Genomic DNA, 132,423 nt, shown 5'->3' on the forward strand with positions numbered 1-132,423 from the left:
TGAATAATGCTGCTATGAACATGGATGTGGAAGTGTCTGCTTAAGACTTTGCTTTCAATTCTTTTGGGTATATACAATATAGTGGAATTGTGGATTCATATGGTAATTCTATGTTTAACTTTTTGAGGAACCATCAAACTGCTTTCCACAATGGCTGTACCATTTTACCTTCTTACCAGCAAAGCACAAGGGTTCCAGTTTTTACATTCTCACCAACATTTGTTATTTTCTGTTTTCTTTTTCACTGTAGCCATCCTAGTGGGTGTGAAGGGTATTTCATTGTGGTTTGGATTTGCATTTATCTAATGACTAATGATGTTGAATGTCTTTTCATGTGCTTATTGGTCATTTGTGTATCTTCTTTGGAGAGATATCTGTTCAAGTCCTTTGCCCATTTTCCAGTTGGGTTTTATTATTGTTGTTGAATTGTATGATACTAGTTTCTAATCACTATGGTAGGTGCTGAAAATATAGCAATGGATAGGACACAGACTCTGTCCTCAAGAAAGTCACAGGATAGTGAGAGAAGCAAAAAACAAATTTAATACTGTGTGTTAAGTCCAGTGACAATTATATGCCAGGGTATTATGAGAGTTTCAAAGAGGTGTATACTGGTGGAGTCAGGAATAGATGTGGAGGTTTTCCTGGAGCATATGGTACTTAATCAGATTCTCAAAGGGTGCTAGCCAGGTAAAAAGGAGGAGGATGGGCATTCCAGGCAGAATGAAAACCAGGAGCAATGGTTTGCAGACATGAAACATCAGGGTGTGTGCTGGAAACTACAAACAGTTACCTGCTGTTGAAGCAAGTCCAAGGCAGGTCATGGCAAGACATGAAGCTGGAGAGGTCGACAGGGACAGGATCATGCCAGATGTTATAGGCTATTGTAAGTTGTGTTTAGGCTTTATCCTGAGACCCATGGGGTGTCATTGAAAGGTTTTAAGCAGAGGAGTTGCATAGTCAAACTTGTGTTTTAGATCTAAGCTCGTTTTTTTCACATCACATCTTACTTAGCCTACTAATTTTTGTATGGCACTTTAGGGCAGGGTAGACTTGCAGCTGCATGCTGCTGGAGAGGACAGGCACAAGCTTCAGCTGCCACAGGCCTGACACAGCTGTCCCAAGAGCTAAGGTTGAGAAGCTGTTTTAGATCGATCACTGTGACAGTCATGTGAAGAACAGATTGGAGGAAAACAGCACTGGAGACAGCGTGTCAAGTTAAGCTAACCAGGTATAGTAGTGATAAAGAAAATAATTAGGAGATAGAGTTGGCAGGATGTGATAGATTAGATATAAGGAGTAAAAGAGGAGGAGTTCAAGGAGTTTCTGGCTTGGACAGCTGGATGCAAGAGCAGCATATTTTACAGGGAAGATTATCAGTTTAAGGCTGAACATAAAGTTGTGATTCACTTTGAGATTATTGGCTGGAGATGCCCAAATAGATGGTTATAATGCTCTTACAGGCTCTAGCCACATGGACCAAGGATCTAAATCAGTGTGGAATTTCTAAAGACTTTAAAAACAGGCACAACAGTGACTGTAGTAAAGATCTACTTTCCTTGAAAAGTTTCCAAACACACAGACTCTATAAGGCAACCTGTCATATGTACCATGTGACTCCAACCTCTTGGCCACAACTAGGATAACATCTGACTAAAACTGAGCCTGTCAGATTCTTTCTCATGAGATTCGGGCATTGGGGCCCACTGAGTTAGTCAATTCTTTGCAGAGAATCAAGCTTGAAGATCACATAGATCGATGGTTCTCAAAGTGCGGTCTCCAGATCATCAGAATCAATCATCTGAGAACTAGAAGTGCAAATTCTAGTACCTCATCTCATAGCTAGTGATTCAAAGACTTTAGGCTGGGTCCCAGCAATCATTGTTTTGTGAGCCTTCCAGGTGCTTCTGGTTTAGGCTATCATTGATGTAGACTCTGTGATAAGGCTTCCATTCTGGGAGTAGCCCTGATCAATCACTGATAATCAATTATCAGTGCTGATAAGTAAACACAAAAAGCTGGTTTGCAAGGAGAAGCAGGAAACTGGAACAGAGAGAAACAGATAGACACAGACACAGAGAGACTGAGGCAGAGACTGAAAGAGGAGAAAAAAGCTGCCTGATAACTTTCTAATTCCATGAAGCCCAGTTGTTCTTCTTGCAATTAGAATTTGTGAAATTTTCCTTTATCATTATATAAGTTTTATTTATTTGAATGAGATTTTTTTTTTCTTCTTTACAGTAAAAGTTCCTTGACTTCCTTGAACAGTTATTTCTCCAAACATTTTTATTGTGGATTTACTGTGTGGCTACTACTCTAGGCATCATAAAGGATACCAAGATCAACTAGACTTGGTTCCTGCTCTTGAGAAGGCCAGTTGAATGGAGGAGGCATGGAGACAATGTTAGAAGCACCATAGGACAGGTGGATACTGAACTTTAAGATCACCTTCTAAACACTGAAAAATGTTAGCTGCATTTCAATGGTATCAGGTAAGGCCAGAGAAGATCTCCTCCAGTAAGTATCACTAGTTGGTATATGCCTCAAACAATGAGTTTGCAAAGAAGAGAAAGAAGAGGAGAAGGTGTTCCAAGTGGAGAGAAAAATGCAGAGATATGGGACACTCTGGTGTATGTCTGGGAAATAATGAATGCTGTTAAGGGCAGATACAAATTAAAAATGAGAAACTTAATTTTCTCTGTTGAACATAAGGAAATAGGCTTCTCTCCATACCACTCTCCTCCCTTTTCTTTCAAAATTTGTTTCTCTGTCCCTCTCATATGTACGCAAATCTTTTTTTTTTCCTTTTATTTCATCATATTATGGAGGTACAAATATTGTTAGGGTTACAAATATTGCTCCTGCCCCCTCCCTCCCCCCGAAATGTCCAATCCCCTGGTGGTGTGCATCGCATATGGAAACATACATCCCTTTCCTCCTCCCCACTCCTGTATGCAAATCTTTATAAGGGCTACATAAGTAAGCCTCTCTCCTAGTCTCACAACTCCTGGGAGCCATCCTTTTGAAATGCAAACATCAAGGGAGATAGCACCTCTATCCCCCAGTTTCTGTAAGAGGGTAAGAGCCTAACTTCCATGGGCCTTGCTCCAGTTTACATAACTACCTATACAAAATTTGAAAAATTTGTTTCTCTTCCAGATAAAGCCAACACAGGTGGCCCTCCCAATTATCACCATGAAATTAGCACAAACTGTGTGTGACAAATGGTGCTGTCAAGTCCTCTTGCCTGAGGACTTGTCATCATTTATCTAGAGAACATGTATATAATGGGTTGCATCTGCTTGGCTATATTAGGGGGAGAGATTGCTTTCTGTCTTTGAAATCTCTTAGCAGGTCACTTGTGATGTACATCAAATTCTGGTTTAATGTTTGTTTAATAATAAGAGTGTTTTCTTTCTTTGTTACCTTTGTGGAGAGGGTTTATGGATTTGGGGAAGATCTCTTGTTGAATCATATTTCCCAAATATAATTATTCTTTGGTTTGCTTGGAGTATACAGCCATTAAGTTTCTCCTTGACCAAACTTTAGTCAGGCTCCTCTGAAGCTGCTTCCCAACTAGGCCTTGATGTTTGTGATTCCATGTCTGTCTTTGCATTGCCCAATTTTGGCAAGAATCTTGCTAAGTTGGTTTAGCCAGAATCTCCTACCTTCAATATCTGATCCGGTTCTTCATACTTCACCCCCCTCCCCTGTGATGTCTGATTTCTTGGCCTGTCTGCAGCAAAAATCCCATTAGGTTTAGCCAGAATCCCCCTTACCCCTGATGTTTCCTCTTAGTAATTTTCCATCTACGGTCCTTCATCCTGCTACTTACCTATAAATTCCCACTTTTCTTTATTGTATTTAGAATTGAACCCAGTTCAATACTGAGGTCTCTTTTCCCCTATGGCAATGGTCCTGAGTACAATCTGTTTTTACTGCTTTAAAGGCTATCCAGCTCTGGTTTTCTTTGACAATAGGTTACAGAAGGCAGAGTAGAAAGGTAAAGCTAGAGGGCAAGCCTAGGGCCAGAGCCTGAAAGAGTGCTGTGTTAGAGTGTAGACTTTATTCCATAGGCATTGAGGGGCTATGGAAGATATTTAGGCAGAGAAGTAAAATAATCAGCTTTTAACTTTAGAAAAATGACTCTGGCAATAATGTGGAGGACGGACTGGAAAGGAGAAGGCACAGCAGTGAGTGCATACACAATCATAATTTTTAAATATTATGATTTTTAGTCTTACTCAAAGGGATTATTCTTAGACTGACTTTTCCTAAGCCACCCTAACGATATCTGAAGTTGTGTTTTTTTAAACCATGAGAACATTTCTCCAGGATGTGGAAAATAGAAGAAAATGTGTCGGCACGTCTTACACTCCTTGGCTATTTTTCCTCTGGTCCTAGTATCTCATCCCAGTGACTCTTGGGATTCCAAGAATCTTCAGGATCTAGAGTATTTCTGATGGTGTCCATCAGGAGAAAGGAGTTGTTTATTACAGCATTGGCTGGTGGCGCAGTTTATGGTAAACACTTGCTGATCAGTGAGGTCCTGCAACCAGTTGTGAAATTGGGGTGTGACTGTTAGCACAAATTCCTCATTTATTGGCATCCCCTACTGAGAGCCCCAAATTGTGACTATTGATTGCCTGAATTCAGGTGGGTTCAGGTTTCCCTAGTGTTACCACCTATAAATGGATTTATTTAACTTGGGATTTTTCAAGTAGAAATTAGGAAGAACCAAAACACTTTGAATGAACTACACACACATTTATTAAATAGTTAAATAGTTAACAAAGGCACATCAATAACCACTTACAATATATATAAATATATATAATTAACACAGATACAATTCTCTCTTAACTGCCAATTTTTTCCAACAAAGAATTATTCAGTTGTTCAAGCCATGAAGGCTAAAGGCAAAGTTTCAGTTCCGATCTTACTCTTTCCCACCCTCTTCTTGAGAACTATACTGAACCTCGATGGGTTGATCATCATCTTCTGGAGCCATAAGGTCTCTAGAAGCATGCTGAATGCAGTACTCCTCAGATACTTTATGCATTCCCTCAAGTCCAGTTTTTAAAGAACAGGCTGTCTGCTTTAGTAGGTGCCATTGCTGCTATTCATCCACTCTTATTCTATGATTTTTTTATCAACCTTTATTTGCACCTGTCCATGCATGTGGCAGCCCCCTCTCTCTCATCAGGAAAACTTATGATTTGTGTGTGTGTGTCTGTTGCACTTTCCACCAAGTGCCCTGCCTGCCTATGCATTGTGCTGTTTTCATGCACAACACAAAAATGCTGGGCTACACTGACCAGAACTTCCTTCTTACACTGATTTCTGCATACACTTTAGAAGGCTGTGCTTCTGCATTGGGCATCTGTTTGTATGGATGGGAATCGACAGTCACTACCTTTCACAAACCTCACTCTATATCCTGATGGCTGCCCTTTCTATCCAAAGTATTCTGCTTGGAGTTCTTGCTTTTTATTCCCCAGATACCCACTGTCCTCCTGCCTTAGGGAGAAGTGTAAGTTAGGCACTGAAAGGAAAATCTTGGAGGGTTCAATTAAATGGGCATTTCTAATCCAGGAAAGATCCAAGTAAAACATCAGTGTGTGTGTCCATCTGTTGAATCTTAGCAAGTACAGGCACAGGATTACCCCAGAAATGTAACCACGGATCAGGCCTGTCACTATGTCATGGTCTCTGCAGATGCTGACCATGTGAATGGATTCTGGTCCATACAATTTTTGAATGTTCACTATTTAGCTAGTATTTTAGGTTAATGATTCTATCAGAACTTTCCTGACAAGAACAAAATTACAAGAGTCTTCATTTTTTGACCTTTTTGAGGTGGTGAATGACTACACCACTCAACCATAGGAATTCCATCATTGTGCCTAACTATTGAGATTCAATTCCTGGAAGCTTGCTTTAGTAAAACTCATTTCTCTTATGTATGCATGTGGCTGTCTGATATTTGACCGTTGGAGAGTCAAACCTTTTAAAATACAAACACTCCCTGGAGGGGCAGCACATTAAGCACTGCCACTCTTGAACACTGTAGTGTGATTTGTCTCTCCCATCTCAACAGTGAGTTGCTCTCAATAGCCAGAGATGACCAACGGGAAAGTTCTGAAGGGGAAAAATCCAGATCTACCTGAGGAAGCAGGCCTGATAAGTTGCTATCACAGGGCTTCTACAGGGCACCGGCCACCATGAGGGATGAGAAAAGGGGGGGGCCTTAGAAAGATGCTGTAGAAAGAAATTGAAAAGTACCCAAGACAAACTTGGTTTATATCTGGTGTTGCCTATGGTTTAGCTTTCTTCCAGCCAGCAGAAACTCTAAGTCTCATTTTGATGATGGTCAGGAATGCCTGCCCTGAACTTGTACCTTTCAGCAGCTTCAAGGAGAAAGACATCAATTGAATTCTGAAGAGGCCAAAGACCTCTTATAAATGTCTGTATACTGAACTGGTTTTAGTGCTGGTATCATCAGACTCACATAAACATGTGCAACGCATCAAAAGGCTCAAAGTTGGCTTAACAAGAAAAGCCATGGTGGGAACCACCTTGGAAATAGTAAAACAGGGCACAAGGGGTAAGTTTGGCTGTATCAGACAGCTGACACTGAATAAGGACCAGCCTCTTCCCTGGCCCCCTTAACGTTAGAGACATGTCAGTAATACTTTATTCTGCCACAGCCTCTGATCCAAACTTTCTTCACCTCAGTTTTCTATCAGCCCAACTCCAGAATGGTGGTTAATGCAGAGAAGTTCCAGATTAATATTTTTGAAGGATTTTGAAATCTGACAGAATAAAGTATTACCAAGTTACATTTGCTTTCTTGAATAAAAATGGTTATCCTTTTTATTTCTGTGCCATTTGTTGAAAATAACCAATTTTTAAGAAAAAGAAAACATTTTAATGGAAAAATTCATGCATCTCATTGTTAGGAAACCATTAATGCCCATCTTGAAAAGGGTGAAATGAACACTGGTTTTCATATGTTACACTGAGGATGCAGGATAGAAACAAATAACTGGGAAATATAAACTTCTAATAATGTATCTTAGAATATGCCTTAGGGTTTCTGAAGCACAGTAGAAACCAGTAAGCATTATTTAAAAATTCTTAGTTTTCTTTTACAAAAATACAAGTGTCTTTCTTATGTTAGTAACTTCAATGTTATAGGAGTAATACATCTAACACAATGGATGTATTATCTACAAAATTCAAAATACTGAAGGTATATTTGGAAATAAATTTACTCTATGTATGAAATATATTAAGCCAAATCACAAATTTAAATTTTATATTAGAATTACTAAATGTTAGGATTAATATACTAGAACATGAATAGCTTTTAAGTGAACTCCTAATGTGTGAATTTGGATTCATAAAAAAAGACATAACCAAGAAATTTAATGCATTTTATTAAAAGAACAAAAAATAAACATGGATATAGCATGCTAAAATGAGTTGCATAATGCATACTTTTAAATACAAACAAGCACTACAGCACTATAACTTGAAAAAAACAAAAAAAAATCAAAACATCTGCAGTTGAGGGAATGAGCTATTGAATTTTGGAGGGACAATATTATGGGGAAGAGTTTATATTCATGAAATATTCTGGTCATTATTTAAAGCTATAATTGCTACACAAGGACAATAATTTTCTTAACTATAAAGTAATTTAAATTGCCATGTTTCCACCCAAAATATGTGCTTCTATATTTCACATTATTCCAAATTGTTGTTATATGAATGCATAAAATTAGCCCTTAAAAAAGAGTATATTTAGGAGAATCTTTTTCTCAAAAAAATTTTAATTTAAATGATTATAATTTGGGAGCATGGGAACAATGGCTCATCTTGTAATTAAACAGAAATAATAATAATAAACTAAAACAGAAAACTTATTTTGAAACAGGCATTCCCAGAATCCAATGATATGATGGTCATATCATTCTCTCAACTGCTAGACAGAAAAGACATAGCAACAAAATAATTTGTTTCCATCACTAACAAATAGCATCTATATACAGAAATAAAGCTTTGGAACCATGCCATGACAGATAAATCTTTAGAATGTATGTTTGGGAGGAAAAAAGGACTGCTTAATGGTTAGGTTACTTTTAGGTCTTATTACAGAGGTATTTTTAAAAAAGTAATATGATGTAGAAAATGACTAGCGAGGATTTTTATAATATCTGCAAAGAGCTGTGACTTATTTAATAGTGATGCATAATTTTTCTTTTAGGTATACCATAATCGAGGATGGGTTCTATTTAAAGACAAAATTTCTCTGGAATAATCTAGTTTTTGAGTATTAATGAGTGATTCTCTTATAGATAAGAACAAGTGGAGGGGCTAAAAACTATATGAATCAGTCACAAACTAAACCCTTTCTTGGGCTTAATAATAGAGGTTATTTTTTGGCCTCAGCTATACACATCTGTTAAACTTCATTCCCTAATTTGTTTTACTCATTTAAACACAGCCACTGTGTTTAAGCTCCAAAGAGTGTGATCCAGTGACTGTCAGCATGCACACCAGGCCATGAATTCATTGAATTCTTTTGTGATGTAGCTAGGGTCATTCCCACTATTTTACAGACGATTTTTTCCTGACTTAAAATTTCTTATCTCTGTTGACTTTATGAAAATATATTCCTGGTGACTTATAGATTCACAAGGAAATGTCAAAACAAGAACATGGGTTAAATTGGGAAATTACATTGGTGGTAAGGCTGAAGTTGGAGTTCCTAACTACAGAATGAATGAATTCTTACATTCGGTATCAATGGAAATGTTGGTCAGATTGTCAGGCTGTTTGTTGTATGGCTGACTCTAAGCAATTATGGGCTGAGGCGAAAAAAAAATCTAGCCAAATGGCCCTGAGCTATTGGACAACTGTAAGGCTTAGATTGCTTTCTGGCTTTGGCTTATTTTTCTTTCTCCGTAAGTGAGAGCTATCAAAATGGGTAGCAATGCCAGTACCAGCTTTCCCAACCCCAGGTTGGGCTCCTTCTCTAAGGCAAGAACTACATGCCCCAAAATGTGAAGGACTCAAAGTACCTGCTGGTGATCAGATACTTAACCTTTCTAAGCCACCTTTTCTAGGCCTATTGCCTGGGGCAACAAGAAAGTTAAATGGCTATCTGTAGGTGGTAAGGGAGCTAAAATTGGCAGAGATGGTCCATTGAAACATTCTCTTCCAGCTCCTATGTTATGTAAAATTTTGGCTGGTTCTCTTCTGTTTAGTTAAAACAAAACAGTGGGAGGCTGAAGTGGCACAGTGAAGTACTTTGTAATCTGGTAAAGGTAGGTCAAAAAACAGCTTCCACTGAACAGGTATAATGTAAATAAAGCCATTCATAAAGTTGTGCCAGGAGCATTTTTTTCCTTTGTTAAAGGGAAGGAATTGACTTATGCTGGCCACACTTAACTGTTAAATGAAATCTTTCAATGGTTGCTAATTTGGCTTTGGTTACTGGATCTTGAAGGATGAATAGTGATCAATGTTAACAATTTGGTTGTCACTTAAATACATATTAATTGATATACATGTCAACTAATGTATATAGCAGTTGATAATTTTTTGGGAAACATGAAATCTGATTCAATCATACTGAGAGTATTTATCTTGTAATTTACAGGATATTTCACTGCTTGCAACCATTGAGAAAAGAAAACATCTGCCAGAAACCTGCCTGGTGTTTGTTTGTGTGTGTGTGTGTGTGTGTGTGTGTGTGTGTGTGTATGCATGCACACACACATGTTTAGGGTTGATTTAAAAAGCAAACAATCTTTGCTAGTGGTCTTGCTAAAAGACTAAGTACTTCACACTCTTGTTCAGTGCTGTTAGCTGAAGTTGACCTGTTACCTGTTACTAGTCTTCTTGTTTGGTGAGCTGTAGCAAACTAGAAAGCCTCCACAACAGCAAAGCAACATCATGCTTTAGGTAAGCCTTATAGCAAAAACACCCTCCTTCTCAAAGTCTTAGAAATAACTCTCTCTTACTAACTTTTCCACTATTATCACAGACTTCTTACATTTAAAAAAAAGCTCCAAGGATTGCTCTCATGGACTATGTACATAAGTGCAAAAAAGGTGTGTCTCACACATTCGCACCCTAACTGAGGCGATCAGTTAACTGCAGCATATGTCTCTTAAACACTGTTAAGGGGTCATTCCACAGTACTTTTACTATGGTTTTACAAATATGAATTAATTTCAAACTATGCTTTAGCCATGCTTTAATCCTCATGTAGATATATTTATGTATGTAATTCCAGAAACAGAATTTTTGTAGCTACAGCTAAGCCGCTTGAATAGGGTAATTTTGAATAAAGTTATGAAAAAAGATCAGGTAATATAAATGGAATGACTGTGTTTTGAAGTCTAAATACTGTGGAATAACCCTATCCACACGACAAATTCTATAAACAAATAAAGCCTGATTCTGGAATCCATGTGTTGTAAACTTTTAGACCAAAAAGTCACAAAAGGATACAAATTCAGCTTTCATATATGGGACTTTCATATTAAAAAAAATTCAACCATATATGTTTTGAGTTTTGAGCTGTATCTTCTATATGATCATACTGTCACAAACCAAGTAAAGTTTACAAGTAAAATTTTCACATTAAGAAAGTCTAAAGGTAGCCATGTTGTAGTTTTGTTGCCAAAGCAACGACTAAATATCATTAGTTAACAATTATTATTTGTATATAAACGTAAATTTGTTCTTAAACTGTGAACTGTAAAGAATAGTTTTGGACTATAATCTTTATCTTGCCATGCTTCAGTGTCAGTTTAGAACCTATCTAGAGGTGTGCTGAATACATGTAGTAAAAACTTAAACTTTCTCTAACTCTCCTTCAAAATTAAATCCATTAGTTACTTAGAGATATAAAAGTAATAAAATAAAAATCTTAAAAACTAACAATAAGTAAAATGAAAATGTGCACCAATTAGCGAGTTGGTGCTCAGAACCTATATTTGTAACTATATTTACAGTTTAATTAGGCTACCAACTAAATTTGCAAAAAAGTTGTTATACTCTCTTTACATGTTGTTTATTATATTGCCTTTGACAGGCACTGGTACAATTAGGCCACTATCTTACTAAATCTATTCATCAGAATTGGGAAATTAGATTTCCCTCATAAATTTTATCTATTTCTATTTAAATGTGTGTGAAATGTATGAGGGAGAAAAAGAACGAGGACTCCAGTTTCTAATCATTTAGTGTGTCACAGCCTTCCCTAGAGGCTAAAAGAACCCAGAAAACTTGTCACTGTATTTTACCTAAGAACATCCTCATCTACACTCTCCAAAGAGGGGGGAAAAGAGCCAACTAACATCTCAAGTAGCACATGAGCCTTCTCTCTTATTTAATAAAATGGAATGTAAATGTTGGTCCTTATCCAGATACCACTATGCCATTTAAAATGAATTCAAGTTGTAAAGATTAATTTCATTTGGTTCCTGCTTATGGCAGGGAGGAGCTACTTGCTTTCCTTTTTCCCAAATTGGAGAGCAGGTGAGCTGAGGCCTTCCATTAGTGAACACAGCTTAGTGGTATAGGACAACACTTCTGGCAAGATCAAAGTGCTTTAGCATGTTCAAAAACGGATGGAGAAGATTGATGGAGTAGGGAGAAGATGGTTTTCCACATCACAATTAACTACAAATTAAAGACTCTAATCTCGAAAAGTGAAATGAAATGCAACAGCTGGTTGTGGAATCATGCTCCAATTGCAAAAGTAAATACTGCATTTAAATAGCAATTTTATGAATCCATTTATATTAATTTAATGTTACTCCCTCTTTAAAATATACTTATGTTATGGTCACATAGTTCTTTTGTTGAAAAATTGACACTACTAAAACCCTCTTAAGAGATAGCTTTTAGATTATTTTCTCTGTATACATGACCCGTTTTATCTAAGTTTCAGCACTCTTGCATATTTTTGCAAAAGGCTGAGAGAAATGGACAAAAGTAATGATTTTGGATAAATGAAAATAGAGGCCCTTGTAAAATACAAAGCTTATAAAATGTTAACTAAGAATCACAAGTGGTTAGAATTTTATATATACAGTTCATCCAGTAAATTTTTGTTTAGAGTCACTGATTAGTTTTGTGACTTGTCTTTTTAAACTGAAATTTATAGTCTCATGACTTATCTTCTTTTCTTTTCTCCAATAAAGAGAATTTCAATAAGTCATTGCACAACTATGTTAATGAGTGCTATCTTAAACTTGCATTTTTCTCAAAACTGTTGAATTTGATCAAAACTTTAGGGCTTTCAGCTTTCTTTCTTTAAATTCACTTACAAAGCAACTTTTAAAATGCCAACAATATAGAAAATTGTGGCACCAAAAATACAACTACCCTGAATATCCCTCACTGAACCACTTTCTAAAAAATAAGTCATTATTAATGTCTTCCAGTGCTTAAAGCAACATGAAAACAGCTGTACTCCAGGTTTATTTTCTAAGTACATCTTTGCCAAAAGTTACACAAGATAGTACGTTGCATCAAAATGTCAAACTACACAAAAGTTCATTTTGCACAAAAAAACACATTCCTGTCTCCTCTCCTTTAATGAATACATCCAGAGTAGCTCAAGTGCATCCTTCCTGGATTTAAGTAATCAGATCTGCCCTTCTGGAGAGGCTCTGGCACAGATAATACAAAACTGAGTTCCATACACAAGGAATTTCAAAAAGGCATAGTCTACTTTCTTCTATGGCAATAAGATTTCAGGAAACAGAAATTAAGTGGTTCAAAGAGTCCACAGGTAAAAGGACAATTCTTGATCTCTAACTCTAGGCAACACTATTAACAGACAACAGTGACCCAATATAAGCAAGACTGTTTCGATATCACTGTTGATCAGGATTTAGATTGATAATTAAGATCAATAGTATATCAACTACCGGAGAGCTAAATTTGCTCTCTTATATGCTGAGCCAAACCTGTTTTGGGATAGTGTCTCAAATGTTCTTAAGCACAAACAATGTGAAAAGGAAGAACAATGGGAGTCAGTAGATATTTCGGGTCCCACAATGGCTAGGTGGCCTTGGGCAAGTGACATACCCTAGGTCTCAGTTTCATCAAGTGAGAAAAGGTTTTTGCCAACTCCATTGTTCTGTGATTCAAACACTAATAGCCGGCTTAAGGTATCCTAAGTCGGATTTTCTCTTTGCTTGTCATTTTCACAAAGGAGCAAAACAACCCTTTAATATATATATATATATATCAAATTTGATGGTTTTATACTTTCCAGTAGGGGAAGGTGTATTTACTAGAAAATATTAAATCTATCTAAGTTGATGTAAAATATATGTTTCCATCATTGTATAATAGCAATGTTAATACCTGACTGACTAGGGTGGAGGAGGTCAATTAATTACTATTTTACTTGGTTGTAAAATTATTTCATAAGTATTAGTAATGCGAATTCAGCTCAACTCCGTGGAGTATAGCCACTCTGTTTCATCCAAAGGGTGCAAAAACAAACCCCTCTTTATTATAATTTTCAAACACATATAAAGGCAAATGAATCCAAATAAAAAGAGAGGCTTGGTTATCATGTGAGAGACTCTGATGTTAAAGTTTGAGCAGGAAACATTTGCCATATATCATGGGAGCTTGTTTCTCCTCTGAAGTGTTCAACAAAACTGGAAACTCAGTTGAACTGAAACTAAAGATAACTGCAGTTATCTTTCCTAGTTCTTTTGAATAAATCAAAGAATAATTTTAAGCCCCTTCCTGTCCCCTGTCCCTGCCATTTCTCCAAACCTGTACTCAGACTCCCTCTATGATTAACAGAGAAGATTGTCCATTTGGGGAGGAAATGCCTCATTTGGAACCAATTCTCTTTAACCCTGACTGACTTTTGCTAGATTGCATCTTATTTATTATTCAAAAATAGTCTAGAGAGCATGAGCCGTTTGCATTTGGAAAATGGCATTTGTGTAAAAGGTTACATTGCAATGGTTTTACACACTTTCCTCCAGTATGTATGAACTATCTCCACACCCCCATCTCTCTGTTTGATTTATAATGTGTAATTAGCATACCTTTAAGCCCCCAATACCAGTTTCTCAGCTGAAGATGACAAATGGCTCAGTTTTAGACACTCAACATAGGAGATAGGATTCTTGAGCCACAAAAAAATGTAATGGGCACTTTACATAATTTGAAATTAAATGCCAAGGAATTCAATCAAAAGTAAGTTCTTGTTTTCCAAACTATTTAAGAGGACTGAATTAGGGGGTAATGTTTTAAGAAGTTCCTTCCTTTGTGCAGGCAATTATTTCTCTCTCACAAAAAAATCTAGTAATTTGATTGTATTATGCAACATCAGATCTGCAGGTACAAATTATACACATGCATGTTTATGAACAGGTTTTCTGCATACTCAAAAGTGAGGCCTTTTAAGTGTCTACCCCAAGAAACCTACAGAAATATTCTAAAGAGAAAGAGAGAGAGCATATTAACATGAAACTGTCATGTTTCTCAAGCACATATACTTTTGTTCCCCACTAATAATGTTTTAGTTGAAATCAAACACCATACATATACAGTAAAACACTACAGTATGTGAAAACCTAACACAACACAACACAATACGATAACAGGAAAAATAGTACTGAATATATGTGTTACATTCTAAATGAACCCAATAGACTATTATGTAAACAAAATAGTAAGGTAACACTTCAAAAACAGATAAATATTTAACCACCAAGAATGTATAGAAAGCCAACAGTTCACTGTGGAAATTCACTTAGCATGGTTACTGGAAAATCACAAAGAGTAATGTAACAAGTTACACAATTTTATGGTCATGTTCTACTTGATAATTCAAATAAGATGAATGGTAGTTATTAGTTTTCTATTTGTGTTTTCTTTTAACATCTCCATTGATTTTTAATGCTTTATTTTTTATCTGAATCTGTTGGCTAGTATCTTTGCTTTGCTTAATATATGGACTGCACCACACTTATTGTTGTGTTGGTAGAAGAGGACATACGAGAATATATATAGAAAGGCCATACAGAGGTTCTCACGGAGAGATTCCGATACTCCATAATTCTGCTGTTCAGAACTTCAACTGAAATGGAAAACAAAAGAAAGAGTGAGAAATATTAAAGGGTTATTTAACTAGGAATCAGGAGACGGTGGTTCTTGTTCCAGTTCTGTGGGTGAACTATGCCAAGACATCTCCCACTCTGAGTTGCAGATTGTACCTCTGTGAAAATAGGGCTGTTTGAATGATCACTAAAGAGTTGTATAGCTATGATAGTCTATAGGTCCCATTGAGTGCTAATGTAGAGAACTGCCCTAAATTAACAGAGATGCACTCCATTGTTGACGGCATCGTCTATTCAATGCCAAAACTTTTTGCTGAACATCCACCCATTTGTCCACCTCCTCCAACTGGCATGTATTGAGAAAATGTGTTTGATACCAAACATTTTAACATATGCAAATATTAAATAAACTTTAAACTTTTCATCTGAATGTTTTATAGCCATGCAGAAGTAGCACTAAGTGTAAAACCTAGGTATACAGTATTGCACAAAATTACATTTTTGAGCTTTGGAGAAATTTTCAACACCTATTACATATGGAAGTGATTATGTTCTGCCAAATACGCATTTTCTAATGGAACCAAGCAAAAATGAATCAGTCTTCCCAAAAATGTTCTGTTGGAAAGTTAATTATATTTGAAGACTTTTGTTTACCTTGATGTGAAGCAGCCCATTAGAACTAGGCAAGTGTTGGTAAAACCTACATTCTCATGTTTGGTGCTATTCCCAAGTTGCCACTATTCCAAATGACACCCCTGAAAATTACTTCAATTTATAGCCTCTTCAGCTTTCCCATGTACTCAAAGGTGTCTTTTTAAAACATTCCTTATGACTAAAGGGACCTATTTATTTAATGTACAGTCCTATCAGCTTTGTCTACAACAGTTAGTGCTCTGGGCCTGTGTGTCCTTCGCAGGAAAGAAGGGCTAGCTGGGATCTTGACAACTAGTCCACCAGGGGACAGAACTGCTACCTCCTTCAACCAAATGATACACTCCAGGTGTGAGAACTTCAAACTTTCAATGACTAAGGTATACTTATTCAGTGTTGGTACACTATTTTAATAAGTCCCTAGAATTAATTAAGATACCTAGGAGTCTTAAGTGGCTTCAAAAGTCATACATTGCAAGTGAACAACTGAGCAAATTAAATGTGTGTCACTATGAACTCTGGACCAGGCAAAGAGGAGATCAAGGGTGGGTGGGTGGGGGGAATCCAACAACAACAACAACAAATTTTTTTTAAAAAAAGAAAACATGATTCAAATGAAAATAATGAGTACTAAATTATGTCACTCAGACAGCTGGAGCAACCTTGATTTACATGGGAAGCAACACAATGCAGCAGACTATAAAAGCACTACTTTCTACCATGTCATAGGAGAAGCATATTGCTTACTGTCTTTAAGATGATGATTTCAGTCAAAATCCTGACAAAATTATTGTTTTAACTTCAATAAAATAATGAAGCTATAAAAATGTTAAAGAATTAAAATTGAGAAGTGATCTGTGCCTTTGGCTAACAAATCATACTCCTTTAATGATAGGAAAACATTTCAGAATTTGTAAGCTCATTGGGAAAATACAGTACCAGCTGTCATTTCCATACTAAAAATTTGCATATGTGCTCTCACATTTCAATTTGGAAAATTTAGAATGTGTAAATCAAGCTCTAAGTTACAAGCAATATCTATTAATGAAAAATGAAAATATTTACTGAAGCTTTTAGCAAATGTAATTGTGTAAATAAAAATATATAGCCTATAAATATTATTTATATTAATACTTAAAGAAACTTACTGTTCTACTGGTAACTTCTACATCTGTGAAACAAACATGCTGCTATTCAGTTCATCTACTGATAATTGGGGTATCTATAGTAGTAAAAAAGATTTGATTAAAATCGTTTCTTGAGAGAAGTCTGTTTATTTCGTTCACTGCTTGGACATGGTAATCAATAACCATAATCAATTTCACAGAAAATTTTAGACATATTAACTATTTTCACTAATAGTTAATTTTGGAAAGCAAAGCTGAGAAAGTGGTTTGTTCCTTCAGTGAATTAATTTCTCTGTATGCTTCATGGGTATCATACTTGTAATTTAGACAGCAGTAGAACTTACAGTCTGTAAGCATGGTTACTGCTTTAATAAGGCAAAATGGCCATAACATTATACAATAATTATTATATGTATCTGCTCCCCCCAAATTTATAATTTGCTTTGGAAATTCTGCCTGGAAAATCAAAATAATACAAGCATACCTAGGGTCCATATGAGAAGGAATTTCTAATGTAATCACTGAGAAATTGATAAGTATATCTGTGCCTTGGAAAGAAATGAAATGTAATATCTTGCAGTGGATCTGAAAGTAAAGGTGATGATTGCACTGCTAAAGCTTAAATACAGTAACCAAAAATGGCAGTAAAATAAAATAAATTCTTCTCTTGACCAATGAAGAAGCATTTAAGAAATATTAAGTATATATTTGAGGATTGGTGCAATAGCAATTATCAGATATAGAATATCTAGATCAACATCTAGTAACTAATTAAAAATGAGTAAAAGTCTGCTGATTACTCTCAGGAGGAATAGCAAAGCTCTATTGCTATCTCATCACTCTAGAATATACACAAAAATAAAACTTCTAAGGCTGAGCACAGTGGCTCATGTCTGTGATCCTAGCACTTTGAGAGGACCGCTTGAGGCCAGGAGTTTGAGACCAGCCTGAGCAAGAGGGAAACCCTGTCTCTACAAAAACTAGAAAAATTAGCCAAGTGTGGTAGGACATGCCTATATCCCTGGCTACTGGGGAGGCTGAGGCAGGGGGATCGCTTGAGCCCAGGAGTTTGAGGTTGCCATGAGCTATGATGATGTCACTGCACTGTGGCCCAGCCCACAGAGCAAGACCCTGTCTCAATAAAAAATAAAAAAATGAAAATAATTATAAACAGTAAAAAACTTCTAAATATGACACTTGCTTAAGAAACATGTAAGAATATGAAGTAATGTCTCTTGCCAATCCAAAAAGCATATACTGTGCCTTACCAACACATTATAGTTATCTAGGTCTAAACAGGTAAAATAAATGGCCAAACCTGATTGCCTGTAGCTGTTGCAGCGAAGGGAACGTTGGTGGCAGGTGTTGTTGCTGCAGACACAGTGGTAGGTGTAGCACCGTGCATCATGGGCACTTTCAGTAGGAAACCATGGAAGCAACACACAGGACAGTGGAGCATTTATGCAACCATGACATATACGATGGAATGGGGCGTGGTAGGTATCACAGCAACAAGCCATGTGACATCATCATGATGGAAACATCAGGGTGCGGCATGCAATCACAATCAGTGCAAAGCAACACAGCATGGAAGGGGGAAAAATTAAAAAAAGAGAAAGGGGAAAGCCAATTATAGTTACCATTAAGGAAAACAGAACATTCTCAACATTTAGTAAGTTTTTGAGCAGAATCACATTGTAGTTGAGTCAAAAGGCCAAATTTTTGGAAGGGGTTATAATTTTAATGAATACATAAGAAAAAAAAATCTGATATTACCAGGGCTTTCTATATGAAGCTATTTAAGCAGACAAGTAACTGGACTGCACATTCATAAGGGGATTAGGGGATTATAAATTGGTGTTTGGCTTCACTGATTTACAGCCATGAGTGCTGTCAGTAGACTTGCAGGTGCAAAGGGACAGTAATATGTATACTTACCTGCTCTGCATGCCAAAAGTGATAGTTTGATTGTGAGTATGTGGTAGGGGAGCAGATATGAAGAATACAGTGAACTATGTGTGCAGGTTTTTAAGTACAACTCTGGCAAGCTCTTCGAAACTTTGGCTATGTATCAAACAAAGACATGGAGTACTTCATAGTAAATCTTGTCTTCAAAGCAAATATTATAGCTACAATGGCGAGCAGCTGCAAAATCTCTTTCAGGATGTTTTCTCTTTGCCTTTTCTAGTTTCTATCTCATTTTGAAAGCTTTTTGGATGCTTTTCTAATTTCTAGCTCATTTTGGAAAGCAAACCGGGGAATTAATGTGTAAATGGCAATGTGTGAATGGAAAGCATGCATATATAATAATTTATCATGTCTACATTGATTGAATTCAGATTTTCTGAAAGTCTACAGAGAAAGTGAATGGCTGGAGAGAGAAAAATTGACATACGCAATGTCATAGAAACTGAAAATGTACCCCAAATGGTGATTAACAGCAACTCTGTAGTAATCTCTTCCATTCATCTCTAGTTACACATTACCTATAGCCATCCCTTCTTGTCTTACATGCCAATTCTAAAGCATTCTTGTTTTCCCTTTGGGATTGTGGCAACTGTACAGGAAGCAGCACCACTAAAGCATGCAGTCTGTATTCCTAAGCAGAGCTCTGAAGGTGAAATGACAAAGGAACATCCCTGAGAAAACAATCACAAAATGTGAAGACAGAGACACATTTTTCAAACTTGCAGAAGTCTGTTCTTCTAATCATATGCATATAATGCTCCTGTTAGTATCAATGAAACTGTTGTTAGTTCCTACACGGGACAACCAACCCCTCAATGACAGAGGCCTCACCTCCACTGCCAGGGTTCGAATATTGATACGTTAGTGAATGCTGCTACTATGTGGTTGTCATTTTGATCTTTTGTTTTATTTCAAGAAGCCTGTTACTAGTGCCTTTTGGGCTCTGCATCTACTCTGGTCCACTAATGGGATGGAGATCAAGCTGTTGCAAACTCTCAAAAAGGATGGGAAGAACTGGATTGATATGAGATAATGGGGTGGGATCATTCCTCACTGCGTTGAACAGAGTTATTTTCTCCTGGTCTGTTCCTGATTCCCATGAGGACTATAGGAACTGTGAACTTCCATTTCCTTTCTCATCCTCTTCAGTGTTAGTGATTGTGTTGATAGTTAACTAAAAGATCTGCATGCAACTGGTTGTTAAAAATCACATAACGCCCAAAGAAATGATTCTGTTGTGCCTAGTTTCTGTGTAGTTGGTGCTTCAGCCTAGAACACTACAGAATTCGTAATGGAGCACTACAGAATGCTCTAGCTTTGTGTAACTTATCCTTTGTTAACATGTGAGTATTGAGTGGTTTACACTGTATGGATAACTTTTGGGGGGAGGCATTGTTTCATTTTACTTTCCAAATTATACATTTGAGGTATTTTATTAATTTTTAAATAATTGATGTAAAGCTAAGAACAAAACTGCCCAGTCTGGCCAGGTAAAGAAACATTTTTAAATATTCCAGTTGCTATTTTTAGGGTAGAAACAGAGAAATGACAGGGTCAGTATTTGGCCACAGTGGCAACCAACTAGGACTTGAAAAAGTAGGACTATTTTGATTCCACAAAGACATGAAAAAGAAAGCACCATATTAGACCTTAATTAAGTACTCAGAAAATGTCTAGCCACATCTTTCAGTTACTCATCTATTTCATAGTCACAACAGAAAAACACATTTTTCAGATTAGAAAAAGTTGAGAATTTTTATACAAAACCTACCAATACTTGAAGCGGGTGCCATGCACAGTATTGGCCCTGTACACCATGCAGAAAAAGCGTGGAAAGTAAAGAAAAGAGATATTTCATTATTAAAGCTTTACTGATAGAAATAAATTTTAACTAGAAAGATATTCTTTTATCAATTAATCAGCACATGCAAATCCAGTAATCTCCCATGCTTACAATTACAGATTAGCTTGAAGATCACAAACCCAAGTAATCAAAATAATTCTTGGATTCTTAGGTACAAAAGAGATCTTTAATTTTTCTTTAAAGGAATTATATCACTTAAATTACATATTTTGGACAGATATAGCCTAAATACTTTTTATCATAAAAAGGAGGATTTTAATTACATTTTTTTTCAAAATACGCTCCAGGATCTGTTATCTGTGCCCATATTTCTATTGAAAGCATTAATCTATGAACACTGCTGCCTCTACCTCATTGTAACCAAGGACTTGACTATGAACAAACAAATAAGCTTTCCATTAAGAGGGGGCTCATAGCTGGATAGCTTTTTATTTTGCTATTAATTAAGGGGGAGAGGATTTTTCTGGCATTCTTGCTTACAAATCTAGATTTTATATTAGCCAAATCTGGAAAAGAAAGTTCTAACTTCTAAACTAAGAATAACTGTAGTATTAAGAAAACCTAGAATGAACAACATAACTTTTATTACCTTCAACCACCTCGGCTAGATTTCTTGGGCTACCAAATTCATTCCATAGATACAAGATAAATTGGAAGCAACTGAGGTGGAATGATCTAATATTTGGGTAAATTTACCACAATTTTTAAAGAAAAAAATGCCAGAAATAAAGTCACCACAACTCACCTCATACTGGTTTTCTCTTTTACTCTGTGGACATTAGTTTTTTCTTAGGTTTAGGGAAAAATTCTAAATTATTAGATATCAATAATCACTTATTATAAGTGACATAAAAAGTGCTAAAGAATTCCATTTTCCTTTCAGAAACTATTATGTAAGTGCATAAAAACCATGTTATTTAAATGATTGTCATGAAGAACTATTGTGGTTAGTAACCAAAGACTGGTTTTTGCATGGCTTCATTCAAAATTAATTAACTGATTAATTTACTAATTAACCAATGGGCTTTTTCAAGTCCAAGTATACAACACTATGTGTTTAGCATGTTTATATAAATAACATGGCTTTCTAAATTAATTTCTAAAACATATGCTAGTTTCATTTAATAATAGTTTCCAAACAAGGGCATTAGGATTCTGGCAAAAATAAAAAATATAGCATACTTCCAGTGTATTTTCAATTTATTCCTAAGAGACTATATGCTCATTCTTAAAGTACCAAACCACTGGAAGAAAATTATTTCTCCCCATATATGATATTTATTTGAATAAAATTCTGGCTTAAATTTTTCTATTCAATTTGGTACAAAACTATTATGCTATTCAATATGGTTGAATGCAGGAGGTAATATAAAATATGGGGTAAAATGTCAGAAAAATATAATAAGCTTTTTTAATATTACCTGGTTCAAGAGTTAGAGGCTAAAACTACTTGTTTTATATATACTATACTATACTATAACTTTAAGGGCAGTTTTATTATAACTACCTTTGGCATATCAACAATATATAGACCACAGATTTTCATATACTGAAGCTGGGATTGTTTTTTCTTTTCTTTTTTTTTTTTGACAGCAGACTGCTGTCTGTGAATGTGATACCTAAGAGTCAAAGAATTAGTTTGAGACTGAACCAAGTGACTCAATCATAAGAAGCAAAAAACAAGAAATACTAAAACGAATAATGTTGATACCTTTTCCTTGTTTAATTTCAAACCATTAGTTTTCAGGAATCATAGAAAAACAGGTTATTCTAGATACCAGCAGGTCAAGCATAACTGACCAGTTTTATTTCTAATCAAAATATATGTCAACAGTCCCCTCGTAAAAGCTCTTTTGAAGCTGCTTTGGATTATATACATTCACAACATTACTAAACTCACCGCAGTGCCCAGAGCTGTGTACTCACCTGCAGGGATAAATGCCGGCTGTGGGAGCTGTAGGTTAGCCAGAGCCTGTTGGCAGTGGAAAACACTGGGATTAAAGACTGGGGTGGCACCATTGGTCTTTTCAAGTGCCGATCTCTTTGGTATCAGTTGCAGTGCACCAGGCTGTAGAGCCTGTGGAGGGGGGGGTGGATTAATCATTACTAGCAGAGAAAGTAAAACACATACACAAACCAAGCAAGCAGATATGGCCCAGGAATCTTCTGTCAGGGTATATCTATTGAGCAAGACTTTGAATAAACAGTGGCAAGGTAACCAACTATGATTAACCAGTGAAACTATAAGAGTAGATAGTCCAACAGAAAAAAAAAAACAAACAAACTTAAAGCTTTTAAACTTCACTAATTTAGACCTCATCGAGGCAGGATGCAACAGAAAGCTATTACAGCAAATAATCATTTAAAATGAACGTCTCAGTGATGCTCATCTATTAATCTACAAAGATGAGATTAGCAAAGGCAACAGATTTAGGAACAAAGAGATTTCTGCCACTTAAAATTCCAATATGGATCTAGGAGACAAATGGTAGATATGTGATAAAACAGATGTTGGTAGATCAATGTCTGACACGTAGCCCCATAAAATAACATCCAATTAATACAAAGACTTTAGGTTCAAATCCTACAACTGTATATTTCTTAACTAACATGTAAGGACAAAGCAAATGAATCATTCCTCCCCCACTGCCTACCTTAGCCAGGTAGTTAGCAAAATGTTTACAGTTCTCATTTATAGTGGCTTACTGTGCATTTTAGTATGTACCATATGGTTTGTTAAGTCCTTGTAAGGTTTAATTCCAAAACTTATTAGCATTTTTAAACCTTCCTTTCATGTTTACAATCCTTTCAAAAATCCCACTGTGCTATGATACTTAGTCAAACTTGCCCCTGGATCAGATTCATTGGAGAAGTTTAACATTACTTTATATTTTTTTTTTCTCAGCAAATTGCACAGTAGTTAAAAAACATGTCCCAGCAACAATTCAGTATGCTCCAAATTCTTAGGGAGACACAAACACTTCTGATAAGTAGCCTTCCAGGTGCCAAAAATGGTCATGCCATGATCTCCTTGCTATGGATAACCAAGGCCTCAAGGTATCTCTATTTTCTTCTGGGAACTGTACTATCAGAAAACTACTGTGAGGTCTGTTATTTATTTCAGACAATTTTGACTGGTTTCTGCTGGTGTAGAAAAGCTTACACCATTTTGAACCAGATTTTACTGGTTTTAACCAGACAAAGCTTAGACCAGTTTCCACTGGACTAAACTGGTCTAGACCAGTTTCAGTGGGTTTAAATCAGATTCAGCCAGTTCAGAATGGTTTCAGCTGGTTAGACCAGTTTAAGACAGCCTGGTCTGGTTACAGCTGGTATAGACTGGCTTCTTTTGGCTTAGACTAGTTTAGACCAGCTGAAACCAGTTTCTCCCAATTTGGTCTGGTTTTAGCCAGTTTAGACTGGTCTAGAATAGTTACATCTGGTTTCAGCCAGTTCGGGCTGGGTTTCTCTGGTTTGGACTAGTTTCAACCAGTGTAGACCAATTTCAGCCATGTTGGTCTGGTTTCAGGTTTAAACCAGTTTCAGCTGTTTTAAACTAGTTTCAACTGCTTAAACTGGTTCTCACTGGCTCAGTCCTGTATAGAATGGTTTGGGCTGGTTTATACTGGTTCCAGGCAGTTTAGAGTGGTCCCAGCCAGCTTAGACCAGTTTCGGCCAGCTTATTCTGGTCTAGACTGGTTTCGACTGATTTCAGCCAGTTCAGACCAGTTGCAGCCAGATAAGTTGGGTTTAGAATGGTTTCAAATGGTTCAGACCAGTTTCACTTGGTTTAGACCAGATTCAGCTGGTTCAAAACAGTTTCAGTCAGCTAAATCTGGTTGAGGCTGGTTTCCACTGATTTCAGCTGGGTCAGACTGGTTTTAGCCTGCTTAGTCTGGTTTAGACCAGCTCCAGCCAGTTTACACCAGTCTGGACTGGTTTAGACCAGGTACAGCCATTTTATTCTGCTTTCAGCAGGCTCAGAGTAGTTTATTCCAGTCTAGGCTGTTTTAAACTGGTTTAGATTAGTTTCAGCTGGTTTAGACCTGTTAAGTCTGGGTTACACCCATTACAGCCAGTTTAGACCAGTGCAGACTGGTTTAAGTTATTTTCAACTGTACAGGTTTCATGTGGCTTAGATGTCGTTTGACTAGTTTAGACCCTGTTTTACTGGTTTCTATTAGTTTTGACTGGCTTTAGCCAGTTAAGACTGGTTTCATCTATTATGGACCACTTTCAGCTGGTTTCAGCCACTGTCCATAGGTTGGAGAAATTAAGCATATTTGGCTTAGAGAGGAAATGTGAAAGTCACTCTCATATGGGCTAGAGATTAACTTATATTGTGAAGTTCAAGTTGCAGCAAAATAAATTTCAACTCCATATGACGTTAACCTTCTTAATAAGGATGTTTGAAAATAAATGTATCTCTTTTGTGAAAAAGTAAAGTCTCTGTCATGGAACTCTGAACTATAAATACACATGAGGAGAGTTAGCTCACAGTGCATCTCCTCAGCTTCAGGGCCATGTAAGTGGTTTTTCCATACATAGCCAGGGGACATGAGGTTTCCTCAAGGATTTATCCCCTATTGTGGCTGTTATACTCTATTGCATGTGGAACTATCCAGGTAGAAAAAGAAATAAATATCAATCAGCACATCAAAATAATTGACAGTTGTGACAAAGTAATCATAGTTTTTTGTTCTCAACCTGTCATACTGTACTATAACACAAATTTTTCCCCACTTCCTACCTTTCAGTATAATTAAACAGAACTAACTTTCCCCCACAACTGACTTGCTAGGGCAACTCAAAAGGCAGGCCTCTTCTCTTAACCATGTAGAAATTTCCCCCCAGACTTAGCAGACTGCTGCCTTTGTCTTCAATACCATTCCTCCAAAAAGGAGAAATAACCGCAAATTAACCTTTGGGAAATTATAAACTACTTAATATCCCATCTTTCAAGTGCTCTGTTTTGGAAAAGAATTAAGAATATTAGTAGCAAAGTGCCCATGAAGGTGGCTCATAGAGCAGAGAGGCAACTTTCTGCCTTTCTAGGATATTACAAGTACTTAGACTATAAAAGCACTCAAAAATAATTTACTGTTTAAATCATATAATTTAGCCTTTCTCTGAAAATGGGAGAAAGAACACAGTAAGTTAAGACCATTAGTAAAGCTTTTAAATAATTATCTTTAGAAAATTGTAGCAAATAAAGTAAAAGAAATAGGTTCCCTCTTTTCTAGTGTATAACCTTGACTATCCATATTAAGGTCCACTCATGACTATCCAAGATTATGGTTACAGGATATTAAACAAATTGGGGACTATTTGAGTCATTTACCCTAAAGAGGCCACGAGTCCAGGCCTGTTCTTACCATCGCAGGGGCAGCTGAATGGTTCATCTGGTGATGAGCTGCCTTGAGTTTGGCTTGCAAGTGTGCAGGAGGATGAAAGTACTTGCATTTCTCCCGGGAGCATCGACCTTTGATGTAATCCATGCAGATTGTCACAGTATTATCACTTGCTTCAATCATGGAAACATCTGTAGGGTGAGCATAGCGGCAATCGTTCTCCCCACGGGTACAATTTCCACGCTGAAATTCTCGGCAAACCTTAAAGAGAAAAACACACACACACACACACATACATACATTGATGACTGGAAGGTGACTGGATTTCTTTTTTTTTTTTTGCCAGTGAATGTAAGAGTAATTGCATATCTTTTGTGTATATTATTTAGGAAAAAAATCTAAAAAGATGAAGGATGATGTATAGCCATATTCAGTATGAGATGTAAACACAGACAGAATTTCTACTCCTAGGAAAAAAATTCCATTCTCTCCAAAGAAAAACTGTCTATTTTCCCTACATTGAAATAAAAGTACTTAAAAGTATTATCAAAAACCAATTTTAATCCCCCAGTTAATACACAGCCTAAGTGTGATTCATTTTTTAAAGTTCCAAGATGAGTCTTTATCACCCAGCAATGCACGGGTGGTTTTCCACAACCAACTTGTGAACCATGACTGGGTTATATGTACAATCAGAGTCTATTACAATACATTAACCAGGCATTTAAGGGGCTGCCAAAAAGAGCTGACTTTGTAAGAAATCAACTAATTATTTATTTCAATGTTCAAAGAATGACAATTAAGGGAAGACTGAAAGATTTCAATAAATCAAAAAGCTGTTTGAAATTTCTTTTAAATTTTCTTTTCTTAGGCATCAGGGGGTATTTATTATCTAGTACATCATTCTTAAAATGGAGAAAAAGGTTTACATACTATGAGATTCATTTACAGTCTGCATTCCTATAACTTTACATTCTGCAATCATAGAGATTGCAGTGTACTTTTTTATATGAGTCGACTTTTTTTCCAGTTTCACTGTTCTAGCAAGTAAAGACTCATTAACAAACATAGTAATCCCATTCTGTAAAGCTGGCATCTGAGTGCAAGGAGCATTTCCACTGAGACTTCTTGTGCCACAGCACCCAGGGGTGGGGAACCTGCAGCCTCAAGGCTACATGTGGCCCTCTAAATCCCCAAGTACGGTCCCTAGACTGGATCCAAACTTCACAGAACAAATCCTTTTAATCACAGAAGAAGTCCTTTTAATAAATTTGTTCTCTAAAATTTGGATTTGGTCAAAAGGCTGCCAAAGTATACTATGGCTGGGTATATTTAAAACATTGTTTCACCTACTATATAACTGAATTAATGTACTTCATAACAGAGTATGATTACAGTAGTAAAATATTTAACATTTTTCTGAGGTTATATTTCATAAGCACTCCATAAGCTAAAAAACTTGGGTACATTTATTTAAAACATTCAACACACTGGGGTCTGAGAATGTTACTTAATGCATAAGGTTAATATCTATCTTACAGATATTTATATATTTCTTTATAAATACCTCCAGTTTATCTGAACGCATCACTTTTGGAACAGGAGCTCCTGGCAATGCGAGAGGTGGGTTTCCAGAAATCAGAAAAGGCGTGTTTGGTAGAAGTTCGGCAGGAACCAGGCCCATCCCAGGATGAGGTAAGTAAGGGTTGAAAGCCATGGCAGGATTAGCTGCAAGTGATGGTGTCATAGGAAAAGAAGTCTGTATGTTTAAAAGAGAAAAAATAAATAAAGGTGTTAGATGCAAACAGATTCTTCCTATTATTACACAAGGAGGCATTCTTTCAGAAATATCAGAATCCTAAGCCACATCAACATCTACCATTGTTTCTGCTGATTTATCTTTAGTCTCATACTAATTCCCATATAGAAGTTGCTTTTAAACCAACAAATCTCTTTAACAAATTTATTGATAAGTTGTTAAAACAAGCCACATGGTTGTTTTTTTTTTTTTTGAGACAGAGTCTCGCTTTGTTGCCCAGGCTAGAGTGAGTGCCGTGGCGTCAGCCTAGCTCACAGCAACCTCAAACTCCTGGGCTCAAGCAATCCTCCTGCCTCAGCCTCCCAAGTAGCTGGGACTACAGGCATTCGCCACCATGCCCGGCTAATTTTTGTATATATATTAGCTGGCCAATTAATTTCTTTCTATTTATAGTAGAGACGGGGTCTGGCTCTTGCTCAGGCTGGTTTCGAACTTCTGACCTCGAGCAATCCGCCCGCCTCGGCCTCCCAGAGAGCTAGGATTACAGGCGTGAGCCACCGCGCCCGGCCCACATGGTTTTTTAACAGTCGTGAATTAGCCAAATTAAATCTCATTTTTAGAGCCTGTTCCACATATATTTCCTTTTTTTACCTAAAATCCCTGTCACCAATGATATCACATATATTATGATCTTGTCTCCTTATGCAGGCATGGCCTTTGCAGGCAGACTTCAGATACTCCTGAATGCCCCCTTCCTTCCACCCTCTTCCCTTCTCTTCCCCATCAGTACTGCTGGCTCAAAAAGGCTGCCTGTCTTACCACAGGTCCCATCTGTACTACCAAGCATTGGCCTTGCTTCTCTCTTCTTGGCCCACTGACAATAAAGAGAACAAAAAGTCAAGGAAGAAAGGGATAGATTAGAAAAAGTGAGTGCTTTAACAATTTCTTGCCATTTTCCTATAAGATTCATATGGTCATTATATGTCATTATTTTTTTGATTAGATGTCCTGTTTCACAAACTAATCTGACTTTTCTAGACTTATCTTTATCTAGGGGGGCAGATGATACAGTTCAAAACAAGGCCCTGGAAATGCTAGAAGGATCCCTGCCAGGCAGGAAGAGATAAGATAACAGGATTATATGGTACATAAACTACAGTATAACATGTAATGAAAAGCCTGAGAAATGCAAAGGGACATTACTGGTTTTCCCATTTTTAAAAGTCCTGGACTCAAAGAGTTTAATATATATATTGCCTTTATTATCTGAAACTACATAATGTATCCCTTTACTGTGCTGTTTTCCAGTTTGTTCCACATGTGAGCATCTTTTCTTCTCAATGTGGTTATACTTTCTTTGATCTCTCCCCTATATACCCAATATTTAGTGAATGACTAACAGATATAATCAACAATAAATTTTTAAAATAAATTTTAACAATTTAATGAATGAATAATAAATCATGACTAAATGTATTACATTTCTAATAGTGACTCTATAAGGTAGTTATTGTGTAACTGATGATGTTTGTGTATTACATGTATGCTTTTTTTATTTCCTTTTACTAAAAACATAATGAATCTGTTGCATTGTCAAGCTGAGCCCATACCTGCTAAATCACATTAATAGGAACAGCTCTAAAGACAAGTATAATAGGAGACTGTGGACTACAAAGTGAGGGGCAATATATACTCATTGCTCCAGCCCCACACAGACTTGAAATTGTCACCAGCACAGCACTGCAACAAGCCCCTGTTATAAACCACATTCAGCTTGGAATGAAGTCCTCCCACATTAACACTCTATGTTACAGGAGTTTATCAAATTATCTGATTGGTACATTAGTAAGGGTTAAAAAAATCCAGCCCCATGAACTGGCAAGACTAACTAGGATGAGTACAGAAGGCATGGTGGCCAAGAGTCTGATGAGGAAAGGGACACCACCATGTGCCAGAAAAGATGATGAGTAGTCAGAGGAGGGGCTATAAGGTTTGGGGCACAAATAGCCAAGGGATGACCCAGCCCAACTAGATATTGTGATTTGAGAGGCTCCAAGGATATAGGATACTTCTTATCCAATGAGAAGTGAAGCTCAGGAATTCGTTGATGTGACATTATTTTATATGAAAAGGAAATCTCCTGGAAACAGCCACCCAGGCATACTTCAGCAATAAGGCAGACTTTTTCAATTCAATAAGTCATAGTTGTCTCAAAATCAGCAAGAATGTCTGATGGTAAAAACTCCATTTTTGAACCACACAATAGTACTCTTCATTTCACTTTCTGTTTTCTCTGTTTGTCCCAGTCAATTTCTTACTGAAGTCACCATCCAATTCTCCTGGACACTTTTTGCTTTTGCCTTTTACAAAACTGAGGACTATTATTACATCTATCAATTATTGAACTGAAAGAAAGACCTGGAGGTGGGTGAATTTTCCAGATTAAAAAAATCATTAATCAGTAATAAATACTGACCAATTAATAATATTTAAGCTTAATGTACATGTAAGCAATGCTTTCTGTTTATGGTAGCTCTGAACTTCTATAATTTTTTTCTTTCCTTTTTTTGAGGTGACTCACCAGGGACATTTTCTTGGTTCAATTCTGCTTTCTTTGGAATGCATTTTAACCTTCCTAGGTTTGTTATATGTTCCAAGTGTATGGAAAAAAAGCTGTAAGTTAATTAATAGTCTATATAGAAAATGTAAGAGTCTTGCTGAAAATATTTAGATTTTTCTAAGGTTTCATCACAAACTATACTGTGCTATCTTTAGGTTTTAAGACTAGTATCCTATCTTTTATAACCATTTCCTCCTTGAGTATTTTCATTCTATTAACTGTTTATTGAGAAAAAGCAAGTTCTTCCATTCCCAACCCTGGGGCAGAGGGTGGAAGTCCTAAACTGTTTATTTTCAAATGGACATTTCTGTTTTCTCACCAACCACCTCTGCCCCAGGGTAGCTACTCTATTTCATGATTTGAACATTTCAGGGTTTAGCTTTGACTAACAGCCACAGGTTAAATCAAGCAGCCTGCAAGCTCATAAGCTCAGCTTTAATGAGCAACTTTAATCCTGACTCTACCCATATCACAGCCCTTGATGTCAGTTGAGCTAACATGAACCTCTCTGTGGGTTAATGTTTAAAGAAAAGAGTTCTTAATACATTGAATCTGATTTCTCTTCATAGCCTGAAATGGTCTAGACATTAAAATATGTCTCAGAGATTCAAATCTGAGCCTAAATTATTTACTATATACTTGAAAATATGAGAAGGCTTTTTCTCCCATAACCAGAGGTGTGAATTTTCATCTTTCTGAGTACTGTAAAACCAACAAGAATGGTGGAGACTCCAGGCTAATTTATGAATAAGAAGATCACCTGACAATTATTTACCCTCAGCGTCTCTGTTAGCAGTATTAGCTCCTACAGCAGAAATTCCCATGAGTTCCCAGTGACTTGCAGAGTGCCTAGGAACTCTCAGGCACTCAGAAAATGTCTCCTAAAAATTAATGAAGTGTCTCAAGAATAGTGGCTCCTAATCTTTTTTGAGTCTGGGATTTCTCTGACAGTCAGATGAAGGCTGCGGATTCTGTCCACAAAAAAATTCATGTATGCACGAAATGCTGCTTGTGATCTCAGGAAGTTCAAGGACCTTATGACACTCATCCCTTGTGTGGGATTGTGGACTACTTACTGGTTAAGGAACCCGTGTTCTAGAGTAAATGTTCGCAAACTAAAGCCCCTTGGTCAAATTCAGCCTGCCCGTTTGTGTATGGCCAGTGACCTAAGAATGGTTTTTACAGTTTTAAATGGTTGAAAAAAATTTAAAGAATAATATTTAGTAACACACAAAAATTATACAAAATTCTCATTTCAGTGTCCATCCACAAATTCAAATGTGCTCATTAATAGGTCTGTCTTACAAAAAATTAGAGATATTTGTTTTCTTTCTTGTTATATAAGTACCTATATAATATCCTCAACTTTGCCTCTTGATTCACACAGCCAAAAATACTAACTAGCTAGTTACAAGAAAGTTCACTGAACATGGTTCTAGAGGATTCCAAAACATAAAATACCCTATCAACTTCTGGAGTAAGGCACCAATTATATATAAATTTATTCATCTGAATTTAATATTAGTGACAAGATTCCACAACACTAAGGTATAGGTATTTGCTAAAATGCTCTTTTCAATAATTACTAAAATTAGGATTCTTAACTATTTGTTTATAGAACAATCACTACTTAGCAATTAAGAATGAGGAGAGTAGTTGAAATCTTATAAAGTGAAATTTTGGGAGTCACCACATATTGATATTAAAGGATTCTGAAGCACCTTTGAATAATAATGCGACTCAATATAAAACTATGCCTCAAATATGTTTGCACACATTTTAGGAACATCGACTTATTACTTAAAACGGTTTATTCCTTAAGCTAGTATAAAGAAATGGAAATTGGCTGGGCGTGGTAGCTCATGCCTGTAATCCTAGCACCCTGGGAGGCCGAGGCAGGCGGATTGCTCAGGGTCAGGAGTTCAAAACCAGCCTGAGCAAGACCCCGTCTCTACTAAAAATATAAACAAATTACTTGACCAACTAAAAATATATATACAAAAAATTAGCCGGGCATGGAGGTGCATGCCTGTAGTCCCAGATACTCGGGAGGTTGAGGCAGTAGGATCTCTTGAGCCCAGGAGATTGAGGTTGCTGTGAGCTAGGTTGATGCCACGGCACTCACTCTAGCCTGGGAAACAAAGTGAGACTCTGTCTCAAAAAAAAAAAAAAAAAAAAAAAGAAAAGAAATGGAAATTAAATGTTATGCCAAATCAATCTTTGTGCCTCCCCAACAGCCTAGATCTGTTTGTATTAATAGTTACTTCAATAATATGCAAGGTCAGTTACAATTATTGTTAGATGAATGAAAAATATTTTGCCACTTAAGCTAAATTCTTAAGTCGACAGAATAGTTGGGGCCATCTATCTCTGAGCTCCTGTCTAGAGGTGGATGACTAAATGTTTTCTTTTATAGAAGGGTAAACATTTGGTAACAATTTATTGACTCAATTTTAATACCAGGAAAAGAGTACTCTTAAATTTTACTAGTACTCATAATACCTTCATTTTACTGCTCATTTGCAAGAATTTATACAGTATAAAAGGAAGCCCTTTTTACCATCACCATGCATAGTTTCATCTTTAGATAATCCTAAAGTGCACTGAAATGCATAATTTTAGTTTCCAACAGTTTTTTAACTTCACACAGAGCAGAACCGAATAATCTTTGTTTCACAGTTTTTGCTTGGTCATTTCTACACTCCTTGAGTGATGTTCTGTAGGGACTGAAGTGGCCAAAAGGCAGGCTGCAGGAGGCCCACATAACCTCCAGACTAGTTAATTGGTCCCTCAATAATTGAGAGTTAACTTTATAAACAGACACAAGCTGATAGTGGTGTTTATGTACTAATCATACTTGTTAATGAATAAGTCACTGTGGCCCTAGAGAGAGCTAAGGAAAAAAAGTTCAATGGTCAAAAGTGAATAACTATCCTCACTTAGACCTGGCTTTTCTGACCTTATTAATCAGAGATATCTCCAGGCGAGAAGTATTGAAGATAGGCAGGTAGGCGAATGACCAATAGATTATTTGTGGGTAAAAAAAAGGTATAAAAAATATCATGAAACAGAGCAAAAATCATGGTTCAGATCTGCCCATATCTGGCGGGGTGGAGAAACTGCAACAGCAGGCCAGGAATTACAAAGGAGTACCTAAACACAGATCAGCATTAACATCCAGGAAGAGAGCAAATGACTTCTTCCTTAGGCAGTTTAAGACCTCATAAGCAAGGCAATTTTGACTTTGTTCCCGAGGAGTGAAACGGAACTGACCTAAAAATCATTTGTTGATGACCATCATGTAATACTAATAACAATCCAATTAGCTTTAGAATTCTAGTAGGAAACAAAAACTATTTTAAAAATCAAGTTTGTGGCATGGATTATAGTGATGATACAAGGTGTATGCTTGTCTCCAACCTCATCAAGTTGTATACATGAAATATGTACAGTTTTTTGTCAATCATACTTAAATAAAGTGTTTTTTTTTAAAAAATCAAGTGGTTACTCAGCTTTAACAAAGAGTATAAACAAAATGTGTGTGTTTTTAGGGGGGAAATGGGAAGAGCTGCATGAAGCAAGGAACCCATAATAAATCTGGAGACTATTTATAAACATATCAATGTAAGTCCAGGATAAATGAGTGTTAATAGTAAAATTATCAGAGGTTTGAGAAACAACCGCCACAACTACCAAAACAACAACACAACCAAACAAAACTGTTGTATGGCTAATAGGAAGATAATCCTATAAAAATAGTCCAAAGCTATAGAAACATGGAGGATCAGGTACAAATCAGAAATTAAGGGGATCAGAAAAATATTCATTCAACATCTTACTATCGTTAGATCATAAAGTCCTAGAGGGAAAGGACTGGGTTTTTTTGTTCATTTTTTTTTTTTTTATCTATCCCTTACCCATTCAAATCCCTGGCATAGAGTATATGCTCAATAAATATTTTCTGAATTGAATGAAAAGGGATTCCTAAACCATCATTTAATTTTTGGTTTACCAAATAGAACAATCTAATTAAAAAATCACAGTGCAAAAGAAATAAAAGTAGTTTCAAAATCAGTGGCAGAGAGATTGAATAAATCCATCAGTCTTGCTCTCTACTGAGGTAGATGGTTACTGCCGAACTGTCTTTTGATAAAGATGTGAAATACTAAATCAAACAGTATGAAAAGCACAGGGTATTTTATGCATACATATACACATGAATCATATATGTTTGTATGTTTTTTTAAATTGGAGTGCCTAAATCAATACTAGAAGGTACCCAATGAAGAGTTCTGTAAAAAAAGGTTTAGTGATACTATAGATCAAAATATATAACTTCTTATTACAAAGTGTGTGGTTGCAGGGGACTAGTAAATTGTTAATGTGGTTGGTATCCAGAGAAGGGTTCAAAACAGGAGACTACATAAAGAGGGGTTTAAATTAATATTTAACAGGTCCTTAAAGGCTAGTAAGGCAAATTAGGAATGTTTAGGGGACCACTATAAGATTATCATGCTGTGGAGCAACCACAGGGTTTTACATGAGATCTCCCGCTGGCCTTCTTGTTGACAAACTACTGAACCACATCGACCTGCACAAGGGGATGGTTTTGATAAGAAAAAAATCACCCTTTATAGATGAGATTGTTAAGCATTGGATTTTTAATTGTTGTTTTGTTTATCCGTCAGGGAAAAAGATTTTCACAGAGCCCTCCAAACTCCCAGTCTTCATCCCACTTGTGATCAACAGCAAGCAATTTTGAGGTAGCTGGCTGCAGCTTAGACTGTGACCATGAACAGTGAAGCTAACAGCCCCACATGGTCTCATTAGCACCAGGCTCTAATCAACTGAGCTAACCAGCCCCGGAGGAGAAGGACACAAAATGGGCCGAGAGGAGATTACGTTTAATTTATCCCTCGGGAATTTTTAAGGGAGGATAAAGGGAGAATGTGGAGAGTCGTTACTATCACAGAAACGAGGCACTGATAGAGATATCATGTACAAACGCCCTCTGTTTGGCTGCAAAAGTGTAGCATTTTCATTTATCTTTTGAAAAAACAGATGTCATATTTTGTATTAAGAGAGTTGGGCCAAGTCAGCAAACCTACTGCTAGTGGATTTATTTTGTTTTAATAAAAAGGAGCTTTAAGCTGTGTGACACACACAGTCTCAGGAAAGGGCCAGAATAACTATCTCTTTTGGAGCAGGAATTGCAATGAGGAGCAAATCCAGGATCTGGGGGGTCTGAAGCTTAGACCATTGGGTGGGGTAGAGGAGCGTCGAAAACAAAGTACACACAAATATCTTTTGCAAAAACATTTAAAAGACATTGCTAGGGTCCCTCTCAGGGTCTTAGAGGGAGACCACCCAAATGAGGATCTCTGAACCCCTCAAGTTAGTCTCAGGGTAAGTGTACTTCAGGAACAATGTTTGTTGAACAAATAAATACCATTAGGCTTCAGTTGCTATATCTAAAAGTAAAATTTTGTCTAACGTTTCAGAAAATATAGTAAAATCCAGATGAAATTTTGAGCTCATTAGCATGGTGGTACTGGAGACACTCTTGTGATGTGATTTGGTCAACCTCAGTCAATGTGGAGTTTTATATGATAAGGATAGTTGTAATTATATTAAGAGCATATTAACCTTATAATTACATAATGCCTGCCTTCTACTGAGTTAAACATTTTGCAAAAATCACTTTACAAAACATTTAATGTTACCACATCAAGATGAAAGAACCAAACGCTATCATTTACTATGCCATGAGTAGGTAAACTGACAAACTTGCTGCAGAACTTTCATTAAAATATATTGTAATTTCTGTACTGACCACAAGACTAGTAATGTGAAATATGGACATAGTTTCCTTTCCCATTAAAACTACAAAATGTCTAGCCCACCTTTTTCACAATAATTTTTAATATAGGAGCCATTACCATATTACTCTTTTGTAGCATAAAGACTTCACAGTCAATAAAGTGAGTTTATGTGAACTACAAAAATCATAACCCTAACATGAGTTTGCAAAATTTAGAATATTTCTTGATAAGGGAAGGATATTATCCTCTTGTTTTCAACCACTAAATCATTTAACTACTTATTTTTGAAAAATAAAAAGTAAATAAATATTTTCCAATTTTATTTCTAGTCATTTAAAACTGTTCTAGTCCTAAGTTTCATAAAGTAATGTAATACCTTAAAGCCCTTATTTAAGTAAACAAGAAAAACATTAAAAACACTGGAGTTTAAAAATAATGATATTCATTAATTTAGTATATTCTGTCTTTCTCCTGTCTACTTGGACTATTTTTTTGGTTCTAAAGTGTCACATCACCTTGATTCATTACTGTATTGATGTTAGATAAACATAGAAACCTGTTTGTGAGAAATATATTTGGCAAATAGAATCACAAAAAATGATGTTAAAATGTTAGAGAAGTCCAGACAGATATCAGATGATTAAATTTGAGATAAAGGAAAACTTAGAGTGGAACTCTTGCTTATGGCCCTCGTGGTTTGGAACTCCATAACTTGGCCACAGGAGTGCAAGCCATGAAAAGCACACAGCAGAACCAGAGGACCTGGCACACCCCAATGGAACCTCAAATGTGCTGAATCAACAATTTCTATATAAATCATCAAGTAAGTACACTCAACTGGGTCAAGTTCACCTGGGTGCCAAGATCTACTTCCATGTGAATCACCACATTCAAAGAGAGAAACTAAGGGAATTTCCCAGATATAGACTGGTATAGATACGTAAAATGTCTGAATAAAAATATTTTAATAGCCTATAACATCATATCCACCTTAAACATACATACCTCACATCCAGTAGTAAGAATTTTTCTTCTTCATAATTAAAATTCCTAGTTGTCAAACTGAAATTTTAAAACTTTAGCTTTGCTTGAGAGTAAGCCAGTGTGTCTACTTTTCCTAACATTCTTCTTTAGTGCTCATATTTGCCTCCTGATTATGCCAAGGGGAGTTCTTAAACTTATAATTTTTTGGTGGGAACATTAGAAACAATATCTCTTAAACTGCACTGACAAATACTGGGGAGTCACACCCTTTGATTCACTCGCTAAACTTCCTTAAGAAAGCCAACAAAAAGCGTTCAGAGGTGGAGTTTTATGCTAGCAAATGTCAATTCAGACCTGTTAAAGACAGTGAGCAAACTTGCCTGCTACAGCAAGCATTCCACCCAAATTGACTAGGTGTGGCTTTTATTCATTGTTCATTCATACTCAATAGAATCTGTTCTCTAGCTACCATCCCATTTAGATTGACATTCCCTTTATCTGGGGGCTTATAATAAGCAAATCATATTCAATTTTGCCAAGGCAAATGTGCTCTTCTGGTATCCTAAAAGCAGATCAAAGTATGCTTTGTGGAAAGACCTGAAGTCCAAGCCAGTGATACAAATGGGTTTTAATATGCAACCATACAAATACCAGGACTAGAAAATTTTAAAACAAAAGCTTGACTATTTAAGGAACAAGAATCAGATTATTTGGCAAGGGGTGGTTAAAAGGGATAGAGAGTTGTTTAGGGGAGAGTAGGTACCAGAGAAATTGAGTAAAATTATATGTGACTCCTTTAATAATATCAGGATTCATAATAATTTTTTTCCCAAATCAGACTTGTAAATGCCACTTAGAATTACTCACACTAGCTCAATTATACCACATCTGCAAAGGTAGCTTCCTAGACCACAGAAGAGGAGCATACCAACCATCTTGGGTTAGATTTTTTTACACATAACAACTGCAGAAATTAATCTTTTATCAGTTTATCACATCACAACAGCTATCATTAAATAATCTACAAGGTAGAGAAGCAATTTCCAATCGTTCCCTGGGGTCATCTAAGTAATGCCTTGTATCTTGTGATATGCTATAAAATAAATTGTACTCCAGTGAGTCATATCAGTCATCTTTTGCAGTCTGAAATCTGAAATTACCCTCATTGAAGAAAAGAAAGGGAAATGTATTCTCTTACAGAAGGCATGGAGAATCAAATTGGATAGTATAAGTCAAGAGGCTGGAAAACTTAATGGATTTCTTATTGGATTCTTACAAAGCTACGTTCTGTTCTCCACTGTGAGCCAGCATGACCAATAATGCATGAAGGGTTAAGACTTGGAATGGAGAGACTCTAGCAGAGGCTAAATAGAAGGTGTATAGTCTGATCCCTCTGTACCCCTGCTATACCTCACACCTTGCTCTCTGATTCCCTGAAACAGGGCATTTGAATGGTGCCCTGAAGCTGTCACTTGACCTTTGAAAAGACATATGCTCCAGCTCCATGGGAAATGCAGGGCTCAGGTGTCTGATAATAAAATCTGGCTCCTATTCTTTGCTCAGTTTGATATTGGGACATCCCATGAGAGGCTGAAAGTCGTAATGGTGAATTAAAAGCTCCTGTGCTCTAGTCACTTTTGACAAACATCCTCCCATCCCTCTCACCTCCAGCCTCTGGCAACCACCCTTCTACTCTGTTTCTATGAATTCAACTTTTTAAAGATTCCACATATAAGTGAGAGCATATAGTATTTGTCTTTGTCTGGCTTATTTCACTTGGCATAATGCCTTCCAGGTTCATCCATGTTGTCTCATTTCACAATGTATACATATATCACCACATCTTACACCTTAAATATATACAACTTTGTCAATTATACTTCAATAAAGCTGGGAAAAATAACAGCTCCCTTGCTTTATTCTCCATCTACTCACATTTTCTGGACTCACCAAGTATGTTCACTTCTCTGTAGTTTTGCTTATACTATCCTCAGTATCTATAATGCCTTCTTTCCCCTAGTCCCTTATAAGTAGGGAGCAACTAAGAAACGTCAGCATGTGAAAGCCCAGGAAAGAGTTTTAACAAGGAGTTCCAACCATGTAAAGTATTACTGAGAGTCAAAAGAGCTTTCAGGAGCTCACTGGCAACCTTCTGGGAACTAATTTATCAACATAAGTAATCAGGATTGAGTTCCAAGGCAAATATTTTTGGCAAACTAAATAGTACAAGACATGAAATCTATTTATTTTACTTAAATCTGTCTAGACATTCTGGAAATACAGTATCATGGTGCAAAACTTTAGTGACTCATCAATGCTGTCCCCCCACCTGGTTTTGCATTTATCTGTAAAGACGTACTAGTTAAAAGGTGTCATATCAACACAGATCTCTTTGAATCCTGAGAATCAATTGTAAAATCAGATAGGCTTTGCTGAAAGCAGATCCTCCTACTCCCACATTTTTATTGCATCTACATACTACATACATATTTCAGTTTTCAGTGTGTTTATTATATAGTCACTGATGAAATGGGTAACAAATAAAGGTAACATATAGACTTTTCAAATTCATCTTGTTAATGGTTTAAAGGAAGTAGACCCGCTGAAATTAGAATGCGGCACCACTGAGTTAAATTTTAGACCTGAATAACTGCAGCACCAAAAGTTTTCAATCCCTCCTAAGAAGTATAACGGCAAAATGCAACGTTATATTTTAAGGTAGCAGGACAAGATGAATTCCCAAAAGAACAATATGAACAGATATAGCTTACTTACTTTTTATAGGATCCATTTAAACTCACTAATTGACAAAAATCAGACACTTGTCTAGAATGACACCATAATGGTATTAATTTCTGCAAAGGGAAACTGTAGCTATGTTAACATAAAACCACCATCAAACACCTGGCTTTCCTCAAGACTGTTAAGGTCTTGAGAAATAGGGAAAGACTGAGAAATGTCACAGACCAGAGGAGAGAGGGGAGACAAAATTGAAATAAAAGCAGCATGGTACCTTGGATTAGACACTGGAATAGAAAGATTACATTAATGGAAAACCTGGTGAAGTCTGAGTAAAGCCTGCAATTCAGTTAATAGTGATGCATGAATGCCAGTTTCCTGGTTTGGACAAATCTACCATGGAAATATAAGATATTAACAGTGGGGAAAACTGGGTTGAGGGATAATACGGGAACTTTCTGTACTACTTTTGCAACTTTTCTGTAAATTTAAACTTATTTCAAAATAAAAAGTTTATTAAAAAGCAACAACAACAAAATCCCCATCAAAGAACATTAGGAAATTTGTTGGAATTGCTGTCTTCCATGTAATAAAAATCAAACCTCCAATCCAATACACCTGATTGGTCCCTCCACATGCATGGCTGTGTAGTATCAATTAACATATTAACTCTTGTCCTAAATCTTGCTGCAGCTAACTTCCCCAAGTCCCTGCAAGGTTATTCCAATGTAGATAGATATTCTTTTTTAAAAAAGACATAGATTGGCCATTTTCAAGACATAGCTGTGACTTACAAGTGATGACATTTGAGCGTTTTGGAGCATAAGCTGCATCTGCTGGGCGAACATGGCTGCGGCAGTCTTCTGTTGAATTAGATTGTTCCGTCCATTAATCTCCAGCTGCGTTTTTAAGTGTGGAGGAGGGTGAAGGTACTTGCAGTTCTCTCGAGTACAACGACCCTAACAATGAAGAATGTGACAAATTTGCATTTAGTATTTCTAAAAATCGGATATGGTTAAGAAAATAGTAAGAGTTTATTAAGCTCTTAGCACGTGCCAAGAACTGTAATAAGCTCTTTACGTGAATTAACTCAGTTAATCATCATACCAACTCTGTAAATTGGATACTCTTATAATCTTCATCTTCCAGGCGAGAAAACTGAGACTAAGAGGGGTAAGTGGACGCACGGCTAAAAAGTAAAAAGAACAGAACTAAAACCCAGTGAGTCTGATTCCAGAATTCATTCTTTTTGCCCCTCTGCTCTATTCTACTTTGATATGCATCAAATTATATTTTAAAACATGAAATATCAGAAATAGAATATCATCATACCATTACAGATTTAAATAAAAATTTTCCAACGTGAGATGTGAAATCATGCACATTTAAATTAAATAAGCCTCGGGATTTGGATCTACATCTATAAATAATCAAAAAATTTCAGAGAAAATATTTAATTACACACAGATAAATGTATAAAGCTTGAACTTTATAATTTGGGACAACGTAGGCTCCAAAGCTCTTTATCTTGAATCCATACAAGGTGAGAAACATCCTGAAATCCACTCACATTCTGTTAAAGAATAAATCCCTATACCTGGCAGCCATGTTGTTCTTTAGGTACCGGAGGCAGTGACCCTAGATCACTTGCATAATGAAGAACAAAGTGTATTTTGGATCCTCAGCTATTTGAATGTTTTATTGATGGCTTAAGCACTTTTAAGACAGGAGAATATGTCAGTTCTGTGGGATCACAGATGTCTTTGGTGTCACCTACATGCTGACATGGCTGCTGATTATGATGTTTACATAGTAGGAAAGGATGTCACTGAACTGGTTGTTTATCACATTGTCATAATGTGACCTATTATTGTGTTTAACTCATAAATGCTACACAAAGCAGCTAATGATTCTCTCATTTGGATTAATAGGTCCACCAAGATCTTTTTAAGACAAGCACAACTGCACACAATTCTATTTCCCACAGATGCTAAGACTCTTTACGGTACATGAAGTTACGGGGGGGGGGGGAGGAAAAAGGGAGATTTTTTTTATTGGACCCAAGAGTGTAAGTTGCTGGGCCACCTGAATTCTCAGGAGAAAAATGAGTTTTTTTCACCAAGTGTTTTCATTCAACAGATGCTATGTATTTTCCTTATTTACAATGTCTTAAACGGTTTATATAATTACTTTTCCGTATTTAGTTATCTTGTTATTAAAGCATTCCTATAATTTCACTAAGAATCAAGGCATATCCTTCAAAAATTTTATAGAGCTACATATAATGCAAACTCAGATGCATTGCAACTGCTCTTTTAAATATTAGATCACTGGGACAAGGTGGCTCTATTGTTTTCCCTCCCCTGGCAAGAAACTGAGTATAAATTAACACCTAGTCTGAGAAATTAAAAGATACGCTATTATTTTCTGTTGAGTTTGTCCTTTGGTTTCTCCCATTGCTCAATTTACTTTTAATCAAATTAAAATGACTTACAAAATCAAATAATATCTTAGTTTCAATGTACTTTTATATTTCCATGCAAATCCTAGAAAAAGAAGAATTTATTGGTAGTATGAGTTGAAAATGGTATTAACCTAATTCTCCCAAGTTCATAAAAGTAGCCTAGGAATAGCTACATAATTTCAGCACATTTAAGGACTGTAAGGAGATCCTAGTATGTGCTAAAATCATAATAATAGGAGTCTTTTCCCCATTAATGTACCCCTAAGAGAAACCATAAGCTTCTTTTTACACCTACCACAGCCTGCACCAAGGTAAAGACAGTCACGAGGATTTTTCCCCTTAGATTCTCCACCCACGTAACTGAAGTTATCTGGCTCAGAATTAACAGCCCAGAGAAGGCAGCAGCACTTGGTGACTTCTACAGCCAAGCACACTAGTTTACCCATCTACTTTGGGGTTTCTCTTCCCCCTCCCATACTCTAACATTAAAGATTTCCCCAAGGCCCAGTTCTAAATCCTCTGCTCTCCTCTCTAATCTCTTTTCCCTGGAGAACTGAAGTTGTTCCAAAGTTTCATCTATCATCACAACTGCTTAGATCTTAAATCTCTATCTCTATCCCTGACCTCTCTTCTGAGTATCCGTCCTTTTTATGGCCATTTGCAGCTGCATTTGGAGATCCTGCCCCCTAACTAGGTATAAATAACTTACTCCTGACCTTCCTTCTCCTTTGACTATTTTTCATCTTGCTGCATACTCACATTTAGGGCCATCACTTTGATTCCTGTGCTTTGGGGTGGTTACATAGCAGCAGTGAGAAAAGAAATTAGGCAGCTGCTGAGCAAGATGGCTTTAGGATTGCAAAGCCACCCAGATAGCTTGCCCAGACAATTAGCATATATAGCCATAGAATCCAATTTGTAACCCCCTTCAAGAAAAGCTATATGATGAGGACTATCTTTCATATTCAAGAATTCCAAACAGATGGGTTAAAAAAAAAAAAAGAGAGAAAAGCGTAATTGGAATTTTATAGTTTGTTACAATTTAGAGTTTTAATATCATGTATGTTGAATGCAATCAGAGAGAGAGAGAGAAAGGGAGGAAGAGAACACGGTGTATTTGGCACATTTCCTGTCAATCTACCGATAAAGAATTAAACATGCCTTTGTGCTTTTATATCATTGTTTTTTACATACAGTAACTTTTCTTAAGCTTTTTTTTTTGGGAAAACTAATGACATGTTTACAAAGCAAAAACAGTACACAGAAATAGGAAAAAAAGAAAATTACACTTTAAAAATTACATCAAGTTGGGCTATAAAACTAAAGTATGGAATATGAGCCAGCATGAGATTTAAAGGAATTTATTCATCTTAGTTATGAGATTTTGCTTGATTTATAAAGCATTCTTTTTTGAATGACAGAATCCATAATTTAATTCTATAACAATGCAAATGCATAGCAATACCACCTTACCAGAGACTGCTGCTTATGTTAAAGAAAGCTTATAAAATAAAAAAATCTGCATTTTCTATCCAAATAATAGATAAGGAGACCAAGTAATTTAATATTTATGTTATCTGTGGAATACAATGTTTCAGAAGAAAACCATACCTCTCATGTTTTTTCAAATGACTTTAGAATTCAGGATAATGTATTTATATGCACAAAACATGGTGATAATAAATCTCCTTTACATAGCATTCATTCTTCAAGAGGTCCAAACTTAATTATAGGCCGAAATACTTTAATTGGCATTTGGAAGGGAACACACTTTGTTTTAGACATTTGTTAACACTTGTTTCTAATCCTTGTAGAAGATCAAGGCTTCGGTAAAGCATGTTAAGATGACATACAGAAGGAGTAATGGGGGGATTGTGTCAGCAGAGTAGGTAATCACCTATTATTTCTGTCCTTTGGAAAACCAATGAGTATGGACTAGAAAGCCCGCTGAGCACCGTGAATGGGCCACAAGATGCCCATCACACTGGGTCTCTAACGGCCCAGTGTGATAGCCCAACTGCCATTTGGGGCCTGAAAAAAATCATCCCTCAGGTTTCCCTAGACAAGCCAATGATGTCCCAAGCCCCCTTTCTTCCACTCTAGACCCACAGGCCAGTCTGAGATGCCCCATACTAGTTCAATCTTAGACTATATCATAAATGACTCTATAAATGTTGTACCTGTGATAGTCACCATCCTCTGATAGAGCAGGCTATATCCTAAAACCAGCAGCTAAGGCTAGTCAAGACATGTAAATCGATCTCTCCCCCCACCCCCATATACACACAAAATTAAAGGAACATTGAAGAGATTAGAGCACAAGGTCATTTATGCTCATCTCAATTTCCCTCCTTTTTCATTTCCTTTTGGCCTTAAAACACATATTATTCTCATCTGGTTTTTCACTGTGTTACTAAGTTAAGAAAATAGCAAAGTGATTCAATAGGAAAGTGATTCTCTGCTGAAATAAATGCTACTACACCTATGAATCTTTCAGCTCCCCCTTTCCCATCTACTGTCTTTGAAAATGCACCCAAAAAGCAGCAGGGGGAGAAAATGGCCAATGACATTTCTGAACTAGATCTGCATCAAAAAGTTGATGACAGACAAAGGAATAAGTTGCAGAGCATTTAGAAAACCTCCCAAATTCAATCTATTGCTTTTTTCCTACCTCAGGCTTTTCACAAATGAGTACAAAGCCTTTGACTAAGAGAGAAAAGTAGCATTGTAGAGATTCAAATCCTACCTAAATCTAGGGAGTTATGAGAGTCAGAGTCTGTCAGATACAAGACTTCCCATGCACTTGGTGGGAGAAAAATCCTGTGAAATGTACCTTTTTATGTTCCCGAGAGAAAGCCCTACCATCCATCAGAATAAGAAAAGCAACCTAGGAAGCTGAAAATTACTCTTTGTCAGTCACAGTATCTTAACGGCAACAGCTGTTTGCAGAATGACTTGCTTCCTCAAATACACTTGGAGTTATAGGGGAAAACTACCCTTATATATCTTCTCTTAAATACAATTATAACTGGATTACTTTTTCAGAGATATAATCTCACTGATCTATTAGACCACCAAGAGTTAAAAGTTAAATTATTAAATAAAGGGACCAAAGAAATGATTTGTTCTATGAAGAAAAATGTTGTTATTCTATTTTAATGATCATGTGTTAAATGAAAAATCCTAGTGATAATACTGTCCCATGGTAACATACTTAGGTGCATAGACATGGCTTCTCAGAAGAAAAAACATGTGATTTTAGAATTACAAGTCATATGTTCTAGGTTGCCTGGTTCCTGCTAGGAAAAACCTGAAAGAGTTAAAATTGAATCAGCATCAACATAAATTGAGTATTAGCCAGGTATCAGTATCCTAATGGCAAATATCCTCTTTCTTCCTCTTAAAATTGTCTTTACAAAAATGGATACAATCTGCACCATTTTCTCCTCCAAATACTGTACCATCTATAAGTATTGATATATATGCACAAAGAGCATCCTTAAAATTCAACATACAACTTTTAATTTAAATTTGAGATTCAGGCATGAAATGTAGAGGGAAAAATCTTTAATAAACCAATTCCTAAATATATTGCAGGCAAAATTAATGAGACTGAACGTAGACCCCCATGGAGAGGGCTAGCCAAGAACCTCACCATAGTGGTCAGCACTGCACCCCCTTCTCATAGTATCCCAACTCTGTTTTCTTGACATATCCCATACGCACATATGCAGGGCAATGACTTCCATGCAAACCAGATATCGAATTTGAATAGGGGAGAAGCTAGGAGGACAGTAGAGGAATTTTCTTGCCTATCTGCCTTAAGAAAGCTTTTACATTGTGACCTCCAAAAGACGAAGGGAAGACTGGGCTCAACGATAATACTGTTGTTCTGAAGTAGCCCACTAAGATAATTTGATTCCCCAAATCGAAACACTTTAGGGCTGAACTGGATTTTAGGGAACAGCTTACTCACCTTTATCTTACGGAGAAAGAAAGTGAAGCCCAAAGGGGTGAGGTGACTCGTCCTAATGCACAAGCAGCGCAGTAAGCACATACGCCGAGTTTCCACACTCTCACTACCCAGTGTGGGTTCTCAGTTCAAATGACTTTTCCTCTGGAAAGATTTTCCTGAAACTATCTCCCCACTCCAACGCCCATTTTTCTCCCTTCCTTGTGCCTCCAACTGCACCTTGCACTTGGTTTTATCTTAGCACTTATCTCTGTGTACATCGATAAACTATTTACATGCCTGTCTCCCTTATTAGACTTTGAGCCTCTATAAAGGCAAAACTACATCTTCCTCATCTTTGAATGTCTAGGGATGTGCCTGTGCCCGGCATAGCCACTCAATGCAAATTTGTTGAACTTTGTGAGGATAATTTTATAGGGCATAACACTTAGCATCTAATTGCTTCTCTTGCTACTTCCTTTCATAAGTTCTTTCTTCTCCCTCCAAGAAGAGAACAATAGTCAACACATGACTGAGGCTGTTCCTGGTTGTCTGTTCCAAATGAACCGTTATTCTATTCATGTTCAGAAAATAGCTAATTCGTAACCTTTTTTTTTTTTTTTTTTTTGCTATGAATATAAACCCTGAGGAATATGTGACCATCATGGCTAAAAAAATCTTGGTAATTTAGTATAATTTAACCAGAAGTGACATGAATCCATGAGGCACACAGACACAAACTCTGGTCTAATTCCAGGGGTCTCTGGCCACAAGGGCCCCCAGGATACAGGGCCTCACTGGCTGAATAAAGGAGCCAGCGGCAGATCCATATCTAATCAGCACTTGGGCCTGTCCAAAGAGAGCCCTGCATTTCCAGGGTCAGCTTAGAAGAAACTGCATTCTCCAACTCTCCCACCCCTACCCTAAATTTCTCTGAACAAGCTGCAAGTCGAATTCCCTGAAGCTACTTAGACAAAGGTGGAATACATGGCTTTAGGAAAATCGCAGCGGGTGGGGCCTTCTTGTGGCTCTCCACTGCATATGCTGATTCACAAGAAAAAAAAAACAACGTTCCTGGCTTTACTTCGTGACCCACGTTCAGCTTCATTTACATAAAACATTTATTTTCAAATAATCACCCACTTGAAATTTTTCTTTGAAATTCTTGAAGAGCAAATAACGCTGCAAATCCTAGTTGCTGTTCACAGTGGAAAATCTGCTTTCTTCCCCCCTCCTCGCACCCCCCACACTTTTTACTCCTGCTCTAATCGAATACCATCAATCCCTTTAGAAAAATATTAACTGAATGGCTGGTCAATAATAAGCTGATCAAGAATGCATCATCTCTGTTTACAAATAGGCCAACCAGAATCAAATTAAAAGATAATGAAGCACCCCAAAGATAATGAAGCACATTGGTACCAAGTTATCAAAAGTCAGAAGGCATTCCTGATGCTAAGTATTCACACAAGCTATCCTTAGAGCAGCTGACAGCTGCCAACATAAAATGTCATTAAATACAGAAAAACAGAAAGAAAAAGTTACAATTTGTTACTTCAAGAAATAAAACACATAAAATCATACAACTTCAAAAAGCTACTTATTACATGGACTTCATTATGAAACAACTTAAGGGGATGTCTCTCACTGGCCCATTAGTCAAATCTCCTGCTCTTAGGGTTCCCTCACCTCCTTTTTCTGGACACCCCATGCAGGCACCTACCACAGCGATTTAGAAGCCAGGACAATGAGGATACCAGCTGCTTATACTCTTTCTTCCCAGCTAGGGCTTCTGCTTAGGATACTATCTAGAGATGCCAGATTGATCAAATAAAAATTACAAGACTCCCATTTAAATTTGAATTTCAGATAAACAACGAATAGTTTTTTTTTGTTTTTTTTTTTAGTATAAGTATGCCCCATACCATATTTTATCTGGCAAACCTCTCCCTCTCTGTTCTTCTACCCTGGTGAGTTGAGTTAAATAAAGGCAAATCCTTAAAACTCATTTTACCCCTTTACCTTAAGGCTCTAAGGAGCCCCCTCCAGGAAACCGGCTCAGGCTCTCCTAGGCCCTCAGTTGCCCAGAGTAAAGCAGAGTGTACTCTCGGACCCAGCTTACCTGACCAGCTGCAAGGAATTTAAGGAAGTTGACTGTTGGAGAAAGCAATTTTTGATCCCATAGCTCCTCCCACCACGAGCTTCACACGGCTCACTACCCTGTCAGCCACTCCACCTTCCCACCCACAGTGGTGCAACTGTATATTCCAATGTCCTTGCTGTCTGCGGGGGCTCCCCCTTTAGGCTAGTGTGAAGAGGGGCATGGTATGTGAGCAAGATCTGCCTACCCCTGACTCCAAATTAATAAAGGTTTTTGAGCATATGAAGCAGCACACAAAGATGAGTCTTTTATGCTTTTTTTTTCAGGTTTTTATTTATTTGTGTGTGCTGGAGTGAGGGGTGGTTTAACATTTTTCCCCTTCAGCCCTGTCTCTAGAATACTCAAACACAAGCAAAAGTCATCTATTAAAGCTCAGGAAAATGACTGCTTAATGTCATGTTTCTATATGCACAAATAAGCTCTATGAAAGTACAGATTCAAAACACACAAAAATGGCCATTATTTTCATAGATATCTTTTTCAGTCAATCCTTGATTACTCATATTAAATGAGAGTGAGAAATAGAGAGACATGGCTAATTCTAATGAACCAAATAATATATCTGGGGAAAATGGCAATCCATAATAGCCCTACATTAAAATTGTGAACATTTAGGAGTTAATTGCCAGACACAGTCCTGAATTTATTTTTTATTCATTAAGAATGCAGACTTTCATTGGAATCATCAAAGATTCAGAATTAGTAAGATCAGAAAGAATGAAACTGTACTATGCTGGGGAAGTTTATTTATATGTTTATAGACATATCATAGAAACATCAAATGGTATAGCTCTTAGATATCACTTATTTCAGCCTTTGCCAGAGTGTGTATCACAGAGCACTAGTCCCAAGAGATTAGGCTCAAACATTGGGTTTCCTGGTCAGTTGTAAGAAATGGCACACTGTATTCCTCTCTTTGAGACCGACAGTACACGAGAGCATAATAAAGGTTCTCACATGTCTTACAGTAAAGAATTTGCTCATTTTTGTTAACCCAGCATTGTTTAACACAGAAATCACCCCTCCTTTTTTAAAAAATCAAGTGCTTGTAAATATTTCTCCTCAGTGTACCCTTATGAAAATACTGATCTAATCCAACTTCCTTATCCTACAGGAAGAAACGTAAACACAAACCAAGGTGCATGGTGTTTTATAGGTCAAGTTAGTTTTCCTTCATATTTTTATTTTGATTTCTCTCTTAAATAGAGAAATACAGTGAACTCCAAAGAATTGGATCTTCCATTAAAGTGACATTTTTGCCCATACTTGACTTCCCCAAAGCTAACAATTAGATGCATATTTTTCCTGTAATTTCTATGAAGTAACACCCCACAATCATCCTCCCAACACCACTATCTGAACCTGTAAGTTTCATCAGATCTTTCAAAATGACTGCTGTAGCTTTCTTTTGTTTGAAGGCTCCAGTCAAGCAACCCCTCTGAAATAAGAACTTCGAGCCTTCTAACTGGCTTACTTACACTGTGACTTCTGTTCCTTGAAACCATGCCAGTACTTTATGTTTTCCATGACTTAAGGGTCTCAAGTGAGTTTTAACTGTACTAAAACTTGGTAAGCCAGAAGATATTGGGCAATCCCCTCAATTCCTAAGGGTTTTAGTTTTGCACTAGGTTTAAACCTTGGGGTTTCCACTTTGCAAAATTAAATTTCCTATCTCTAAGTAACAAGAAAGTTTCAAAGAAGAATTTAATTTAGAAAAGTATCTTACAAACATATAAGAAGAGTATAAGGTGAGAAAGGCACTGATTATTGCTCAAATTTAAACAATGTATCTTTCAGGGTGATGTTAAGAATAAATTATGTCTCTATAGCTAGCCACATATGCATCCACTCAAAGGTTATATAAAAGGCAGACATAGTTGTTAATTTACCTCTGTCCATTTTGAAATGAGCAATACAAAGATGAAAATCAGTCCCTCTTTAGGTAAACATGAGTCTTTTTTTCAGATAATGAAATGTAAAAGCATGATATCAAAATGGTTATTTACAAGGGTTTTGTTAAACTCATAATTGTGAAACCATGTTTCAAATCCCCAACAGAGCCAAGTGCATCCACTTTAAAATAAGCATTTTCCTCTCACTCCTATCCTACTACCAAATACGAAACATATATAGAATTTCCAAGCAGAAAGTTTTTACTTGGTGACATGGATTGCCATTAAAATACTTTTGAGGTATGGATTAAATCTCTTGTTTTAGTGATAATATACATTTTATCACCAAAAGTCTTATTGAAATCTTTATACTAACTTGTCATTAAAATCGTAGGGAGTTTAGATTATCAGGCAAATCCCCAAAGAATACCAAACTACAAGTGTATTGTGCATTTAAGGCAAGCAATTCTTAGCATTTTTAGCCAAGCAATTCTTCAAAAAAAATTGTCTAAAAATTATATCAACTTACTATGTGTTTTCATTCTGCAGATATGAAAACAAACAATTTATTGATACAAATTCTTTCTCCTTTAAAAATAAAGATCTAGGATGCCTGGCCTGAATATCTACCAAGTATATTAAGTTTTCCCCAAAATGTGTTTCAAAGATGTGAACAGAATCTATCAGGTTCTAAATGAAACTGCTGAGATTACTTAAAAAAAAAAAAAAAATATATATATATATATGTGTGTGTGTGTGTTATAAAATGGTCCTCGTCCGATCTAGTTTAGTAAATACAGCAGCCTTGTTAAGCTTACCTTCTGTTTTTCAGCGAGCAGTTAATATTTGACGATGATGAAACTGTTCCTAGTATTTAAAGAAACAAACAAGTCCACCCACAAGCAATGTAACCAGAAATGGGGTTAAAGAAAGTAAAGTGATAAAGGGAGGCTTTTTGTTTCAAAGCAAATCGATTCCCCAACCATAAATGTCTCATGGCCTTGCAGAGAAGAAGTTGAAATATGACCACTGCCAAAGGATGCCTATCTCTAAATCCCAAAGAAGGAAAAGATAAAGCAAAGAACAGAGAGATTTCATTAATTAGCTTTGAAATCTATCAACTGTACTCCCTAAGTCAGTTTAAACAGCTGGAAAATAAGACTTATTGGACGAGCAGTATGTATGTAAGGATGTGGTGTTCATTAAAAACGTGCATCCTCTATACTCAGCACAAAAAGATTTCTAGGGTCATTTGGCCATGGTGATAGTCTAATCAGTGCATTTTAATTGGTGGAATCCTTATTTTGGCGAGGAAAACATAAAATAAGATAAAACAAATCTACTCCAACTCCATTGTGCCTTCCCTGAAAACGAGGGTAAATTAGAAAACTTCAGAAAACATGTCTTTCTGAAAAAATAAAATGAGTGTTTATTAAGGTAAATCTAATTCCATTCTAGAAAATATTTGATAAAGTGGACACAGTGAAATAAACTAGGTAGGGTAAAACATTAGTGTGCCAATCTTTTACACTTATTTTTCTACCAAAGATAACTGGAGCACTTATTTGGTTTTACATTGTTTCATGTTTTGCATTGCCTTTGTATGCTAGACTCTGGTTTATATGGTCAAATGACCCTTCATATGTGAATTAATTTAAATCATTTGTGAGTGTGCGGGAGAATTTGTATATACAGCTGTAGTCCATGTTAATTGGCATAGAGCAACTGTGGACACATATTTAAAGACCAGGCTGAGGCCCCTGTAAAATTATATTTTCCATTAATATGAAAGTAGTCATAAAAACAAAACTCATTTGAGAGATTTGTAAAATGTTGTGATCTGGTTTGCACTTTTTCCATACCATGTCTGTCTGAATATTAATAGCTAACTTTATTGCATATTTACCACGTGCCAGAAACTGTTCAAAGTACTTTATATGCATTATATCATTTAATCTTCGCAATTGAGGAAACTGAGGCACAGAGAAGTGAAGCATGCCCAAGAACTAACAAGTAGCAGAGCTGTTATCCCAGAACCTAGGTGCTCTGAGTCCAGAGCTCACACTCAACCAGGACACTTTGCCACACAATACTCTGACAGTGCTAAAATAAGGAAATATTTCTACTCTCCGGGCCACCATTTTCCCTCAAAGATTACAATACAGATTGCACATCAATTGGCTGTTAGGTACGTCCAGACACAGTTTAATAGCCCAAATTTATGGTAAATTCATTTTGTTAAGTACCTAGGGATCTTGGATGACTTGATTATGAATAAGACAAGGTAGCTGAATGTTAAAAATACAGTATTCCATCCTTTCTGAAGCAGAAACAATTAGTATAAACGTATCTTCTCTTAATACAGCTTTTTAGTAAATGTTTGCACGATAGCAATTTGCCAGTTGGTTTGGGAGAAGCAGTGTTAAATTATCAGGAGTTAGGTCATGTGAGCTGAAGCGGCCATGACCTGACAAAAGTAACCATCCAGTAATATCCCATGGAGATTGAGAATGGATGGAAATAGGACTTCAATGAAAGAGTTGGTTTATGCCCGTTGTGACTATTATTACTACCATGAGACAAGAATCTTTTAAAAACACATTAGTGCCATTCAGAAGCAGGTTTACTGAGTCCATAAAAGTCTGAGTGCTATAGGCTCGACACTATCATGAAGCAGAGAAAATCTCCAAATGATGACTGACGAAATATCAACCTTATTAAATTGTACAAAGTGTTCTTCTGAAGCATTTCATTGCCCTAAGAACGGAGGCAAATGGGAACTTACATACACTTTACACACCGCCTCACAAAAAGTTACGCCACCTAGAATTCAGTTTCAGTGGGGGTTTTATTTAAATGATCGTGGAGTAGATATACTTCGAGATAGTGCAAAGTAGAGGGTGATGATCTGTGGACCTAGGAGCTAGGATTTGACTTTTTTAATGCTTCAAATATACAAGAATTATGTTTGTTTACTTTCTTTTCTATATTGCCAATTTCTTTTTGGTTAGTAAACATTATTCACAAAATAAAACTAAACATTGTCAAATACAAATGAGTATGTGGCTGCATCATGTAAACATGTCAATAATATAAACATATGGATTCTATTCTATAATTTATCATTCATGTTTTTCCACAGCTTTTAAAAGATGAATTGTTATAGACATTTGCTGTGACAGTAGGGAATTTGGTTCTTTTAATAAGTGACTAGACAACTGAGCATGCAGAATCCAAAAGTGTACTTATATACACCTAATGTTAGAAAACTGAGGACACTTCTCTTTATTAAAACTGGATATTATTGTTAAATAGTTGGTGTTCCCATAGCTTAGTGGTATAGTAGGTGAAAGGGCAGAAGATAAAGAAGCAGATCCAGGCTTTAATCTCATCCTTGCAAACAACAAAAAAGAGAAAATAATCATTGCTCGTTTTTCTTTTCAGCTGGCAATAAGCCAGTGCCTACTTTGAAGACTAGTTTATCTAGTCAAGAGACTCTTTTACCATCCATCATGAGCTTCTTACTTTAAGATTTAGCATAACAAGCATCCACTTTACAATCATGAGGAATAACACATTCAAAATCATTTCTAGTATATGAAAAAGCATGGAACATGCTTTAGCTGGCACTGTTTTTATTCTAACTTTGCCATGATTACAATATTTTACTCATATATTAAAATGATACAGAGAAATCAAGCAAGTCATTTTTCCCAGTGAGAAGGATAAAGCAAAACAATAGACTGTAAGAGAAGATATTAATGGTGTTTAAAATACTAAAAAATAATTATGGATAAGGGATTTTTTATCATTAATATCATTCATTTTAATTGGTAAAATAATAAAATTGAATCTTATTAGAAAACTTTATAAATTTTTGAGCTACTTTTCCTTTTTCTTATTTTTCATGTCAGTATGCTAACCTCTTAGAAACTAAAATTGATTTATAAACGTGAACATGTTTGAATATGCTTTATATATACATATATACATATACACACACATCCTTTTGTCCTCATACTTGCTGCACATGAAATTTTAAAGATCTACTTGTGGCAGCTAGCAATACCTATCAAAGATCTTTAGGGGTACAAAAAAATCACAAGTCTTTCCAAGGGGTTACAATAGATAAATAACTAAAATAATTTTATTTCTTTTTTATTTTTCACATTTAGACACCAACACGATTCTTGTCTAATAACTTATGTAATATTACATGAGAAGTTTCTATATGTTCCACAAAAAGGATTCTGTGATCAAAGAATTTTGAGAATATCTTGGGTCAAACAGATCTAAACTGCTGTCTTTCGTGCAGGACCTCTCAGAGCCTTATCTTAGCTAATAAGTATTTTGATGCTACTTTGGAGGAAAAATATAATAGGCCTCCCAAGGATATGTAAGTCTTCCAGAACAGATGCCATTTTCCTTCCACCAGATCTGAATATAAGCAATAACCTAAGAAAGGGGCCATTTGAACAAGTGGTGAGGAAGGAAGAGGCATTGGGGAACAACACACAGTTCTGCGAATTCTGAAGCTTTAAAACATCATCCTTAACTGACACCCACCTGAACCAATATGGTTTTCTCTAAACCAGCGGTTCTCAAACGTTGGTGTTCATCAGAATCAGGCTTTGTTGAAACACAGACTGCCAGGCCTACCCCCAGAGTTTCTGATTCAGCATGTGTTGGGTGGAGCCCAAGAATTTACTTTTCTAATAAGTACCCAGGTGAAGCTGCAGCTGCTAGTCTGCCCTGCGCACTTCTGAGAGTCCCTGCTCTAAGGGAATAATGTCCTATCCAACAATAGATTTAGCTATTTACTAAGCATTTTCTTATGTTACAAACAGTTCAATTTCTAAAAGGTCATATTGAAGGGATTTGGACAGCTTGATTTCACATCTCTGACATCAGTGATGATGTGAGCAGTCATGTAAAACTGTGGTCCCCAACCCTCAGCCATGGACAGGTACCAGTCAGTGGCCTGTTAGGAACCAGGCCACATAGCAGGAGGTGAGCGGCAGGGGAGACAGTGAAGCTTCACCTGTATTTACAGCTGCTCCCCATCATTAACATCAACGCATAAGCTCCGCCTCCTGTCAGATCAAGGTTGGCATTAGATTCTCATAGCTCGAACTCTACTGTAAACTGCACATGTGAGGAATCTAGGCTGTGCGCTCCTTATGAGAATCTAATGCCTGCTGATCTGAGGTGGAGCTGAGGCGGTGATGCTAGTGCCGGGGAGCAGCTGTAAATACAGATTATCTTTAGCAGAGATGTTTGACTGCACAATAAATGTAATGCGCTTTAATTATCCTGAAACCATCCCTCCTCTCCCTCTGCCCTGGTCGGTGGAAAAATTGTCTTCCGTGAAACCAGTTCCTGATGCCAAAACGGTTGGGGACAGCGGATGCAAAAGAAGTCCAGTCCAGGTCATTAAAAAGAAGGAATGGGCTTCTCAAAACCTATTCTACTACTCTTTGGAAATACATTCATTTTCTGTTTACAAAGCAGAGCTACTTGTTATAACAGTAAGTAAGTATATATATGAGAGCTCTGTATTACATGTTGCTTGCATTTGCTCTACAAACTTCTCTAGAGTATTTTTCTAAATATTTGCTATGCACTCAAATTTAAGTGAATAAAGAATTTTCTAATAAATTCCCTTCAGCTCTCCAATAAATTCATACCTTTACTCACCACAGAAACCCAATCATTTGAAAGCATTACCCCTTCTCCTCGTCCCCTCAAAAAACATATCTGGAAAAAGATGAGCTAAAAGAAGGAAATTACTTTTCACATCAAATAAGTAAACAACGCAAAATTGACCACATCATTTCAGCCTGGATAATCAAAAGCTGAATTATCAATACATTCCTAAACCTCAAAGCAAGCACTGAATACAAAGTTCATCAGTTACACCCTGCAGTGAGGCAGTAAGAAAAAAAAAAATAGATCTCAAAGAACATTTTCTCCTTTTCATAGTGAAGAAAATAAACACCTAAGGAGTTCCAAGTATTTGTTACTATTTCCTTTCTATATTAAGAATAGTCTCAGTTGCACTTAGTTTACTTCTGAGTATCACTGGAAGCCTATTTTAAACTGAGGCCCCCAGTGTACGACACTGGAATGCCCAGAATACATTAATATGTCAAAATGAAAAAGACTTAGATAGCTTTATAAGCTTCAAATAAGAAATTCAGAAATAGAATTAGCCCCTTGTCTGGTTGACTTGCTCTCTTACTACTTATACAATTACATTCTTCCAAAAGTCTTGGAAATGACATTCAAGAAAGATACTTTTCCAATAACATCATTATACTAAGCCTAAAGAACAAGATTGATATAATGGGGAAGGTGGAATGATGGGAATAATTATATCAAAAACTTTTTATTCTAGACTAAGGTTAATTGCTGCAACGGGGCCCAAAATGTAACTGTGAACTTTCTGGCAACCATAGTAAATAGGAAAATGTGTTGACTTGCATTGTTCTTGCTGCCTGCTAAAAGAAAGCATACTGTTTAAGAAGCACCTCTCATGTAAAAAAAAAAAAAATACTGTGCTAGATACTGTGGAAGAAACAAAGAAAACTATGACATGGAGCCTGCCCACAAGGAGTTTTCAAATTTCTTTCCTGCAACTGCAGAGGCTTGAGGAGTGGTGCTGAGGGGTGCTTAAGACTTGACACTTGTTTGGAGATTATTGAAAAACAGGGAAAAAGTCAAAGGTGACTAGCGGTGCGTGTTTAGTAGTGCTGTTGAGCAGGAGGAACAAGTCTGATGGGGAGAATGAGATTTCTCTGGACCATAATTAATCACTGCTAGCTCTTCACTTTTGCTTCAAGGAAGGAAGAGGAGTTTATAATGGAAAATGTGTGATAAAAATAGCTCAAATAATTCTCGCTTGGGGGTGGGAGGGGTCTTACTCCTATATTACCCTCCTTTCATTGGTATGTTATTTATTCATTACACCTTCCTTCTGGTTTTGTTTCAAATGCATTATTATTGGAGCTCAAGTATTTCAGAATGAAAAGGCATTCTCAACAGGTGTCTCCTAATTTCTTTGTTTCCTTTTTCCTCCTTCTGTCATTACTTTCTTTTTTTTTTTTTTTTTTTTTTTGAGACAGAGTCTCACTCTGTTACCCAGGCTAGACTTCCATGGTGTCACCCTAGCTTACAGCGCAACCTCAAACTTCTGGGCTCAAGCAATCCCTCTACTTCAGCCTTCTGAGTAGCTGGGACTACAGGCATGTGCCACAATGCCTGGATAATTTTTTTCTATATATTTTTAGTTTTCCAGCTAATTTCTTTCTATTTTTATTTCTTTTTTCTTTCTTTCTTTCTTTTCTTTTATTTTCTTTTATTTTTTTTTTGTAGAGACAGAGTCTCGCTCTTGCTCAGGCTGGTCTCAAACTCCTGAGCTCAAACGATCCTCCCACCTCGGCCTTCCAGAATGCTAGGATTACAGGTGTGAGCCACCTTGCCCAGCCTTTCCCTTTCTTTCTTTCCTTTTTTTTTTTAACAATCTCTGACTTAGAAACAATGTCATTTTTTCTTATGTGTTTCTGTAGTGAAAGAATAGGAAAATTTGAAGAGATAATAAATATATGTTTAAATATGTTTTACTATTTCAAAGATGGAGTCAATGTCACATGCTGCCAGAGTGAGGGCCTCAAGAATTTGGAAAAGGAAAGAGATAGTCTTAGTTCTGTTTTACCCATCAGTTGCGTATTAACATATAAAAGTCATGATTATGGAAATCATTGCCAAATGTTGACATCAGAGGAATGCAGCTAAATACTAAAAATCATTTTATGTTTCCTTCTTTGTTAAAACACTTTTCTAAAATGTTCCAGGCACCTTCCTTCTTTTTGAAAGCAGAGTCAGTTGTCCCTACCTGAATCATATCTTGGGTCACTGAGGATTGTACCAAGGCCCCAGGATAGCCCATTCTGAAAACCAGCATTCACTATCCAGGGATGGATATGAAGATGTAGAAGGAAGAGATTGGGCTTACTGCACAAATCCCAATATATAGTTCCTAAGCCTAAAGATGCGTCAACTTCCATCTTGAAATTACTTTCTTATTTTCCTATTTCTTTTAAAAGCAGATTGCTTCGACTAAATTCTAGTTATTGAGTTTTTTTTAAGTGTCAAGGCATGGGCTCTATTGGAATTTTTCTTTGCCTTTCTGTGTTCAAAGTCTTTGGACTTGCAAAACATCACTGTGTATTTAGAGCAAGAGCTATTGATTAAACTTTAAATATATACCTTTATCGGACTAGGCAGTCACTTTTTCCACAAAACCCCTTTCTGCAGGTTATGACCTTGTACTTAACTCAGAATGACCTTATTAGAACTAATGCTTCCACAAATACCTTTATTTGCAAGCTATCCATCTGCTATAAAATTTAATTTCAAACTTTTTAAGACAAAAATAAAGCTAGAATATTACTAGATTATCACACTAATTATTTTAAAATAATATTTAACAATGACATTCAGTAATTTTTTTAAATCCACATATATAGGGTAAAAGCACTCAAAATGCAATATTTGGAGAGTATCCAACAGCATTTGGCCAAAGAACATTTATATAATGATGAGGGACAGAATTAAATTTGCAAATATCAGCAATCTGTAGGCCATCAAATCTAGATTAAAATGTGATTGAGTGAGGAAAGTTGGCACATGGGTATATACAATTTTCATCCATATTTAAATAAAAATCGAACTTGGGGTAGAAGTACAGATGTAGATGGAGAGGTCACTGTGCACCTCTCAGTTGAGCTCATATTTGTTCTCCCTCTCTCAAAGTGATTCAACAAGTTCATGTTTCATTCAACAAATATGTTTTACGGTCCCAATATATACTAGGCACAAAAGATATGGTGGTGAACAAGACAGTATCTAACACAAAACAAACAAAAAGCATGGCAGACCTTCACTTCAGTGAAATCTGATGTTAAAATAAGCATAAGAACAGTAGGTTGAAGTGGAATGTCCACCCCCCAATACTTTATCCTGTTGGCTTCATCTGCATCTCAACTCCATCACTAACCTTCCCTTCCCACTGCCACCACCTAATTCAAACGCCTATCATTTCACACCTTCAATAATTCAACAGCTTTCTAAGAGGTCCTTCCTCTTGCTAGTCTTTTTTTTTCTCTCTAGCAATTTTCTTGCATAGGCAGATGGTGTCATTTCTCTGCTTAAAAATGGTCAGGCTCCTCAGAGCTACAAAATAAAGTCCAATCTCCTCACTGGATTTTAAGACCACTCCTCTGCACCTCAACCTCTATGCTCCAGACATTCTTACTTAGCACTCAACTCAACACATCACCATTTTTTCCTCTCTGCTTTTGCTCAGGTTATCCCCTCTGCCTGGAATACCTTCCTGTCCCTTGTTAAAAGAATACCTCAAAGAGTACCTATCCTGTGACTGCATCTTTAAGCACCACAGCTGGATGTAATCCCAGTCCCCACCTCTCCCCTTGGATTCTTTTAGCTGTTAGTTTGTACCTGGCTTATGGTACATAACACAAGCAACCTCATACTAAGAGGTCAGGCAAGAACCACGTATTCTGCACCGTACTGAGCCCAATGCCTAACAAGTAATAGATTTCAATAAATGTTTGTTGAATGAATCATTTCTTTGGGGAATTGAATGTATATAGAACTCTTAATGGATTTAACAGGAGCTTTCAGCATTAAACAACCCCTGACATTCATAAAAATCCTTGTAGTAAACCACAACCAATAGTCCTACAAACTGAGTGCTGCTGCTTGCTCTCGTATGAAGAGAAACAGAGGTAGTAGGATTCCCATGACTTGCTCAAGGCCACACAAGGAGCCCTTGTTAAAGCTGTTATTATAAGGCGGCATTCTACATTTTTGCCACTTGCTGATACTATGTTTCATTCCATATATTTCAGTGGCTACATCTGTGGTTCATCTAAGAAAGAGGCATTTTTCAAGCCTACTTCTCAGGCTCCTTTGAAAAAGAAGACAATATACCAAAGTGAAATTCTTCCTCCCATGGGGCACTGGCAGAATAAAGAGAGACATGATTTTAAAATTTTTCAGTTACACTGAAGTTAAGATTGAATTTGTTTCTATACAGAATGCTTTCCTGGCTAATAAAAAAAGTGAAATAACCAGAAAATTGCAGACATTCAAGAAATTATAATTTTTATAAAAGCAGGAAAAAATTTAAGTTTAAGTGGAGCATGTTAGATAAGCATAAATCTTAAAAACAGAAAAACAACTCTTGGGATAGGTATTTGTCAGATGTTTAAAACAAGAACACAGAGTTCCTGGAGATATTATAAATTCTCAAATTGTTACTTCAGTGTCACTACCTTTCACAAATTGGAGGAACAAGTTTCAAGACAATGTGACAGTGTGTTCTTAAAACAATGTGATTTTGAAAAACATAGTGTCAAAAAAAGTATTTGGACCTGAGTAAGACATCATTGACACTACAATGCTATCTACTCACTGTATTTAAGAAGCATATAGAAGATCATTAAAGAGTTTCAAGTCACAGGGGAAAAGGTTTTATGTTTGCATTTCTGCATGTTAAACACAGAAATCAGGACATTACTACCATAAAGCTGGCTGGCAAATCATGGCTGACACAAACGATGGGTCTTGGTTTAGAACTTGTCATATTTAATACAGTTATATTACTGTGGACCCCACATTTTCATATTTATGGATAGTTTTTCACAGTGTGGAAACTGCCTTCACTGTCCACTGTCTACCCATAAGAATATTGCTAGAAACAAAGGCTAATTTCTTTTCTACCAATTTCCAGTGGGTAAATAAAAATTGGAGCTTCAACAGAGAAAAAAGCCTATTTATGATAGAAAAAAAAAATCTCACCCAAGGCATACATTTAAATGCCGATGACCAAGTTATTGTGCAAAAATGTTTTTAACAGATGGATCCTATAACCATATCTACTTAACTACATAACAGATTAGGCATGACACTGAGCAATATTACACAAACTCATCATAAACAAGATGCTGAAAAATTATTTACTCTATCTTTAGAGATAACATGGTTAAGTCCAAATAGTGGGCATCATTTCGAAAATAAAATGTTGAAAAACAAATGGAATCCTTTGCAGACTTTTAAGAAAACAATATCAAGAAAGATGGCAAAAAGTATGAGTTAAACTTCTAATTACATCTAGTGGTAAAACTTGACCCTAGGGTGAGAATTGAAGGCACAGAAGTAAAAACATTGAAAACCCAATCAGGACTATAAATCTGCATTAGACAGAAACAAAAAAAAAAAACCCAAAAACTTACAAAACTGAGCTGAACACTGATTATATGGTGGAAGAAACACAGAAGAAAGTGAAAAGATTATTTGGAGATAATGAGAAAAGAGCAGACAGCTAAGATTCCTCTGGAATGTATAACCCCATAAGTCAAAGATCAAGCGACACACTGAGATAGAGGAAAACAGGGTCACTTAGGGATAGTACATGCAGAAAGCTAACTGGTAAGGGCAAAAAGAGCTGCTAGAAAGTAAACGATGTTGTATGCACAGTATCATGTTCCCAGAAGAACTAATTGCTACTTCCAGATGCACAGAAGTACCTTGTATCCACATTTCACAAAAATCTGATATAGAGAAAAAAAGACAGTGTTTGTAATGCTTTCATAAAACTATGCCTGAAATAATTCAGGTAAAGAATAATTTACTGACCAAGTGGGATCAGATATATATTTCCCTAACATGTAAGACTTTCTTCCAAACAAAAGAGTTGACATATAATAGGCAGTTCTCAAATTTCAGATTTTCAAATTTCTCCTACTTAATGGAGTTCCTGTGGCAAACGATCAGTCTTAATTGTATCATCGAATTGTGGTTGAGGAATACATCCCTGGCCCTATCCTGAGTCCTTTCTAACCAGGTGCCCAACTGCAACTTGGCTGGGAAATGGGGAGAGAAATGATCTTGAACTATGATCCCATAAAACAACATTTTAAATAAGTCAGGTTAGATTCCAAGTTATTTCTCAAAAAATATATATGACCCATGATAAGATTGAATTGCTACTGCAATATTTTCAGCTGATCTATGACAGGTACCTCCCTAGCTGGCCAGGGCAGAATCAAACATCAAAGAGTTTTATGCAGTGAAGATGTATGTGATCCATAGTCCCACAGTCACAGTTGTAACCCCACAATTCTGGCTAGCTAACTCAATAGTACAGTGTTTGGGGAGAAGGGTGGGCAAGGGAGCACAGACAGCTCAGCATTCTGGCATTCAGCAATTAAACAAAGCTTACTATCACAAAGTTAGATAACTTTGTCCAAAAATTGAAAACACCCTCCCTTTCTTCCTCATCTTCTTTTTTTTTTTTTCCATTCTTTTTTTTTTTTTATTTCGGCATATTATGGGGGTTCCTCCTCCTTTTCAAAACGAATTGTCCAAATGACTTTCAATGAACTAAATATGAACCTTAATTTAAACTCTTAATCTAAATAAAGTATCATGAAACAATAAAAGAGGGAAGGATTAGGAAAGGAAAAGTTGGCTTCTCCATGCCCCGCTTTTATGTACAAAAAGTAAAGGAGTACCACAGAACTTCATAGGCAATTCATCCCAATGTCATATGGGACAGCACGGCCATGATAAGAGCTGGATATTTTTAGTTTAGTAAAACAACAGCTCAATTGATGTCTTCTCCATTTCCTTCTTCTCCACAAGAATAAAGAATGAAATGATTGGGAGAACACTGGAGGCTCTTTTGATAACTGCATATGTGACCTTGGGCAAGTAACTCTCCCTCATTGGCTCTCCAGTTTACAATCTGTAAATGGTAACATTTTGAACTGATCAGTCTACCTTCTACAGCCAACATTTTTATTTCCTAGGTTTGTGAAATGCTGTTATAGACATGAGTGCTTTCGTAACTATTTATTAATAGTTATCTGAGTTATCCAGCTTTTCGAGGTCAGCCCGGGGATCAGCCACTGCATGGATTTCAGAATTTTACCATTATCATAACCCAAGGTTATTTGAAAAAAAAGAAAAGAAGGAAAAATGAAAAGAAACAATACCCCACTGTATTTCTGAGCCTCAAAGGACAGGATAGAAATGTAAGATTTAAAAAGCCAACTTTAAAAAAATAAATAAAAATATTTTATTTGGAAATAATTTTGAACTTAACAGAAAAATGGCAAAAATAATACCTGGAGTCGCAGTATACCTTTCACTCAGATTCCCCTACTATTAAAAACTTAAGTAGTATAACCATAACACAATTACAAAAATCAGGAAATTAACACTGGCATAGGACCCATAACTAGAGAGATCTTATTTGAATGCCACCAATTTTCTCTCTGATGTCCTTTTTTTCTGTTCTAGGATCCACTCCAGGATCCCACATTACATTTACGTGTCATGTCTCTGTAGTCCCCTCTAATGTGTGACAGTTTCTCACTCTTTCCTTGTCTTCAATGACCATGACACTCTGGATAAGTACTGGTCAGTTATTCTGTAAACACGTCCCACTTTGGATTTGTCAAATGTTTTCTCACGATTAGACTGAGACTATGTATTTTGGCAAGAAAACCACAGAAATGATATGCATCATATCTGAGGGTATGCAATGTCAATTTATCTTATCACTCATTATGGGAGCCTTAATCACCTGGTTAAAGTGGTGCCTGCTGGGTTTCTCTACTGTAAAGTGATTATTTTTCTTTTTTAACTGATAGATATCCTGGGAGAGATACTTTCAGGCTATGCAAATATCATGTTTCCCCTCCAACTTCTCCCCACTGATTTCAGCATCCATCAGTGGATCTTGCCTACAACCATTGCTACCACAGTGTACCTAATGGTGATATTGTGTTTACTTCATTTGTTCTACACTTATTAATTAGAATTCTCCTGTAAGGAGGAATTGTCCCTTCTTCCCAACTTATTCATTTATTCAACTTTTTGTATAAGTATGGACTCATGAACATCTGTTTTATTCTATGGGTTATAATTCAATATTATTATTATTTAGTTTGTTGCTCAAGTTGTTCTACTTTCAGCCATTGGGAGCACCTTCGTACAGGTTCCTGTGTTCTTTTGTCATGCCTCCACCCTTTTTCTAGTACTTTCTTACTTTGGGGCACCAAAAGACATTACAGCCTCATCTTGAATTTTCCCTGCCCTGGTTCCTTTATTGGAGAAAGGAATTGCATGCAAAGATGTGGGTGCTAGCTGTGCTCATTGCTATTGGGGTGTCATTGCTTCTAGGTCCTCTTGAGACAGAGCTAGGAAATAAAAGCATACATACTAACCCATGCGTACACACACATCAATATTAATTTCTGTATGTCTATCTGTAGACATAATTATGACTCCTTTCTAATTCCCACCACAAGATTCATCCTAACCTTCCCTTTTTCCTTATTTTTAACTTTTTTCTTAGATGGTAAGAAAACAGCCTCTCATTTTCTACTTTCTATTTATGTATTTGTTCAACCCTAGCATCCACATAAGTACTTGCATATGCCTGTGAGGAACAGATTTACTAACTAAAGACAGTATTTGTGTGCAATTCTTTTTATCTTTACATAAATATAGCACCTCCAGATTTTTTTTGAATAGTGTCAGCATGATACAGCTTTTCCCATACTTTTACTTCTAATATGTTTAACTAAAAAATGTCAAGAAGAACAGTATGCCACTATTTGTGTAAAAATGAAAGAATAGGTATAGACATATTTGCTTGTATATATTAATAAATACATAAAATATCTATGGGAGAGGGAAAACTGATAGATAAAAGTATCAGTTGGGCCGGGCGCGGTGGCTCACGCCTGTAATCCTAGCTCTCTGGGAGGCCGAGGCGGGCGGATTGCTCGAGGTCGGGAGTTCGAAACCAGCCTGAGCAAGAGCGAGACCCCGTCTCTACTATAAATAGAAAGAAACCAATTGGCCAACTAATATATATAGAAAAAAAAAAATTAGCCGGGCATGGTGGCTCATGCCTGTAGTCCCAGCTTCTTGGGAGGCTGAGGCAGAAGGATCACTTGAGCCCAGGAGTCTGAGGTTGCTGTGAGCTAGGCTGACGCCACGGCACTCACTCTAGCCTAGGCAACAAAGCGAGACTCTGTCTCAAAAAAAAAAAAAAAAAATCAGTTGGGAGGTCAACTGGGAAAAAGAGATGTGGGGGAAACTTCACTGCATACTCTTTTATACTTAATTTTTTTTACTTTTTTATAGAGATATAATTCACATTTCAGAAAGTTTACCCCTTTAAAGTATACACATCAGTGGGTTTTAGTATATATATACAAAGTTGTGCAACTATTGCCACTAATTCCAGAATATTTTTATCACCCCCAAATGAAATCTTGTACCCATTAGCAGTAACTCTCCACTATCCCCTCATCCACCTACTCCCACCAGCCCTCACAAGCCTCTGGCAACCATTAATCTGCTGTCTGTCTCTATAGATTTGCCAACTTTAGATGTTTCATATAAATGGAATCACACAGTATGTGACCTTTTGTGTCTGGCTTCTTTCACTTAGCATAATGTTTTCAATGTTCATCCATAACAACATGTTATCAGTATTTGTTCTTTTTAATAGATGAGTAATATCCCAGTGTATGTATGTACCACATTTTGTTATCAATTGATGACTGCTTTTTTAAAATTTGTGAATTATGAAAATATATTCCCCATTCAAAAATTAAACTTAAAAACAGCAGAAAAGAAAGGAACAACTCTATCATAAAAAGCAGGAAAAAAGTTTAAAAAATCGTCAAGTAAATAATGCATGAAAAATAATAATGTATGGAAAAGCTTGGCTTGGTAATTGACCAGAAGAACTCAAAGACTCAATAGCAACTTATGTTCACAGTTAAAGGACAGCAAACTTATTACAGCAAAGGACACAGAGCAAAAGCAGCCGGAAAAAGATTTATATCAGTGGAGTCAAGAGAAGCCTAGTGCAGACTTCCAATGTTCTTCCTTATCTGAGGCCACACAAGACACAAGCAGGTCTCTCTCTGGGAGCAAACCACAGAGGCATGTATAGAATGTCTCCACCCTGGGAAACCCAGTTCTAGTCTCAAGATCAGAGGTTCACCATGTACGCCTTGCTACTAACTGGCTGTGGCCATGGAAACAAAGGAATCCAATAATGAAACTGGGTTCACATTATCAATCTTAATCTTGAGCAAAGCAATCCTCCAGGACTTCATTTCCCACTGCCCTTCCTCCTCATCCTCTCCTCTATCTGTGCTGTTGACCTTGAAGTTCCTCACACACCTCCGCCCTGTCCTGCTTCAGGGCCTTTGCTGTGGCTGTTCTTTTTGCCTGGAGTGTTCTGGGAGGTTTTCAGCATGCACCTCCTCACCTCCTGCATGCCTGTCCTCAAGATCAAGTCCTGGGAGGCTCCCTGGGCACTGCATCTAAAACAGCAGCTCCCCCGCTGTTCTCCACGCCCTTTCTCGGCCTCAGCTGTCCTCACACCTGGAAATATATCCTTAACCTGGATATTTACCTGCCCCTTCCTATCCCCCAAGGAGAATGTCTGCACCGTGGGGGCTGGGACTGCTTCTAGTTCCCTGCTGGGGTCTGAGGCCTGACGCACAACTGGGGCTCAGTAAGTACCTGTCAAATGAATGAATGAATTGGATATAGACAGACACTGGGTGGAAGAAGGAAAACATCTGGAGCACAATAAGAGTCCTTACTTTTACCTCCAGAGTATAGAGGAAATGCTCAACTAAATTAGCTTTTCTCTCAGGCTTTGAATGTGCAAATATTATATTGAATATAATAAAATTTCTTTTAGAAAGATGATTTTAGTTTCTCTTTAAGAAGCTAAACTTGGCTGGGCACGGTGGCTCATTTCGGAGGCCAGAGGTGAGAGAATCGCTTGAGGCCAAGAGTTTGAGACCAGCCTGGGCAATATAGTGATATTGCCACCTCTCTAATTAAAAAGAGTCTAACCCTAACAGTTTCCTTCTTTTTTTCTCATTATAAGTAACATATGGTTTTTTCTTGTTTTTTTTTTCTTCTGTTGGTTGTTTTCTTGTTTTTACAAGTAACATATCTGCAAAAGAAAATTAAACAATGCAGGAAGGAATAAAGTAGAAAGTGAAAGTCCTCTAGACTGGAGGTTAGGAGGGCCAGGGATCACACCTTTTCACTGGGGCAGCTGTGACACAGCTGCGATGGGCTACATCACAGCAGCTGTGTCAGCAGGGCTCATCAACCTCCCAGGGATGAATTGGCCACACCATACTGTCTTGCTTTGCTGTTTATGTCCTTTGCCTGTTTTTCTAGGAAAATACCTTCAAGTTTTGTATTTTTTATTTGTTCAGTTCTTTATATATTAAAATAATAGTCTTTTGTCTGTGAAATATATCACACATTTTTTCTTCAAATTATTACTTGTCTTCTAACTTTGTGATGTCTTCTGCCATTTACAAGTGAGTTTTATTGTGTGATCACTTCTAATAATCTTTGCCTTTATTGTTTCTGCTTTTGAAAGCATGCTTAGAAGGGTCTTCGTTACCCCAGGATTATTACAAAAGTGTTCATATGAATTTTCTTCTATTATTGTCATAGTTTGATTTTATTCTTCACATTTAAATTTTCAGGGTATCCAGGATTTATTTGGTGGTAACAGATTTATTGAGTGCTTATGATGTGCCAGGCTCAGTTCCAAGAGCCTTACATCGATCGTTTCATTTGAAAGTTCAGTTACTCCAGAGATAGGTGTTGGCAGGACCCTTTTTCTCACAGGTGAGGAAACCTAGGGACAGGGAGGTTGGGCACTTACCCAAGACCACACAGCTGGTGAAACCTGGTCCATCTAATGCTAAGGCCTATACAAGGTTGTCTTAAGGATTAGAGTTGGTATACATAAAATTTCCAGAATATAGTAGGCACTCAAAAGATGATAGAGTTTTCAAAATTACTTTTGCATAGTCTTCATAAACATAATTTCTGATAGCTGCATATTATTTGAAAAATTGTATCTTTTTAAGTATGTTTCTAAAATATTCCATCATAAGGATGAAAAGCATTTAGACTTCCATGGGAACAAACAAAACCTTTATTTTAAAAACAGCTGTAAGTAAAAGAAATTTTGAAAGGATAGACACTAACATGTGAAGAGTTTCTATGGGTAATGGAATTACTAGTTTGATTTGTAAAAACATCTTTGTCTGTACACTCCAGTTTTCTAGAAAGAATAGTTTTTTTACTGTTTGGTCAGAAAAATAGCCATAATGACTACTGTGTTTTCTAAAAGGCTATGAATGGGAAGATATCAGGCAGTATCTAGATTTTTGTGTGTGTGTGACCTAGAAAGAACAGGAAGTTGATAAAAAGCATAATGAAGCGGAGGGTGGCTCACCAGGTGCAGCAAAGGGGAGTAGGGAGTGAGTGAGGGGGAGAGGGAGGTCTGTGAGAAGGCAGTAAGATGAGGTTTGTTTTGGGGGGTATTAATCACGTTTTATTTTTAGTAGTTTATGAATCAAATAACTAATTTATCTTTAGTGGGAAGTCACTATATGTTAATCTCTAGGTGTTAATCCTATGAACAATAATTTTTATGAAGTGTAGAATATGTTTTCATAAACTTTGTATGTTTTTTAAAACTTCTTTTGCATTTTCCTTTCCCTTCATAAAGATGCATAACTTTCAAATCAGACATAACTGTTATTTATTGTAGAAACAAAAGCAGAAAATTTGTTTCCCAATGTAGGAGGCTTGTACATGAGAGGTGGCCAAGGGCACCAACTCTAGCACAGAGGCCACCCTACAGGAGCATGTGACAGGAACACACATGTCATTGATCTTCCAGGGCTTCCCACTCTGCAGTGTTTTGTCTTTCCAGTGGCCTGTTGCTGCTATTTTCTCTGTCATGCTCTTGGTCCATTACACCTCACTCCCCTTCTTGATTGACCATAATCATAAAAGTGCAATACACATCACGTCTAAGATGGAAACTTGTTCATCTTGTGACATCTAGGATATTGGGATTTCCCTTATGATCAATGGCATATTTTAGGGGATGATGATTAAGTATGGAAGATATTTATCAATTTTTACAAAAGAAAAACTGGTCATTTTACAGCAGAGAAACCCAGCAGACACCACCTTAACCAGGTGAGTGTCTTAACATAACAAGTTAACATAATAAATGATAAGATATATCCACATCACAGACCTTCAGATATCATGCACATCATTTCTGTGGTTTTCTTGCCCCAAACACATGATCCCAGTCTAATCGTGAGAAAACATTTTACAAACCCAAAGTGAGAGGCATTTACAGAATAACTGACCAGTATTTTCCAGAGTGTCATGGTCATTGACGTCAAGGTAAGACTGAGAAACTGTCACAGATTGGAAGGGACTAAGGAGACGTGAGGAATAAATGTCACATGGGATCCTGGATTGGATCCTGGGACAGAAAAAGGACATTAGGGAGAAAACTGGTGCCCTTTCAATAAGGTCTCTAGTTAAGAGTCTTGTACCAGTGATAATTTCCTGGTTTTGATAACTGTGCTATGTATGGTATGTAAGTTGTTGACATTAGGAGAATCCGGGTAAAGAGTATACAGGAACTCCCTGTACTATCTTTGTAACTTTTCTGTAAGTCTGCAATTACTTCAAAATAAAAAGTTTAAAAGCCTCATTAAAAGGTGAGGCTGACCTATCAATATATAGTTGTGTGAATACTAATTGTAATTCCATTTTTCTTTCAACAAAGGTTTTTGTAATGTTCAAAATAGCATTAACTTTTACCAGTCAAGGATACTTCCCTTTTAAGGTCAATATCAAGGAAGACAGAGATCCTCAAATAAAATGTTATTTTCCTTGATGCTCAGGATGACAGGGGCTGCTTAGGTGTCTTTATAGTGCAGGCAGACCTCTCTGATGGAGCTTACAAATGGTGCTAAATCTTGCATAATCCTGTTACCCTTGGGATTATGTTGCTAGGAGTCTGCCTTCCGGTAAACTTTCCCTTAGCAAACAGGGATGAGTAAATATTCTGTCCAAAATTGGGCAAATTTTAAACTAGTGAAAATTGCTGTGACTTGTGCTAGCACAGAACATACTGGTAACTCGGGCCAATTTGACCTACAAGGATCAATTCATACCCATATGCTTATACAACAGGTTTCCCTTGTCAAAATATTATTATTATTGTAATGATATGTGATGTCTGAAGATATAGTCTGTGACTGTTTTATGTTCATTCCTCACCCAGTCCCATTTTTTAAGAATGTGTATGGGTTGGCATGACTATTCTCTGTGCCTACTGCTATGGCCTTTACCAGGAAATTGTTGCTACAAAAGTACCCAAAGTGGTGAGTGAGGTGGGCAGACGTGATGGGTGTTGATCTGTCAATGAAATAATGACAACATTTATATCCTTCCTGGATAACAGGTGGCTGATATCTTCTTACTTCAAGTATGTAACAGAAAGTTCAAGGCATCATGATATTGCTAAAGTATAATGATTTGTTTATGAAAACAATCACAAACATTGATTTAGTTTTTAAAATGATGACCCTTTGTTAAATCCAAGGAGCATTCACTAAAAATACCAACCTAATGGCAAACTGTAATATCAAGAAATTAACATAGAATGGATTAAGCAGTATTTTGAAAAGAACTTTTGAAACAAATTATGCCAAGCAGACAAGGCAATTGAGTCAAAAACATCTGTATGCCAACATAACAGAAGACACTTCTATATAGCTGGAAATTAATCTATGGGCTGCACGCTCTAGATTCCTCTCTGAATACAACCTTCATCACGGAAGTCAACATTCATGGACTGATAGGCACAGTACTTCAGCACAATATATAATCAGCCATCCAGCTTGTCCTTATTTTCATAACATTCCCCTATTATGAGGTTAGTATAGGACATTGTATCTATTATACCTATTAGGAAGGCAAAGAATCATCATCTGATAGAGTATCTAGTACTAAAAGAATCCTTACAAAAATTTTAAAAAAACCCAAAAAACAAAAGCTGCATCCCCAAACTCATCAGGTGATTGCTTCAGTTTTCTTTAACCACTCATGAAAGAAGAAACATTACAAAGAGGAATTTCAATGGTGTTTCAATTATACAAACTCAAGAGGGGTAGCAAATGCTGTAGTAACCACTGAGGTATGTTATTTGTGTATTATAAGTATGATAGTAGTACAATCCACTTAGGTCAATTACCCTCAACTTAATGTAGCTTTCATGCATATCATGAATAAGAAATAATATAAAAGAGAACTACAAAGCCTTCATGCAGACATGGAACTCTGAAGAATGTGCCATCTAAATGGCAAGTTAAATAATTGTTTAAAGGGCTTTGTATATTTGAAATATTAAGGTTTTCATTAAAATTTGAGAATGTAAGTATTATGTAAATCATTTTTATCCTGTGTGACTGGTCATCAATATATTAACATACTGCAAAAATATTTTTAAAACATTGGATATAGAGAGTAAATAGCTTGTTTGAATAATTAAGTGGTTTATTAATATTCATTGGCCATTATCTAGTTTCTCTCTGAATTAAATATTTCCCAAGCTTTAAAGTGGTAGTGCAGTATGCATTTTGTAAACAAGCACCTTTCATATTATCTTCTTTGAAAGGTTTAGTTTATGGCACTCGTTTACCTTTAAATGGGAGCACTGACCTGAAGTGTATCAATGATTAAAAAGGTCACACATCTCCTTCCACATTCTATGATGCCTGGAAAGATAGAATTTACAAAGCCTGCAAGGAACTCCATATCACGGAGTAAACCATAAAAATAGTGATACTTAGCTTTAAGAACTAATATCACACTCATGGCAACTGGATTTGGGCATGTCCATTCGGAACATGAGTTTGTAGTTTTAAATATTAAACCCTAACTAAATAGAACCTTTTTAAAGAACTCCTACAACAAACATTTAGTTAATAGGATAAAGATAACCTTTCACTTAAGTCACCTGTTTTTTTCTGGGGAGGGGGGAGACAGGGTCTCACTCTGTCCTTCAGACTAGAGTGCAGTGGCATCATTATAGCTCGCTGCAACCTCAAACTCCTGGGTTTAGGTGATCCTCCTGCCTCAGCCTCCCAAGTAGCTGGGACTTTGGGTGCATGCCACCAGGCCAGCTAATTTTTAAAAGTTTTTTTAGAGATAAGGATCTTGCTATGTTGCTCAGGCTAGTCTCAAACTACTGGCCTCAAACAATCCTCCCACCTCAACCCTGCCAAGTGTTAGGATTACAGGTGTGAGCCACTGTGCCCAGCCTCTGTTCACTTTTATAGTGACACATGGTTTTTCATTTGTGTCATCTCATTGGAATCTCCAAAGTAATCATGGAAGTTAAGTAGAGAAGTTCCACCTTAAGTTCTGAGAGATTATTAGAGATGAAGTAACTCAAGGTTTGTGGCATGCCATCTGAGGTCAGATACAGTAGTGAGGCTGGGACTGTACCCCAGATCTCCTGAAACAACATATGCAAAGTACCTAGTGCAGTTCCTGGCCCTCTTTGTGGACTAGATGAAAGATACTTCCTTTTTTCCCCTGACTAGCTCAGTGTTCTTTTCCATTTCAAGGCACTGCCCAGTTCTGTAGCAGCAGATTTAAAATAATACACACACAAAAAAAATTGTTGATGAAACTTGAATGATACCAAAATAAAGAAAACAAAATAAGCCTGTTAGTCATAATATCTGTTGCAAATAAAAGCAATTTAGAGATTTTCAATGGCAGGAATTACCTTTATTTTTATAATAATAAGTTTCCATTCTTGAACTGGAATGGTCTGCAACAAAAACTAGTAACCACGAAATAAACAACAGTAACTCCTTAAGCGGTACAAATTGAGCATCCCTAATCTGAACATCCGAAATCTGAAATACTTCAAAATTCAAAACTTTCTGAGTGCCAACATGATGTTACATGGGTGTTTGAGACAGTGACAACTTGCTTTCTGATGGTTCAATGTACACAACTTTGTCTCATGCACAAAATTATTAAAAATATTGTATAAAATTACCTTTAGGCTATGTGTAAAAGGTGTATATAAAACAAATGAATGTCATGTTTAAACTGGGGTCCCATCCATTATATAAATACAAATATTCCCAAATCCTAAAGAATCCAAAATACAAAACACCTTCAGTCCCAAGCATTTCAGATAAGGGATACTCAACCTGTATATCACTCAAGAAAATGTTTCCTGAAGAAACTATCACATCAAGGAATACATCTCCATTAGCCAATGCAGCCATAAATAAAAATGTTAATGAAGTTAAATTGGTCATGAGGAGGGTAAAACAATTATCAATAAATTGAAAAGCTTAATTCATTTTGACACATTTTGAAAAAGAATCTCAAATGCATCATAGCAAATCTTACTAATTAAATCAGAAATCCATTATCATTTTTTGCTTTTCTGATTTAATTTGTACATCTTTATTTTTAATTTAGGGATAACTATGAATAAAACATAAAAATCACTGCATTTTCTTGTTCTGCAATCATATATGTCTTATTCTACATAATATTCAGGTTTGATGACCTTGACAACAGGACTTTCCTTACAAAATGTACTCATAAATCTGAAATTGGTCAACCAGCTATTTAGGAAGAAAATTAAGTGAACCTAGTTTTGTAGCAATATGTTTAAGTTAAAGGTTCAAGATATACTCTAAGATGGTTCAAAAGGCCATCATCTTCCCCCTGGATGGTGAAATTTTCACCTTATACTCTCTCAATCTGACTTGATTTATCCTCTAAAGCTGACTCATCCCTTCCAGTGCCTTTTGATAGTGTGGATAATAAGCTATAATTCAGTACGGGGCTCCTCTGGGTTATATGAGGATTATGATCACTGTAGTTAAAATCTAAATCATATACAAAAAAAAGTAAACTATAGCAAAGCCTGCAAAATCCCCCACTCCTAGAAAAATTCCTGAACTTTTATTTTTTAAGTGTTATCTGTGTTGATAAGTGGGCTTTGGTTGAGTGAGCTTTAGACTTCACTTAGTTCTACAAACACAAAGTCTTAAGAGATTCTGTCTTTAAGACATCCTGTTTTGAGGACATTCTGTCTTAAGAAAAACAAGCAAAATTTATCGCTTTCATGCTATCATTAATTTTACTCATTTCAAAGTACATCATATTTCTAAAAACACAGAAATCAACAAATTTAAATTATGTGCATTTGGATAGCACTCACCTTTAGAGAATCAAAACAGGCCACCACACGACCATTTTCCACATGGCAAACTCTTGGTGGATGGGCAAACTTGCAATCTGCATCAGCTCGAGAGCAAGTTCCTCTCTGAAATTCTCTACAGACTTCTAAAGTGAGCCACTTGGTATCACGAATCAGGGCAACATTGACAGCCGTCATATTGAAAGCAAAATTAAAATCAAAGTACACCCTCTTTAGGACAATATTACTGCCGATTGCTAAAGGCTTAAAAATGAATTCAAGCTAAATGTGAAGAGATAACAGCTTGCTTTGGTGAAATGTCTATTTGTTAGTACTTAGGTCTTCATTTAAGTCAAATCTGGTCTAGTCGAGCAAAAAGCCGATCATAAAATAAAAATTGTATCGGAATAACTAAAAATCAGATTAGAGACCAACTCCTAAGAAGGCAACTGTAAAGGTTAAAATATTGGATGTTTTATTGTGTTCCTTTGCCGAATTTACTTCCAATAACTGGCAGGCTTTCAAAAGAACTCTGTGCTCTCCAGTTGATGTTTTCAATTATTCTTGCAAAAAGCATATGCTGCTGGCTGCCCTTCAATTTGTGGAATGGTCTCAGATCGGTGGGGGGAGAAAGGCTTTTCTCCCTATTTCTTAGCTTTAAAAAATAAGATTGGGAAGGATAGTAGAACCCAAAAAAAAGTTTTGATGCAAAATCAGGGGGAGGCAAAATGACTAAGAAAACTGAGAATCACAGAAAAAAAAGAAATGGACAAGTTGCTGACAGCGAACTACAAGCACACCAGGTCTGGCGGGGAGAGGGTGGGGAACGGTATGGCAGGGAGAGAGGTTTATAAAGAGACAGCTCTAGAGTAGAATCCAAGCAGCAGAGTTTTCAGAAAAGGCACTTTTCAGAACCTGCAAGAAAAAAATAAATAACATTAGCTAAAATAATACAATGCTTCCGTTTCAAACTCTAGATTTGGAAAAGAAATAACCATATCCTATTTAAAACAGGAAGCATCTAGATACTGACAGTGCAACATAGTACAGTCAGCTATTGTCAATAAGACGGGCATTTCCCAGTGTAAAACTGTGCACAGTTAAAGGAAGCAACTGCTTAGATTTACTGTTGTAGTACAAGACTGGGCAACAACCTCTTATGAGGCAGGATGGAGGATGGAAATGTAAAATGTGCTTCAGATAAAGAAAAAATCCTTTGAAAAAAATATTGTATTTTTTCTGTGTAGGCTTCTCTTAGTCTCTATGAAGGGAAATTGGAACAACTCAGAAGAAGGTTTCAGCATATACAAATAAATGAGACAGAAAGCACTGTTTAGTGGTACATTAAATACCATACAGATTTAAGGTTTGCAGTTTAACTCAGTGTCAACCAGCAACGATTTTGAGCAACTCAGTTCAAAAGATACATGAAAGGTTAATGTACTGGCATTATGCAATGAACACACACAAAACAAACAAAAAAAAAATACACTAAAGGAAAAGTAAGCTCCGAGAATTAGAAAAGTCAGCTAATTGGTAACTTCAACAAAGGTAGAATTAGAGTTCTTGAAAAAAATCTCACTTAAATTTCTGAACAATATTCTCAATAACTTTACAAAATCTGAATTTTCTATTTGTCTTTTCCATATTCAAGACGAAATTCAATATCATCTGATTTTTCAGATACAATTGAAAAATTAAGTACCTAGAAAATTCAGGCAAGCTTATATATTCAATAACAAAACATGTTGTTCTCTGAGTCATTCTTCGTGAAAGTCTTTCTAACATGTATTATGTGTAGCTTTGCCTTCTTAAAAATTATTGAACAAAACTTGGCCTGATTAAAGACGTGGGGTCATTAATGTATTGGGAAGTATTATAGCTGTCTTCCTTCAGTTGCAGACTGTTCATTGTCACTTCCATCACTTCTCTTACTGCTACAATATCTGCCACATGAATTTTCCAGTTTGCTTCTGGAAAACCTAACAGCCAATCATGAATGCTGAATAAAAGTTAGTTACTGAGTGAGGAGCCCTAGGGACAAGATGCAGGGCTTTCCTGCAGAAGTTCTCTAACTGCTCTTACTGCTTTTGGGTCCTTTTGCATTAAGATATATGCAGGATCAAGTTCTAGAGGGTTAAGTTTGTCAGGCAAATGATCTCTAGGAAAAAAAAATTTTAAATAGCCTGACCTGATGGGGGAAATGCAAATCAAAACCACAATCTGATGACCACTAATCCACCAGGAAAACTATAATAAAACAGATAAAAAACTGGAGAAATTGAGAGCCTCATATATTGTGGGTAGGAATGTAAAATAGTGCAACTGTGGCAAAGGGTCCTATAGTTCCTCAAAATCTTAGAGTTACCATATAACGTGATACCCCCATGTCTCAGTATGTACCCAAATAATTGAAAACAGGTGTTTAAACAAATCCTTGTACAGGAAGGTTCATAGAAGCACTATTCACAATAGCCAAAAGGTGGAAACAATCCAAGTGTCCATCAGCAAATGAATGGAAAAAGAAAATGTGGTATATCCACACAATGGAATATTGCTTCACCATTAAAAGGAATGGAGTACTGATCCATGCTACAGCATGATGGATCTTGAAAATATTATGCTAAGTGAAAGAAGCCAGACACAAAATGCCATATAGTGTGTGATTTCATTTATATGAAATATCCAGAATAGCCATATCCACAGAGACAAAAAGTAGATTGATTAGTGGTTGCCAGGAACTAGGAGGAGGGGAAAATTGAGAGGGACCGCTTAATGGGTATGGGATCTCCTTTGGGGGTGATTAAAATGTTCTGGAATTTGGTTGAACCATTTTTTGATACACCATAGCCCATTCACTGAATTGTACACTTTAAATGGATGAATTAGATAGTATGTGAATTACATCTCAGTAAAGCTGTTAGAATTTTTAAAAAAGTATAAAGAGACATGACAACCAAAAAAAAAAAAAAGCCTTATGAGTAATGAGATTAGCTATCCCAAGCCTTCTGAAATTCTCCTTAAGCACAGATTCTTCTCAGTAGTGTTACTAAGTCGAATGTCAAGAGTAAATTAGTTCCCATACTGTAACTGACTTATTGTATTATGGAAATACTCTGAAAGAGTATGTTCTGGGAGTTTGTAAATTTATATTCAAAGATATATTCCAATTTACCTACAACTAAATTATATAGGCTGCCTGAACACATTTGAAAGAAAAATAACAAAAAAATGAATACACACACACATATATATGTTGAAAATCTGCTCAAAACATAAACAGTGAGGGTCTGCAGAAAGATTTTTCTACAGAGACCCAATAAGTATAGAAACAGATAATAAATAATAAATTTGAATTTTAAGCTTCTACAAATGAAAAATACAAACAGTAATTGGTCTCTGGCCATGCATTTTATGTAAGATCAGGGATGGGGAAAATGGAATTTTTGTTGTTCTTTTTTTTTTTCCTGGCCTGTAACCTCTGATGGAACCCTGGCCAACTGCTCAAAGCAGTTCTAGCCAGCACATGCCTTCCTTCATACTGGAACTATTTTAGGGGCTGGCTCAGAAGAAATAGGTGTGACAACTCAAGGATGCTGGTGTGAGGCTGGGGAGAAATTCTCTTGTACAGCTCTGCTCATCTATGTATAAAAGACAGGGAGAGGTGCCAGTTTTCCCTGTATTCTGAAGATCAAGTTTGAAGGATAATATAGCTTTGTCTTTACTACCTTAGACTTGAGTAAGAGGAATCTAGTTTTGCCCTTTATGATTTATAGTCCTCTAAAGTAGAACATGAAAAGTTACCATTTCTTAGTGCATTTGTACTTTATTGTACTTGCCATTTACAAGTGCTTGTATTTCATTGATCTTTGGATCTCTCAAAAATACTCTAAAGCATGAGCAATAACCCCAAAATGCTGATGATTGAAATGAAGCTCATAGAGGTTAAATTACTTATTTGAAGTTACAGGTTTAAAGTGGAGAGCCACAACTCCAGGCAAGATCTTCTGACTCCAAATTGCATGCATAGATCCCAGCAGAGAAATGTCATAGACATCATTTCTTATCTCCCTTGGGAATCTTAAGTGAGGAAAACCAGTCATTTTGGTAGAGTACTTATGATTCTTTCTCAAAATTACATTCATGCCTGATGTATCACCATTTTCGTAATCTCCCTGAGTTGCTGGGCCAACATTGATCCAGCATCTACTATGTGCCAGCCACTGTTCTGGATACTGAACAAGACTGATAAGGTCCCTGCTCTCGTGGAACTTTCTATGCTCATTTAGAGAAGTAACCTAAGGCACAGAGAATTGAAATGATTATCAGAGTTTATGAAGAGCTGGAAGTAGACACTAGCTATCTAACTTCAACACAAGCCTCTAATTCACCATGAATAGTACACCAAATACGATGGCTTAAGAATACTCTTAAACAAACATTATTGCATAGAAATAAGTCATCGAGGGGAATACCTGGGAATTACTCACACTAGGTCTTATTGCTCTCCAGATTCCTCTTGGAGAGGGTACTACTGTTCTCATTTTACAGATGGGGAAATGGAGGTGGAGAAAGGCTAAGTAATTTAACTTGCGTAACTTCATGCAAGCTAGTAGATGATCAAACCATGGTTCAAACTCAGGCAGTCTAATTCCAGAGCTCCCCCCCACCATGGGACAATACTGTGTTACTCTTACGGTACATATCACATTCTTCCTCATTCTTGATGATTGGGCCCCTTTATTTCTTCTCCCTTACTGAACTGTAAAGACCTTGAGAGTAGAGATCCTGTCTTACTCAGCTTTGCTGGCTCTATCTTGTCATCAGAGGTTAGAGTGTTACAGCATTTCCCAGGATTTTTATTTGGAAAGCTATAAAGATTAGATGGTGATTTAACATTAACCCTTACGTTGTATGATGCTAGAAAGGAGTTTGGTCAGCTAAATACCCTCTATGCTGGCTGAGCTTTGGCAACCTCTATCAGTTTTGAATCAATTGGACCTATAAATTCAAATATTTTCTCACAATTCTAGCCTTCAAATTGAGTGGGTAATACCTGGGATTCTTGATATATACTATATTTCATTTCCATAAAGAATGATCTATTCCTGCTAATTTGATAACAGCAAGATCTTATAGAAATATGGAATACCCAAGTGACTACTGTCTATATCTTTGGACAGTCGGTTAATCATTGGAATGTTTTTGCCCAACAATGAGTGTGATGAAACTGCACTGGTGGTGGGAGTGGGGGTGGGGGAGATTTCATTCTGAGCCATAGGAAGAAACCTTCCCTAAGTATTCTTCCTTGAAAATGAAAAGATTTTCATTTTCAAGATTTCTTTTTTATTGTTGTTGTTGTTGTTTTTTATTTTGGTTTCTAACTGATGCTTGTTTATAAGAATTCTAGATAAGACACAATGTAAGGAAAATACAAACACTTGTGTTTTAAAATTATATACACACTAGATTCACTATTAAATGTATTCTTTGAAAAAAAAGTACTGTAGATTCTATGTTTTTTAAGGATTCACATATTTTATGGTGAAAGTTATCTTGAAGGTAAAACAAAAGAAGAAAGAAATATTTTCTACTGATCTAATGGAAATAGTAACTTATTCCAGAGCAGATAGCAAGGCCACTGCCAGCAGCTACTTTTGCCCCACTTTCCCTATCCTTTCCTTGTCTCCTCCTTTCTTTTGCCTTCCCTCCACAAGCCAGCACATAATATAGAAACACTGCCAATGCCTGGTCCAGAAGATCACAAAGATATTATTTGACATCTAAACCAATTACTGAAGAGGGCTTCCTTTAAATGCATTTATCAACTTTCTGAATAAAAAATGAAAACAATGTTTTCTTTCTTTCCATTCTGAGTTTTCCTTACATCTGCATTACCTCTGGATTTCTCGTGGCCATTTATTTTGGCTCTACAAATATATGACACACCTGCTATACACTGCTTGAATTGGCAGGACTTCAAGTTTTCAAATTTGCTTCAAGTCCTATTTCCCTCATGTGTTTTGGTTAGTGGTTCACCACCACACATTCTTAATGCACATGAGAGGCACTTAGCACTACGGATGGAAATCATGATTTCATAGGCATCCTATAGAAAACCGAGTCTTCTGTCCAGAAAAAAAAAATGGTCATAAAAATAAGGATATTTTGCCTATGTGCAGAACTTTTGCATTATGTTTTTTTTAAGGTTCATTGTATTTTCTCACAATACTCCTGGGATAACAAATTTCATATACCTTTTTCAAAACTTTGGTAAGTTATTCTGTTTCATAAAGCTAAAAAATGCCATTTCTATATTTAAAATTAACCCAATTTAATATGAAACAACTAAAATCCTGGATTCGAAACATAATTGTTATTAAATAACACTAGTTAAGAGCTTGTTTATGTACATGGGACAGAAATCTCAGTGCCATTAAAAGGACTTCTTTCACCAAAAACTAGATTTAAACTTAAAGACAACAAGAACACTCAGCAATTCCAGTCCTATAGCACTCAAGCGTTTGAGATGAGTGAAATACAAAATGAGTTCCAAGACTTATTGAATTTAATATATGCAGAGTAATTTTGCTGATGAGTCATTCAACAAGTATTTATTGGGCATTTAATATGATCCAGGTCCTGATCTAGGTTCTGAGGAAACAAAGGTGAACAAGCCAAAATTCCTGTCCTTAGACTCATACATTCAAGTGGGTGGCAGCAGGTGAGGATGGGAAGGAGAGGCAGAAAATAAACAAAGAAACATATACACTGTTCATTTTATCCATTCAACAAATATTTATTATCAAGCCAAGTGAGGCCGTTAAAAAGGCTCATGTGGGAAAATACCAATCAATCAACAAACATGTATTGTACAACAACTATTAGCACAGACCTGAGTCACGTACTTCTTGGAAATCAGAAGAACTTTGAGCCACTGCCTCTGCACTCAAAAAGCCCTTGATTTAGTTGGGGAGGTATGAACAACATATATGAAATAAAAGCAAACAATGCAGACAGTTAAGAGCAAAAGTCAGTAGTGTTAATAACAAATGTGATGAAAGTTCTAAGAAGAGAATATCACTAAGGCCCGGAGTTGTCAATGAAGTTTTCAAGGAGGAAAAAGGGGAACTAGCTGGGCCTGAAAGAATGAGGACCTAGGTAAGGGTGGAGAGGTAGAGAGCATTCCTGGAAGGAAGAATGGCATGAATGAGGACTGGAAGACAAGACTGGTTGCCAGGCAGGTGTAGGACAGTGGGCATATGTAGGATGGCAGGTTTATACTGGGGAAGAGAAATAAAGTGTGGGTGGTTTCTGAAGAACCTGGAAAGTGACCCAAGGAGTGTGTATTTGTTGTAGAAATAAGAGCCTCTTTCAAAGACTTTAATCAGAGTAGAAACTTAGTGGCCGTGGATGTAGAATGTTAACAATGATCTTCTCTTGGAAAATTGTTTTATTTAAGGAGCCCACAGCACACAATCAGAGTAAAGTTCATGCATTCAACATACTCTGGAAGAACAAAAGATGAATGGGAAGTGGGTAAAGGTCAGACTGTTTCTCTCCACTTCACAGGCTCTGTGAGGCCTGGCAGGCTAGGCAGTGATTCAAATCCAGCCAGCATAAAAAGTAGGTTGGGAAACAAACTGAAAAGTGCAGCTTCTTGTTTGCATTTTGCTAACTACCCATTTATCAATGACCCTAGTTATTAAGGACATACGACTGCATTCCTATTTTCTGAACTGACTCAAATGCCTTTCAATCCTAATCTCTCTAATAGAAATTCCTTTTTAAAATGTAGTCTAAATTTCAACTAGGATTTTTTTTTTTCAGTTAGATTTTGCTAGAGAATAAATAAGCTCATATCATGAGCTAAATTTGGACAGTAACTTTTTGGCTATAATGGAATCCTATAAATTCCTGCTATAGGGCTTTAAACCAGCACTGCAGTGGTTCAAAGTGTTCAATGAATTTGATCGAATTTTAGGGGCCAATGTTCTCACTGATAAGATGTGGTTGACTATTCACTGTTTACCATCACCAGTCAAACCAACACACACACACTGTAAAATAATGATCAAAGGCTATCACTAAATGTTTATTGTTCCTTTAAATACTTAAAAACAACCCAAGTCGCTCTCTAGTCAAACATGTGAGTCACGTAAGGATGACTCTTTGTCAGAGAGGTGAATAAAGGTAGCATCTATGTGATTTAATGATGCCTCACTGTACCTTGCAGGCACCCAGTGAAGGCTTCCTTACCTGAATTCATCATCGGCATTATAGCCAATAAATTCAGATCTTCAATCTCAATACTAAACAACCATTCCTTATTAGGAGCACTTATAGAACTAGTGAAAGGACAGAGAAAAAAAGCTTTGTGGTTGAAAATGTTGGGAGAGTCCCAAATGTACTCTGATTTCAAAGACTAATGACAAATCTTCTAGTAGACTTGAAGGGAGTTTTTTGGGAAAGGGGATTTTTGAGGAAAGTGTATGGAAGAGCTCTAACCATTTATGTTTGAAGTTATCGTTTCTAGAGGCATTATTTCACATTCATATCGCACACAACTGAAATATATACCTACAAACCAATTGCCTAGAGTTCATTGGAAAGCTGGCTGCTGTAGTAAAAAGTTAAGAATGAAGTGAGAGCATAGACAGGACAGAATCTTAAGTTCTACATTTCCCAATCTTTACACTGGCCTGAAAATGTCCTTCTTTACAAGTTTCTAAAATAAGAATTCCATTTTTCTCTTGATATTCCAGAGTGATTTATGCTGAACTGGAAATTACAAGTCTTTATAGAAAAATTTAGAGGAACTGTAAAATAGGCTGGATTTTAAACATCTTTAATTGAATTTTGGACAAGTGGTCAATACCCTTGTTAACATTAAAGAAGAGTATGTAGCTATGATACATTCATTACAAAGTCATCTTCCTGGCCCAGATAGAATAGTTCTCTCCTATCTTCCAAGGTCAATCTGAATAAATCTCAAGGGAAAGATTACAACGCTCTCAAAGCAAAGGGGAGCTGGAAAGAAGATTGGTTTAATTATACCATGAGATTGGAAAGCACCACCTTAACCTTGTAATTTAATATTCATCTTTGGTAGGAACAATTCTATGAAATATAGTAAATGAGGAAATAATTTCTATGCTTACTTTTGTAAGGCACACAATTTAAATCCAGATTTGGGGTATTAAAAAAAGGGATATGGACAATCAAGTATAGTATCAAATATAAGAATACTCCAGATAATTCTAAATGAGCTCACAACAGAGTTATTAAAGCCAGTAGGAGACAAAGTAACCTATTGATTACTTCAACCTTGAACAGAGGCCCAGAAAAGTTCATCTACTTGGCTAAAATGCCTGAAACTTTTAGTGTACACAGAAGAGTTCATGCTCTAATTTCATCATATCTGTTATCTTTGTAATTTGTGATCAGAATGAGTAGGCAGATTCCAAAAAGTTTAACCCAGTTGCCCTGGTTCATTTATTTTCTTTCATTGACAGTTCATACCCATGTTGGGGCTTAATGCCTGGTTAGGGAGGCATTTTCATGCTACTGAAAACCAGAAGGGTTTTAAAGTTTTCAGCTTTAAATCCCTGGGGAAAGACAATCCCTTCCTTCTGAGGTTATAAGGACTTATTGACCTCTATGCATCTGCGGCTTCCATTAATTTCAATGCAACTGCCTTAAAACCCTTTTTCAGTTTCAGAGACCAACATCCTCTTTGCACACATGGTTTTGTCCCAACTGCCTCTCTACTATAGGTTGTACAAACTTTGGACTCTGCTTTTCTGTTGTGCTCTTCCTAACCCTCTCTACTTTCTAAAACTTGTTATAACCAGACTCAGTTTACCCATTTATAACCATCTGACCCTCCTGGCCACAGTCTATTGCCAGCCAAAACTTGTACGATTTGGCACATATCTTCTATTAAACAAATGTTTGGTTTTGTCCTCTCATTTTTTCTGTTTCTACCTCCAAGAGTCCATTTTTCCTGCTATCCTCTGGTCGGGATAAACAGGCTCCATATAAAATATTCTCTATATTAATTTCTAATCAACTGGGATACTGGGAATTTTATTGAGTAAGAATTTCAAGAGAGGGTTTAGGGTTCACAAAATGATCGCCAGAACAGAATAAGGGGGATAAATTTGCTTTGCTGGGTACACTGTATGATGCATTCTAAAACCACTATCTTGGCTATTAACTAAGGTGTTTCTAGGTGTTAATAATAGTTAACATTTATGGAGCTCTTATTCTGTGCCAGACACTGTGCTAGGTATGTTATATTCACCATCTCATTCAATCATCCCCAATACCCTATGAAGTAGATACTATTAAGGGGCAATGTTAAAGTCTAATTTAAAACAAAACCTACCTCTTGTAAATTTCAGTTCTAGACTTGTCACCAAATAGTAGTGAGTTTTTCAATGCTTAACGTTCTCGGAAATCGTAATAGAGCCATGGACATTAATAAATAATTTCCAACTTCCCAATTTTCTGCCCAGCTTCCTACAATTACAATACAAAAGTTTACTGCTTCCTATCTATGGAAGCCAGAGGATACTGAATTGCTTAAGATTAATATTTGGAGTTGTACATCTTCTCATGGATATCTGGCAAGTAAGTCAGAAAATGCTTCACACATTGGGTTTAAAATTACTATTCAAAAGAACATGTGGTCCAGAAATCTGGCATGCAGCTGGCAGAAGGGAAGCTTAAAAGCCTTTGGGCATAGTAAATCTCTCCTCCAATAACACAATTTTTTACCAAAAAAAAATGGCTATCCAAATCAAAGTGAAAATTTTGAACCAAGACTTAAAAATTATGAAAAAAACTATGAAGATATAATACTATAACAAGGATGCCAGTACCTTCAAAAATTCAACTCTCTCTGTTGTTCATTTATTAGCTTACTATATCAAAATCTGGAGTATACAAGTCCTAAAGAGAAGGCAAAATAAAAGAGATTTCACTATAAGAGAGTTTCAAGACAAGGTCTGAGTAAGAGCCTGTGAAGAAAGCAGGGATTTGAAAATAAAACTCAAGGGAAATGCTGAAGTCAAACCAGCAAGGAAGTCTGTACTCTAAGGTAAGTAATAACAATATAGAAAGTAAGAAGATATCTACAGATTAAGAATCATCTTAAAAAATCAACTCAGCTTAATTGGTCAGGCAAAAAAGGAGATGGAAGAGAGGGAGGAGTCGTGGCTTAAACAGTAAGTTAAAGAGAACATTTGCATTTATACTGTAGTGAAGGGAATGTCCATCAAAGCTGATGAAATCCTATACTGTAGTTACCATGTTGCATTAATCAATTTAAAACTATGTGCATACACATTTTAGAAGTGGTGAGAAAATTAAGGTTAATATTATATCATCTATATCACCAAGTACTGAATGATTAAATTTGACAGGCATATAATTCATTACATACACAAAGGGGACCAAAATGCCTTGATTCTATTTAAAATAACAGTATAATCTCACAAAAGATCATAAAAGGTCTCAGCAAATACAAACTTCTTCAACTTGCACTTACATAAAACTAAGTTTAAATTCCCACGGTCCTAATATGGTTGGTATTATCAATTACATGTACTACTAAACATTTGTTCCACTGCACATACTCAAGCCTCAAGCAATAAAGCAGCTTTAACTTTAGTAATCACTGAAATGACACAATTCAGGTTTTAAGGTTTGTCAAAAGTCAAATAAGACTCTTTCAGCAAGGAATAAGAATTTTGAGAATTCTAGAGTTGGAAGTAATCCCGAAAGATGAAGTCTAGCTCATTACCTTCACGCAGGTAAATGAAGGCCTCTAAACTATTCAGGGTTGATGGCTTATATACACTTATTGAATACATATCAATAGTAGTTATCTATAACTAATCTTTCATAAATTTATTCACTAAACAAATACTTATTAAGGACTAACTCAGGGCAATATAACTAGATAATGAAGGAACAAATATGGGAAAGCCACAGCCCCTCACTCATGTTTATATTTTAATTCCAAATTTCAGATTTCCAAAAAAAAAATAAACAAATCTTAGTGGATAAATGACATGATTTTAGGAATCCTGATGTTATATACCCTTCATGTTTAAAAAACTTATGTTTAGGCTCACAAGGTTACTAAAAAATCAGCCAAACCATAATATCATTAGAAACCTGGCTCAGTCCATTTTCTGTTGCTATAACAGACTACCTGAGACCAGGTGATTTATAAGGAACAGAGGTTTAATTTGGCTAATGGTTCTGGAAGTTGGAAAGTCAAAAATTTGGTGGCCCTTCTGGTAAGGGCCTTATGCTGCAGCTCATGTGCTTCAGCTCATGGCGGGAAGCTGAAGGGTGAGTGGGTACATGCAAAAGAGAGGGCACATGTTATACCTGCTTTATAACAACTGTCTTTTATGAGAACTAACCCAGTCTCACAGGAATTGTATTAATCCATTCATGACAATGAAGCCCCATGACCTAAATAACTCTTAAAGTCCCCGTGGCCTCTCAATACCATTACAATGACAATTAAATTTCAGCATGAATTTTAGTGGGGATAAACTGCATCCAAACCACTAACAGAACCCATCTATTCCTTGACCGTATTCCTCGGGCATCTCCCATTACCTCTTGAGCTGCAATGCTGTCTCTCCAACAAATATCCATGTGTCTTTCCTATACATCAACTCTGCCTCTCTCTAAAGGAAAGCTTCCAAAGCCTTCATTGCTGGAATATTTTCCACTTGATACATCCTCTTCCTCACCCCCTCCTCCATGTACTACAATATGGCTACCATCTCCATCATTTAATTAAAACTGCCCTAGATTCAATGACTGCATTCAAGAACAACACTAATTTGAATTAAATATTACCTACCCCAGCACAGTACTTGGCACAACTAGATTCTCAATAAATACTAGCTGAGTTGAATATTATTTAAATAATAAAGGTGGTATGCATTGCATAGTAGTTATTCATTAAACAAAACTTCAAATTGTCAGTTACGTACAGGTAAGAGTCTATATATTTACACAAACTAATTTTCCTTCATTTCTTTTCCAAATATGTATTAAGCACAGTATACAAGGTATCAGACATGGTTCCTGTTCTCATGAACTTTAATAGTCTGACAAACTATAATTTCCATGCCACACACCTAATAAACTTGATTACAGCAAGAAGAGGATAACATTTAAATTAGTTTATTTTTATTTTTTAATTTTTTTATTATTAATTTATTTTTTTCAGCTTATTATGGGGGTACAAATGTTAAGGTTATGTATACTGCCCTTGCCCCCCCCCCGAGTCAGAGCTTCAATAAATTTGTTTTTAAAAATATATTTTAAGGTCTTAGAGAATTATGGAATGTGCTTCCTTAGAAAGGGAGAAATCCTACTTGTTCCTCTACAGCCAACTTCTCAATTTCACTAAGTAAAAGGGATCAATGGGTGCTCAAAACTCCGTTCAAACAGACTTCTCCACCATGAGCCCATTGTATGATAGTTCTGCATCTATTTCTGTGACACCCTTCATTGCAAGACCTACCTAGCCTGGTGCCTGACACTTAATAGGCTCTCAGTATACTTTTTGTTTTTTTCATTTTGCAGATGAGGAAACAAACTTAAAGCCCAGAAAAGTGAAGAAAGTTTGTTGTTGTATAGCATATAGAATAAGCTTTAGAATCACAAAGACCTGGATTTGAACCTTAGTCACAATGTTTAATCTCGGTATCTGGGTTTCCTAGCAGGAATAAATCATATGTCAGATGTGCAAACACCTGGGGTGAGGTAGGCACTTAATAAACCCAAGATCGCAGTTAATGATATCTAACTGGTATTAGACATAGTAGGTGGGTTGCTGGAAATTTAAAGAAAATGAAAAACGGGGCAAGTTAAGATATTTATTTGGTGTTTTAGGTTCGATTTTAGCCAAAGTAAACATTTAAATCAATTCTGTGTGGGAGAGTGCAAAGGACCTAGATGGAAAAAAGTAAACAGCTGCCCTAGGGACAGAAAACAGAGCTGATGTAACAGCATCCTTAGAGACTAGAGTAAAACTTACCTAGATATTAGCAACATCAGTTAATTAAATAGGCTAAAGTTTTATATAATCAAAAGAAAGGTATAATGCTTCGAAGTGGCACAAATACAATAAACAAAATAGTACCTTTCCAGATCTTTTGGCAGTATCTTTTCCAGATCTTTTAAAAGGAAGATTAATTTAAAAATAAGTAAATAAAGTCTCAGGAAAAAATGGAAACTTTGAACAACTGAGTACTTACTTATGAGAACAAAAGAGTGAAAAAATTAAATGTCCTTGATTTTTTTAAACCCATGAAAGATATCCCACCATAGTGTAGTGGTTAATAACAGGATTATGGAGCCAGAAGGCCTTGTTCTTAATTCTGCCTCATACTTACTAATTGAAGGACCTTAGGCAAATTAGCTAAACAATCTGTACTTTCAGTTTCCTCATCTATAAAATGGTGTCAATAATAGTATTTATCTTTTAGGACTATTTTGTAGATTCGAATGAGTTAATATTTATGAAGCACTTAGAACAGTGTCTGGCACAAGGTAAACACTAACTAAGTGCATCTGAAATAAATCACCTGAACTCATCTTGTTCAATATGGAAATAGAAATCTGACAAACCTCACCTATTACTTGACAACGAATACATTTTTTTAAAAAATGATCTCCTATGTGTTTATTCTGAAGCCATCAAGTTCCTTATATAAATACTTACAGAATGAGAAACTCTGGAGCTGAACGAAGATGAACAAACAAGAAAAAATAAAGGCACGTGATTCACTTGTTTTCTGTTTTTCTAGAAAGATCTATATAGGCAAACTCTATAGAGAAACACATTTTAGCTCAACACAGTGAAGGGCCTTCTCACAGCTCAAGCTCTCCAACAGTACACTGAACTGCCCAATTAGGTGGTACACTCCTCTTCACTGGGTTTCTGTCACACTGAATGGGAATTTGGACTAGAAAGCTCAAAATCATCACACAAGGCTAACATACTGTGAGTCAATAAGTTATTATTATAGTATCAGAGAGGAAGTGCATTGCTAACTTGTATGCTATGTACATAGCACTGCATTTGTTTTTTGGGTGACACAAAACACATACAAGGCAATCTCTTCTCTTAATGAGTTTATAATCTAGTTGTGGAGATAATCTCATATACCCAAACTATTGGAGGCAGCATATGATTAAGTTCTGAATCACACCTGCTTTATAACAACAAGCTTCTAGAAATATAAAATGATAAGCTGTGCCCTTTTAGAATATGCCCTCTTATCCCAAGGCAATATTTCTTATAAATCAAAATAATGGTACCTATGTGAACAAAAGAAATAACCATTGCAGGGTTCCTGTTATGTTTTTTTTTTAACATAAATGGGAAGATGTTATATCTACCAAGATCTCCCAAATGCAAATCACTATATTGATAGCAGCAGATTCAGAAAATGCAGGAAATAAAAATAACAAACCTACATATTTCTATTACACATAAGAATCTGTGCATTTTTTTTGGTAGTGGAGTTGTTTAGTCAGAAATACAAGCAGATCTGAAGCTAAGATGGATTCCACCACATTTTTGCTTTAATACAAAAGCCTGAGTTGCCGACGCACAATGTGTGCAGTGATGATTTACAGGCCAACTCCCTAATTTTTCAGAGAAGACAAGAAGACTGCAGAGAGTAAATGATGTGGTCACAGTTACAAAGTAAGTTAGGGACAGAGCCAGCAAAATAACTCAGTTCTGATAACCAGAGTTGAATACTTTGTTCCATACTTTGGAGAAAGTTTTAATCTCAATCAACCTCTTTCTCAATCTCAATCTCTGTCTGTCCTTCTTCCTCTTCCTCCCCTCTCTCCTCTTTCTCTTCACAGTTAAACTCTTAATTTTCATGGCATGAAAATACATGTGATCATAAGAACTGAAGCCACTGTTTCTTTTCTTAAAAATCATTCTATTTATTTGAATGGAAAGTTAAAATAAATGCTTTCAAAAGTTCAGAAGAAATAGAGTAATGGTCTCCTTTTGCAAAGAAGACTATAAACTGCTGGGAACCTGCTGGGAAAGTTAATAGATAATCTTGACTACTTAATACAAACTAGTTTTTATACCAATCCAAGCAACAAAGTCCAAAAGAAAGCAGAAGTTAGAATGAGTGACAGAAGCTGGCAGCTAGCCAGTGAGAGAGAGAACACTAGGATTTTTCAGAGACCAGGGAAAGACACAGCTACATGTCTTTGCGTGTATATTATATTGCCATAAACCAGTGTTTGTGTGGGATAGTGACTACACTTGTGGTGTCTGAGTGTGTTGTCGCTGGATGAGGGGGTGGGATCTTATATCTGCTGGCTAAAATGAAGCTAAACCTACTGAGACATTGTACTGAATACATGACACAGTTCTTCCCTAAATAAAAAGTGCCAGGGACTAACACTTCACCTGAAACCTAAAGAAATCAGACTTTAGTCACAAGGGCAATTAGAACTAGTGTGATAGCAAAAGAATTAACTAGGGCAGTAGAAGAGAAAGCTATAAGCGAACTCAGAGCTCCTTAATACACAAAGAATTTGAGTAAAAGTAAGAGAAAAGTTCTCCTTATAAGAAAAACCAAAGAAAGCACATGAGGTGACTTATAACATTTAAAGTTTGGTGGGAGAAAGGTATTCATAAATGTGTACTATCATTTCTTTACATATTATTAAAAATTGGGAATCACTGTCTATAATTGGTAACTGACTGAATATTTATATTGACTATTTTAATAATTAATTTCCATAGAAAAAACTAAATTCATAAAAATTCCATAAAAAAAAACTAAATTGTGTACTAGAAACCTAGTCTTACTGTTATCCAAACATGGTAAACCCATATGGTTACAATTTACATTTAGGCACCATCTTGTGGCAGATTACAGAATTGTAAGCATAGTGGCTAGCTGAAAATAAACAGCTCACATAAAGCCAGCTTTGCAAACACAATTTAAGAAGAAATATGTATCCCATAAAATGTTAAAAAAAATAACTAAAGCCATGCATTTACAATGACTGCTTTTTCTCATTTTGTGGTATTTAAAGTATATACAGATTATTAAAATTGAATGAATTGCACAGCAATTCCTATCAATCAATAGGTTTGGAAATGAGTGGATTTCTCATTCATAATCAATCAAACAAATCTGATCTTTTTATGTGCTAAAGTTAACAAAGGTTAAGGCATCACTGTACCTAAAAAAGAAATGGCAGCAATTATTTTAAGGGGTAAGAGGAGAACAACGTGGCATGATATTATGAACATAGAAAATGGATGGATGAGAAGACAGTTTTTTCAACAGTTTTATGAAAAGATAAAGCACATTATTTTCCGAAATCAGTATGCAAATAAAATAGATTCAATTAATGAAAATACTGGATTTTTAAAAGCATGTTACTAGAAACCACTTTTGATAGAAATCCTTTCAAAATACCAGTCTCCATTTTTTTGTCTTAGTAAACAGCATATAATAAACCTAATTAAATCTTTCTCTCATTACTAAAAAACTTGGGTATTTTTTTCTTATACTAAACTTCTGGCAAATTCATATTTTATTTTTCCTAATGATCAAATACAGATAAAATTCTTATTGACTGTTGGTTTCAGACAATTGGGCTCTACTTCATTAATATTGCACTGTATTTGAGAAAAATGTATCAGTAGCCCCCACTGAGAACTAAAAATATGATGCTACAATGTAAGTGAATATATCTTATGGTGTTAAAATAAAATCAAGACTATCTGCTCTTCATAATTACAAAGGTTGATAAAATAAAAGTAAAGAATGACAGGACTTTTGATTTTCACATCTAAGTGGGAACTCAGAAATGGGACTTCAAAATCCCCCAAAAACATTAATTCCATATGTCATTTCTTTACTAAGTTATTCATGTCAATAGAAAAATCAGGAAGACCATTAGTGATAAGTAGAATGGTTCCATAACAACTAAAGATAGAGTCACAAAAAATGACCTATTGTATTAGCTATGCAAATATACTTGTTATGCTAATCAGAGGTAAGAAGTGTATGTTTTAAGAACCGTCAATGCAGCAGAAATGTTATTTTCTAAAAGCAGATGTAAGTTGAAGTGATAAATCATGATTAAAGAGGAAAGAGAGTGATGGGTGAAAATTGGAATTAAAACAGACGTTTTAGTGCTGAGCACATAGTGGGTTTTCAAAAATATATGGTAGCATAAATATAGGATTCTAATATGGAGCCTATCTTTTGGATGAGGGGGTAGGATCTTATGTCCGCTGGCTAAAAGAGAGCTAAACCTACTGAGACATTGTACTGAATACACGACACAGTTCTTCCCTAAATAAAAAGTGCCAGGGACTAACACTTCACCTGAAACCTAAAGAAATCAGACTTTAGTCATAAGGGCAATTAGAACTAGTATAATAGCAAAAGAATTAACTAGGGCAGTAGAAGAGAAAGCTATAAGCGAAAAGCCTACAAGAAGCTTACAGGCATATGACCCAGAGCTTCTTAATACACAAAGAATTTGCCTTCCTTTGGTAAATCACATATATATATTTGCACTTAGAAAACTCTACATAGGGTGCATCTTGTAAGCTACTATATATTCGTTTTGTTATGGTAGTGGTAATACTTTTAAATAAATTAGAATATTTGTTGCTCATTACACCTTGAATGGTACAAAGCTGAGCTAAACTTTAAAAGCTATGATTCTGAAAAAAATGCATGTGATTATTCCCTAAGCACACACAAGCAACATTTACACCTGTAAAGTATTCTTTCCCCTATCTGTAACACAGGGTACTGTGAGCATTCATATCCACATAGCACTTGATAAGCCTCATATAGTAAGCAAAGTGTTACTGATATTTGTAAAAAACTTCCACTGATAAACTGAATGTCAAAAAATTTCAGTGTGCTTCATCATTATTTTTCTTTTAGTCTACATTTCTATTTTTAAATAATTCACAAATATTTTGGAGCATATATGATATTGATGAGGGAAAATAATTTTCCCTCCAAATACAAATGCATATTTAAAAAAATAAAAGGTGCACATGTAATAATTAATGGTGACACCAGTTCATTTTAAACATTTCTTCAACAGGCTCCCTTATACTATTATTAGTGAGATATCTAATAATTCTCCAATCACATTTCATTTAAAAAGGGACAAAGAAGGTTAATATTCTATATTTTTTCACCTCTTTATAATGCTGGCTCTAGTCCTAAAATAATTTTCTGAATGCCATAATTTCTATGACAAATAACTTTTTTTATTAATATTGAAGACCAATTGGATACTACAAATGTCTACAAATTCATATTAAGGTTTCATTATAATAACAATTATTTATTGGAAAAGTGTCAGGCAAGGAGGGCATCGATAAAAATGAAATTTCAAAAAATGAAACACTTATAAATTATATCTGTCTCTTTTAATAAATCTACATAGAAATCTTTCTAAAATGCTTCATAAAACTTTGTTTCCCCTTTATACATAGGATAGTGGGAAAAAGTTATGCTTTTTCTGATAATTCTAGGTCATGATTAACGTAATGATAAAAGTACATGATAAAAAGTAATGCCTTGAAAGATGTATAGGGCATTTGGTTAAATGGCCCCAAATGTCTGTGCGTTTGGTGACTTCATGTCTACTTTTCACAGATTGTCTGTCTTCTTTCTCACTGGCAACTGTTTATTGGCTGTGACTTCAGTGTGAGTCTACCTATGTTGAGTCTCCCACAAACACGCTGACTAAATTTTCTATGGTTTGCAAAACCAGATACAATCAAATAAAATGTGGCTACCAATTGCTCTGTATAAGGTGTTAATCAAGTGTGTTAGAATTGTGTTTTTAAATACAAATGACATGGGCTCTGGAGTGCTCTTGGAAAGGGACTTGGGGGCCTCCCTATGAGTACAATTTAAAAGCTTTAGGAATTGGCTTCCATGAGATCTTCAGTGTCTGTTAGAAACTGAGGTCTGGAAGTAGTATCCCATTTCTTTATGGAATATTACTCTTCTATCAGAATCCTAGCTGACACTTAGGAAGCAATCGGGAGAAAACAGTCCAGGAAAAGACTGAAGGTCGCAGAGCTCCAGTGGTATGGGTGGTGGGACAGGTGGTTGACCTCACTGTAGGCTATCAGCCAGGAATAATATTCAAAATATTAAACAACCTTTACAGCATGGCCACACATCAATCAGGACTGATGCTGTACTGCCAGGCATTGTCATTTTTGTTGCTGAATCATGGGGAGATATCTGGGAGGTGAGCATTAGAAAGGATACTCTTGGTAGTGTACACCTACCAACCAACAAGGAAGTAATTTCAATGCTCTATGGCCATGCTCATGCATACTACCAGACCATCACCCTGTTATTTTCTGCTGGCTGCTTGCTAACGCACATCACACATTCAAATCCCTTGGCATTACATGTATAATGTGAAGGGATACACAAGAGATTAGTTGGACTTAAGTCATTGAGGAAGAGGGAGGATTAGATTTTTCGGGAAGCCAACTAGGAAAAAACAGTTTGGATTCCTAGGGACAGATAGAGCCTTCCTTCAGTCTAAAATACGATTAAAAGACATGCTAATAATTAGGAAATACAGGAAAACTGGCTATGGCTGCTTCTGTTTATTTATCTTAATAAAAGCTCTGGAGAGTTAGTCACTGAACACATGAAGATTTCTAGAGATAATTACAGTAGTTTATAAAGACTGTTGGTAAATTTCTGAATCTAACAACTGCTTACATATTTTATTTAATGGGACTTCTGATTAAAAATTAGTAATGATCATACATATAAGAACTATTAACTCATTTACTTATCGGTACTGAGGAAGCTTCCTTGGTAGGCACAAGATTAATATGTTTATATTTAATGACAAAAATAAAATTGTGATCTAAATACAATAATGAGACATTATTAACAATTTGGTCCATAAAGGTTAAAAGAGCAAAGTGAATCTCCCCTGGACCCACTAGGACTGAGCTGCACTTAGTATAGTGTCTTGTCCTAACAGACTTGCACTTGCTGTGCCAAACTGGCTTCATCACTTCTTAGTGCCATTTGAAACGTTTTTACCTGTGCTTAATCCTGAAAATGACTATATCCTAGCTGTACTGAAAATAATAAATATGAAACAATATCAAAAAAATGAAAAGTTATCAATAACATGCACTATGGCAAAAACAGTAATCTCAATGTTAATTTATTATTATTCTAAATGACTCTGTATGTGTCCATTTGTTGGCCAAGTAGAAGCTGTAAATATTGCCAAAAACATTTTCCAGCAAGAGAAGACTGAAAGTCATCACTAAATTTTGGCCTCTAGACAGTATACTGGCCAATGATGCTACTGGGTGACTAAAAATAATACCTGTGTAAATCACAAGGCTGGCAAACGGAATGGCATAGATGCAGTTAAGAAGTATAAATCCAACCCTGTTGTATGCTTTATTTCTTGTGGATTTGTAACTATGCATCAACCATTCTAAAACCACCAATCCTTTGGCATGGAATAATGTGTGAGCTACAGAGATTTTTATCAAGCTGATAGGAGACAGGCATGTGATTTAATGTAAAACTCCGTGTCCATGTACAAGGAGCAGAAAGGAATGTCAAGCCTGGCCTCTCCTTTCCAAGTACAGATGCCAGAGAATCTAGTTGGCTTTTGGTGTGAAAACACTGAAAGACTACAGCTTGTTGTGAGAGAAGCCTTCAATCTCCAATGACTTGAATGCCATTTAAAGGTGAGTATGTACGATTTATGAAGAGCAGACTGATAAAGCATGAAATATCAGTTGAATCAAAAGTATTAATAATGCAAATAATGCACACTGTGCTTACACGATGTGCCAGGCACTGTTCTTAGTACTCTCACATATATCAATTCACTTACTGCTCATAACAATCCTATGAGGCAGGTTCCATTACTGTGTCCATTTTAAGATGAGGAAACTCTCAAAGAGAGATTAAGTAATTCAGTTCAATGTTACACAGCACATAAGTGGAGGAGCTGGATCAAATTTAGGCATATTCCAAAATCCCTCTGTCAATCACTACTCTCTACTGCCTCCCATGGACATGAAAGTGCACAAAAATAACCTAAAATTTACAGGCTTATTACCAGGGGGTGTGGCACATATGGAATAAATATAGTACTTTCTATAAAATTATATAGTTCTATTAAGATATAATATCATTTCTGGAGGTGCCAAGTAATATTATCAACAGCTCTACCTCAGTTTCATTTGCAGATGAAATACATAATTGCAGTATATAGATTTGATGTCAAAATACATGGCATTTGGTAGATTAGAAAAATGCAATTTAACTTCACTGTCTCGGTAAAAAGTGAGTGTCTTGTTATTGAATACGTTCAGATGTAGGGGAGAATGTCTCAGATGATATATGCAAATCAAATAAGTGAATGAACTGAATCCAGACACAGAATTATACTCAAGGTTTCAATATCCCCATCCAACATGTCTGCCCATCTCCATCTCAACACTTGTCACACTGTAGTGGAACTCCTTCTTAGCTGTCTCTCTGACTGTGTGGTCCTTAGGGACACATTGTCTTCACCTCCAGTGTCTGGCTCAATACCTCATATTTGTAAGTTCTCAATAAGCACATGCTAAGCCAACGGAAGTAGTAACCATCCGCTATACAGAAGACACTGTGCTAGATGGTGGGAAAGCAAAGATTTGGTCCATGTGTACGGCAGCATGGCCAAGTACAAAAAATGGAAGCACCATTGGTGGCCAATGTGGGTCTTCAGGAAGAAGTCAACTTGCCCATAAAAGTCAAAGAAGAAATGGAATCCAAGCTGGGCATAGTGGCACACATCTGTAGTCTCAGCTACTTGGGAGGCTGAGGCAGGAGGGTCACTGCAGTGAGCTATGATCCCACAACTGCCCTCCAGCTTGGGTGACAACAGAGCAAGACTCTGTCTAAAAAAAAAAAAAAGAGGAAGTACAATCCAAAGCTGTTTCAAACCATTCCCTCTCTTTAAAAATAGATCAACAATCCCCTCAATTTAGCTGTTACTTAACTTTTGTAATTCTTAAAATGAGAATAATATAGCTTTCATCATATCTAAGTCAGTACAATTTTTAATAACAGCTTTATTGAGATATAAGTCACATACCATAAATTCACCCCTTGAAAAAGTACAATTCAGTGTTTTTTAGTTTACTTACAGATATTTGCAACCATCACCTCAGTCAGTTTTATAACATTTTCATCCCTCCACCAAAGAAACTCCATACCCTTTAGCTGTCCTCCCACTCCTCCCTCTCTAAGCAGCCATGTATTTACTTTCTGTAACTATGGATTTTCCTATTCTAGACATTTGACATAAGTGGAATGATACAGTATGTGGCTTTTTGTGCCTGGCTTTTTTCCCTTAATGGAGTGCCTTCAATGTTCATCTATATTGTTGCATGGATCAGTACTCAATTCCTGAATAATACTCCATTGTATGGGTCTACCATATTTTATTTACCTATTTCATCAGTTGGTCAACATTTGGGCCATTTCCACTTCTTTGGCTATTATGACTAGTCAGTACAATCAACATGATTAGGTTAAAGAAAGACATCTAAGGTAATAAAGATAATGATGTTCTGCAATGTTCAATTTATAGAAAGATTTCTAGGTCCTTTTCCTTAATACTAAACTTTATTTGCTTACTTGCTCAGGGTTATATCCTCAGCACCTAGAAACATGGCTGACTCATAATATGAGCTCAATAAAGTATGGTGAACAAAGAACAAATGCAGCAAAAGAAACCAGAAAATGGGATGGGAAAGAGGGTGAAATAGGAAAGTCCTAGGGCATCAAATATTAGGGAAAAAATCAACCTGTGATTTAAAATATGCTGTGGATATTCAACAGCTTACATTAAAATCTCCTAAACAAACATTCCTATAAAAACATCAGAAACTACCACTATTAAATAATAGTAAATGCCACCATAATACAACTTTTAAAAGTCTGAAACATTTAGGCTTGCTGTCACTGACAATATTGTGCCAAGCAGACTTATTCTGCACAAGTATATTGTTAATTGAATGATTCTTTCCCCCTCCACTTCTAATAGTTTATAATTCTGTAACTCAGAAGTGAACTGTAAAGACTGTAGTGTCTGGTCATTCCAGATGTTTGCTTCATTCAAGCAGCACTATCTGTCCAGTGCTCAGTCCTAGATGGCTAATACATTGTAAAAGAGGCAGGATGCAAATTCAAGTTCCCAATCAAACCTTTTTTATGTTTCCATAATATTAATATAACCAAAAAAAATATTAATATAACCATGGGTGTTATAAACATAGACTTTGGAGTTACAGCATTAAGGTCAAGTTTTGACACTATTGTTTACTAGCAGAATGTCTGTGGGAACCCCACTTACTTTCTCTGAGCCCCAGGTTCCCCATCTGTAAAAAGGAGATATATAAGAACACCAACCTTTCAAGGTTGCTATGAGGGTTACATGAGATAATGTGTGTAAAGTATTTATGACAGAGTCTAGCACAGGGTAAGTAGCTATTACTAATAGAAAACAATACAAAATTACGTCGCCCCTTCCTGCCACTTCTTCATATGATCTCAATATTCCTTTTATTTTCCCTTCTTCTCCCTAGTGGATTATTCTAGAATTAGATCTACTCTGAAACTAAAAACTGGTTATCAGTTAATATTACATTTAAATAAAAAGGTCAGATTAACTGATTTATTTTAGGGCAGTTATTACATGGGAAGATACAACTGAAAAAAGATTCATAGCAACAACACATCCATAATACAACTGCAAGATACTATAGAAATCTGATTTAAATATTATAGAAGCTAAAGCTGTTCCTGTGTATATTTGTGTACATACACATACATGTTGCAGGAGGGAAGGGAAGGTATTTAGCACTTAGGATACCCTATTATAAACATCATAAATATGCAGTCTATAAATATCCTTTTCAAACAAAAAGAAGACACAATGTCTAATATATTCTGTTGCTGAAGCAATTTTCCAAGGTTGTAGGTATAGTGACCTCTTGGGCAAAGACTTCTTTTTGGAAGGATGCCAGGGTTCACATACTATAGAAGATCAATTGCAGAAGTCATACACAACTGATATACCTGATTTTTCTCCATGTATTTTGTAATTTTCTTTTTTCATGTGAAGTTGTGCAGCTTATTGACTGGAGTCACATAAATTGTGCCAACTGCTCTACACAAAAGGGTACAATTTTCAATTTGAATATTGGAAGAATCAAATTCCTGCCAAGAAAATAGGATACAGACCTTTGGATGTCAAGATGGATATTTAGGGATGCTGATGTTATACCAGGAACTGAAGCTAAAGGACTAAATGTGAGCTTACATTTTGAGAGAAGAGGAAGCTTTGATGACGAACAAACATAAGAGAAATGATAAGAAAGATATTTAGACTAGAAACCATAAACAAGAAATCAAAAGCAAGATTTCTGTAGTCATTTCAGAAATGCATTTAACAAACACTTTTCCCTGGCAAGGGGGGAATCTTTTAATCTAAGTTACTGTTGATTTTGCGCAATGTGCTCTCTTGGCATGAAGATCTCATTAAACTATTTTGATTCCTGTTGATAGAGTATTCTTAAATTCTTATCAACAAGTAATGTTTGCACAGTAACTGGAAATTCAGCATAAAAAGCCAAAAGCTGAAATTTAAAAAGATACACACACACACACACACACACACACACACACACACACACATCTTAGGAATGTAGCTTTAATGCAATTTAATCCTCAGAATGTAGTATTCTTTTCAACCATCAATTCTCAGGCATTTCACCTAAGAAATCTTTTCTTCCCTGGAACATGTGCAAAATAAATACAGTTTGGGAAACGCTGGTTCAGATCATTAGTACCTCTACAACAATTTCAAAGATTTAAGTTTTTCAACTATTAACAATTTGCATCGTTCTTCTCTTCAGAGTAAAAAAGGAATTTGCAAAACCTCAAAGCAGCAACACTTTCTGTTTGACTAATATCAACCTAGCCATCAAATTAAAGGCTTAAGTTAGAGATAGTTTGTATCATCAGCTTCTGAAGGAGGAATAAAACATATTTTTCTAGATGGGACACTAAGGAGGGTGATTAAAATGAGGGGAACTGAATCTGGACCTGAGGTTTAGTTTTTAAGTTATATTTGAAATATAAAATCCACGAAAAACTGAAATGTCAGATGTGACACAGGAGGTGCTGCCCATGGCAAATTTCTAACTTTATGAAGGGCAGATACTGAATCCTAGTCTAAAGACAAATTATTAAGTAAAAGTAGATCCTTGGTAGTGATATTTGAATTCTCATTATTTTTTATAACTTCCCCCACCCTCTCATTTTCATTGAACCTGTGCTGTAAGAAGATGACACTCACATTTTTACTGAATTAGTGCTCTGAAGAGCCATTTATAAACAATGTTATCTGTTATTGTGGCTGAATTCCACTGTCCTTTTTTTTTTTTTTTTGGTTCAAACCTATCCCAGTTCTTTTATGACAAGCTTAATCCTGCACCTTAAGGGTAAAGACAATAAACAGGACCCCAAAACTCAGGCTCACCAGAGTTCTGCACGAATTACTTAATCAGACTGCACAAACAATACAGTGCATACTAACAGAGATGCTGGGCAAGTAAGGTAGCCACTCAGCACATAGTTCATGCTTGACAGACACTTTTTGTATTCACTTCTGCCTTGTTCTCATCAGCGAGTAAGCATGGCTATTAATAAGTCATCCCTATGCTAAAAACAACAAAGCTCTTCCTTCCCTTGATTCAATTTCCCTGTGAAGTTCCAACATTTCTCACCCTTCATCAACAAATACCTCAAAAAAGTCATCATGTGGTATATGTATACCATGAAGTACTTTTCAGCTGTAAGAAAAAATGGTATATAGCACATCTTATATTTTCCTGGATAGAGCTGGAACCCATTCTACTAAGTGACGTATCCCAAGAATGGAAAAATAAGCACCACTTGTACTCACCAGCAAATTGGTATTAACTGATCAGCACTTACTTAAGTGGACATATAGGAATAACATTTATTGGGTGTCGGGCGGGTGGGAGGAGGGATGGGTATATACAAACATAATGAGTGTGATATGCACTGTGGGGGGATGGCCACACTTGAAGCTCTGACTGGAGGGGAGAGGGGGGGCAAGGGCAATATACGTAACCTTAACATTTGTACTCCCATAATATGCTGAAATTTTAAAAAGTCATCATTATCACTTTCACTTTCCAACTTTTCATTTACTCCTCAACCCACTGTAAATTGGTTTCTGGCCTCTAAAAGGTCACCAATGACCTCGTGAATGCCAAAACTAGTGGCCTCAACTCACATAATTTCTGTGGTATTTGTTGACTGTTCCCCTCTTCTAGAAACTTTCTTTCCCCTTTGCTTCTGTGACACACAAAAAAATTCCTCCTCTGTTGCTCTTCTTGGGCTGCCTAGGCCACTCCTAAGGGTGAGGGATTGACTGCCAACATCTTGCCCTGTTATTTTCTCTGCAGTCTGGACTAGTTCAATCCAACTTCATTCTAGATTTTTCTACATGGCCTTAACCAGCACTTTACTTTTATCATTTTGCACAACTGACTCCCCACTCTTCATTCACCTCTCAAGCCTCTTCCTCTATTTCCCCTATCCTGCTGCAGCACCCACGACCAGACTTTTGTTATATGAAAATGGGTAAGATATTAATGTTGGCTTAATTTATAATGAAATAAATGTCTTCATGGATGGAAGAAGCAGGCCATGGACCATGAGATGGTCCCCAAATGATAAAGCAAATGTGACTAGACAAAAAAGAAATTATTGTGTATTTGAGGGGTTGAGTTTATACGTAAAAAGTGAGCAGAGACTTGAGAGTATGACTTTTAGCCTGATACCTATTAGATGCCAAAGAGAGTAACTGCCTAGCTACAACCAATTGTATTTCATAACTAAAGGAAATTTTGTCATAATAAAATGAAAGTACCTAACAGAGCATCTGGCACACAGTAATTGTTCAATAAATGTCAGTTGACTTTGAATAAACACCTATTATAGGACCTTTTATTGGGTGTGAAAATGGGGGTTCAAATTTTATTCCTATATATAAACTCCTGCCTACAGATATTAAGATTGATTTAAAAGTATAATACATTCCTGGAGGTGAAGGTGGTTGTAAACACTCGTTTTCCTGCCACCCAAGTGCTACAAGAGCCGATGTCACCCTGCCTGTGTCTGCAAGCATAAGGAAGTGTCAAGGGGAAATTTCAAGCCTCTCACATCTTACATGGTTAAATTATACATCATTATTCATATCAAGCAAATCAGAAAGGCACCCTTAACAGCATAGAAGCAGTAGTTGTTGATTTTGTTTTCTGACTTCCTATTTCCTGAGTCTGTCCTGCTCTAGAAAGCTAAAATATGAAATCTCAGAAGTCTTTAGGATCCAAGGAAACCCTACTTATTTTTAACTTATTAAAGGTTATTAAGTATGAAATGTCCAATTTCCTTAAGTACTAAGTTTGACAGTAGATATATCTGACATTTCACTTTAACACTTCTTGTTTTATTTTTATTATGAAGGTACATCCTCATTATTTCAAGCACACAGCTTGGCTTGTGATGATCTTTCAAAAAACTTTTTAGAACAATTTTTGTGAAACTATGGATACGTCAAAAATTCATGTTATTTTCAAATTTTTCAAATTTCCATCATGGAACCAATGCAGTGCAGAAACCTCAAAATACCAATGAAGTGTTTGGGAAGGATATGGCTAATGAACGCACAGTATGTTGATGGTTTCAGAAGTTCCATTCTCATGAGCTTAATCTTGAAAATGAGCCATGTGGGCAACCTGAGACAAAGGTGGATAATGATGAGCTGGAAGCTATAAGTGGATGCAAATTAGTCTCAACCTATGCGTGAATTAGCAGCAAGGGCTGATGTTCCTATTCTAACAATATTGGACCCTTTGAAACAAATGGGCAAGGTAAGGAAGCCTGGTTAGATGAGTACTGCATGAATTAAACAAGCGTCAGAAGAGAAATTGTCTTAAGCTTGCCTTTCTATGCTGTCACAACATAAAAGTGACAATTTCTACACCATATTGTTAAGTGTGATGAAAAATGGATTTTTTTTGACAATTGCAAGCGTTTGGCACAATGGTTGGACAAAGCCAAAGTGCCGAAACAGAGTCCAAAACTGAATGTTCACCAAAAAAAACTGATGGTGTCTGTTTGGTGGTCCAGTGCTGGTATTATCCACCACAGCTTCATGAAACCCAGTCAACTGATTACAGTGGCTGTCTACTGCAACCAATTCTACAAAATGAGGAAGATGCTTGCAATTAAGTAGCCAAGATTGGTCAGTAGAGACAGGCCAATTCTCTTGCAAGACAATGCTTGACCACATGCCACACAAACAATGCTGCTCAAACTATAGAAGCTAGACATGGAAACTCTCTGTCATCTAGCGTATTCACCAGACCTTGCACCAACTGACTGCCACTTCTTCCAGGCTTTGGACCACTTCTTGCAAGGAAAAATATTCAATTCTCAACAAGCTGTGGAAAACACCTTTCGTGATATCATTGCCACTCACTCTCTAGGCTTCTTCACTGCTGGCATAAACAAGCTACCATTAAGATGGCAAAACCGTGTTGATAGTTTAAGCATATACTTTGATTAATTGTAGTGTTTCTTGTTTGAGATATATAAACTACACTTTTGATTCAAAATCAGACATTTCATACTTTAATGGCCTAATTTAAAAAAACTACCATTTCAAGAGATTTTTGCTTTAATTTTTATCCAACATGAGGAAAAATATGAGCCAAAGCTCCTCTCCTGGAGCTGAGATGATCAGGCTTTTGTTTCTCTTATGTCCAATCATTGCAGGCTTTCTGAAAGTGCCAATGATTGCAATTCTTGGGACCAAGGGCTTTTCCTCACTTATCCGTTAGGGAAAGCTCTGCTAACAGCAATACCAATACTTTCTTTTGGTTTTCACAAAAATGAGGAACGTGACATAAGCAATTACCCAGGCAAAAATGCTAGCAAATCATGCATGCATCTCTTTCTCCCCTTCTTTTTTTCCTCCTCCATTCCAGAAGGAAGTTTGCCCTCTACAGTCTCTTTGCCTCCTGGGGAAAATTTCCACTCACAATAAACAACATAAACTCACCTGTCAAAGGTCTTGAGTTCTGTGTATACCTTAAAGTTTAAAATGTAATTTGGAAGGTGTTACACAACACATCATAATATTTCCCAAACAGACTGAGAAAAACTAGAACACTACATAAAATGAATGAATGATATCTTAGGGGTTAGTTGGCTTGAGCACGCCCTCTCACATAGCTTTTGCTTATCACTATTAATTTGCCAAATATTCCACAACAAAAATCCCTGAAGGCTAAAGTGAAAAAAGTAGCTAACACCCAAAACAATGACTAATTTTGTTTGCCTAAAACACACAGCCAACTGCGTATTTGCTGCAGCTGAAAATCCTGAATCCTGAATAACTCAAACTCAAACCGCCCACACCCTATTCAACCTTCTCTATGCTACTTTGTAAATGTTATTTACAGTGAAGTAGATGTTATAAGTAAAGGTATCCTCTGTCTCTAGAACATACACATTATTGCTTTCTAAATAGCTTTAACAAGCAGAATAATAGTTAAAAGCCTTTAACTCCCATGATCTGGAAATGCATGCAATTTTGCCCATCAACATTTTTTAGTTTTTATCATCATGAATAGAATAATGCATATAACACGAGGGTTTTGGTGATAATGTAACTCTTTATTATTTGTTTTGCATCTCATTTCATAAATTGATTGCTAATTACATAATCATTAGATGGGTAAGCCTTTTTCTATTCTGAACAAGTTTAAATGCAGTATATCTGAGGAGGAAATACAAACTCATTTATAATCACAGTGTTTAGTTACTAATTCATTACAGCTGAAATTATATTTTATTTTCAGAGTAGTAACTTAAATTTAACATTTAAATGTCTATAATGAAAAGCCTAATTGCATTTCAAGTCCTAAAAATTGAGAAAGCAGCAATGCTTTAAGTCTCTGAAAGATGTCCACAGGAAGAGAACTTTGGGAATGAATTCAACATGTCCAGAGCAGAAAGGGATTTAATGGCACTAAGAGGGAACTGGGGGAGTGGGGAAGGGGAAGACAAGATCCTTATGATCCTACTGGAGATGCAATAGTACCCCAGTAGGCAATATTTTCCTTCCTCCAACAAATTATCTAATCGTAAGGAAATATGCACAAATTGTCCAGACTTCTAAGGATGATTTCAATCTCCTAATGGTTAATTCAGTACTTAACCTCATGTCTGGTCATGTTAGTAAATCTTTTTTTTTTATCCCTTACTACTGGGCTTAATTCTCATCAGTACAAAAAAATGTTTGGAAAGACTATGTGGCTATTGTATTCTTTATTTGTATAATCATTCCCATTAATATGGGATAATATGTTTTCCATCCACAATTTTAAAATTCATTTCAATGTGTGCCTTTGTTCACTTCAGAAAAAAAAACCACCCACAGGTTTTCTTCCAGCGTATGGTAAATATGTACATTCGTATTTATTTATGAATCACTTTGTTTTCTTTTTCAAACATTCTCTCTCAGTATGACCATTTTTTATTGTAAATGTCAACACCAGTTTTGAAACCTTTTAACTTACATTTAACTCATGTTAAATGTAATCAGCTGTGTTTTTTTTTCCTACATTTAAATTTTTTGGATAATTATTTTCCTACTAGAAGTATCTCCCACCCAACCATCCCAAGATTTTTTTCTAAACATCCTTTTTCAGTTTCTGTTCCTAGCTAGTTTTATTTTCTGTGTCTCATGTTCTAGCAATACCGCTTGGTAAATTCATAATACTTACACAAAGTGTCTCCCTTTAGGACTGCAAAATACTTTAGACATTAAATCTTATAGCATATCTTTGGCAATATCTTACTTCTAAATTTGGAAAACAGACACTTAACTATCAAAGTACTTAGCCAGAATCACTCGGTATGTCATCCAAAGCCCCCAGCATCCCTTGACCACCTCCCCCTCAACAAAAGAGGAAAAAACATTTCTGACCCAGTTTGAAATAACATCCGCTGAAACACTGACTTTTAAACCTCTTTGACAGCAACCAATAGTAAGAAACACACTTTACCTTCTAACTCAGTACATATGTGCATGGATTTGAAATAAGTTTCACAGAAAATACTTAACCTTACTACATAATATGTATTGGTATTTTCTTACTGTCTATTTAATGCATTTATGTTCAATAGAAATGCTAGTCACAACTACTAAATGGATTTCATTATGCACTAATGAGTCGTTGCCTATCACTTGAAAAATATGATAGAACAAATAGGCTTTTCTAATACCACAAGGTAATGTTGTTGGCTCCAAATATAGTAGGGTAAATCTTCATTAATTTTGATGCCACTAGTACAGACTGTGGTCATTGAACCTGAACCAGCTTAAGATATATATTTTAGATTATCTATGAAGAGTTTGCTAAACAAAATAATAATGTCCAGAAGATGAAATGGATATTTAGCCTCTTGGAACAAGCTACTTCTAAAGTTTTTAGATCATTATTTAAATGCAGTTGTGTTGCTAATTATAAATGAGTATAAATATTCATGCTAATGGGACATCTACTTACAAAAACCTTGTTTGCTCTTAGTCCAAAACATTTTGTACATCAGAATATTGTTTTTAACTCAGTTAGCAAAGGTGTAGTATATGTTAACATTCAAGCTTTGGAATGTTCGAAATATAAAATTGTGTTTTGAAATATATATATTTTAGTTCATCAGTCACGTTTTTGTTTATAAATCTGCTCAAGGCATCATTTAATAATAACAACAGAAATGGGCATATGGTTTATTTGTAGAATGTTTTAAACTTCAGAAAATCCTTTCACTTTTGTGAACTGGTAATGACAAGCAATCCCTGGATTACTGAATATTTAAAAAGCATATAATGACATTTTCCAGACTCAAAAATGAAACTTAATATTTGGTTTGTTCTGCATGTGACAGATTACTCAATCCCATGAAGAAATCCAGGTGTCTGGCCGTCAATGATTGCCTCTATTTTAGAGGTGCAGCCCACCCCTGCCATCCCCCCACCAAATTTGGAAGATATGAAAGAAATTAAAATTTCAAGGTAAAAAGCCAAGCCAAGCTCTGGAGTGGGGGTAGGGATGGTGTCACACAGCCTCATTTATGTGGAGGTATCTACCAAAGAACTCAGAACAGATGTTTTTCTTTTATAAACATTTCACTTTTTGGCAAATTGAAGGCTTAGGAAGCTAAGGGAGTGAAGGGCAGGCCAGGAAGTCAGGGATTCCTGGATGTGAACCCAACCTCGATCTTGTTCTGTTTTTGCTTTAAATCAATGCCAAACTCTTCACACCTCAGCTGCTTTATAGCAGGCAAGAATTATACTGGGGACAAAACTGTTTCCTGGGAATGTCGTGGGTTAAATGGTTAATATTGTAGCCTTCAAAAGTACTTCCACAAAAGGCAAAACACTCTTTATGTATATTATTTACCTTCATTATATTAGGGGATCAAAATAGAATATCTGTATCCTGCTAAACTGACCTTGAAAAAAGATCATTCTTTCCATTCCTTTCCAAGTTTTTGTCCACTTTAGTAATGATCAGTTATTCAACCAATTAGGAAACCCAATCTTGTGATCCTAAAGGTTTTTAAAGTAGCTGTAACACTTCTGAGCTGAGACTTTTCTGGCAATTAATGGCAAATTCAGAGCCCTCGTATTTATTTGGCCCCTCTCCACCGTGCCATCAACCTAAAGGAAATGCCCTCCCCACCCAAGTCCCAATTTGGCAACCTATAGGAAAGAGTCAGTTTGTCTCTGTCAGGAAAAGCAGCTCCATTCTCCATACCACGAGGCACCACATACATATCTAGCTCTGCCCACGCTGCTCTGGGTTCTTCAAAGGGCAGAATGTGGTTTCACTTTCTCCCCACCACTTCATGAGAAAAGCGGCTGGTCTCTTCCTGGCATTTAATGAATGGTCCTCTTTCCTTGGATTTGGACTGGTGGTCCTTCCAACCAGTCATTAACTGGCAGGAAATGCCCTCCTCAGCAATCACTATTGTGTAAATAAAGTCATAAACTTTCGAAGGCCCATGCAATCCCAGACCACAGAGCTGCACGTGTGTGTGGGGGGGGCGGGAAACCTTGATTGTAAAAGCACTGCCTTCCAAATTAAACTCAAACCACATGATACAGTTCATAAAATATACAAAACATGCAGTCCAGTGACAGATTTACTGTGGTCTTACAGAATAAAGCAAAAAAAAAAAAAAAAATCTCTATATGGAAAACACAGCTACTTTTGACTCAAATACCCTCCAAACAGGAAGTTAAAAGTAAATCAGCCAACTGTCGCCTCACTAAGTTATGGAGACCAGTGCAACCAGCATTTCCTGTCATTGCTTGTCACCGTTTCTGAGTGCCTCTGTCTGAACTGTTTGCTTAGATGGCTAAAAATATTACAGAGATTTCTTTGGGGATAGACATAAGGCAACAAGGAGGGCTATTATGATCTGGGCTTGAAAGTGAAAAATGTAACTTTGACTAAAAAAAATTCACTTAGCACAGGTCACACATCCAGTCGCTTAAACTATTGCATTTTAATGAATACAGGAATAAAACACCATATTTGTAAAAGTATTTAGAATTAGATATCCAATAGCCTAGATAGTTTCTGTTAATTTAGGATCAATGTTCAGAACCACAATTTTCATGCACCTGATTAGTAAGTGATAGAACTGCAGACTATAATATTCCAGAGCATTGGCTTCTTAGAAATGATTTCTTTCTTTCTCATCATCATCATCATTCCACAAAATGACTTATGCAAGTTCAAAGTATGTCCATGTATGAGAGTTCTCTAATCGAATCACATTTTAGATCCTTTTATTATTATTATTATTATTATTATTATAATCATTATTATCACACACACTCTTCACAAGATACAGAAGTATTCTCATCTTTTTTTCAGCACTGTGAAATGCCAAGCCCTAGGACACATTTTTCTAGCCTGTCAACTTCTCAATCACAAAAGAGCTTTGGAAGGGAAGTTTCAATAAGAAAGAAAAAGCATTTTTCCCTGGTATTGTTGGCTACATTTTTTTTGGTATTTTGAATTTCTCAGGATGTCCAAATGAATTCCCCAGCAAAACCAGGTTTATCTCTCTGAGAAAGAGGGTTAACACATGGTAGAGTGGCAGCTAGTTGGTCAGTCAAAAGTCCCACCGAAACATGGATGAGCCTAGAGGACATTATGTAATATGAAATAAGTTAAGGACAGAAAGACAAATACAATATGTTCTCACTCATATGTTGAAGCTAAAAAAAAAAGTTGATCTCATTGAAGTAGTGAGTAGAATAGTGGTAACCAGAGGCTGGAAAGGGGGTTAGCCACAGGTTGGTTAATGCATATAGAATTATAGCTATCTAGTGTTCTAGCACTGTAATGTTAACAGTAATTTATTGCATATTTTCATATAGAGGATTTTGAATGTTCCCAATCCCAGACAAAAGGATAAATATTTGAGGTGATGAATATGCTAATTACCCTGATTTGATCATTACATACTGTATACACATATTGAAATATCACAATGTACCCCATAAATATGTATAATTATTAGGGGTCAATTAAAATATATATATTTTTTATAATAGAATGTCTTTTTTTTTTCCTTTGGGTAGATACCCAGTAGTGGGATTGCTGTTTCAAATGGTAGTTCTACTTTTAGTTCTTTGAGGCAATATATGTAGCCAAAGCATCTGTACTCCCATAATATTCTGAAATAAAAAAATATATATATATTTTTATAAAAAGAACTTCCAGACCCTCCCTCTGCTCAATCCACAGGCTTCAGTCCTTCCTCCTCATTGAAATGGTGACACTGCCTTTCAGCTCATCTTCTGTGACGAGTGGGACCCATCTCGAACCTCAGTTTAGGGGCAGGTGTGGAGCCCTTCAGTGCTCATGCCGGTTTCCTCCCTAGTTCTGATGCTATATCAATGTCATGATGACCATTTAGCTGAGGCCACAAATTTACAAATGGCTTGAAAATACAGATGTTTGGCAATATCTCGAGATGAGGTTATGTATTCAGTCCTTATATTTTCATTTGCATTAAAATGTGAATTTAATAAATATAAACATGAAAAGTACACCACGCAAAAGAAATCCAGCCAAAATCCAAGGTTGTTCTCAAAAACGGCCCTCGCTTGGGGAGCCTGTCACTCTGAGTCCAGCTCCAACCTGGCTTTAGAAAGCCAGCAGTGTGTGTATCCACACGGCCTCTGTCTGCAGCTGAGGCCACTGCTATGGGCATTCATGAAACAGATCAGATTACATAGGCACGGCACCCCAGCCCACTCCCCAAAGTTTTTATGTATTTTGAAGTCCTTAGACATAAAACGTGACTCTATTAATGTGTACTATGTTTCACTTCATACTTCTGGGTGAGCTAACAAGGTTTCTCTTCATGTTGTCCAATTATTGGGGGGAAATGCTGACATAAAGAAGTTGAGAGTTTGAATTTTTCTCACAATCATTTCTGAAAAGAAATGCTCTCCCTGCTTCTTTGGGATCCTCATAAATCACAGACAGCAAGAATTTTTTTAAAATATCAATGCGTCCTTTAACAAAATAACACCCACGATTGGGCCATTTATCGAGCGCCTACTTTTCAGAGGACAAATGCAAACTCTTCACTTGGATACTGAGGTGAAATGTGATCCCTGCCCCTATATCATGGATCCTATTGAGTGTATCACTACATATTTTAAATAGAACTCAGAAAAACCACTGTATAGCACACGAATCCAATCTTAATAAAGCAGCCACCTTAATATTATGTGACAATCTCATTTTCCCCATTTGTAAAGAAAATAACTGAAGAATTATACTATGGGTTTTATACTCACCTAATATTATACACGGTGCTTTTGTTTTGCTTTGTTTTGTTTTCCCTGCAGAAAGGTTGAAGACTACAAAACAGAACGGGAAATGAAAGCTCTCTGGTTCTTTCACTCTCTCATTTTGCTAACAGACCACCCCTCCCACCCTACTTTCCAGCACACTCTCTTGTTTGGTTTCTTGGTATTGCCGCATAAGGAGAAAGTACAAGAGCTTTACCTAAAGATGGTCCTCTGGGCACAAAAGATAATTGTGGTGGATCTGAAATGGCAGCTATTGTCTCTTCTACTGTGTGGACTTTGCTTTCTGGATACAGTAAAAAGAGGCACTATTCATACCTGTATCTTGGTAAATAAAAACCTATGCAAATTCAACCTCTAAATGGGCAATCAGTGTCTGACTGAAAATGAGACAGCTCTCAGTGTCCTTTTTGGTTTTCATCTGTGGCTTCAAAACTATACATGACAGGAGGCATCTGAATGACAGACAGTATTTCCTGTTTTGTTCCTTTTTTGATCTGGTGAAATGCTTTAAAGAACTGCTTCTATATAACTTTGTATTGAAGACTGATTTCCCTGGGATGTGGAGGAGGTATATTAAATGCAACTACAGGTGACAGAAAAATAGCAGCTGGCTTTCAGGCAGTCATCGAGGTCTCAGCCCAAAGGCTGCCATTGCTTGCTTCTCCCTGAACTTGTTAGAGTTGCTACTATAGACAATTAGACATTCAACCTAGCATTCAGGATGTTAGTTGGTGTTGATTTTTTTTGGTCAATAAAAAATGGAAATAATGCTACCTAAAATCATAGGAAGAATGCTCATAAAATGCAGGAACAAGTTAGAAGGACTAATGAATTCTTTCATTTATTTGACAAACTTTTACTGAGAACCCACCATGTACCAGGCATTGGGGATATAAGGTAAAGAGACCCAGTAACCTGCCTATTGAGGAATTACTGGTACATTCCAGGAAACATGAATAGCCTAAAGAAACCTTTCTCAAATTTCCACACCAGTTGTAGCCAATGCCAAGAAGCTCAGGATTCAAAGAATCTGATGAGGACAATTTTAAGCCAATTTAAATGATCCAAACTGGAAAACAAGATCCAACAAACTAGCGGTCTCCAGGATGCTCCCATGGCCAAAGGAGATCAAATAGCCTGTCAGAAGTCTCTGGTGCCAACCCCCTACATTTCTGTCCAGATTGCTTCTTCTCAATTGGAGGCCCTTGCTTTCTGGGCCCTTCCAGTTCACTCACAGTGCAGGCATAAAACAAACTCCCGGCCTCCTTTTCCTTGTGAGGCAACTTAACGCCTATGCAAGTAGGACTTGAGAGTGGACATGATATTTTAACAAGCATGACTAATTGAGTCCTAAATCTCCAGTGGAGCTTCTTTTCCCCCTCAACACTTTGTTCTCATCGCTGTTATAAAGAGCTGTGGGATTACTATGCTTGAGCTTCTTGAAAAGCACCATATACATAAAAGGAGAATATGCACACGCACACACACGCACACGTGCACACATGCGCGCATGCACACAAAGATTTCAATCAAGCCTCCTTTCATTCTTGCTTCTTGAGTTCTAAGCAATGTATTCTTTTTCTGAAAGGGAACTGCGTGGAGCTGAACATTCTGAGCCCTGGCTCTTTTTCTGAGCTTCAGAGAGACATCACTTAGGTCAATTATTTATTATAGTTTATTGTAAACCTTTTTTCCTCCATTCTTAGAATCAGAAGAATGCTGTAAAAGTAGGTATTTTCCTATAATCTTTCAGGGAGAAGTCAATGCACACCTGCATAAATTGTTCTAAATTGACCACTAATTTTCACACTCATGTTCATGTGTATGTTTGTGTGCCCAGACAATTTGATACTACCATTATTTTTCCAATAAAAATGATAAGATCCCACTTCCCAGATTGTATTAGTTTCCCCATCAATCTTTTAAAAACACTATCTCTCAATTTAATACCAAGTAGAACTAAATAATGGATTTATATTGTGTCATTATTAGAATGACCTGAAAAAAATTTTTTTCTTATCCCTTTCAGGTCATGTGTATGTCATGAACACCTGATAAGTTAATTGATATCTTATTTATACAATTTCAAAGTTGCCTTTCCAACACTGTCATTTGGCTATCCTGAGGCAATATATAACTGTTCGTGAAAAGTAGGACATTGTGGAACCATGTGTTCTCCTTAACATCTAAAAGCCCACATTAATATAGATCTAATTGCTTTCCTTTTGGTCATAATTTATGTTGGTTGGTTGACAATTAAACAACTTGCTCCCAGACAGTTTGTTGTCTTAGGGGGAAAATACCCATCTCATTTTAGCTGAAGCTCAGGTTTCTTTCTATTTTTTAAGTGAGAGCTGTATCACATCTAGGGAGAGTCAGAAAAATTCCACAAAGAATCACAACTTCTGATTTCTATTTTCTTAACATCACATATATTTACAACAGGGAAAATCCATCTATTCCACTTAGTGGACTTAAGAAAACTCAACAGTATGGGAGAATCGTGGTGAAGTAAAGGTGAGTGTAGGGTTACAGACACTTGATAGTTTTAACATGGCAGCAACCATTATCGAACTTTAATTACAGGATCAAATTACTTGTTAAACATGTACTGTAACTTATGTACTATCTGGTATGTCCCAGTCCCTGTTAGTAATTCTATCAGAGAACATTATTTCAAAACAGAAAAATCCTGCCACCTTCTTCAGTTTATTGTACTATAAGCAGGATAAGTGTAAAATTTTATGAATGGAAATCCTCACCACTTTAGGGCACTTCCTTACTCCCTTCCTTCCCTCCCCTCCTCCCTCACATATAAAGACAGCTGGGTGGAGAACAAAATTGTACTTCATACTATATTGTCAACATCTGCACAACAGCCAAGAGACTGTCACTGTTCCAGCATGTGCAGTACTGTACAGCCACTCAAAAGACAAAACCTTTTTTATTCCCAAGCTGCTGTGATTACTTTTTCATATTGTGAAGCTGGACAGATAATAATACACCTACTGGTCAAAAGGATGAATTACAGGAGTGCCTGGGAGTACAATGGGAGGCAAGAGAACCCATCTGAGACAGAGAGAATGCAGGCAATTAGGGGAATGTACATTCTAATCTACTTTAAATTTTTAGGTTCTTGCAAGTGCCCAAAAATGTCTTCTGTTTAAAATGAACATTGTGCACAAAATCTGCTCCTCTGTGAGTTTATAAACTATCCATTTTTCTTTTTAATTCGACATTTATTAAACACCTACTTTGTGAGAAGCATTATTTAGGTAGAGGGTGGGTCAAGGGAATACCAAAGATACTTTGGCTACCAGCTCATAATCATAAAAAGCAGCTGTTGTGAAATGCCTAAAGTGGACAGTTGAGAAAAAAGGTGCTTTACAATAGCCCTGGGAGTCATTACCAGTGCTTAAAGCAGCAAAGGAAATTAGAGAAATGAAGTAGCTCTTAGAAGTACAGCAAAACATGCAGTCACCACCTCTAGCCCAGCACTATATAAATTCTTTCTTAAAATATTTTTTCTGACAAACTCCTTCACTTATGTTTTCATACAAGGTCTCTAATCTCATCACTATATGAGGCAGCAGAATGTTAACTGGCAAAATTTCCTTCTAATGACTCTGACAACGGTTCAGTTTGTCTATTCTGGACCCAAGGTTTAGTATTTTCACTTTTTTAAAAAAATAGGATGTGTTTGGTCCAAAGTCTTTCAGCAGCAAGGCAGCACATCCGGAAGCAAAGCTCACTGAATTATGATCTAAGTATGTAATCACTAAAATGGAAGAAGTTGCTTTTTGTCATCTATGCAAAAATGCATATATCCCTCTACCTGCAGGAACTCTCCTTCCTGCCCCACATGCTTCTCTCAACAATAATCTGAAAAACTGAGGCAAAATTTATTGTATAGTAAATTCCATTGTAAACAATGGTTTGATTCTTTGTTTCTAGGTAGACTATAGCACCTGGGCAGGAAAACTGCACCATGTTTAATAGGTGCAAAACAATCTTTTCTTCCCCTTTCCAACACTTGCTAAATTTAGTAGCAACAGTGTCTGCCAACCAAGTAGCTTCTACTGTTTTGGGAGAAATAAGAATTGGACAGAGGTAGAATAATATGAGCTGAGCTATGGGCAAAAGCCCATTTAGGCTATGTATAAAGAAGTTTTGATAAATAGGAAAGCACCTCCCCAAAGTATTGCATATTAGAAAAAAAATTAAAAAGGACTTTAAGAAGTACTTAAAAGACTAGCTTTGCATGGGCCAAAGAAAATGTGAATATAATCAGGAAAAATCCGAGGTCTCTGGTAAGCCTCATTGTCAATACACCTTTCATCAGAGGGGGAAAAGAAACAAAACAAAACTTGGATGAATTATATTAAGCACTGATGTTTCGTCACTTGTAAAGCTCTATCAACAGTCTGTTTTCCAACCATTATCTCAGTAATCACCCAAACATTTATTGATTAAACCAGAGAGCCAGCACAGTAAAAAATTACCAATCATTTCAAAATTAAATCTTGTAAGAATGTTGTTTTAATTGATGTCCTGTGAACGCTATACTCACATAGGTAGTGTGGATTTGAGCTCAATTTACAAACAGCAATTTAAGAACGTCTATGAGGAGAGAACTCCTCTAAAACACATTACTATAATTAAAGCAACAAATTCATCTGTTGTATCTATACATGACAACCAGTAGACAGTGCTCAGAAAAACACGCAGTAGGTCAACTACAGTAATTGTAAAACTACACAAATGAATCACTTAAATGCCAACTTTCATTACTAGTCTGTGCTTAATTTCGTTTTCTTCCCATAAAAGCTTATTGTGTGAGTGTTAAAAACTAAAGTTACCTTTTTACAATATTCCCCTAAAATCTACACTCATGCCCTTCAGACCCCAGTAGTAAATGAGAGAGTTGTCCAAATGTGTTGATCCAGGGTGGGAGGAGACAAGGTTCTGAAAGGAAGCTGTGGTACTGCTCACGATATCGCACGAAAATGGGGAAATTTACTGTTAATAGCATTTGCTGATGATATGCCATGCAAGAAGTTCCTTTAAATTACAAAAAAAAAAAGAAAGAAAAAAAGAAGAAGAAAGTAGGAAAAAAAGGATAAAGGAAAGGAGGGAAGGGAGAAGAAGGAGGAGAAAGAAAGGAGGAAAAAGAGGAGGAGGAAGAAGGAGGAGGAGGTGGAGGAGGAGGAGGAGGAAGGTGGAGGAGGAGGAGGAAAGTGGAAGAGGAGGAGGAGGAAGGAGGAGAGAAGAAAAAGAGGAGAAAAATTAAAACTCTACTAAAATCGCAACAAAGTTGTAGGATTACTTTTCCTTCCATTTGCCGTTTGGTAAAATAAAGTTTAAAAGGCATTATTTTGTCCACGTCCTAAAAAGGAAGCCACTATTACAAATCCCAACTCATCTCCAGCCTTACCTTATGCTGCTAGCGCAAACCCAGAGGCTAAGGGGCCCTGCTCTCAGCGGCAGCGGGAAGGGCAGCGGCAGCGACAGTGGCACATGCCATCTGTTAGCGGCAGAAGCAAAAGCAGCGCTGCGCGAGGTGGCCCCGGTGCTGGGGGAGAGAGCCTTTAGCAGGGGTGTATACTGAATGCCGCCATTTTAAAGCGAGGTTCCTGAAATCATTAGATATAAGCAAATTAAAGCCCGCCCCACCTACATAACTTCAGGGCTGGGACGTGCAACCCGGCTCCGAGTCGGCCGCTATGGGGTATAAAATGTCAAGTCTAGAGACACGCACATGCGGACTCTCGGATGGAGGCGACAATCCCTCGCTCCCCTCTGCCCCCCTCCCACCCCGTGCTTTTTGCAAGCCACTTTCAGGCCCGGAGGAAACAATATTTTCTTTTCTCCACTCCACGGGGGCCCTTTCCCCGGGCAGGCCGGCGGGCTGGGGGAGGCGATGGGGGACCCGGGCCGGCCCTCCCCTCCTCTCCCCTCCTCTTGGTTCAGTCCACTTGGAGCACACCTCGGAACGCCCCAGCTCCCTCGCGGCGGGCGGGCGGGCGTGGGGTTCCCGCCCGGCGAGCAGCTGCCATGGCAACCCCGGCCCAAACCCCGCCTGGCCTGAGCCAAAGGCGTGCCCTGCACCCCGGCCCGGTGCCCTCGACCAGACGGCCCCTCGCAGAGCCCACCGAGCCCGGGCAGCCTGGGCCAGGGGGCCACGGCTCTCTATGCCCGGAGGCTGACCCACGGGGCGCGCGGCGGGAACGGCAATAGTGAGGGGGCTTTGGGCGCCAAAACGGCAACTCCCGTGAAACTCTGCCAGGCACCGGAGCCGCGCCCGGGCGGCCGGAGCGCTCGGCTGGGAAGCGGCACGCACGGCTGTCCGGCCCTGCCCCGCCCGTCCAGGTGGCGCGACGCGCCCCGCATCGCCACTGCCGCCGCAAACCTCACCTGGCTCGGCGCGCCGCTGCCAGCCCCTGCTCGCCGCTGCGGGACGCGCGGGAATCCGGCCGCGTGCTGCCCGTGCTCCCGCGCCCACCCCGGGACTCTCTGTCCTCCGCCTCCCTCTCGCTGCTCCCAAAGAGCGCGAAAAAGTCTCGCTCCTGCTCACGCTCCGAGTGCGGGTACTTTCTTCCTGTAGGGCGCTGTTTCGTCGCGAAATATATTCTTTGTGTGGTTCGCTCATTCGTGCAGGGTTCTCCGAGAGCGCAGCGCGGGCTTTATTCTCAGGGGGTGTGGCGCCTCTCCCCTACACCCGGCGGCCCAGCCCCCCTGCAAATGCCCTTTGCCATTTCATTATTAAGGGAAAGGGGCACAAATCATAACGCTCGATTTTACAAAAGCGAAAAGGAGCGCAGCATGCACACATCCCCAGAGGCGGGGATGGGGGTTGCAGTGGGGGCAAGCAAAGTTTCTAGAGCTTTGGGAACTGGAGTGCCAGTGAGATAGGCAGTGTGGTTCCAAGCTGTATGCTTATAGATAATTTCCGAGACAGGTGAGGCTAAATAGGTAATTTCAAAAATGACCTTAGTCAATAAATATATCAACTCATCGCAGGCCAAATAAATAAATACTCACCAGCTGCCTTCCTGGCTCCTCTCCCTTCTATGAATGCCCCAATCCTTTATATCCCTCTAAGAACTTCAGAGAGGGAAATGTTGATCAGTGCAAATAGTTCTCCTACTTGTACGGAGTTTGCAGGGTAGGAGGAGCCCAGAGGTAAGGTTCCAGATACTTTTGAATGGAAACCGGACAAAGCAAATGCAATTTTATATTTTGATTAAAAAGTGTGCATCTGGACAGCTAAATTACAAGTTTCGATTTAATGCAAGTGTAATAGAAGCACCAGCTGTCCCTTAATTGGAGCCCCACAATAATAAACGCGTGCTTTTATTTAATTTTACGAGGACAATTGTAGTTGACACACACATATGCCGGATCGTCAGTGACAAGCTCATAGCAATTCAAGGCTGCTTTCCTGCAATCAACTGCTTCACCCGAGGACACAGTTCTACATGCTCTGCAGAAAGTGCAAAACCATTGCAGGAAATATTTAAGCAGCAGTTAGGTTGCAGAGTGGAGTGAATTCTCAGGCTAATTATACTTTTTAATTCTGGCGGACCGATCCAAATAGAATTCTCCAGCTAATTTTAGGCAAGAAATCAATCTCTGTTTGTTAAATGCAAGATAATAGGAGCAGGATCAGAATAGTTGAAAGAAGAGTGGGTACAAACTGCCCATCAAATAATCCAGAAAATCCCCGATGGGGTTGGCAAGTATTGTGAAAATCATCAGGGCAATGTGTGGAGATAGTGTCTGATACTTTGTTATAATGGGTAGAATCCTAGCAGAGTCAAACAGAGAGCAGGGGTTTCTGGTTACCTGGAAAAAGGGGGAAAAGACTATAATTCCTATCTACCTCCCCCCACCTTTCTTCAAATTTACCAAATTACCTGCACTACTGTAAAAGTATAATTTGTCTGACAGATAGGAAGTGGCTTTGGCAGTCCAGGAACTACCACAGCTAAAATTAGGAGGTGTTGGCTACCACAGTAGGCTGGGGAGAAGGGCAAGGCTGAATTATATAACTTTATACCCGAGGATCTAACAAATGAGGACCTGTTATCGCAGTGAGCCAACAAAGGAGTCTTTATACTTAACATAACTTGGGTCAACACCAGTTCTCTTACCTCTGTCCACCATTTCAATTCACACATCCTGTGGGGCACTTCGGGGTTTTCCTAATACCTCACAAACTGGCTCAATTTTCTGGTTGTTGAGTTGCTGAAATAATTGTTTTATCATAAATTTCAGGCATACATCAGTTAATTTGCTATTTCTGGGGATAGTATAGCTTCAATGATATTGCCTCTTGCTTGAAATTTCTGGGAAGTGAAAACTGCAAATGATACTTCATTATTCTCTCTTTCCCACACTGGAGGGGAGAGCAACCTTATAAACAAATTTCAGCCTGGTAAACTGTCTTCCTTTTATCTAGGGTGGCATGACCTCCCCAAATGAAGCTAGGCAAATTTCCATGTCACCAAGCCACTGGGGAGTGTTTTCAAAGGTGCTAGGAAATTGCTGTTCCCTCCCCTCAGCATTTTAAAAAGGCCCATTTGCTCTCTAGCATAGACTCACCTTGGAATTACTTTCCACTTTAGTAGAGTAGTTAGAGGTAGCCAACATTTTCTCTTCTGTTCTTCCTCTTAGGCATAATTGTGGTCATGACCCAGGAAAAATAGAGTTGTGTACTGACTGGTATACTAGATGAGTTCTTACAATAATGTATGTACATTATAGTCTCTGAGTACTTACACCTGTTACCATATTGCATGTTGGAATCATCTCAGAACCAATATCTTTTTAAATTTTTTTTTCTTTTAGCATATTATGGGGGTACAAATGTTTAGGTTATATACAGTGCCTTTGCCCCACGCAAGTCAGAGCTTCAAGCATGACAGAACCAATGTCTTGAGGAATCTTCAAAGGTCAGTGTCTTGCAACACTTGGACTTCAGTTCAGTCCTGTACCTCTTCCTGAGCCAGTCAAAAGACGTATGTAGGGGGAAATGGGCATTTATTGAAACCTTAAAATCTGTACCCCCATAATATGCCAAAATAAAAAAATAAAAAAAAAAGACGTATGTAAGCAAACATCTCAACACACATAGGGAACATGCTTCCTGTGCTCTGTGTTTTAATGCTTGAAATGGACACTTACACATAAAAATGTAAGGCTAAGACTCTGGGTAAGGACGTAGTAGCCTCTCAAGTAGCAAGGTCTTCCAATACGTATAATTAACTTTGATGCAGAAAAGAATTCTAAAAGTTATGTAATGGTTTAGTAACAAAAGGATCATTGTAGTCCACTACCAAACAAATGTTTCTGTATTTTTAAAGATTCCGGATAGGTGAAACGTTAAACTCTCTCATATATCAGTGCACTATGGTTTTGAGGAGTTTTTGAACACTCAGTATATTCTATCAGAATTATCCTTTTACTCTTCTGCTAACCCATGTAACTCATTTATCGTTCTTTTAAACAGATAATCAACCTGTATTATTGGACCTGTGGGCAGGGCTGTGCTATGGATGACAGATGAAGAATCTCCCTACTGTTTTGAACCTGCGGATTTATTCTCACCAGCGTAATACTGTCAGCGATAGTACTATTTGTTGCTGCTGTGTTCTAGTGATGGCTCCACAGGCTGCAGCCCCATTTGTGGTCATTCCATTCAGAAGCCTCTGGACATTTAATGGTGGTTTAAGAGCTACAGATACCGATTATTCGTTCATTCCTGAAAAAAAAAAATCATTTTTCATTCAGTTGGGAATTTGGAGTTTGCAGTTCACTTGAGGGTTCTAATTAAATAAACAGGGAAAAAAAAGCTGAATCTGGTTATTAAAAAGGTTTAGAAAATCAAATAAATATTGGATCCCAAGGCAAACTCTTTGTAAAATGATGCAGACTCTGTTTCTTACAGAAGAAAAGATAAGACAATCCAGTAACTAGTTTAATGCTGAAATAATTGCAAGCATAGATAGTAAATTGATCAACAATTCTCAGGTTGCAAAGACAATTTCTGAAACAGTGTTTTGTTTTTTTTTTCATGTGGACAAAACTTGTCAGAATTAGCTGGACAGATTCTAAATAAATATAGAAGAAAACAGAACAAACATTCAAGAACTGCATCCTCCAAAACACACCTGAGCCTGATGGATTTACAAAGAGATTTTTCTCCCAAGCCTTTGAAGAATATATTATACAAATTATCCTTGATTATTGAAAAGTACAGCATATTTCTTAAAATTATCCTCAGAGGGAAATGTGCTAAGAATGATACAGATAAAAAGGCTACAAAAAGGTAAGAATAATGCAAAAGGTAAGCGTGAAATAAAAAAGAAAAATAAGACCTAGTCTCACTTAGGAATATAATAATTATAATAGCAACCATTTGATGTAGCACTACCTCATGCCAGGCGCTGTACTAAGCATTTTTCACGTTAGCTCATTTAATCCTCACAATAATCCATGTATGGTAAATATTATTATGTTTCCATAAAAATAGGAAAAATGAGGCTTGTCCAAAGTAACAAAGTAACAAAACTATTAGATAGCAGAACAAGGGCACTAAATCAGTTTTCTCCCATGGCAGGGCCTATGCTTTTAACTGCTACACAGTACTGAGGTCCAGTTGGATTTGAACTCAGACTCTTGCTTCATCTAGTATGCTACACTGCCTCTCATTGATGTGGATATTTTAACTAAAATGCTCCAAATAAAATACAGAAATGTATTAAAATAACTTAAAGTCTTGATCAAGTACTGGTTTATCCCATAAATGTAAAGATAATTTCATCAAAAAATAGCAATGTTGTTGAAAAATATATGATTATCCCAGTAAATGCCCCCAAAAGCATCTGAAAAAATCCAATTCCTATTTATGGCTAACATCAGGAATAGTGCACTATGTCTTTGACAGAATAACGAACATATATTCACAAAACAAAGGACTAACCACCTACCAATTTGAAAAACAACATCATTTTCCATAAAATTGGACCAAAACAAGTGTGCTTTTAATAATTTATAAATCTAGTGTTTCTGAGAAATTCTTGTTTTGGCAATAAGATGTGAACATATAGCAGTAACATTCAACGAGTAGGATGAAGGTGGAAGGGGGGAGGAGAGGATGGGTATATACACACCTAATGGGTGCCATGCGCACTCTCTGGGGGATGGACACACTTGTAGTTCTGATTCGAGTGGGGCAAAGGCAATATATGTAACCTAAACCTTTGTACCCTTGTAATATGCTGAAATAAAAAAGATTAAAAAAGGAAAAAACATAATTACAAGTAAATATTGGAAATGAAGAAATTAAAGATAGAGAATTTTTAAATTAAAGACTTTATTTTTTAGAGCAGTTTTAGGTCCACAGCAAAACTGACAGGAAGATACAGAGATTTCCCATATAGCCCTACCCCTACACACGCAAAGCCTCTTTCATTATCAATATACCAGACCAGAGTAATATATATATATATATTTTTTTTTTTTTCTTTAAGCAGAATCTCACTCTGTTGCCCAGCTAGAGTGCCATGGCGTCAGCCTAGCTCACAGCAACCACAAACTCCTGGGCTCAAGCGATCCTTCTGCCTCAGCCTCCTGAGTAGCTGGGACTACAGGCATGTGCCACCATGCCCAGCTAATTTTTTCTATATATTTTTAGTTGGCCAATTAATTTCTTTCTATTTTTAGTAGAGATGGGATCTAGCTGTTGCTCAGGCTGGTCTAGAACTCCTGACCTCGAGCGATCCTCCCACCCCGGCCTCCAAGAGTGCTAGGATTATAGGAGTGAGCCACCACACCCAGCCCAGAGTAATATATTGCTACAATTAATGAACCTACAATGACAATCATTATCATCCATTCCACAGTTTATGTTAGGCTTCACTGTTGGTGTTGCACAGCCTATCCTTTTGGACAAATGTGTATAATGACATACACAGTATTTTCAATGGCCTAAAACTCTATGATAGGAAATTTTTAGACAACATTATCATATACCTAGAAAAGCTACAGAATTAACTAAAAGAGAATAGATATTACTACAGTTTGGCAAAGTCACAAAACACAAGATAAACAGTCTTTGAATGCCAATAATATACCAACTTATAAGCCAATAAAAAGGAGAAAAGTAATACATTAAAAGAAAAACATTAAAATATTTGGAAATAAATCAAAATACACAAAATGTATGAGAAAAAAGAAATGATAGAAAGCCTTAATGGCAGAAATAAATAAAAATTTGAATAAATGTAAAGTTGTGCTCTGTTTCTGAATGTGAAGACCAATAGTATAAGATGATACTTCTTCACCAGTTGATTTATACAGGTAGACAATTAAAAAGAAGATATCTACTAACTCAAAAATGATACATAAATTTATAGTAACAACTGCACATGACTATCCTAGAAAAATAAAAGTCTGAAAGAAATCCTCAATATTAGAATGTATTAGAAATCAACACTAGTTAAAAGTAGCAGAATTCTGATGTAAATCAGAAACATAGACAAGTAAACAGGACAGTGAGACCTGAAAAAGCCCTAATAAGTGTAAGAATTGAATATTTGTTGAACAAAGCATAACTACACAATGGGGAAAGCACTCATTATTTAATAAATTCAACTGAGGTAACTGCTCATGAATATGAAGAGAAATTAACATAAGCTTTTATCTCTTACCATATGTAACAATTCTTTCTATATGAGCTAAAAAGTTAAATATTTAAAGAAAACTGAAAAAACTAAAGGGAACAGACTATTTAACTCAACTATGGGACTAAAGTATTTAACTCAACTGTATGTTTTAAAGTTTTGATGTAATAGAAAACATTATAAAGGAAAGACTGGTGAGAGGGTATAATGTAATTCAACAATGAAAAACCAGTATCAAAGCTGAGATTAAATGATGGAAATGCTAGGAATGTCATAGATAAATTAATAGCATTTAAACTATATACAGAAGTACTTCAAATTGAAAAGACCTTCATCAGATACCCAAGGGACAAAATGGTCAAAGAACATCATCACACTAAAAGAAATGTATATAGTTCAAAATAGGAGGCATTATCTGATACTAATTAAATTGCCAAAAATAACAATTTACAAAACCAAATACTACATAGGCTCTGGAAGAACAGGCTCATTCAAGTTGCTGATGGCATTGTAAAGTGAGCCAAGAATCATAAAAATGTTCATAGTCTTGGACTCAGGAATTCCAATCCTGGAAATTATCCTAAGCCAATAATTCAAAAGAATAAAAAAAGCAACGTTAGTTTGAATACAAAAAAACTCCTTTCAAAAAACCTAAATATCCAACAATAGGAGAATGCTTAAGCTATTTATTTCATATTAATGCAATGAAATGATTTGAATACTAAAAAAAAAAAACCAGAAAATTTTATAGGAAATAACACTGATAAAAGGTTACAATACAAAATTATTTTCTTCACTTTGATTGCATCCATGCATATTCAGAAGAATAATTATCAGGTGAGCCCCAAAGTTTATATTTAGGTTTTTAAAACAGTTACTATGGGGGTATTATTTTATTTATTTTGGCATTCTGTCTAATAAAACACTACTAAATTGAAGAAATAATTCAATGTGAGAATTGACCTCTATTTCAAATCAACTACTGTATCTTTCACCTGTTGCCATTTCTTTTTCTTTTCCCCTGAATTTATCAACATCTGTTCTTTTGCAATTTGTGAATATTTCTCTGACCCTTCATCTCTTTCTCCTTTTTCCAACTGTTTTTCCTTCTCGTCTATCACCTTCTTACTCCACTCTTTTTTTTTCCTTTTTATATTTCCTAGCTCTTTTTGTGCCTCTGTTCTTGGAATGGTTAAAATATGGAGCAGGAATGTATTTTATTTATCTGTTGAATAAAACATTGCTTATGTTCATTTTAGCAGTGAATGAGCTGAATTCATTATTTTTGAGTTTTTTAATAAAGGGCACTCAAATTGAATTGTCTTTTAATTATTTATGCATGGGCAAGACCAAATCAAAAGCTTTAAGGCCCAACTATGTCAAGTGGAAAATACTCCATATCACAATTTCATTAGATTTATCCTCACAAGAAGAACAATGACCATAAATATGAAAGATTTATATTTGCATGTATGGGAAACCCTGCTATGCCAATTTTTGAGTTTTCAAATATCTACCCTTTAATTATGCTAAAACATGCTCTAACCTTCATACGGCATGTTGATACAATAATTATGATCTTGTATTTTGCATTCATGATACTGTGAATGTAATATCAGTATGAATGGGTTCCCTTAATCATGGAACCTGAGATGAAACTGAATGATAATACACAAATGCAGAGAATGGGCAAGAAGCTAAAAATATCTATTGGTAATATAGTGACCGTGGGCAAGCTATTCTTCCTCAATTTCCTAGCTCCTTGACGTATTGTAGGATTAAAATATCACAAGGTTGTGAAAGCACTTAACACAGTGCCTGGCACACAGTGCGTGCTCCATTAGTTAGAGAAGGTGGAAGGCATTGCAGATTTGGAGGCACAGTGTGCACGTTGGCTTGAGAAGAGACTGGCTGGCGATAGTCATATTGGAGGGTTAATTTGGAGAATCTTCCTTTTGCTTTTAGAAAATAGGATTAGTCATGCTTCCATTGTTTCTTATCAAACCTCCAGAGCAGCCACCAGATCTGAGCATTCCTTCCCCTTTTGGGGTAGAGTGGAATGGGAGAGTGAGGGCCTGAGAAGGCAGTCTTTTGTCAACCTTGTGCAGCACAGAAGGGAAGAGAATGGTTATCAACCCCAGAGTAACTTAGGCTGCCATGAGCAGGATCAGCAGTGCCAGGTCAGTGGCCTGTCTCTGTCCTGCCAAACATAGGCTGTGGCTGCAACAGCCTGGCTGTGGGATGAGAGCATTTGCCTTAATGCTGAATCTCTATGAGCCAATGGTTGTGTCTTATCCATTTGCTGCTGCTATGCAGGAAAAGGAGACTTGAACCTGAGGTACTGATCAGGACAGCATAGTGATTAAGAGCACAGATCCTAGAGCCACACTGCCTGGGTTCACTTGGTAGCAGTGTAACCTTGAATGAGTTACTTACCCTCTTTGTGCCTAAGTTCTTTGTTTGAAAAGTGGGATAATGGTATATCTACTTCATGGGTGTGTGGTGAGACATAAATGAGATAACATAAGTGAAGCACTTAGAGTACTCCCTACTGGATCGTGACTGCTGCCTGTTTTTATCCAGGTCCATTCTGAGCCCATTCCTCAGCTTTTCTTGTGATCAGGAGATTTTTTTTTTCCTGGGCCCAGGGAAAAAGTATTCCAAACACAAAAGAGAAAGATCATGCATTTTCTCTTTGATTCAACTGTAGGTGGGGGCATAATAAAAGCCATAAGGCTGTGAAGTGGCTTTGGGCCCAGGAAGACATTGCAAATGACCATAGAAAGCAGATCGAGGCTAATCCTGAAAGCCTGGTTGTGTGGGAGCACTCTCTTCCTCTCCAGGCTGCAAAGAGACCTAAAATTTCCTGCCATCATGTCTTTATGTCTTCAAAAAATCCCTCTCAAAATGAACAAATTACCCAGGAAGAATAACACATTAACCTGTTAGCTGGATGAACACTTTAGCAGAGATTTCTTTTATCAGATTACTTAGCTTCTGGGAGTTGGACAGTGAAGCCAGCAGATGAAGGCTGACTAAATGGTGTGGGGAGGGAAGAAAGAAAGAAAGTGCATCTGGAGGCAGCCTGAGGGCCACTAGAGACTAAAATTGGGCAAAGCCAGGGACTGTGTGTTCTCCTGGATGAAGCATAGAGCTCCCTTACACTTACTGTCTTCCCTACCCTCTTTGTCCTATAATGTTTTTCCTTTCCCTTATTTATTTTTGTGTACCATACATCACCTAGCACAGGGCCAGGCACACAGTCAACAGATATTTCTTAAGTATCTACTGAGTGAATAATTGCCTATAGAAGACAGAAGTCTCCCATTGCTCTAGGGATGTCCTATCTTAAACACAACTAGGTCTGGTCAAAAACTACTGACTAGGAGGGGCTATAATCTGGAGGTTGACCTACTTTATAGGGTGAGGTAGGCGCTTGTGGCTGGGAACATAACATATACTAGGAAAGTACACACAAATAGCTAGAAGGAGGATATTGAATGTCCCCAACACATACAAAAAAAGATAAATGGCCAAGATGATGGAAATGCTACTTACCCTGATCTGATCATTATACATTATATATATGAAAACATCACTATGTACCCTGTAAATATGTACCATTTTTATATGCCAATTAAAAATAAAAGAAAAGGAAAAAAAGAAAGTACTCACAAAATGGCTGAAGTATAATGATAGGCACTCCAAGCAAGGATAAAAGGTCCAAGCAGAGAGGCAGTATATGAAACTCAAGAAAATAGCTAGGCAGATTGATTCCAAGAACCAGGATAAAGGTGAGTCTCCAAGAGAGAGGAAATTTTAAAAAAAGAAACAGCTTTTTACTGAATGCCTTCTTTGTGCCACGCACTTTCACTGACATTATCACATTTATTCCTCACAGTGCAGTGACTGACTTTAGGTGCAATGACTTGGATCCAAGCTGTCAGGGTTTGGCTCCTGGGCTCTGTCACTTATCAGCTGTGTGGTCCTGGGCAACTTACTTAACTTCTCTGTTCCTCAGTTTCCTCTTCGGTAAAAATGAGGACAGTAATGGTACCTGCTTCATAGAATTATGTTAAAGCTTAAATGAGTTAATATTTATAAAATACTTAGAACAGTGCTGGCCATATATGGAGTGTTAAATAAGTGTTTTTTAAATAAATAAACTAGCCCAAGTTTATGCTGCTAGGATGAGAAAGAAGCAGGACTTGAGTCCAGGGCCAAATCCTTCAGTCCTAGCACAATTCCTACCTCCCCCATGCACCTCAAATCTTACCTTTCTTCAGGGACTCCTTGAAGTCCCTCAGGAAACTTGCCCTGACCACTCCTACTTTTATTCTCAGCTTAATAATCAGTCACAGACTGCTTACTTAGTGACTTGAATTTTTCCTGCACATTATCTTGTTTCCTAAACTAGTTCATATATACCTCTTCTTAAGGCGTTCAGTTGCTTCTTTTCACCCCCCTTGCAAAGGGCCTAGCATTTCCTCCGTATTTTAAATTGAAATCCTGCCCACAGCTCTTCAATGGAGTGAGTGGCCTTAACAAAGTTTTGAGTGATATAAGCGTATGGCAGATTATAGTGGTCTGGGGTCACTTGGTCTTATGTAGCTCACATTTTCTACATCTTCCCATCCATTTTCACAGTTTTGGTTTGACACTAACCAAAGGCTGAAAGAAATGACATTCTGATTTTTAACTCATTCTACATAAAATGTTAGTATTCTTTTCTTAAAAATCTTAAATGATTTCTAAATTATCATTTTAAAGCATTTGCTAAAGCATAATTAATAAGAGAGAAAGAGACAGAGGCAGAGAGAGACAGAGACAGAGATGCAATATGGTACAACGAAAGTTCCAGTAAAAACAGAATTTTCTATTTTATCCCTTCCCAGGTACATGGCACTGAGTCACAAAATAATATAATAGTAATGGAAAATGGCTAAGTGCACATTGGTGTACTCAAGCTAAGTACAAAAGGAGATATAGAGTTATTTTTAAGATACACTCTATTTCTAAAGTACTTTCTGAGACTTAAATATACGGTACAGTCATATGTCTAAAGGGAAAGAAATGTACATAAATTCTGGAAAACACTTGCTGAGACCGTAAATGAATGTGCTCCATTTTTCTGATCAGAGCCTTTCATTCCAATTTGATGCAAGCCGTAAGTGAAATGACTTGGCTGATTATAAGCCAGTCCCCCATGAACATTTGTTTACATCTGAAAACCACTACACATAATTGCTGTCTCTGCTTAGGAGAGGCCCAGCTGGGATTACAAGAAGTGTTGCAAGGTTCTACTGAGGTGTGATCACCAGTTACGGCATGAAGCTGGCACTGCATGTCCACATTCTGTCTCCCTTTGCAAAAGGATTCATCAGTCTTCCTCCTTCACACAGCTAAAACCAGCCATAAGACAGAAGAAGTCTTGGGAAGGAGAACATGGAGCTGTAAATAACATTCACATCTGGTATGTCATGGTCCAGGGATCCCAAGTCTGCTTTGCTCCTGAGACATACTGTGTAATTATATGACAGTTACTGTGTTCTTCCAAAAAAACCAATAATAGTACATTTTCACTGATGGAGGTAACGGTGGGTTTGAGGGTAAGTCAGGATCAAGGGCATAGCATAAACATTTATTTCCCTGAAAAATGGGAAAAATTTGCGTTAATTATTTTTGTTGAAAGAAAAAGTGGGTTTGGTTTGAATAACAATGGGAAGTAAACACATAACTCCTTCTTCCCTTTATTAACAAATTTGAATTTAAAATAAACCTTTTTAATATCTGTACGTAAATTGGGAATAATAACGGTATCTATTATACCTCAAAAAGTAGTTATGAAGATTAATGAGTTTAGAACTTTTATAAGTTTTAGAACAGCGTAAGCACATAGGAAGCCCTATAAAAGTGTTTGCCAAATGAATAAATAAAACCTAAGAAGAAAAAAACCTAATAAACATTATTATAATCTTCCTTCATTTTGTGCAGCTAACGTTCTCACTTAAGTGACAGTATGTAAAAAGCGATTTTGTGGTATAATTATCCTTTGCATATTTTACACACACACACACACACAAAAACACACACACATACAATTTACTTTCTAATTGTAATGTGACCCAAAAGAAGTTAAATCCTAGCTTAAGAGTCAGCATCACTGCCTCCAGCGCTACCAATTTATTGCATATTCTTAGATAAATCATCCATCATCTTACTCCCTCTGATATACATCTCTTATCTCAAAAAGGGATACAGGCCTGTATCACAAATATGCTTAAAATGATCAACGAAAGAGGTGAGATAGTAATTCCTTACCCTTGTCTTTATTGTTGACAAATAATAATAAAAACATATTACCAGATTGGGTCTGCTGTTACTGTTGGTTTTCTTTTTTTTCAAGCCTTGTCAAATAAAGCCCACTGATTAAGACCTAAAAAAGCCCCTTGAAGTTGGTCACGTAAGTAATTCCAGTTACATTTCCACGAGTTGGACTGGTTGGGAATGAGGTTCAGAGTAGTGGGGGAGAAAGGGGAGATTCTTCTCCCTTTATGCAATAAAACTGCCCATTGGCAAGGCTGGACCAGCAGAGAGTAGGTTTCCCTTCATTCCTGAATGAGGATACTGCATGAGCTATGTGATCATAGCTCTCAGCTATGGATGATCAGAAGCTGTCAGCCCTTTACCAACCCTAAGACTTCACTCTTGTTGCAAGGCTATCAGCCCTGGTGACAGTACACTTTGAAAGAGGCTCATAAAGATCCAAAGTTCAGGCTGTCTTGGGTGGCTTTGGCTGAGCAGAATACGCCTGAGGTGGGGGGAACGGGGAGAGCACTACATCTTTCTCTCTAATCATTCTCTCTAACCTCCCATGCCCCACAGGAGAATGTAATTTTATTTGTGTGGAATTCTTTGAGTAAAGGGTTTAGATTTGCTTTGGTATTTACAGGGACAAGGCTGACCTGTTTTTACTGTACTGAGGTTTGATATCAAAGGCCTTTATGGCAATGGCAAGGTGGTGTCAAATTCTGCCTCCCACACAGACCTTAGGCAGCTCACCTCTCCTCTCCAGACCTCATTTTCTTCATTATTATTATTTTTAACTTACTTTGGCAAAAGTGATCATCATCCCCTTTGTACCTCCAACTGTATGTTGGACATAACTCAATCCCTTCGCCTTCCACTCTGCTAGTGCACTCTTACATTAGACCTTTAATTCTTTCAGAGCAGTGACCGTATCTTACTAATATCTGTATCACTGTCACCTCAAATGCAGTGAGCACTCAAGTATGTTTGATTAATAGAGGAAGGAAGGAAAGAAAAAAGGAAGGAAGGAAGGCAGGCATGACTGAAAAGGGTTGGACTAGGTATCTTCTGAGAGTGTTCAACTATAGGCTGAATTAGTGCTCTCCTATCCCAATTGTAACCACATTTTGTACAGGTTCAAGACTAGCTAACACACTGCTTCTATGAAACAATTCCTTTAATGGACCTAGAAAGGCATACCAAGGTGGAAAATATGAGGAAAGACACTGGAATTTAAATCAGTGATTCATAACAGTGTATAATGAATGACTAAGGCTTAGATCAAAGCCCAAAAGGAAAAGAGCAGTCCAGCCTTGGCTATAAAGTCAAAAGTCAAAGCATGCATTAAGGGTGGCCCTCTATGGCCAGTGCCATCCCTCTGCAGGGTTCCTTGTCCTTAAGGAAACACATCCCATAGCAGCAAATTCTATTTACAAATAGACATTCTTAAAAGAGTACTTTTGTGTTCCTTTACTGAATAATATTGTAAGTACTGAACCTCCTGACTGTGCCATTGCACAATGCAATGGAAAAACTTGACGCTGGCAGCCCTGGGTTTGTAGTTTCCAAGAACCCTAACCAAGGTC

At 36.8% G+C, this 132,423-nt stretch overlaps 1 protein-coding gene across 9 annotated transcripts; it reads right to left on the bottom strand.

Annotated features, from left to right (window-relative positions):
- Nucleotides 1-7,425: 7,425 nt before the first annotated feature.
- On the bottom strand, nucleotides 7,426-117,553 carry MBNL3 (muscleblind like splicing regulator 3). 9 transcript variants are annotated; one of them, XM_012764758.3, is made up of 9 exons: nucleotides 117,277-117,553; nucleotides 40,802-40,966; nucleotides 27,651-27,842; nucleotides 26,108-26,344; nucleotides 22,659-22,809; nucleotides 20,640-20,675; nucleotides 18,219-18,313; nucleotides 16,922-16,995; nucleotides 15,052-15,142 (listed from the first exon to the last, which is right to left on the bottom strand). In XM_012764758.3, exons 2-8 carry the CDS (start codon nucleotides 40,853-40,855, stop codon nucleotides 16,939-16,941), a joined length of 822 nt encoding a protein of 273 aa, XP_012620212.1. In that variant the 5' UTR covers nucleotides 40,856-40,966; nucleotides 117,277-117,553; the 3' UTR covers nucleotides 15,052-15,142; nucleotides 16,922-16,938. The 9 variants fall into 9 exon arrangements, with proteins under 9 accessions (XP_075855531.1, XP_012620208.1, XP_012620207.1 ...); XM_075999414.1 differs by lacking the exon at nucleotides 117,277-117,553 and adding an exon at nucleotides 74,718-75,600 and having other exon boundaries at nucleotides 22,659-22,704; XM_075999413.1 differs by lacking the exon at nucleotides 117,277-117,553 and adding an exon at nucleotides 74,718-75,598.
- Between the last annotated feature and the right edge of the window lie 14,870 nt (nucleotides 117,554-132,423).

The sequence above is a fragment of the Microcebus murinus genome, chromosome X (assembly GCF_040939455.1).
Source record: "Microcebus murinus isolate Inina chromosome X, M.murinus_Inina_mat1.0, whole genome shotgun sequence".
In the NCBI taxonomy this organism is placed as follows: domain Eukaryota; kingdom Metazoa; phylum Chordata; class Mammalia; order Primates; family Cheirogaleidae; genus Microcebus; species Microcebus murinus.

What these genes read in the sequence shown, in the direction of transcription:
- MBNL3 (XM_075999413.1), bottom strand. Translation starts at nt 74,894, where the DNA reads ATGACGGCTGTCAATGTTGCCCTGATTCGTGATACCAAGTGGCTCACT. An exon ending in CCTGTTTTGATTCTCTAAAG is followed by an intron (nt 40,967 to 74,717) that starts GTGAGTGCTATC and finishes CTTCATTGTTAG; the next exon opens with GGTCGTTGTACTCGAGAGAA. An exon ending in ACGCTCAAATGTCATCACTT is followed by an intron (nt 27,843 to 40,801) that starts GTAAGTCACAGC and finishes TTAAACATACAG; the next exon opens with ACTTCTTTTCCTATGACACC.